This window comes from Myxine glutinosa, chromosome 4 (assembly GCF_964187855.1).
Source record: "Myxine glutinosa chromosome 4, kmMyxGlut1.1, whole genome shotgun sequence".
In the NCBI taxonomy this organism is placed as follows: Eukaryota; Metazoa; Chordata; class Myxini; order Myxiniformes; family Myxinidae; genus Myxine; species Myxine glutinosa.
Window position 1 is genome coordinate 108708778 of NC_136264.1, and position 144179 is coordinate 108852956.

At 43.7% G+C, this 144179-nt stretch overlaps 2 protein-coding genes across 2 annotated transcripts; both read left to right on the forward strand.

The window, feature by feature from the left end:
• The first annotated feature begins 57682 nt into the window (after positions 1-57682).
• LOC144891792 (histone H2A type 1-like) lies at positions 57683-58068 on the forward strand. The gene has a single exon (XM_078776265.1). The coding sequence runs from the start codon at positions 57683-57685 to the stop codon at positions 58061-58063; it is 381 nt and encodes a 126-aa protein (XP_078632391.1). The 3' UTR covers positions 58064-58068.
• Positions 58069-58391: 323 nt separating this feature from the next.
• Positions 58392-58704, forward strand: LOC144891640 (histone H4-like). Its single transcript, XM_078775290.1, has 2 exons — positions 58392-58454; positions 58489-58704. Exons 1-2 carry the CDS (start codon positions 58392-58394, stop codon positions 58702-58704), a joined length of 279 nt encoding a protein of 92 aa, XP_078631416.1.
• The last annotated feature ends 85475 nt before the right edge of the window (positions 58705-144179 follow it).

Sequence of the window (144179 nt, forward strand, 5' to 3'; positions counted from 1 at the left end):
CTCCAACAGTTTGAGTGAAGAACATATCTCACACAAGAAGGTTAAAGCAAACATTCGAACACACTGGTGCTAAGACTGTACATTTCAGGATAAGTGGGATCTGAAAACATTTTCTGTCCAAATTCTGTTGTCTTCTGACTTCTACCGTAGCAAGAGTAGCTCTCTTGATTAGCTTACACCATCTTAAAAGTTCCGTCTTAAAAGTTTACCCAATCACAATCAGTGTACAAAACCTCAGTCTACATCAGTCCACATATCAGTCATTCATAAAAGTCAAACTTTATCCATTTCTTATCCAAAAAGCACATGCGATTGAATGAAGTCAACGTCTCTCAAAATGCTGACACAAAATCTCAAACTTAGAAATGAATTATTGTCCCTTTACAAGCAACTCCAATATACATTACTTCTTGCCCTGTACATTCAGGTGAAATCATTCATGCCTTTTCAGATCATTCAGAAAAAAAAAAGCTCACGCAGCCATGTTTGATTTTCCAATTTCTCCAGCAGATGCTGCTTTCCATTTATATATCGAAAAGTCAGGTTACTGCAAAACTGTAACTTGACTCAGCCATTTGACATTGCTGTAATAAGGAATGTCGGAATAGTTTGTTTCGATTTCTTCCAGCACAGCGCAAAACTGCTGATGATGCAACGTTGAGAATGAATCACATTGGCAACTTTTACCATATGACTTGTTACAAAAACTCTGCTGATGTATCATGTAATGAAATATGGGAATGGTCCAACCAAGGAGCTCTTTCAGAAAGGTAATGGAACCTCACTAAGGTGGAATCATTTATGCAGAACCATCAGTGGTGAGGTGCAGGTTCATACAAATTTGGTTAAAGATTTCTCACTTTATTTCAAAAAACGACTGAAACATAGCACAACCAAAAAAAAAGTTGCACAATGTCTCCAATGTCTGTGGACTTATTCACTGCAACACTAAAGTACCGAAGTTCTGCATTGACATTGATTTCAAACACAATTGTGACAGCACCGCAAATTGTGTGGCCGCCATTTGCATGGCTCAGCTGTAATTCTTTGACAATTTGAATAATCTGCCTTCTTTCATATTCAGGATAATTCTGGAGCAGAAAGTCAATTCCAGGAACAACACAATGCTTGATGAAACCTCCTTTGGAGAAACATTAATTTTAACCAGCCAGAAGCCAGTACATTTTTCAGCCAATGTCACAACTTGATAATCCAAATATTTCGGTTATTTATTGGTCCAAATATTTTGGTTATTGATCTGCTAGATACTCGTATTGCTTTAGTAGTGACCTCTCCTTTTGAAGAGAACTTTCCAGTGAAATGAGTTCTGATCAGTGCTTCAATGTCAGACCCACAATCAGAAAGTGCCCATAGCGACAAAGGTTTTTTAAAAAGGTGTACACATCATGCTCTTCTTCTTCTTCTTTATCGGCCACCAATGAATGCTTGTAGATAGGGCTTCCAGTTTAATGTCCATAAGAGGGATGGCACACACATTGATGAATCACCTGGGATGTGAAACACCAGGATGACGTTTATAGCTGGGTTGGGATTCAAACCCAGGCCAGACAGTCTAGAGGCGAGTGTACGAAGCTCTAGGCTTTCCTACCAGCCTAAGTGTACACATCGCGTTACGTTTCAATAAAGATTATGTGTAGAATTTAATGCTAGAATATGTATAGAATATGTACAGAACTAAGTGGGATCAGCAAATGGCAATATTATTTCATTTGTTATTTATGTTATGAACACTTGTGCATATATCCTTCTGCCCTCGGGCCACCATTGCTGTTACCTTAATGGCAGCCACCTCCATCTGCAACTTAAACTTGTAGCTTATATACAGCTGTGTGCTGTGTTAAATACTTCTTATGTGTTGACCTCCTGTCTTTTGCAATGTTTTCCCAAATGGGGGCCCACAGATTTGTTTGGTGCCAGGCCCACAAAAGGTTAATCCGGCCTGGTTCTCATTTCTACAATGAATGTGATCCAGTAGAAAAAGCCTGTTGAAAGTTTGGGTTATCTTACTAGACTGTGCTGATTTGTTGTGATTCTTCATGATATGCAACTTGCAGCCGAACTCCTGCAAAGACGACAAAATGTTTTTCCATCTCTTTCGATAACAGCACACTCTGACTTGCAAAATCTGCTTTTTCTCAGTTTGAGTCAGGGAAAGTTGGGAATTTTAGACTTTTGACACCACCAATCTCTCATTTATTTTGTTGAACTTTGTATCATTTTTTCACATGAATCAAGTATTTTTTCAATTTCTTGACTACACATATGCCAGAAAACCCAGATATTCTGACCAAATAAAAAGTTATTTTTCAAATAAGAAAAATGTTTTAAAATAATATTAAATTATTTAAAAACAAAACCAATTATTATTATTATTATAATTATTATTGTTATTATTATTATTATAATAAGAATAATAATGTTCTCCCAGCAAGACAACACTGCTATTTCCTTTTTATAAAATTGAAAGTTAGTTGTGCTGTAAAAATTTGGTTCTTGATTGAAATATTTATTGGAAGTCTATTTGAAATAACAAACATTTTAATAACATCTGGAAATGCAAAGCCTGTCCACGTCCGCTTTTTATTCAGACTTCTTCTTCTGGATACTAAACATGAGGAAAACAGCTAAAACAGAAAAAATAAAAATATTGACGATATTAGATGACCTCCTTGACCTTTTGATTTCAAATGCAATAGGCTTCAGTGACCCAATATGCAAACCCTGCTCAAATTTCAAGTGAATCGGATGAAAATTGATGATTTTATGCAACCTTGACCTTTGTTCTAAAAAAAACCAATTGGCTTCTAGCTTTTTATTGGTGAACCAATTCAGTGAAGCAATATTCAAATTCTAAAAATTTCAGCTCAATTGGATGAAAATTGACAATTTTATGTGATGCTGACCTTGGACCTTTTGGCCAAATTCTTAATATGACTTCTCCATATTCTCATGATAAAGTTACATTGAAAATTTCATGACAAATCTCAAATGGTAAATTTAAATTTCAGGTGAATTGGATGAAAATTAATGATTTTAGATGATGCTGACCTTCGGCCGTTTGACCTTTTAATGAAATTATTAATTTGTCTTCTCAATATTCTCATAATAAAGCTTTGTTGAAAATTTGATGACAAAAGCTAAAATGGTAAAAAGGTATGGCCCAGACAGACAGACACACACACACACACACACACACACACACACACACACACACACACACACACACACACACACACAGAATTGTTGCAAAACCCTGTCTTCCACTGAGCGGAGGAAGGTCCAATAATCTATATAATACTCTCCGTAGGTGATTCTGTCTGTCTGTCTGTGAGTCTGTCCGTGGGTGTGGCCTCCTCCGTTGAGGGAGTAGCTCCACCCATTCTGGAAGGGGTTTCAAAAACAAATCACCACCATTTTGTTTCCTCACATAGCTTTGAGGCCTCTTTTGTTAGGCCCATGGTGTCTTGCTCTCTCACACAGTTTTATTCCAACTCGAATTCACCATCTGATTTCATGTTTCACAATCGATAACATGGTTTTAGACTCGGTTGCAAAAAACGGGAAGAAAATTCATTTTAAGTTACCGTTTATAGAACAAAATGCATTTTTGAAGGCCTGTAACATAAAGGCCTTTCATTGAGACTCCCTCATGGCTTTATCTCGACTCTAATTCACCATCACAGTCGCTAGGATGTTTCAAGTCTCAGTTTCAGCTAAAGTTGAGAAAATCGGCGAAATGTATTCCAACAGCTGTTTTGAATGTGTCGACTGGTCGGACGAGATGTGGGCACAGGGAAGGATAGGAGAAGGAGAGAGGAGAAGGAGAGAAGGGAAGGACAGAGAGGAAGGACAGAGGAGAAGGATAGAGTGGAAGGACAGTGGGGAAGGACAGAGTGGAAGGACAGAGGGGAAGGACAGAGGAGGAGAGAGGGGAAAGAGAAAGGGGAAGGAGAGAGGGGAAGGAGAGAGGGGGAGGAGAGAGGAGAAGGATAGAGGGGAAAGAGATAGGAGAAGGACAGAGGAGAAGAACAGGGGAAAAGGACAGAGGGGAAAGACAGAGGGGAAGGACAGAGGGGAAGGAAGGAGGGAATAGAGAGAGGGGAAGGAGAGAGGGGAATGGAGAGAGGGGAAGGACAGAGGGGAGGACAGAGGGGAAGGACAGAGGGGAAGGAAAGAGGGTAAGGACAGAGGGGAAGGGCAGAGAGGAAGGACAGAGGTGATGGACAGAGGGGATGGACAGAAGGGAAGGACAGAGAGGAAGGACAGAGGAGAATGAGAGAGGAGAAGGAGAGGAGAAAATGTTCCCAGGACTTCGTTATTTATATTATTACTTAGTAAAAGTACAGCGACTGAATATTGAAGTTTCTGCATCGAACCAAGTCAAATTATATTTTTACATAGGCAGAGGGGAAGGACAGAGGAGAAGGACAGAGAGTAAGGAGAGAGGGGGAGGAGAGAGGAGAAGGAGAGGAGAGAACATTCCCAGGACTTCGTTATTTATATTATTACTTAGTAAAAGTACAGCGACTGAATATTGAAGTTTCTGATCGAACCGTAATCTAATTATATAATGACATATTCCTGGGGTGTATATACAGAGTTTGGTTAAAGCCAGTCAACTCTTTTCCAACCATGGAATTAAACAATACAGTAATTCAAAAATGTACATAATAATGTAAACTAACTATGGAATACAATATTTATTAATAACGTAAAGTTTGGTTTAATAACGTAACATTGGTAATGTGGCGGGCACAAGGGACAATAATTCCGCGCACCAGCGGGTGGTGCGAGCGTCCAGGCGGGGAACTGAAATGCATGCCCCGCCTTTCGGCCGATCGGCCACGCCCGGGGGCAAGGCGTGGCCGCGGGAGATATATGCGGGCTCTAAGCTCGAGTCCGCCCAGTGCTGTAGTGCGAGCTCTGAATAAAGACTCTTGTTGTATCAACGCGTTGTGGCCTACCTCTCTGGCAATCGAGTCATGTGTGCACAGCACCACACTGGTGACCCCGATTGGTTCAGCCGTTGCTGACCCCCGAACGCGCCATGGCTACCAACGCCGTCACAATCAAACTCCCGGAGTTTTGGGAAGCGCAAGCCGACGTTTGGTTTGTGCAAGCCGAAGCTCAGTTCCAACTCCGGGGCATCACGGCGGACGAGACCCGGTACTACCACGTGGTCGCCACCCTCGGGCCCGGCACGGCCGCCCGCGTCGTGTCCATCCTTCGGCGCCCGCCGGGCGACCACAAGTACGAGGCGCTCAAACGTCTCCTCCTCGCCACGTTCGGGCTCACAGAGATGAGGAGGTGAGGAGCAACGACACCAGTAACATTTATTAATAACGTTTGGTTTTAATCTATTTTTACTTTGTAAGGCGAAAAGTTTTCGATACATTCAAGTCTATAAATGAAGAAGAGTCATGGGGTCCATAGGCCTCTGAAGTGAATTGTAAGGCTGAATCAACACGTCTTCGATCATAAATTACTTTTTGAAGAAACAAAGGTACATTTTGATTACAACTCAAGCAAAGGAAGCCAGGTAATGCCTGTTTCATTCGGAGCACTTATATACCACCCAAATAAGATGTGTTTCATAGCTACAGGAAATAAAATAGTGAAATGTTTAATAAATTTTTCTTTGTTTTCACATGAGTTTTCAAGGTTGAATCGTGTTCACATCCAGGATTAATAAAGAAACTCCATTTCACATGTGCATGGAGATGCAATGCAATGAAATAAAGAAATAAACACGGTAGGCAAATAATCTGGTATGGTAATTACGATTATATTCGCTGCGGAAGTGGCCGCTGCCATTCATCGTGATCCCCTGCTGTCACGTGTTGTGCACGTTGTTTTGTCACGTTATTGGTGCGAATTGCTCTCGACGTCTGAATATGCTCCATATGCGTCGCGTGCATCCGAGCTGTCTTCAGCTCGAGATTACGTAATGTGGGGCATGTGGGTGGTCATTCCTGCTGCTTTATGTCAACGCTGTCTCAATGAGTTGCATGACGGTCATTTGTAACTACCCTTTTCAAATTGAATAAAAGAATGAGGGAACAGAACGAGACCACCAATGAATGTCATGATCCTCTCCCACTCCCCCCATGTGTGTGTGTGTGACACACTCCCCCGTGTGTGTGTGTGTGTGTGACCCACTCCCCCATGTGTGTGTGTGTGTGTGTGTGTGTGACCCACTCCCCTGTGTGTGTGTGTGTGACTCACTCCCCTGTGTGTGTGTGATCAAGTCCCCCGTGTGTGTGTGATCCACTCCCCCGTGTGTGTGACCCACTCCCCCGTGTGTGTGACCCACTCCCCGGTGTGTGTGTGCGTGTGTGTGTGTGTGTTACCCACTCCCCCATGTGTGTGTGAACCACTCCCTGGTGAAGTGTGCATGATGTGGGAGGGATGGGGGCGGGGAAGAAGAGGATTTGAGCTCTTGAAGTCACATTTTACATGAGATGTAATTACATATTGCAAACTATATTTCCCATGTGCACGCACATGCATTCACACGTTATCAGAAGTAAATATATTGTGTAGATTACATCATTTGTGGATCTGATAAATTGCCAGTAACAATTTTGTAAAACTGAATGTGGAGTATCTAAATTTAGATGTCCAAATGTCACACACATCCACACCCGTGGGATTCCCCTAGGTGACCCTTCTAGTAATAAATATATGTTCCCTTACAAGGAACTTTTAACACAGAAGGAGGCCATTAGGCCAATCCAAATCTGCACTATTATTACCAAGCTATGAGCCTGATGTTGGGTTAACAGTTAAGGTGGTTGGCTTAAGATCTTAGGGTCTTGAGTTTGAGCCCCTGTTGCGCCATTAAATAACACTAGGTGGGTTGACTCAGCCTGTCAGCCTTCTGAGGTTGGCAAAATGAGTACCCGCTGACTGTAATGGGGACACTGCATCAGCGGCACAGCCATGCTCCAGCAATGATGCAGCCAGCAGCCACAGGCTGCATATGAAATATTAATTTGATAAAATACACAAAAATAATTTGCATACCAAAATTACAGAACAAAGGTGATAAAGATGTGAGTGTTCACCAGATTTTGAACTATGAGACCAACCTGGTTAAAGATCGTGGTACTTCTCACAAATACATGTGTATTTTTATTTAGATTACAAAATTGTATTGACAATTATCATTTTAAAAGCAAGGATAATATTGGTGATTAGAGGAACTTGCTTTAATTGTTGTTTCAAATCACAGAACCAAGGACCAATGCAAAAGTGGAGCTGGACATGTGGTTTAGAATCTTCAAGTTTAGAATCTTCATAGTTTTGTGTTCATTGCTTGGTCATCTTATCAGCACTGTACCATTATTTATCCATATGAGCTGAGTGGATGCACAGTGCGATTATCGTGACAATCCAGATCAGTATATACAGCTGATCTTTTTCTTTTCTTTTTTTCCAATGTCGCTTCTTGTGAACATGGTTTGACCTGATGATGTTGGTGTGGAAAATGTTGTCGATGTAAGTGATTATTTACAACAAGACCGAAAGTCTAACAGCGGCGTAGCCGGGCTCGTTTGACACTTTAGTTGAAGAGGATGGTATGACCTGGGTGGGGATACCAGTTATCAAATAATGTAGTATTAAAAATTATTTTGAAGTATTCTAAGCTGTCTGTCACCAAGGAAGTGAAGAGATTGCATTGAGACACTGGTATATTCTATGTTCCGAGTCAACAATGAAACAACCATACACCTCTTAAATCCAGTAACTTTGCAGTCATGACAAAGGGATTGCATTGTTACGATTATATTCACTATATTATTATTATTATTATTATTATTATTATTATTATTATTATTGTTAACGTTATTATTATTATTATGAAGACAATGTTAGGAGGACTAATTGAGGCTTAGTATCTTGGGATTGACACAAGCTGCGTTTGTGAAGGAGGAAGACGGAGAGCAGCCCAGGTCGAAAATACCATAGAAAACAAATAGGACAAATCCCATAGGAAATTGGACCAGTAGGATGTACTGGTTTTAATAAGAAAAGTGAAATACTGGACAAGTAGAAAATACCAACAAAAAACCAGGAGGTCAAACGGACCAATAGAATACCAATATATTATATTATACCAACATATACAGGATTGCAAATAACCAATTGACATACAATATGTGAGCAAACAAAATGCCCAGACTGGGAATTGAACCCAAGTCCTCTGGAGAACTATACCAATGATTTGCCATCTGAGCTATCTGGCTCTGGGATGGCAAGCAACTTGCATTCACATATACAACAAAGACTACAGGGAAACCCTGTTATAAAGAACATGGCTACAACTGAATTCAATATGGAATTGTGTTTTGCGTTTGTTTATAACAAAATATAATGAAAGTATTTTGGTTGGTCCATGGGTTTTCAGACGAGTAAACTCTAATGGTTTCTACAGGACCAGTTGAACTTAAGGTTCGTATTGCTTTCCATGGGCTTCAGACCAGTTGCATATAATGGTTTCTATTGTTTTCAACCAAATCTGGTTTCATTTCCACTGGAAACTCCACTGGTTCCTGTAGAAACCAATGGAAACCATGATTTCCAATGGAGACCCATAGAAATATCCTACTGGTCTCTTTTGGTTATATGGGATTTTCTATCTGGGAGACCAGGATGTGATCACATAAAGGACAAAGGGGTCCACGAGGCCTGGTTGAGGAGGCGAATCGTTGCTGGAATTCCACACCAAACACCATCTTTATCGTGATCGTTTTGGCTCTTGGGAGCTATTCCCCTCGCATTTAGTTCCCAAAGGGCCTATTTTGAGTCTGGCGTCCACCCTGCGCATCAGAGAAAGGGTCTTACCTACTATGGTTTCGTTGCATGAGTGTGATCTGTGGTGCCTATTTGGGTTAGGAATTGTTTTATTTCTCAATAATTGTACATAACTTTGAATATTCCCATTCTCCTCTTTGTGTCCATTTGACTTGCTTGATTTGTTTATTTTGTATTTATAGCGTCTTGTTACCCTCTTCCCTGTTTACTTACAACTAAATCCTTCAAAAGGTAATCAAATGTGTTTCAGCCAATTGTTTTCATATGCGTTTGCCACCATTATTTCGGCCCAATTGAGTGATCCTTTGAGAACAGCAAAGTTATAACCGATTAATTGAAAGTAGTGCAATAAGAGATCGTTTGGTCCATTCCCCGAGACTAAGGTATCGGCGCTGAGGTTTCTGTGTTAACGGGAGCTTCAGACGTGGCATTATAATGAGGCCTGCTTATCTGTTGTATACACTAAATTGCAATTTACTGTTTGTATACGTTTATCTGTTGTCTATCATCAATATCTCATTGTCAGTTTTCTTTACCTTTGGAGGATGTCACTGTCAATTTTCTCTGCTTATTTATGGTGGATGCATTTTTACTTTACTTTTTCCTCTTCCAAAGGTTCCCAAATTGCATGAAAATGATCAAAAACTGAGACAGGCCACCAAATATCAAGCCTCAAGAGGCGTCATGGAGGCTTGAAGAATTCCAATCTCAGAGACTGAAAAGGCCGGAGATTTGACCTGCTTTGGAGTTCATGACCGTTGCTGACAGTATGCCATGCTGGAGAGTAAGTTTTGATGCCAAGAATTTGAGGGCCTTTTCCAATTCCTCCTCAATGGCATCTCCTGGGAATGATGTGCTATTGGTGGTTCAATGTGGTTCAGCGTGGTTCAACCTGATTCAATGGCCCCACCCTTATTTTTCAACAAAGGAGCATTTACCGATTTCTTTGAGCTCCTATCAAGCATTTGCAGCGATCAATCACCTGTCAAAATAAAATCCAAAGTCAAACAGTGCCAATGAAGACTCCCGTGGTGGCATGAAATTACATTCCCACTCCTGACCTATTTTAGGCCGACACATGCCTCTTCTTGTGCTAGGTAAAATGCAACAATTCAGATTGGTGCAAATGCTAGTTTTGCAATTGAAAATACCCTTAAATGGTAAATAAGCAAAAGGTAGTACTTTGCACTGTATGTCTCTACTTTTGTTTTGTGATAAAATAAAGATAATTATCTTTATTTTATCACAAAACAAAAGTAGAGACATACAGTAATAGACTTTAAAATTTTCCATGTAATGCTATGCCAGCAGATCTGATTTTTATATGCCAAACCGCATCTGTTTGAATCTGTGTTTCTCATCTCACTGGAATTACCTATAGAATCTGAAATAAGCAAAATGACTAGTGAGTACAAAGTACGAGCGGTGTTCAAATTGTGCACAAAGAGATGTAGAATTGTGTCATAAAGTACCCCATCTCTTTTGTAGGTAGATTTCTCTTTCTCTTTCTCTTTCTCTTTCTCTTTCTCTTTCTCTTTCTCTTTCTCTTTCTCTCTCTCTCTCTCTCTCTCTCTCTCTCTCTCTCTCTCTCTCTCTCTCTCTCTCTCTTTTCCTGGAAATGATTAGACTCTGATATAATAAATGGAACATCCTTCAATTCCAGAAAATCCCACAGTCTCACCATATGTGGTCGGTGTGTCCAGGGAATAAGCTATTGAACTATCACTTCAGATTGATCTTCAAACAAACCCACCAATCAATATTCTTGGTAATTCTCTGGTTGAGGTTCAATCTCCTGAACTTCTAGGCCTCGCCATCAGTCACGACCTTTCCTAGGCCAACCATACAGTGCCGATAGAAAGTCTACACCCCCTTTCAAAATTTTCACCTTTTGTTGCCTGAAATGAAAGTGCATTAAATCTGACTGTTTCCACCTTTATTTACACATCAGAAATCACAACTTCGAAGTCAAAGACAAATTCTACAAATTTCAGAAAATTAATTAAAATACAAAACGAGAATATCTTGGTTGGATAAGTGTCCAGCACCCTTAGAATAGCAATTATAAATTATCTCAGCTGTAACAAATCAACTTCAAAATCACACACCAAGTTCATTGGCCACAACTTGTTTTAAATTGTAGTTATTCTGATTATTCCAGAATACAATCAGCTGTTCTGGCAGGTTTCCTCTGCTGGGTAGTGCATTTCACAGCAATGACTAAACCATGAGCACAAGAGCTTTCAAAAGACCTCCAGGATAAAGTTGCAGAAAGGCACAGATCAGGGGATGGGTATATAAAAATATTTCAAAGACCTTGAATATCCCTTGAAGCACATTAAAGATAATCATTAAGAAGTGGAAGGTGTATGGTACCACCAAGATCCTGCCTAGATCAGGTCGTCCCTCCAATCTGGATGACCAAGCGAGGAGGAGGCTGATCAGAGAGGTCACCAAGAGGCCAATGGCAACTTTGAAAGAGCCATACGAGTTTTATGGCAAAGACTGGTCACCTGTGTGCATGTGACAACAATATCCCAAACACTCCACAAGGTTGGTCTGTACGGTAGGTTGGCAAAAAGGAAGCCATTACTCAAAAAGCCTATGTTGAGTCCCATTTGAGGTATGCAAAAGAACACTTTGGAGATTCTGATGCCATGTGGCAAAAAGTTTTGTGGTCTGACAAATCCAAGATGGAACTTTTTGGCCAAAATGCAAAACGTTATGTTTGGCACAAACCCAAAACAGCACATCACCCATAGGACACCATCCCTACTGTGAAGCATGGTGATGGCAGCATCATGTTATGGGGATGTTTCTCGTCAGCAGGGACTGTGGCACTTGTCAGGATATAAGGGAAAATGGATGGAGCAAAATACAGAAAAATCCAAGAAAAAACCTGCTGCCCTCTGTAAGAAAGCTGAAATTGAGATGGAATTTCACCTTCCAGCAACACAACGACCAGAAGCACACACAAAAGCTACACTGGAGTGGCTAAGGAACAAAAATATAAATGTCCAGAAGATTAAAAAAAAATGTACAGAAGAATGGGTTAATACAAATGTACAGAGAACAAAAAGATAAAACAAATGTACAGAAGAAGATTGGGCTAATATTGCCCAATCAAGGTGTACAAAGTTGGTAGACACCTTTCCCAACAGACTCACTGCTGTAATTGTTGTCAAAGGTGCTTCCACCAAGTATTAACTCAGGGGGTGGACAGTTATCCAACCAAGATATTCTACTTTTGCATTTTTAATTTATGATCTGAAATTTGTACGTTTTTTTTTCAATTTGAAGTTGTGTGTTATGATGTGCAAATAAAGGTGGAAAAAGTCTGATTTAATGCAATTTAATTCCAGGCTAGAAGGCAACAAAGGGTGAAAAATTTGAAAGGGGGTGTAGACTTTCTATAGGCGCTGTATATCAAAGCTGGCCTCCAACACTAGCCACAAATTGGGCATCCCCCTTCGATCCAAGTTTTTCTTTGGAAAATCAGATCTACTCAGTCGAGAAGGCATTTGTCCATAGGTCAATGCAGTACTGCTCTCAACTCTCGGCTGGTATCCAGAATTGCACCTGTCTTTCATGGATTCTGTGGTATCTAAATATCTCAAAGTGAGTGGAATCTCCTGTGATAAGGGTCTCCCTTTCTCCCTCTCTCTCCCCCCACCCCTTCCCCCATCTATATATTCCTTTACTGTTCATTACCTCCTTGACAGTTGAGCCCAATTGTTGTCCTGATACCCCTGTGTCAATTTAATATTGCTCTTAGATGAGCCTAACTCTTGTATAAAAAAGTTCCAAAATGTTTTTTTTAAACTGGTGGCATTAATGTATAGGTGGCATTTACAAGTGGTAAATGCAAAAACAAATGTTAACTAGAGCGGCACTCTTTGACGTCACGACATCGACTGATATGCCTCCACCACATTATTATACTACTTGTACCAAGTTTGCTTAAAATCCATTCAGCTGTTCTCAAGTTGTCACATTTTTACCTGACATTTTACCTGACCTCGGACATTTGACCTCTTGACCCCAAAATGTAATCATTTAATGTTTACATCATGATACATACTTGTACTAAGTTTTAATTTAAATGCCTTCAGCTTTTCACAAGTTATCACATTTTTTACCTGACATGACCTTTGGCCTTTGACTTTTTGACCCCAAAATCGAATCAGTTCATCTTTACATCATTATACATAGCTGTACCAAGTTTGAATTAGATCATTTCAGCCGTTCTCAAGTTATATACTTTGACTTTGACCTTTGACCCCAAAGTCTAATGAGTTAATCTTTACATCATTATACATACCTGTACCACCTTTACCACCTTTAGAGGCCATTTTTCCCCGCAAAGCGGGGGTTGGCCTTTTTCGGGAACCGTGGTTGTTGTTGTTTTTCGGTCCCCTTTTTGAAGCAATGTTTTACGGCCGGATGCCCTTCCTGACGCCAACCCTTTTTGCCGCCTTTAACAAAGATTATGGACAGATTCAGACGAAACCAAGTGGACATGGTGGGTGGGTGACAAGGACAACTTTACTAGATTTTGTTGAAGATCTGGATCAGAATCAGGATATGAGATTTTTATGCCTCCGCCGACGAGGTCGCCGCAGGCATTATGTTTTCAGGTTGTCAGTCCGGCTGTCCGTCCGTCAGTGATAGGTGTTTGTTACCACGATAACTTGAGAAAGGCTAAAGGGATATTACTCAAACTTGGCACAGGTATGTATAATGAGGTAAATATGAACTGATTATATTTTGGGGTCACGAGGTAAAAGGACAAAGGTCAGAGGTCATGTTGGGTAAAAAAAATATTGTTACCATGATAACTTGTGAACCAGTGATGGGATTCTGACCAAATTTGGTACACTTATGTAGAATGATGTAAAGATGAACTGATTAGTTTTGGGATAAATATGTCAAATCTGTAATAGGTCTATAACTTGACAATGGCTGAAGTGATCCAATTCAAATGTGGTATGGGTGTGTATAATGATGTAAAGATTAACTGGTTCGATTTTGGTTTCAAGAGGTCAAATGTTAAAGGTCAGAGGTCATGTCAGGTAAAAAGGTGAGAAATTGTGAACAGCTGAAGGGATTTAAATTAAAACTTGGTACAGGTATGTATAATGATGTAAACATGAACTGATTAAATTTTGGGGTCAATAGGTCAAAGGTCAGAGGGCACGTCAGGTAAAATAATGTGCTAACTTGGGCACAGCTGAATGGATTTAAATCAAACTTGATACAAGTATTATAATGATGTAATAATGTGGGTGGAGGCATATTGGTCAACGTCGTGACGTCGAAGAGTGCCGTTCTAGTTTTATTTTTTATTTTAAGTGATTCTCCACCATTAAGAGATGGGGCCAAAAACCATATATAGCATGGTATTTAAAATAACATTGTGGAAGGGTTACAACAAAATTTGGTGGATGAATTGGGAAATTGACAAGAACGAGCCAATTAGATTTTGGTTAAGGTCCGGATGCACATCTGGCCTATCAGTGGGATACAAAATCTAATCTGTTCCTGATCTTCATGAATGATCTCTCTGATTCTATCTGGAAAAACATCTTTATATATTTGCTGATGACTGCATCCTCTACCGTTATATCCCTAATCCTTCAGACAGGAAGGCTGCAGCCTCTTCCCTCTCTTCAGACTTTGAAAAAAAATCCAAGCTGGTCAACAACAACAACACAACAGGCATTTTAAGGCCATTTTCCCTGCAAGAGCGGGTGTTAGCCTTGCGGTCCCCATGACAATGTTCTCCATTTTGCCCTATTTTCTGCATCTCCCCTTGTTGACCCCCTTGCCCGCATTTCTTCTTCCACCATCTTTAGACAAGTCTTTCTCGGTCTTCCCCATCCTCTACTTCCTTCTACATTCATTTCCATCACTCTTCTCAACCAGTCACTTTCATCCTTCCTCAACACATGACCAAACCATCTCAACCTGTTTCTCTTCACAGCATCCATCACTGGCTCTATTCCCATCATCTTTCGCAATTCATCATTTATCTTCCTCTCTCTCAACGATACTCCACACATCCACCGAACCATTCGCATTTCCACCCCTTCCAGCCTTCGTTGCTGCTCTACGTTCATTTCCCATGTCTCGCTCCCATAAATCATAACACTTCTCACACACGCAGCATACACCTTTCCCTTCAGCTTCAATGACACCCCCCTCCTCGTCAGCATGCCACTCAGTTCCCCAAACTTGTTCCATGCACATCTCACTCGAGCAACCGTTGCTGAGTCTGATCCACCTTCTCCATTCAGCATGTCTCCAAGGTAACAAAATGTTTTCACACCTTCCAGCTTCACGCCATCTCCAAGATCCAACTCAACATTTCCTCCATCTGCAACTCCCTCTGTGCACACCTTACACTTGAATGTAGCTGCCACACTGGTTAATGACCCTCTCAAACCACTACATTTTTGATGAACCCACTCAGCGCACATTGTACATTTTATGGAATTCACTCCGACACCCTTCCTGCACACAGCACACGGCCACTTCCCAGTTCTTTCCACCTCACCACATGCTTTACCACTTGCCATCACCTTCGTTTTTCTGATATTCACCTTCAGACCTTTTGTCTCCATACATTCCTTCCACTTGTTCATCTTCTCCTTCAGTCCATCCATACTTACTGCAATCAACACCAGATCATCTGCATACAACAACTCCCACGGTAAACCCTCCTTTACGTTCTGAGCCAGCACCTCCATCACAGCTACAAATAGTAGTGGACTCAGGTCCGACCCCTGATGCACACCCATCTTCACCTCAAACTCACCACTGTTCCCGTCCTTCGTCCTAACAGCTGTGTGCGCTCTTTTGTACATTGCCATCACTACTCTGATCAACCATTCCTCCACTCCTAACTTCCTCAATGCCCATGTCACTACTTCACGTGGAACCCTATCGAATGCTTTCTCCAGGTCAACAAACCCAAGAAACAACTTCTTCCTCTTCTCCATATACTTCTCCTGCAGCTGCCTCACAATAAAAAGCACGTCTGTCGTTCCTCTTCCTGGCATAAATCCAAACTGCATTTTGTCAATCTTCACTTTCTTCCTTGTCCTCCTCTCCAACACCCTTTCCAATACCTTCATTCCATGCTCCAATACCTTTATCGCTTGATACGAGCCACAGTCCAGAGGGTCACCTTTCCCCTTGTATAGAGGGACGAGGGTACTCAGCCTTACCTTTATCGCTGCCTTCAACATATCTCCCACAACTCCCGTCGGCCATCCTGCTTTTCTACTCTTCATTGTTTATCGCTTCCTCAACTTCCTTCTCGGTTATCTTCTCTGCCGGTCCTAAAACTGGGTTACTCTCTCTGTTGCCATCCCATTCATTCTCTGCATTCAACAGTATTTCCATATATCTCTTCCATCTTCCTTTAATTCCATCTGGGTCGACAACGATTTGTCCCACTTCATCCTTCAAGCAACTCATGCCCATCACATCACACCTCTCTTTCGCTATCTGCTTTGCAATCCTGAATACTGCTCTCTGACCCTCTTCCAAATCCAAGCGTTCTCCGAACATTTTCCTACATGCCTCCTGTGCCTTTGCTACCTCTTTCTTTGCAGCCTTCTTGGCTGCCATATAACTTTCATGCTCTGCCTTTTCTGCCCCCATACCCTTCGCCTTCTGCCACTCCTTGAACTTCTTCCTCTTCTCATCAATCTTCTTTCCAACTTCATCATCCCACCACAATGTTTCCGAGTGCCTCGGTGGTCCTTTTGTCCATCCACATACCTCACCAACGGCTCTCAACAGACTATCTTTCATTGACATCCAACCACTTTCAAGCTCAACCACGTCATCCTCCACCATACTCAGCCTCTCTTTTAATGCCTCACTCACTGTCACCTCTTTCAACCTCCATACCTTCATTCTCGGTTGGTACTTCACCCACCGAGCTCTCCTCGAACCTTTCACCCTTATGTCGCAGACAACCAAGTGGTGCTGTGAAACAGCCTCCTCCCCCGGGATCATCTTTGTGTCCCGGAGGTGCCCCCTATCTCGCCTACACACCAGCAGGTAGTCAATGGTTATCGTCGACCCACCTGACGTGTATGTAACAAGCTTATTATCCTCTTTCTGGAACTGAGTATTACAAATCAACAAATCAGCTCCATCAGCAAACTCCAAAATCCTTTCACCTTCTCCATTTCTCACACCATATCCGTAACCCCCATGAACTCCCTCAAAACCATCCATACTCCTTCCCACATGTTCATTTAGGTCTCCTCCTACCACAACAACTTCCTTATCTTTCACGTGTTCCATCAGCTTCTCTATAGCACACCAGAACTTGTCCTTCTCTTCATCGCTCCGACCAACCTGTGGAGGCTCCGACCAACCTCGTCCATGATGTTCACCAAGAGCTTTCCAATCATCATTTTCACCATCATCAACCTTTCACTCACTCTAGTCACACTCACCACACTGTCTACAAACTCCTCAGAAAACAGGACACCAACACCATTCACGACCTCTGGGCACCCTTGCCACACAAACTTGTATTTCTGTCCCTGCCTACCCTTCACCATTCTCACACCACTTCCCTTCCATCTCGTCTCCTGCACACAACATATGTCCACTCTTCTTCTGACTAATACTTCCACCTCTTCTCCTGATCTCCCTGTCATTGTCCCTACATTCCATGTCCCAAATCTCAGAAACCGATCTCCACGTCGAGCATCAGACGTTTCGTCGTCATAAATGGAATGATTTCCACCCTTGCTTCGATCGGGTTCCCCACCTTGAGTTTTGACGAGAGGGAGTGGGGTCCCCCACGGGGTACTTCGGGCTGTACCCTGCCCATATGTAGTCGTAATTGTCATGGTTCTCTTTTTGAGGCAATATTTTTTTATGGCCGGATGCCCTTCTTAACGCCAACCCTTTTAGTCGCCTCTTCCGACAAGCACGGATACGGTGTACCTATTCTAAACCGGGGTACACACCGGGTCCAAGCTGGTCAAATACTTGGAATATGTATGTCTTTCAATCCTGACAAATGTCACACTCTCACTATCTCTGTCCAAAAGGACCATCTGGAACCCCCGCCCCCAATATATTTCTTAACAATCCTCTTGAGGAAGTTCAATCATTCAAACTCTTGGGTCTCATTTTCAGCCATGATATTTCATGGGCAAATCACATTTTAAAGTTGGCCTCCAAAGCCAGCTGCCGACTGGGCATCCTCCATCGTACTTCCTTGGCCTTACTTGGCACACCTGAACTTCTATCCACCGACAAGGCTTTCAGCCGCAGCTTGATGGAGTACTGCTCTGCCCTCTGCACAGACATCACTGTCTCACATCTTGATCAGCTTGACGGCATGGAAACCAAGGCCTTTAATATTACTGGAATCTCCCGCAATGAAGCAAAGCCTATGGGCCAATCACTTTGCCATCACAGACAGGTTGGTGCTCACTCTGTCTTCTACCACCTCCTTTCTGGTCTTGCACCCTCTGCTCTTTCCATGCTTTGTCCACCCAGATTTTTGCAAGTCACACATGGTCCACCATCAACCCCCTTCTGGTGAAACTACCTAAATCGAGGATCATTGCTCACACCCACTCATTCATTCCTGTTTTTTCACGCCTGGAGAACCAACTTCCACATTCTCTTCAATCTCATTCTTCACTACAGGTCTTCAAGACAGCTGTTCAACACCATCTCAGATTGTCTCCAATTCTAAGGCATGATCTTTCCTATGCTCGTTAAACCCACCCCAATCTCTTCTCCATCCAAATTTTTAGTTTTCCCTCCTTGGAGTTTCCTTTTGCATCGACGTTGTCCACCCCATACATCCCTTCCTGTCATCCATTCCTCCCCACACCCTTTGTTTGTCCAAGCAACCTCTATCTTGGACTTATACTCTGCTGTTGGTGTTTCTCCTCTCTCTCTCTCTCTCTCTCTCTCTCTCTCTCTCTCTCTCTCTCTCTCTCTCTCTCTCTCTCTGTCTCTCTGTCTCTCTGTCTCTCTGTCTCTCTGTCTCTCTGTCTCTCTGTCTCTCTGTCTCTCTCTCTCTCTCTCTCTCTCTCTCTCTCTCTCTCTCTGTCTCTCTGTCTCTCTGTCTCTCTGTCTCTCTGTCTCTCTCTCTCTCTCTCTCTCTCTCTCTCTCTCTCTCTCTCTCTCTCTCTCTCTCTCTCTCTGTCTCTCTGTCTCTCTGTCTCTCTGTCTCTCTGTCTCTCTGTCTCTCTGTCTCTCTCTCTCTCTCTCTCTCTCTCTCTCTCTCTCTCTCTCCTGTTTAATTTGCATGCATCACTACTGTTCCTTTCGCATCCTGATATGTCCAGACCCATTCAGTGTACTTGCTGTTTGTTCCACGAGCTTCAACTATGTGTACAAAATAAAAGTGTTCAGCCTCGCGGAGGTATGCGCCTTACCGAGTGTCATTCTAGTTCCGTTATTGCGCATGTGTTCTCTTCCAATACATAACTTACGTCTTATTTTGCCCTCACTCTAAAACAATTAATGTTTCAATCCCAGGAGAGGCATATCAGTAATTGCGATTTCTAACACTCCATCCTGCTGAAAAATTGCATTCAATTAACTTGCATTTAACTTTTTGTAATTTAGGGGATAATTAAGATTGTAAAATGATTCGTTGACAATAACGATCAAGGATGTGGTATTGGTGGTTTAATTTATGTTGAATCAAATAATATTCATAATTTTAATCATCCTGATGTTTTATTCCAATAGTATCAAAAATTGAGCAGCATCATATATGTGCAGGCCAAGTTATTTCTCAAGAATAAGGTCGGATTTTAATCTGGCTAAATGAAGTGTACAAAATGGCCGACTCAACAATGTTCAATGCAAGTTGGCCACAAGCGTTCGCCATTATGTGCGGCCCATTCCTGCCAACTCATGAGACCTTTCCTCTGGTAGAACTTCTGAAACATCCCACAGGAAACTAAACGGAGTAATGTCCTATTACACGGTATATTTCTCAAGGTAAACTATTGCGGTACATTTAGCAATACTTTACCACCTTATTATAATGCGCAAACATAATTGAAATTCCAGAAAACTAAATAGTTTTCGAATTTTTTTTCACTTAAGAAGAGAATGTATTAAGCGTTGACATCTTGGGTACCGGTATGATATAAATGACCATGTTTGTGGCCGAATAAAGAAATGCCACTTCCTGAGATGTACATTTTCCTCCAATACATGGCTGAAAGTCAATAGCAGTTGCGTACTCGATGCAAAGACAAATGGCTTGCACTCCATCATGGTTAAAAGCCCTATACTAGAAAATCGTCCACGAGTGGGATTGCAATTTCTTTCCTTGCAAGGTCATAAAGCGAGAGCTCTCACATTACCAATGTAATCTTTACCCAGCAGCACTCCGGTAAAGCATTTTCACTGCTGTGCCCAGAAAATTGAAAATGCGGCCTATGGAGCGACGGGTTTCCTTCTTGGAAATTTAGCCCTTCAGAGAAAGCAGAGATTGTAATGTCGCACATCACATGGACAAAAAAAAAAACACAACTTTACCGCCACAGTGGAGGGTAAAGATGGTGGCCATGGTCTTTTCAGATATTGTGGAAGACCTATCCCTTTCTGAATCGCTCTGCTCCAAAATTATTCCTATGTTTTATGGATTTATTTCGTTGTTGTCGTCCATGCATGGGCTTCAATTGAAAACGAGACCTGTCAGAAATTTGCACAAAATGTCCAAATTCCTGCCGGAATGTCATGACTTTGATGTGTTTTGAATAATCCACATCAATAATGTCAGCTTTGCTGCTGACTTTCAATGAAGAAACACAAGGCAAGCTGCCATATCAAGCTGTGCAGATGTATAATAGACAAGTGTGCACAACAGGCATCTCAATTCAAGTCTGCAGTAAGCTACTTCTTTGCAGGTAAAATTTTAATAACCTCCGAGTTTATTGTAATTGCTTTTATCTTTTTCAAGCATTTTTTTTTCTTTGAGGACTCAATAGCGTGCTTTTGAACATGTAACGTGTGTGACTGACAGGAGAAAGCTGCACATTGCAAAGAAGTAGTTGAATGTGTGAAGAATCATATAATATTTTGGTCCAGTGTGGTGCATTTTGCTGTAGTTTTTGTAGTGCACATACCTCAGGAACTGAGTATGTTGAGTCCTGCGGGTTACAGAGCTGTGGAGAGATGTGATGTCGATTGCGAAGGCATTGCTGAGATGGATGTGCTGGTACGGGGAAGTTCTGGCGTACCACAGTGAGGCGTCCGCTTGCTGCCAGAGCCAGCTCTTGCAACTCCGTTGAACTTACTTCCTGATCAGAAAAATGAATATGTAGGTTTACATCAATCTCCAGAATGTCTTTTGTTAAAAAGCTAACAACAAATTAATATAAATTTAACAGGTTATCAATAAAGACTGGGATTCACTTTGCGATTAGATTTACCTTCATCCCTTATGTAAAGTATCTAAATTATTCCCTAATGTAAATCATCCTGATGTAAGGCACCTAAAGTAACATCCTTATGTAAATCATTCTTTATGTAAATCATCCCTTATGTAAGGCATTTCAATTATTCCCTTATGCAAATCATCCCTTATGTAAGGCATCTAAATTATTCCTTTATATAAATCATCCCTTTTGTAAAGAATCTAAATTATTCCCTTATATAAATCATCCGTTATGTAAGGCATCTAAAGTAACATCCTTATGTAAATGATCCCTTATGTAAGGCATCTAAAGTAATATCCTTATGTAAATGATCCCTTATGTAAGGCATCTAAAGTAACATCCTTATGTAAATGATCCCTTATGTAAGGCATCTAAAGTAACATCCTTATGTAAATGATCCCTTATGTAAGGCATCTAAAGTAACATCCTTATGTAAATGATCCCTTATGTAAGGTATCTAAAGTAACATCCTTATGTAAATGATCCCTTATGTAAGGCATCTAAAGTAACATCCTTATGTAAATGATCCCTTATGTAAGGTATCTAAAGTAACATCCTTATGTAAATGATCCCTTATGTAAGGCATCTAAAGTAACATCCTTATGTAAATGATCCCTTATGTAAGGCATCTAAAGTAATATCCTTATGTAAATGATCCCTTATGTAAGGCATCTAAAGTAACATCCTTATGTAAGTGATCCCTTATGTAAGGCATCTAAAGTAATATCCTTATGTAAATGATCCCTTATGTAAGGCATCTAAAGTAACATCCTTATGTAAATGATCCCTTATGTAAGGCATCTAAAGTAACATCCTTATGTAAATGATCCCTTATGTAAGGCATCTAAAGTAACATCCTTATGTAAATGATCCCTTATGTAAGGCATCTAAAGTAACATCCTTATGTAAATGAACCCTTATGTAAGGTATCTAAAGTAACATCCTTATGTAAATGATCCCTTATGTAAGGCATCTAAAGTAACATCCTTATGTAAATGATCCCTTATGTAAGGCATCGAAAGTAACATCCTTATGTAAATGATCCCTTATGTAAGGTATCTAAAGTAACATCCTTATGTAAATGATCCCTTATGTAAGGCATCTAAAGTAACATCCTTATGTAAATGATCCCTTATGTAAGGCATCTAAAGTAACATCCTTATGTAAATGATCCCTTATGTTGCTCGAAGACAGGGCAGCATGTACACTCATACTAACATAATCATAAGACTTTAAACAAACAAACAAAAAAATACATATTTTGGGGGGAACCCCCCTCACCCTCACCCAACCCCGTATACTTCTTCAAACCCCAATTTTTTAATGCCTTGAACAAACATTGGTACATCACGGGTGGTGAAGGTTTTTTTTTTTTGGTTTTTTTTTTTTTACTGAATCGAGGCTCGTGAAAGAGCTAACATTTATTTCACAAACAAATCAACCAGACAAACAAAATATATAAAAAGAGGGAGCGGAAGACAAGATGGGGAGAGAAGGGGAAGCACATAAACATAACAATTGAGGGCAGGGAGATGTGTGGGAGGGAGAGGGCTTGGGGGGAGGAGGCGTGGGAAGGGGGGGGGGGGGTGGGAGAAGCATAAAACACAAGGACACCAAGGACTTCCAGGACAGAAGTTGGTATTTCAAAAAAGTGGATTTGGGGTGAAATTAGCGGGGGTAGTAAAGATCAAGGTTTTGGATGGGGGAAGATAAGAGATGGTGGTGAACAGCTGTTTTAAAGACCTGGAGGGTGGAGTGGGATTGAAGAGAGTGAGGGAGTTTGTTCCAGAGGCGGGAGAAAAGAGGGATGAAGGAGTGAAGGTGAGCAGAGAGTCTTGATTTTGGCAGTTTAACCATAAGAGGGTTGAAGGCAGATCTTGTGTGACCTGTAGGAATATTTGGGGGACAGAGCCCAGAGAGAGCTGGGGGGGGGGGGCAAGGCCAGAGAGGAGTCGGTAGAAGACGGAAAGACCACCAACCTGCCTGCGGTGAGTGAGTGAGAGGCCCTTGGAGTTGGCTTCATCGCGGGAGATTCCAATGATTCTGAACGCTTTGGTTTCAACAGCGTGAAGACGAGCTAGGTGTGAGGCAGGAGCACCAGCCCAGAGGGGCAGGTTGTGGTAAAGTTTCATTGAAATTGTGGGTTTAGTTTCAGAGAAGAAAGGAAATATCTATTTTGGGGGGTCAAACCTGGACCCACTTTGACCCCGCGTAATTCCCCTCAGACTTCGATTTTCTTAGTTCCGTGAACAAACATTGGTACAGCATGGGTGGTGAAGGTTGTGGTGATGTTTCATCGAAATATTGTGTGTAATTTCGGAGAATAAAGCAAATACCTATTTTGGGGGGTCAAACCTGGATCCACTTTGACCCTGGTAAACCCCCTTAGATCCCGATTTTCTTAGTACCGTGAACAAACTTTAGTCACAACACAACAAATATAATTTGTGCTAAATTTGGTCACAATCCCTTCAGCGGTTTCGGAGAAGACATTGCAAGTGTTTACGGACAGACTGACGGACGGACAGACGACGCGCCATCGCATAAGCTCCCCTGAACTTCGTGCCAGGTAACCTAATAAAGCACGAGCTAAATAGACAAAATAGATAAACAATACAGCAGACTGTACCTATCACAATCAGTGGGATACAAAACAATGAAAAGTAAGTGACAAAACAATCAAAACAAACCAAAAAAAATTCACCAATCACAATCAGTGTGATACAAAACGTAAACTATTCAGCCTCCCGGAGGTATGCGTTCTCCCGAGGGCAGTTCCAGTTGCAACAGTTATAATACTACAAACAGGAAGACACTCAATGGAGATACTGACTCATGCGGTATTCATCTCTTTGTGCAACACCACCCCAGAGGGTGCTAACCGAGCTATACTGTTGCATGGCTGCAGTGTGAGTAAATATTGCACTAAGTTTCATTTTGTGTTCTTCCTTGTGAGCTCAAAGTTAAATTCTCCTGAGACATTCACAATATGAAGCGCTGTGCCCAATTTGGTGATTCTAACTCCCCTTGCTGTCCAGTTATTCTGCTGACATGCAGAGGGGATCATCAGAATACTCATGCACTCAGCATATGGCCATGGGATGAGTAATAATGTAATAATATTGTAAACAATATGTATAATAGGCTAATATTGTTTGTCTATCTGTCCTACCCTGAAACACGGAAATGCTCCTTGGAAATAAATAAATAAATGAATGAATAATAGTTGCTTCAAATTAATCCAAACCGAAAAAAAAAAAAAAAAAACATCAGACAAAAAGGTGAACTGAGTGCAGTTCCAGACAGACCACTGCCAAACTCTGGAACTCTTTACCTTCCCATGTATTTCTAAACACTTACAATCTTCCCCTTTCTAAAAAGCAGATTTTTTACCTCCTCAAAAACTGTTCTCTCTTTCTTTACTTTTCTATCAATGCAGCTCTTTTATTTAAGGCCTGGCCTCGATTAGGACTATAACGTCCGTGGCTGGAGCCTTCATCATAAAAAGACGGTGTATAGGCAACAGAGCACTGCCTAGATCACTCCAGAAATACTTTTTTCTTTGCTGTTAAGAAATATATAACCTCCCATTTTTGAGCTCTTTCAACCAGTGCAAGAATCAAAGGCTTCCCTGTTTTTCCTTTTTCACATTGTGGTATTTAGCTTCTGCTAGTTATTAATAACAACTAGATTTGTTAGCCACTACCAATGGTTCGAAGCAATGGCACTTTAAGTTGAAAGAAGGAATCATGAGGCCTTCAAAGTTAGCATTTTTGAAACAGACATAACTCCAACACACGTCTATTCCTTAAGTTTTATGAAACTCTCGAGAAGCTCTTAAATTTTTTGTTTATTTCATCAATCCAAAAACATTTAATGAGTTGTTTCACCTGTCACAATCGGTGTTGGCATATTGGTTAGTAGGAAGTATTCACGGGGCACTTCGAGAATGAGCATTTTTTTAAACTGGCGAATCTGTAAACATAAAAAGCCATTTTTCTAGTTGAAATAGGCAGGCATGGCATCTTGCTTGATATGGATGCCATATTGGTTGCTCAGCTTTCCAATAACTTAAGTCGTTTTCTCCATCACTATTCATCAACTTTTCAACATGATAAAAGGATCAATATTCATTTCCTACATCGACTTTATAATGTACTTGGTCTGCAGGTTGGACTCCTTCTCATAACCGATCTTTACATTTACATAACTGGAACCCAGAAACCAACATACAGAAGTCACAAACAATAGGTACCGGTATTTGCAACTTTCTTATGAATGTTTATCGATCAAATAAATTGTGAAAAGCAAATAGGGTACAAAATACACGAAAACATTTTTTTTCATTGCACCTTTCCTTTTTCCCCCATACAAGCATTGCACCTTGATTCCATTCCGTTATATGGCTCGTTTATGAATGTACAACGAAGGCATGTTGTTCTAAATATCTTGTATTACTCCCAACAATGCAGCCATTTTGAGGGGATATTGTTTGATCTGATAGCCGGCGAAGCCGTGAATGAACGCGTACGTATTATGTTGAAAAGCCAGATTTTGCTGGATCCCTTGAGAATTTCGAAGCTTTGACGCACCAAATCGCTCAATGGAGGCCGCCATCTTGCAGATGCGGAAGTATGCATAACAAATTGAAAAAAGTTCAATAGGAGTTTGTTTCACCCGTCTTTTTTTGATTCACAATCTTATGCACCTCTAATTTGTAATTAAAATACTTTAAGACCAACCTCGGCCCGCACGGGCCTGGTTATCTTCAACGAAAATCGTCATCAAACACCGGAACCAATGAGATTCGAGCATTTGAAAAAATATTTCAAAAACCCAATCACTCAATGGAGGCCGCCATATTCCGGATGCGGAAGTATGCATTTAAAAAATGCGAAAAGTTTCAATAGGAGTTTGTTTCACCCGTCTTTGTTTGATTCACCATCTTAAGCACCTCTAATTTGAAATTAAAATACTTTAAGACCAACCTCGTTCCCCGGGCCCTGGTTATCTTCAACGAAAATCGTCACCAAACACCGGAACCAATGAGATTCGAGCATTTGAAAAAATATTTCAAAAAAGCTTATTACCGTTTCGGACGGTGAAAACGGCGTCAAATATTCTAAAATTGACGAAGAATTGTTTTTTAGAAATCTCGCGGCCGTAGGGGATAGTTTTTCACGGTCGGAAATATCCGAAGTTGAGACGGAATTCACCGAATTAATCAGGAAGGAAATTTTATAAATTTTAATCTCATCCAGAATGCAAATGTTGTCATTTTGAACTAGGTACGGTACCTACTACACCTACCTACTACCAACTACCGAACCTACTGATGCCATAGTGATGGGTAAAATAGTGGCAAGAGGCTTTGGCTTCGCCGGCTCATTGCGGCTTTGCAGTCGGGTACTAGTAATTTTCTCTATAAATCCATGCAAACTCACTAATGCTCATGCAGGCATTTATGCAGGTGAAAAGAAGACTGTGTGTGTCCATTCAACTTTTTTTTTTTTTTTTTGTATACAACATCGAGGCTCGTGTAAGAGCTAACATTAATGACAAAAAAAAGAAAAAAAAAAGAAGGACACATAAGACGAAATAAAGGGAGCGGGAGACAAGAGGGGAGAGAGGGGGAAACACACAAGTACAACATTTGAGAGCAGGGACATCGGGAGATCTGTAGGAGGTAGAGGGCTTGGGGGGAGGAGGTGTGGGAAGGGGGTGGGGGTGGGAGAGGTAAAAAAGACACATGGACACAGCTAGGACTTCCAGGAAAGAAGTCGGTATTTCAGAAAAATGGATCTGGGGTGAATTAACGGGGGTAGAAAATATCAGGGTTTTGGATGGGGGAAGATAAGAGATGGTGGTGAACAGCTGTTTTAAAGACCTGGAGGGAGGAGTGAGATTGAAGTGAGTGTGGGAGTTTGTTCCAGAGGTGGGAGAAAAGAGGAATGAAAGAGTGAAGGTGAGCAGAGAGTCTTGATTTTGGCAGTTTCACCAGAAGAGGGTTGCAGGCGACCTGTAGGAGTACTTGGGGGACAGAGCACAGACAGGGCTGGGGGGGGGGGGCTCGGCCAGAGAGGAGTCGGTAGAAGACAGAAAGACCACCAACCTGCCTGCGGTGAGTGAGTGAAGCCCTCACAATCGGCTTCATCGCGGGACATTCCAATGATTCTGAAAGCTTTGGTTTCAACAGCGTGAAGCCGAGCTAGATGTGAGGCAGGAGCACCAGCCCAGAGGCGAGAGCAGTAAACTTCTTCTCTATACATATATTATTTCACCACAGTTACCGTACACTTGTGATTATTGTCGTGCTATGAGATGAATTCATATTACTGTTTAACTTGCATGAGGGATCACAATGTGTCTGTACTTCCCAGTAGTCATGACTACTGCTACTTATTTAACATGTACAACTGGATATCTGAAATCACAAAGTGATCGCCAAGGGTAAGCCTCCACTGGCGCTGCAATCCAATGACAGCCATATTCTTTTCAGACCGCCATATGACCTTGACCTTCAACATTTAGGGATAGAATGTAAATTAAGAAAATGTGTCTCCATCTACAATCTATCCAAAAACTCAACGTAATGAAATCGCACGAAAATTATTCAAGTTATGATTAAAAAGGTGTTTTTAGTTCATTTGGTCACAATCTGCAAAAAGTAAATCAAGAACGCTAAGCAAATATCAGGTGCACAACTTCAGTGCAGGTTCACTATTATGATGCAAGGTGCTCTTGGAAGGCCAAACGGTCTTTAAGATTCCACATTGGCAAAATTGAGCGATGACAAAAAACACGATTTTTTTTTTTCAGATCGCCATTTGACTTTTACCTTTAACTCGGAGGGGCAAAACACATTTCAAACTGCTGATTGGACAAACCTTAGTCAGGTTACGGTGAAAAATGTTAAAATGTCCATAATTAGGTCATGACCTTAAAATTGGGTCATGGTAAAAAAAAAAAAATGTCAACCCCTCATTCATTTTATTCCAATTATTGGTGCACAATTTCATTCGGAAAGTTCCATCCAGCTCTGAGATATGTCTCGGACATTGACAGAAAAAAAGGAAGGAAATCCCCCGAAATGGTGCTTTAGTACTCCTAGGGGTCTAAGAAACTCTGACGTACCATTACAAACTAAGGGCTTAATGATATTGTTACATAGTGGATCGACCAGGGAAAGGTTACGGATGAGGCATGAACGGGCTGGCCAGGTATGACATTCATATGGCTGGGCCAGGCATGAACCGGCATGATGTTCATGACGAAAGTGACAGAAATTTGAAATTTGGCCAGGTTTGAAGCATTAATTCATCTACTCTTCAGGAAAGATACATTGGGATACTTTACGTCTATTTTACGTCATTAATAATCTTAGCAGACAACTCACACAGCTTAACACCTATCTGAGGGGTGGCACACTTTATGACGTAATGTACATGTACTACCTTACCTGCATAGAGCCAATCTGACAGTCCATAATTGAGATAAAATATATCTAAGAGAGACAGCTCCAAGGGCAGTGCACTGCCAGTTCCACCATCCTGTTGGACAACCTGTCAGCAGTCAATCAGCCATCAATCGAGGTTGATCACTTTAACTATTCACCGTTTGGAGATTTCACAAAAGACCCACCCACCTTGGCAAGCGGTGCTTGGTGCAGAAATGGTGGCCATGAATAGTTTGAAGACAGATAGGCTGTACAAAATATTAAATACAGCTTCACTGTGCTTCTTGCAAGAGAGAAAATGTCACTAGAGTCTTGTCAAAAGGGTCTGAATTATCACACAGAAAGGTATAAATCACTACATTGAAGTTGGGGGTTTGGAGATGTGTCAATGTGAATGGGAAGTGCTGGCTATGTTCAGCATTTGGACCTTTCCATCAAAATAAATTGGTGCACTGCCATCACAGGACTCAGGAGTAATGGCGCAAGATACACAGAACACAAAGGGACGCTCCTGAACTCCACCAATTCGACATTACTTTCATGAATGAAGTACGAAGAGGCACCATGGGGAGGACAATTCGTCTAGTATCAGGCTTTCCGAGCTGAGGAGGAAAGGGGTAGCTGAATTTCCAAAAATTGAAATTGTTTTATCGTCCCAAAGAAAAGCAAAAGCTGACCAATTTGACTGTCTTTGCTTACTAGGCCTTCCTTCTGCAAGAATGTACCGGATTCATCTAGTATGCTGCGGGGCCATCGAAATGCCGACCTTTAGGTCCCATTGATCCAGTCATACGAACCCTCAAATAGAACACTTGAAAATTCCATTTCAGGCTTAAATAATGAAAAAATGTATTGGTGACTCTCTCAAAATGCTTATCATCCATCTTGCACAAACCCCTGGAGCAAGGTTTCACAATGGTTAACAACAACTCTCTTCTTTTAATGGAATAATAACTCATGGAGGTCACTTTATCTTGGAGGCATGTGACCTTCTGTAGATATTTGATTCACAGCTTTAAAATATAGCGTCAAACTTATAGGGTGAATATGAATGAATGAATGATCGTTTTAAGGCCATTTTCCCCGCTAGAGCGGGGGTTAGCCTTGCGGGCCCCATGACAATCATGGTTCCCTGTTTGAGACAATGTTTTTATGGCCGGATGCCCTTCCTGACGCCAACCCTTGGTCGCCTCTGACGATGCGCAGGGATACAGTGTACCTAATCTAAACCGGGGTACACACCGTGATCATTCATCCCAGCCAGCTGGTACTCAATTTGCCGACCTCGGAAGGATGACAGGCTGAGTCAACCCCCCTGGCGTTAATGCAGCGATCGACCGGGTTTCAGAACCCAGTATCGGAGGATCCCAAGCCGGCACCCTAACCGCTAAGCCAACACCAGGATAATAGGGTGTTGCAAAATAAATGATACTTTTTCCCCCCAGATTGTATTGACCACATGTTGCAAAATAAATTATACTTTCCCCCCCCCCCCCCCCAGATTGTATTGACCACATGTTGCAAAATAAATTATACTTTTTGCCCCCAGATTGTATTGACCACATGTTGCAAAATAAATGATACTTTCCCCCCCCAGATTGTATTGACCACATGTTGCAAAATAAATGATACTTTTCCCCCCAGATTGTATTGACCACATGTTGCAAAATAAATGATACTTTTCCCCCCAGATTGTATTGACCACATGTTGCAAAATAAATGATACTTTTCCCCCCAGATTGTATTGACCACATGTTGCAAAATAAATGATACTTTTCCCCCCAGATTGTATTGACCACATGTTGCAAAATAAATGATACTTTCCCCCCCCAGATTGTATTGACCACATGTTGCAAAATAAATGATACTTTTCCCCCCCGATTGTATTGACCACATGTTGCAAAATAAATGATACTTTTCCCCCCAGATTGTATTGACCACATGTTGCAAAATAAATGATACTTTCCCCCCCCAGATTGTATTGACCACATGTTGCAAAATAAATGATACTTTTCCCCCCAGATTGATACTTTTCCCCCCAGATTGTATTGACCACATGTTGCAAAATAAATGATACTTTTCCCCCCAGATTGTATTGACCACATGTTGCAAAATAAATGATACTTTTTCCCCCCAGATTGTATTGACCACATGTTGCAAAATAAATGATACTTTTTCCCCCCAGATTGTATGGACCACATGTTGCAAAATAAATGATACTTTTCCCCCCAGATTGTATTGACCACATGTTGCAAAATAAATGATACTTTTCCCCCCAGATTGTATTGACCACATGTTGCAAAATAAATGATACTTTTCCCCCCCAGGTTGTATTGACCACATGTTGCAAAATAAATGATACTTTCTCCCCCCAGATTGTATTGACCACATGTTGCAAAATAAATGATACTTTTTCCCCCCAGATTGTATTGACCACATGTTGCAAAATAAATGATACTTTTCCCCCCCAGATTGTATTGACCACATGTTGCAAAATAAATGATACTTTTTCCCCCCAGATTGTATTGACCACATGTTGCAAAATAAATGATACTTTTCCCCCCCAGATTGTATTGACCACATGTTGCAAAATAAATGATACTTTTCCCCCCAGATTGTTTTGACCACATGTTGCAAAATAAATGATACTTTCTCCCCCCAGTTTGTATTGACCACATGTTGCAAAATAAACGATACTTTTCCCCCCCAGATTGTATTGGCCACATGTTGCAAAATAAATGATACTTTTCCCCCCCAGATTGTATTGACCACATGTTGCAAAATAAATGATACTTTCTCCCCCCACCCCCAGATTGTATTGACCACATGTTGCAAAATAAATGATACTTTTCCCCCCCAGATTGTATTGGCCACATGTTGCAAAATAAATGATACTTTTCCCCCCCAGATTGTATTGACCACATGTTGCAAAATAAATGATACTTTTCCCCCCCAGATTGTATTGACCACATGTTGCAAAATAAATGATACTTTTTCCCCCCAGATTGTATTGACCACATGTTGCAAAATAAATGATACTTTTTCCCCCCAGATTGTATGGACCACATGTTGCAAAATAAATGATACTTTTTCCCCCCAGATTGTATGGACCACATGTTGCAAAATAAATGATACTTTTCCCCTCCAGATTGTATTGACCACATGTTGCAAAATAAATGATACTTTTTCCCCCCAGATTGTATGGACCACATGTTGCAAAATAAATGATACTTTTCCCCTCCAGATTGTATTGACCACATGTTGCAAAATAAATGATACTTTTTCCCCCCAGATTGTATTGACCACATGTTGCAAAATAAATGATACTTTTTCCCCCCAGATTGTATGGACCACATGTTGCAAAATAAATGATACTTTTTCCCCCCAGATTGTATTTACCACATGTTGCAAAATAAATGATACTTTTTCCCCCCAGATTGTATGGACCACATGTTGCAAAATAAATGATACTTTTTCCCCCCAGATTGTATGGACCACATGTTGCAAAATAAATGATACTTTTCCCCTCCAGATTGTATTGACCACATGTTGCAAAATAAATGATACTTTTTCCCCCGAGATTGTATTAACCATATGTTGCAAAATAAATGATACTTTTTCCCCCCAGATTGTATTGGCCACATGTTGCAAAATAAATGATACTTTTTCCCCCCCAGATTGTATTGACCACATGTTGCAAAATAAATGATACTTTTTCCCCCCAGATTGTATTGGCCACATGTTGCAAAATAAATGATACTTTTTCCCCCCCAGATTGTATTGACCACATGTTGCAAAATAAATGATACTTTTTCCCCCCCAGATTGTATTGACCACATGTTGCAAAATAAATGATACTTTTCCCCCCCAGATTGTATTGGCCACATGTTGCAAAATAAATGATACTTTTCCCCCCCAGATTGTATTGACCACATGTTGCAAAATAAATGATACTTTCTCCCCCCACCCCCAGATTGTATTGACCACATGTTGCAAAATAAATGATACTTTTTCCCCCCAGATTGTATTGACCACATGTTGCAAAATAAATGATACTTTTCCCCCCCAGATTGTATTGGCCACATGTTGCAAAATAAATGATACTTTTCCCCCCCAGATTGTATTGACCACATGTTGCAAAATAAATGATACTTTTCCCCCCCAGATTGTATTGACCACATGTTGCAAAATAAATGATACTTTTTCCCCCCAGATTGTATTGACCACATGTTGCAAAATAAATGATACTTTTTCCCCCCAGATTGTATGGACCACATGTTGCAAAATAAATGATACTTTTTCCCCCCAGATTGTATGGACCACATGTTGCAAAATAAATGATACTTTTTCCCCCCAGATTGTATTGGCCACATGTTGCAAAATAAATGATACTTTTTCCCCCCCAGATTGTATTTACCACATGTTGCAAAATAAATGATACTTTTTCCCCCCCAGATTGTATTGACCACATGTTGCAAAATAAATGATACTTTTTCCCCCCAGATCAAGTATTGACCACATGTTGCAAAATAAATGATACTTTCTCCCCCCACCCCCAGATTGTATTGACCACATGTTGCAAAATAAATGATACTTTTTCCCCCCAGATTGTATTGACCACATGTTGCAAAATAAATGATACTTTTTCCCCCCAGATTGTATTGACCACATGTCCGCGATTTTTTAAATTCAAATTTCGCGTGCGTCATCATGACGTGTCGCACACGTTGTCTGCGTGTTGTCGCCGTCATATTTGCGACTAATGTTCGTGTCTTTGCTGAAATCTTTTTAAAGTCGACTTCAAATGGTTTCTGAAGCTAATGGTGGACATATTGACGCGTATTAAACATGAGTTTTTAATTTTTGAATGAAATAAAGCCTTTGGTTGGATTTTCATCCGATTTAAACTTTATTTCATCTTTGGGGAAAAGAGTATTATTTATTTTGCAACACCCCTTATACTGTTCCTCCAAGATGATTCAATGTAGATGTACATCGATGATATATTATTGTTGTTGATTGTGTTCCAACAATTTGAATATGGATTCGGTGGAAATGGCATATTTCTGGCTTTACTCATTCCACTGTTTATGTCCCAATGCTCCTTACGATCTTTTCATTTGGTTACCTCTTATTTGGAAAACTTTCCAAGTAATTATACATTCATTGAGCCTACTTTGTGATAAAATGTTTCTTGCTGTTCTCAAGAAAACTTTCCGACCTGTGGGGTAAGATGAAGCAAAGCACCCCACCCCCCATGTCCTTTTGTCCTTCTGTTAATTATAACTGAACGTTTTACACTTTAAACTAGAGAGTTCATAGAACATGATATCCCATGCAGTGCTCAGGTCCATACAGGAGGGCCTTTCCGTTTGCGGGAGTTACATTCTTGAAAATCCCCGTGAACCGTAATTCCGCAAACTTCGGCAGTGATGGGCGAAAATATGGCTTGAGACTTCAGCTTTAAAATTTGCCCAAACTGTACCCTTAATGAACATGTTTGTGCATTGTTTTTGTGCTATTTTTTCATGAATAAAAGTGATATTAAGAACATAAAATAAAGTTTATTTTCTTGAGTTATTATTATTATCTTGTATGCAGTCCGTGGCAGCTGGTTGCAGTATTGCTAGGAGCACAGCTGTGGCGGTGATGCGGTGCCCCCTATTTCCAGTCATCTGGTACTCATTTTGCTGACCTCGGAAGGATGATAGGCCGAGTAAACACACCTGGTGTTAATTCAACGGAACGGCAGGGACTCAAACTGAAGACCCTAAGATCTTAAACCAGCCACCTTAACCGTTAAGCCAACACCAGGCTCATTTTTCTGTTTCCACAATGGCCTCCTCATCTTTACCTCGAAAAACACACCACGATGTCCAATGCTACATATCGATATATTACATGGTTCGTGGAGGTGTTATGAAGGCAATTTTTATACATTGTTCAAGAATATAATGGCCTCGGCCATTACTGGATTTACACCTCTAAAACTGAAAATCTTCTTCTTCAATGTGCACTATTACTCCCCCCCCCCCCCTTTCCTGTGGGGTTAGCCGGGGGAAGCTTGACCAGAGTCTTCACGAACTGGCTGGCGGCTAAGACATATTATGACTGCGTGTCTTTTCCAGCCAGGGGGTAACATACCCCACTCCCGCCTCCAGGGCTTGGTGAGACAAACTTATTTAGGAGTTCTAAAGTGTCCCAAAAACGTTTTTGATTGTTAACAAACCTTCGCCAGCTCATCAATGCCGACTGGCAACTATTGGCCTTTTTCTCTGGAGCACTGACCGACTGACCACCAGAGCACAAGCACAGCGCCATCAATCAGGAAACACTTGCTGTATACCTCGCCATCAAGCACTTCCGCCAACTCTTGGAGGCCAGACAATTATTCTCTGTCCTGATGTGTCTGTAGGGTGCTGTATATGCCAAATGTCTCTCAGGTTTAACTGTGTTATCACTTTTTGTAACACTTTAGCAGAAGGACCGTGTGGCTCTTGGCCCACTTGATAAATGGAGGGATTGAGAGTGCAGTTAAAGGCCCCTCCAATAATTACACATTCTTCACCAAGCAATGTGAGCATAAATGTCTGCATGTGGTCGAAGAAACACATTCTTGTATCTCCAGCATATAGAACATAAATGCTCATGAAATTAATACCATCTTCAAACCATATTTTCACTTGTAATAAATGGCCTAAACTGACCTCATTTACAAGTACACTAGGTTGAAAAACTGACGACAACGGGACAGGATGTATCCGTTACGTGGGCTCTCTGTCTTCTACCAACTCCTTTTTGGTCTTGCACCCTCCACTTTTTCCATGCTTTGTCCCTCCCCACCCCTCCCCCCCCCCCGCCCCCATGTTTTGGCAGGGCACACGTGTTCTGTCATCAACCCCCCCCCCCCCTCCCCTCCACCCATTGAAACTTCCGAAATCCAGAATCAATTCTCACCTCAACTTATTTTCCTGCCTGTGAATCAAACTTTCCTCCAGGTCTTCAATACAGTTGTTCACCACCACCTCAGTTCACCCCATATCCAGACCATGATCTTTTCTACCCAGGTTAACCCCACTTTCCCCTCCTACCTATTGCCAAAATTCCAGTTTTTGCTCTGTGAGAATTTCCTTCTGTATCCATCTTGTCCACCCCATGTGCCCTCCTCTACCCGTCATTACTCCCTATACCAATTGCATGTCCAAGTCCCCGTTCTATTTTATCCTTCACATCTGCTGTTGGTGTTTCTCCCCTCTCTCTGCTGTTCATTTTCTTCTGTTGCATCCTGATCCATTCAGTGTTTTAGCTCTTCCAAGAGCCTTGACTCTGTATCCAACTATTTTTAAATAAGGCAATTCTCTACATATATGTGTATATGTGGGTACATCTGAAAATAGAAAAAAACAGGGCTTGGTCAATCTCTAGAAAATTTACCATATGTGTTGGTAGTACCCAGGGGCCCATGTTGGTAGTACCCATTACCCCCACCCAGGTAATGGGGACAAGAAAAAAAAAACCCACTCCTTCGAGGGGGGTGGGTGTGGGAGACGACTTACAATTTCCACATGCACACGTGTCACAGTGCAAGTGGTTTACTGAACCTGCTGCATACAGAGGGGTTTTGGACCACGGCGCAAAATATATTTGCAAAGCCAGGAGGAGGAGGAGGGGTAGGGACAAAACCATGAGGGTGAGGAGCAGAGAGGGGGCAGGACAAGGGGGAGCAGATGGGATGGGTGGGGATACTGCTCTGCATGGGTTTGACACCATGAATGGATGTGAAGGGGAAATTATTGTTGTGTACACACAACATCTGCAAAATGGATGCCTCAGGATTCCCAGACTAAATAACCTGTGACAGAGTTTATGGGTGGAGTGGTGAAAATGTTTTTGGTTGAAGGCAAGGAGGAACATTCGGCTGTAAGTGAAAGATGAAGCTGGATGAAGTAAGCTTTAAGGAGTGGAGAAGTTTTGGGAAATATGCCTTGTGAAAGAGAAAAGGAAGAGAATTGGTGATGAAGAAGAAGACAATGTGTTGTTCCTGATGGAGTAATACGCAGAGTAAGGCATTTTAAAATACATTTTGGAAGCATTTTTTTATGTTATGAAGAACTTTTTAAAGAAGAGAAACGTTTTATTCAGTGAATATTGAGTTTGGGGATATTGACAAGAAGACGGGATAGGGGAATGAGTAACTGAGCACTGAGTGTGGGAAATAGGACTTTGGTTTTTTTTCTGATGTTGTTGTTGTTCTTCTGGTTTTTGGGGGAGGGGAGAGGAGGGGGAGGGGGTTCAAAGTGAAGAAGTGCGTTATGTTGTTTGCATTTTTTGAGTGAGGAGGCCAAATGGATTGAGCTGAGAGATCAGAAGTAACAATACCTGGGACAAAAAAAGGAGAAAATGAGGTAAAAAATGGAAGGAGAGGCACTACCCCACTCGTAGTAATCACTCTGGGACACTTACCTGGGACACAAAATGGACAATTCAACATGACAAGATATAGTTTAGGACAGAAAGACAGATGAAAAACACAACCACCTAAACATGAAAATAAGAAAGAACAATCAGAGATTGAAGACCCTCACCAGGAAGTGTTTTTAATGTTTTTAAGGCTTTTGTGTTAAAACAAATATGGCGGCCGAACCTCGTGACCGATGACGTCATAATTATTAATTTTTTCTCTATCAATTTGTCCCTAGATGACACTCAATAAGTTTCATCTTGATCGGATGAAGTTTTGTACTTGTCGAATTATGACGTCAAAATGGAGGCACCTATGACAACATCATTAACATATGTTATTCCCCATGAAGAGTTCTTTACAATGAGCCATGTCTCAATTTTTGTCTATGCGGAGCTTTCGGAGATATAGAGGTGCAAAGTTTTTCGGTTTTTCCAAGATGGTGCCGGTACCACATGACCTATGACATCATAATTTTCATTTAAAAAATTATACAGGAGGTGCACCGAGGGTGAAAATTTCCTGTCAATCGGACCAAATGTTGCAGAGTAAATCATATTTATTCTGTGCGGATAAACAGACAAACAGACAGACAAACAGACTCAAACGCAATACCCTCTCCTCTGGCGAGGGTATTAAAACAGTAAAATACAACGTATCTAGTCCGGGGAACTTAGTTTGGCTGAACTGGAAGGAGCAGCTGCTGATCAGGATGATAATATCTCAAAAAGTTGTGGACGAGTTATGACAAAATTAGGTGGATTTGAGATGGTTATGTGACAAGAATAAGGGAATTCAATTTTTGGTTGACATCCAGCCTACCACTGGGATACAAAACGTAAACTGTTCTGCCTGACAGATATATGCACTCTACGAAGTACTCATTGTAGGTTCTCTTGTTGCCCCAAAACCAAACCAATATACATATAAATATATATATTTACAACGACACACTCAGCCTACACAACTCCCACTCCTACTCCTCCTCCGAAACATTATTAATAGTAAATATCATCATTTTAAACTCAACCTGTGCATCGACAAGACTTCCCATGACCTTCCCATCGGTGCAAAGACGCATGAAGTTTGGGTAGAATGCATCATCTACAAACCTTTGGCCTTTCATTGCCCATATCGTCATTAATTTTTGCTTCAATATTTTGCAACTTTTTCAACGGGTTGATCAGGAAGTTATCCAACTGTTTCATTGTGCAGAGGCACACCCCTTTCTTACAGGTACATTTACAAGTACATTCCGCTTCTTTAAAAGTTTTTTTTAGTTGTTTCCTTCTACAATCCTTATCTGGCAGGCATGAAATATGTCCAAGCCATCCCGATTTACTTCGTTATTTGGGACTTCTGTGCATGTGCTCCGAGCAATCTGCGATGGATTACGTCATTTCAAAAGTGTCGTATTGAATTAAGGCAGGAATTTAGAATCTAACCTCAGTGTGAACAAACTAATTTTTTCAAAATGACCAATGGGATCTTTTATATTCATCAGAAAATGTTCACAAAATGGGAAAGCCAAATTAAAGCCCGCCTCCAGATGACAGCACACTCAATGATGAGGCACCCCATCAGCAAAATACCAGGATGATGGTTTATAGCTCAGCTAGGAATGCAACCCAGACTAGACAGCTCTAAGGTGAGAACGCTTCCTCTGAGCTATCCTGCCAGCAAATGATATGAGATGATGAGATGAGGAATACCAAGGTCATTAATGCACTCACCTCATTGACATAGATCCAATGACTGTCCTTTGTAATTAGATTGGCTTCCCGAGCCTGAAAGAAATAGAGGATAAATGCACATCATCAATTATGACAACAACAGCAATAATAATAAAAAATAAATAATGATACTTGAAAAAGTGAAAAACATAATATTGTAGTCTAAAACTTCATTGAGGCAATTCTGACCTGGATGAACTTTTATTATTTCTAAACATAACATATAATGATTGTTGTTCTCTTCTATTTTTAAGTTAAAATATTTATCACATCGTGTAAAACTCTGCAGTACCAGTGGAAATACATCTTCATTATCACCTCTATTAATGTTGAATGCAATCCATCAACCAGGAACCAGGAAAGGCGTGAGCTGGCATGGTGGTGCATTCATTATGTAAGTATATAGTGAAATCTGTAGGACATCATAAGTGGCTGTTTATCATAAATTGGACAGTTAGAAAATAATAGCCATGTGACAGCATCTACTTTGCTTTTAGGGTGATGAAAGTCACCTGGGATTGTTACAAGAAAATGGCAAAGAAAAGTGTAAACTTCTTGGCAAGGTGTTCCATGTCATTTTGTACCAATTTTAAGACAAATGTCATTCTGCTTGTTATATGTATTGCTGCAATGCTCACGTTTGATTTCACCAGATTTGAAACAATATACTTCACAGGAAAGATTTTGCTTCACAATGCTTCACAGGAAAGATGTTGCATTAATCATAAAGTAGGCTAACATGAAGCCATCTGTCCTGTCTCGTACCTCTTGTTGACAGCAACGATCCCACAGTATATTTCACAAAGAGAAGGCAAATTCAGAATTACTGCTTGATAATTGCAATATCAATATTGCTCTCCAAAACAGCGTCAGGACCAACGGGTAGAAAAAGTGTTGCTGGTACACAATTGACATCCAGAACAACCTTAGAGAGTCACACAAACTTTGCCGAAAATGAGATAACTACCTTTTCTACAAATGATGGCCACACTGCATGTCAAAGGTTTTTGTTGGACCTATTTGAATACAATGATGGATTCTGATGTTTATTTTCTAGGAGTGATGAAGAAGAATAAGGCAATACATAAATTTAAACGTTCAACTTGTCCACATAAATCAGAAAGTAAAGTAGGTTAAGATTCCTCCATTGGGAATACCACCCTCATCTGTCTCTGTCTTGAAATCCTCTGTCTTGATTATATATTGTGCATCCTGAAGGTCTGCACCAGATGTCTCTCTGGCTGATGGTGTAGTGGAAAATTTTAAGTAAAGAATGTGCAGTATTCTGATATATACTCGTGTGTGTGTGTGTGTGTGTATGTGAAGAATCAGCTCTTCGTTTGCAAAAGAAGTCCACAAATAGCCTGAAAAATGGCGCAGCTTTATTAATAACCAACTTATACGGATCCGGAGGAGGCCAAGACATCTATAGCAAGAGCCAGTCTCATGCCACGTCAAGCCTTCCTGAAAACACATTGATTCCCAGTCCATTTATATAGGGACACGTTTTATCAGGAAATCTCCGAGGGAACAAACAACACTGGGAGAGGTTCCTCCCACCGTTATCATTCGGGGGAGTCAGCCCGTCCTTATCAATTGTTTTTCTGGGCTCCGAGAAAACAGAACTGTAACTCACAAAGAGAAGAGTGTATGCTTAGCCAAACAAACCCATATATTTTATGGGTTTGTGTACATGAGTAATCCAAAGCATGTTTATACAGAGTCATGCGTTTGCTGAGATTAAAACAAAATATATATAGTTAACGATAGGTTCATGTCATTCTACTTGCATTACGCAAAAAAACAAGCGCATGTGGGCGTGGTTTTACGACCAGCCTCGAAAAAAGCACACGTATACAACCCGTTCAGCATGACCTCACTCCAAGCCCCTCCTCATCCAAAACCAAAACGAAGCAAAAACCCTTTATCCACTTTATGAAACAGCACTTTTAGACATCATACAAATCACAACACATTAGCACCCAACGTCTATAACTGAACTTTAGGCAATAACAAATCTACTACTTGACATTCCTTCCTCTTGTCTCGTCGAGACAAAGTATCTTAAGAGACAACGTGCCACATCGGGCTTTATTGAAAAATAATTGTGTAATGCGGGTATTGAAAAAATAATTGTGTAATGCGGGTATCTCCCAAGGGCATATCGTGCGCCCAAAGCGCCTCGCCCGTGCATTTGGCGAACGTGTCGTGTGGTGCGTGCTTGGAGCCTGAGGGCTCAAAACATGAAAGTTCATTAACGTTTCGGATCCACAACGAAGACGTCTGATCCAGATGAGGTTCTGCTCCGCCAGAGGGTGCATCACTTCCCCTGCGGAACTGGCTCCCCCCACCCTTTGCAGACGCAGTCCTTGCAGATCTTCGAAGTTAATCAACGGTCATGCCCATGAGGTCCCTCACGTGTTGCTGTTCTGGGGAATACAAAATGTCGTCAGTATCTTGTGTCTCAATTTCCTGGTCAGGGTACAGAGCGTAAAAATCCGAATCCGAATCACTTGAAGCAAAGAGATCCGCAACATGTGGATCAAAGAGATCCGAAACATTTGGATCAAAGAGATCCGAAACATTTGAAGAAAAGAGAGGGACTTCCTTTATGTCAAAGTCTCCCATGGGCGCCTGGTCGGCTTGCGGGTCTAGGACATCCGCGTCGGGTCCCTCAACCGCCAGACCCAGTGTCGCAATCAGATCCATAGTTGGGTCAGAAGGGGGCGTGCAGCTGTCAGCTTGTAATACATAAGCAGCGTTAGCCAGTACACGCAAGGGGTTTATAGCACAAGTATCACAGTCATCACATACACCGTTACAGGCAGCAGCCAGTTCCCACATGGGATCCACACAAGTATCACAGTCGTCACAAAATTCAATGCAATTTTCTGGAGCGCCGGTCGCAACTGCCTTGTTGAAGGACCCGTTCAGGTCGACGGCCTCTGTGGTCAGAGCCATAGTTGTTGTCGGCGGCTTCTTCACTTTCCATCCTGTAAAATACTTTCTCATACAGAGGAGGACTAGAGATTTCATTAGTGCCCCCCAAATTACTACCCCGATTATCACAGCCAGTGCGGTCAATAACCACTTCACTATGGTGCCCGTCCATCCCTGGAACCAGTCAGTGAGCCAGCTAAATGTATAAGAATTTTCGCGCGCGATCCGATCGATCCAATAGTATGTCATGAGCCGTAGCGGTGTCGTTTGCCACCTTTTCTAGGGCCAAAGCCAATTTATCTATCCGGAAACTATCCATGACTGTGCCCGCTCCTGGGAAGAAGAAACCAAACACCTTTTCCCCTAGGCTCCCGTGTAGTTTAGTGGTTCCATCTTCGTTCATGACTGACCTCTTATAACGCCTGTCCAAGGACTTTGGGTCTAGCTCATCCAGTATCTCAACGTCAGGAAGGACTGAACCCAGATAACATGTGCCCCCCCAATTATTTGGTAAATAGGGGTAAGCCTTGTCGCCGCATATAAACATTGTCCCATGGGGTGGGACCAGGTGGGTGGATAAGCCCTGGAGTCCCTTTACCACCCCATTAATCCTACTAACCCCCCTAGAGAATGTTATAGCCGTTATGTTGTGGTTGTGTTTATCTTGCAGTACTATTCGTAATGTAATCCCCGAGCTCCCTTGTCCCAGCTTCCCGGGGAGAGTGTAGGCGCATTCTGATTCTCCCATACGCAAGTGGCCGGAACCCTGGAGGCAGACCCTCCCTTTCTGTGGTTTGACCCAGACGGGGGCAGGCCTCTCGGCCACATGGGCAATCATTGACGGGCGATAATTAAATTGTCGATTGCAACTCTTGCCGTTGTCAACCCCTTCTCTTTCCAGCGTGGTGACTAAACATGGGGGATCGATAGGTTGTGAGCAGAGGTCATTGAGGGACAGAGGTAGCACTATCATGTGTATTCCTGTGGTGCCTGCTTGGGGAAAGCGCATGCACGACCAGCAGTGTGTCCTATTTTGAATTGTTGCCACCTCCCTGGCCACTTTCCAATATGTGTTTTCACCCTTCTTTGGGGCCTTATTCTGGGGTTGTGGCGTGAGTATGTATTCGATGCATGGTATGTAGTTCCTTTCGCCACCGGCCGCGCCAGGGGTCCAGACGCTGCACCGGACCTGCATGGTCATGTCTTTCCCTAGGCGTGTGCGTGTTTGTAGCTTAAAATCAGGGGTTCCCCATTGGTATCCTGGTTGGGCCAAGGTCTTAATGCTAGCTTGCCCGTCTTCCCGGAACTCTCGTTGCTTTTGTAGTACCATGCCAACGCGTCCAGGCCCTGCCGACAGTGCTAGCCAATTTATGTTCACCCAATTTGTGTGCAGGGCTTTCTGTTCGAAACATGGTGGTGATACTCTTTGTCCCCATGTTACGGTGAGGTGTCGGGTTTCGTTTTCGCATCTATTGGAATCGGAATTTCCCCTAGCTGCTGTCGCTATCAATAGTATTGTACCTATGATTAGGCCCATCCTTACTGTGTTCTGGGGGTGTGGTGTCTGGTGCTTGTATGGCCAACTTACAGTGCGTGGCGTGGATCCACGAAGTCTTGCCCTCGCAAAAGACTGCCGTTGGTGTAGTCAGCAACACCTGGACTGGTCCCTTCCACCTTGGTTCCAAGGCGTTCTTGCAGGTGAAGTGCTCCACGAACACCTGGTCTTTTTCCTCTGGTGGAACACCTGGTCCACAAGTCTCCTGGGAGCGCCTGGTCTACAGGTCTCCAATTTCCTAATCCACTTTTTTCAAGTGGATCCAATTTTATCCAATATTCAATTTTTTTTTTTAAATTCAATCCCATTTAATCCAGTCCAATTCAAATTAAATTCCATCCTTCTCTCAGCATCCCATTACCTGTTTCCAACATCAATAAAAATAAAATTATAAAATTAATAAAAAATCAATCATCTCAACTCTCAAATCGAATCAAAAAAATGAAAATAAACGAAAATTACTTCAGCGAGAGTTTCAACTAGAATTAACACAAACAAACCACCATTAACCTCCATTAATACAAACAAACCACCATTAACCTCGATTAATACAAACAAACCACCATTAACCTCCATTAACCTCCCCCTATTATTTATTTATTTTCACGAATAAACAAATAATAGAAATAACCTGGTCTACTTCCAATTTCAATTCTGGTCAGTTCTGGTGTCTGGTCACACACAATGTTTTCCTCACCCACTGTGATTCGCTCACAATAGATTCTCACTGTTATGTCTGAAATTAAGCTACCCTACTGGGTATTCGTGAAGGGGGTCCATCTTTCCCAACCCCTTCCTTCACACCAGCCACTTCACGTTGTCCACCATACTCACTGAATTGTCATCAATTCTGAAATTCGTCTCATGAAAACACATCCCAGAGTCTAGTGTAACAGCCAGACAAACACATAGACACGCTGAAGACCCCAGGGTACCCATCAAACTAGCTTGTCCCCAGATCAACAACACAGCGAAACATGTAATTTTACTAAAATAATCACTTACTCATAACTAATACTCATAATTACTTATGTAATTACTCATACCAATACTTACTTAAAATAATGTAATATCCCAATCTTCACCCTTTATGCAAATCGAAGCACCCCGGACAACCCACAGCCAATATCAACCACTGTAGCCGCCTTCCCCTCCAGGCAGCCACACACAGCCACATACATCTCCATCCACGTCACACAAGACAACAGCCAACGAGTGTGTCCACCACACAGAAACCTTTGGCAATGCAACAACCGAACTCCCAGACAACCAACAACAAAACCCAATCCATCTCCATGGCTCATCAAGCAGTTCCAACTTAATCCAGCTTCACATACCGATTTCCCCAAAAACTCGTGAAACTTCACCCCCATTTTAGAAAAACCCTGGACTAAACCCTGACACCCTAAATAACTTCAGACCCATCTCCAACCTACCCTTTCTGTCAAAAGTTTTGGAACGTGCTGTGGCCACTCAACTCAAACATCACCACTCTGCCAATAACCTGTATGAAACATCCCAATCCGGATTCTGCTCCAGCCACAGTACTGAAACTGCTCTCCTCAAAATCACCAGCGACCTTTTCTCTCCTCTGATGCCGGCAACCTCAACATTTTCATCCTCCTCACCTCAACGCCTCCTTTGACATCATCAATCACGCCATCCTCCTCACCCTGTTTAGACCAGCTTGTGCCTATTAAACCCAAATCAGTTCACTCCCAAGCTTCACATGGACCACCTACAGCACTGCAAAGATGTCCTCTACTCCACCTACTACCCTCAAATTATCCACTCTGGCTCCGGAATCCCAAAAGCACTCTTCTCTACAATAAACGAACTAAATAAACAAACTTTACAACGTGAACAAACTCCTCAGCTCCCTGGATACCACCACCTTGCTCCACACACCTGTTGGTGCACACCTGTGCACTCACACCTGGTGCCACCTGCACCCTCCTTCCTTCCTGGACCATTCATCCAAAGCAAAATTGACAGCATCTACAACAGCTTAATCACCACAATTCACTCCCCCTTGAGGTGTCCCCCAAGGTTCAGTTCTTGGCCCCCTCCTCTTCGTCCTGTACCTATCCCCCCTTGGTCACTTAATCCGTCATGCACCATAGCCAATGCACCATGGTCTCCAATTCCACTGCTTCACCGATGACATCCAGCTTTTTCATCTCCACCAAATCGTGCTCCACCACCACCCACTCTATCCTGACAAACTGCCTAACTGAAATAAAATTCTAGCTTCAGATCAGCTTCCTCGAACTTAACTACGCTAAATCTGAATTAATCTTTATTCCCCCCAACATCGATGGTTTCCCAGTATCCACATCCGGAATCTTGGCATCATCATTGACCAAAACCCTCTCCTTTGAAAAATACACTAAACAGATCATAAAGACCTTAAACCTTAATCATAAAAACTGAAAAATGCTTCGCCATGGAATAGTCCACCACTCATGTAAATAATCATAAGAGTTCTGCGAAACATCTCCATCTTTAAAACTTAGCCAACCAAATTTAAACCACCTGTTTTCCCCCCAAAAAATAAGTCACATTCTTTGTATATTGCCAACATTGTTCATCGTTTAAGTATCATCCAGACCTAAATTTTTTATAAACCATCAACTTGTAGATGCATTTATTTATATCCCATTAACCCAAGAACTCTCAATTGCTTGGTTATATTTTAGTAATGTCATATATCCATATTTCTTTTCCAAATTGTTCCTGATATACACATTAATCCCATCTGTCTTCGTTTCCAGATGAACTCAAATCAGGAAATCAACACAAATCCTTATTACCTCCAATCAATTCAAAATTAAATCAACAATTCAAAACCAGATCGGATCAGCGATCAGAAATCACTTTTCCAATCAACACATTCCAAGCAACAATTCATTCAAAGACCAAGCTTAAAAACACAACTCTCATCTTACTGTGACAAATAAGCAACCAACCTACTTCACAAATAAAATAACTTTTCATCCCCCTTCCTTGATGGAAAAACTTGATGATTACACAAAGTTCCCGTTTACATTTTGTGACTCACAGCTCCTGCCTCCATGGAACAATGACGCCTGAGCACTCAATTAGCCCTCCCAGTACCAAAGACTTACAATCAGACCGACAGACAGACAAATAACAGAGGCATGTCGCCAGCCCCAGCACAGGACATCCCCTTTCCGGGCAGGCATAATATAATCCACAGCATCGAAATGCCAATTTCTATCCGGGGCCTCGCAAAGCCAAAATCCATGCATGCGTGCTCCATCATGCAACCCGATCTGTACTCGGTGCGCCCGGCGCCCCCTATAATCAGTGAGTTATAATAACCACAATATCTCTGGCACCCAACTCGTGATACCACAATTTAATCCACGTTACTTGCATCTCTTCATCCTCACCGCTCGGCCCGGTTAAATTAAATTCCAAGCGTACTGTATTCTCTGTCCACTAATTATGTACATGATTTTGGTTTTACCCACAATATATGTCCCGATATTCTCTCCAGATTTAGGTTCTATATCCTGTCGTTAAAGCAACACCCTGTAGACTGACTCCGCCTGTCGTTCTTCCAAGGTTAGTGAATTATCTCCGACCTCTTTCCCTTGCATATCTCGAACAAAGGTCAACTAAACTTTAAAAGGTCAAACTTCGAATTGGTCAACCAGCGCTTTATTTTTCCGCAAATAATGCAAGTCCGGCGACAATGGACAAATGACCCTTAATGTGGCTCTACATAGCATAATGCTAACTTCTACGAATCCAACAACCGTCACAATCCGTCCAGGAACTTCCGTACGAGGCGTGCTTCACAATGCCCATCGCACATCCTTCCTCGTTCGCACAACGCTTCATCAACGCACCTCCTCGCGTCCACACCTTGGCACAAGCCACACCACATACCGACAGTTGAAACCTCAACCGTCCTCCTTCCTCGGATCAGCGTTCTGTTGAAAACGTGACATTTCTGTTCAAATTATTGAATTTCCAAATACTCTCCCTGCAGCGCCCGTGAGGCAGCTTGTCCCACATTATCTGCCTCCAGACCCATATGCGTTTTAATAACTTAACCTTATCAGCATCGTTCGCCAGCATACCCTTTGTCCGGCGCATCGATCATCCCAAATGCTTCGATGCATCTTCCAGCCGCCACTCCGCACTGTACCTTACTGTATGAACAAGACTTCCTGTTGGAACTTGACTCCGGAAATTAATTACTCTGTCTTGAAATCGTTTATTTTAGCCATCTTAAATAAATCCATCCATCTATCCATCTTATAAATCCATCTTAAATAACGTATTCGTCCTGTGACATTGCCTGGCATATATGTCGCAGCCGGCCACTATTCCGACATGGCTCATGACTCATGTCTAATTCTGACAAGAAGATGAAGGATGAAGGACATGATATGAAGAAGAAGATTCTGACAAGATACTGACATGTGAACGTCCGACATCCAGCAAAGTCGAAATGACCCACAATGCATTTGGGCACACACTTCCTCTGAGAGTGGGCGAGTTATCGCCGGCACTCTGAGCAAATCTCATACAGCACACCCGTGACTCGCGGCTCGCTCGGCTCCTGTCTGAACACCCAATATCCCTCTACCCAAACTTCCACGGAGCCGCACGGCGGAAACACAGGTTTGTACCACATTTTAATAAAACGAATAAAGCCAGGATTCTCGGATAGACGTTTAATTTCACAACACACATGACAAAAATCCGATTTAAATTCAGAGATCGCCGATCGACCTGGCACAACCATCTCAACGCGTACCTCGCGTTGGGACATGCAGTCGGCTGTCATAACAAAGTGCTGTCATAACAAATCTACGACCTGTAGTGAGCTGTCAGAACATTGAGCTGTCAGAACTCATCCCTAGCTAACAGGATCTCCGACGCTTGACCTCCCTGACCCAAAATGCACTATATGACACCAATTCCAAAGGTGAGCTGCCTCAGCGATACATCCCACACATACAATACACAATATCTGCCATTGAATGAACTCTTCAATTCAAGTAAAACACACATATTGATTCGAATTCTGCAACCATCTCCAAGAAACCGCTTCATATCAACAGTAGATCGACAAGGGCACTCCGGGTGCTTTCCTGACCCGATTTATATCAATTCGCTTCCCAAACAACTCCCAAACAGATGGAAATCCGGACTCAGTTCAGGACCTCGCCTGTTCTCTCGGATAGACGTTAAAATGGACATTCCCGGCCTGAATTTCCCCCAAGTCGAGCAGATCGCTTACAAAGTTTCACACCGAAACCCTCTGCTTGGCACATGACACACAGACAAACACATTGGCCAGACACACACGTCAATTAACATCCCAATATACATTCATTCCTCATTCATGTTACGTCTCTCATTCAAGGAAAAGGATTTTTTGGGACGGGTTTGGACGGGGGGTGGGTTGAGGTGGAAAGGGGAGGCAGGGCGGGGTGTTGGGGTGTTGCCTAGAGCCCCGGGGCTGAGCTCAGGTCTTGGGGGGGGGGTTGGGGGCATGGTGGCTACCTCCCCTTTCGCGGGGTCTTGGTCCGGATTATGGACGAGCGGCATTAGCCGCTGATTTGCTTGCTTAACTACCTCCTTAATTGTTTTGTCCTGGCCCATTTCCTGTGAGCTTATTTATTTTCTCTTGTCCACCAGGTCCTGGCCTGCTTCTATCTGGACCTCTTGTCTAGAACTTAGTCTAGAGCTTCCTGGTTTGACCTCGTAGTTGTCACTACCTTCTTGTCAAACCTATGGTACCTGCGCATTTCCCTTTTCCTGGCCATGTCCCTTTGGCCTTCTAAGTTAACCTATGGCCTTTTATCTAAGTTTAGCCACAGCCCTTCGTTCCCTGGCATGCAATGGCATACCCCATCTTGTCTCTGGGCTGTTCCTTCCTGGAAAAATCTTGGCCACCTGGTTTCAACCTATATGGCTGTCCGACCTCATTTTCCCCTCCTGGTGCTAACTGTAACTTTAAGCTTACTGTTAAGTCCTTACTGGTTTATCCTTACTTGTTTATCCTGGCTTTAACAAAGCTACGCCATTCTGAGGCCTAAATGAGCCTCTACTTACAATTTCTGTTCGAGTGCAGACAGCGGGGAAGACAAGGAGACTGAACCCGCGCGAGGGAGGAAGGTACGAATTTGGAATAATAGCCCTCTGATATAAAACAACTCCCACCTTTAGTCAAATCAACGTGCCGGCGCCGGCCTCAGGTCAGCCTTCCTCCTGTCCCTCGGGCTCCGTTTCCCGTCCTCCGCGTCTGTTGACACCCCACTCCTGGTACCATCTGTGAAGAATCAGCTCTTCGTTTGCAAAAGAAGTCCACAAATAGCCTGAAAAATGGCGCAGCTTTATTAATAACCAACTTATACGGATCCGGAGGAGGCCAAGACATCTATAGCAAGAGCCAGTCTCATGCCACGTCAAGCCTTCCTGAAAACACATTGATTCCCAGTCCATTTATATAGGGACACGTTTTATCAGGAAATCTCCGAGGGAACAAACAACACTGGGAGAGGTTCCTCCCACCGTTATCATTCGGGGGAGTCAGCCCGTCCTTATCAATTGTTTTTCTGGGCTCCGAGAAAACAGAACTGTAACTCACAAAGAGAAGAGTGTATGCTTAGCCAAACAAACCCATATATTTTATGGGTTTGTGTACATGAGTAATCCAAAGCATGTTTATACAGAGTCATGCGTTTGCTGAGATTAAAACAAAATATATATAGTTAACGATAGGTTCATGTCATTCTACTTGCATTACGCAAAAAAACAAGCGCATGTGGGCGTGGTTTTACGACCAGCCTCGAAAAAAGCACACGTATACAACCCGTTCAGCATGACCTCACTCCAAGCCCCTCCTCATCCAAAACCAAAACGAAGCAAAAACCCTTTATCCACTTTATGAAACAGCACTTTTAGACATCATACAAATCACAACACATTAGCACCCAACGTCTATAACTGAACTTTAGGCAATAACAAATCTACTACTTGACATGTATATATATATATATATATATATATATATATATATATATATATATATATATATATATATATATATATATATATATATATATATATATATATATATATATATATATATAAGCAAAGATTTGCGGTTGGGAGTAAATCCAAATGACTCCATGGTAAGATCTCCAACCTTTAATTGAACAAACAATGACTCAACGTTTCGATTAACAACATGTGAAGCCACACGCCTCCGTTAATCTTCCTCAAGAGTGATAAAATCATCTCAACATCCCCTTATATGCAAAGTGGGTGAGGTATATGCAAAGTGGGGTGGGCAAAGCTGGACAGCCAATGAAACCGTATCACACCGCTCGTGAACGGAGACGTTATTGACCAAATTCAAAAATCAACCGCATATTAACGGCTTAAAATAATCCTGTAAGCAATGCTGGATTATAACTCAAGTCTTTAGAAAATCAGGAACAATAATTACATTTAATTAAAAGTTAAACTTGTAAACAATTAAATTGTAAATTAAATTAAAACTGCAAATATATTAAAGCAAAAACATTTTTTATGATAAAATAAAATTGCCATAATATCAAGATCATCACATGTGGCCCTATGCGGTAAACGGGAATGCGGGATGGTGGGGGGTTATAGGGGGGGATAGAATGGGGGGGGGGGAACCAGAGGGGGGGGTGGAAGCGGAGGGGGGGGTTGGTAGAGGGGTGGTTTGGAGGGAGGGGGGAGGGGGAGGGGGCAAATTGTCCGAATAAAAACCTTGTGTGACATAATATGTGGACTCGTTGTTCAAAGTACGGAATGCCTGCTTCGTTTAAACAAGAGTGGGTCAAACGCTACCGGTAAGTCAACTACCTCTTGTGTGATCGAGGTAACAGTTTCTTCTGTGTGCCAAGCCTCCAAAACACGTCTTCTGTTTCTGTTGGGTGTATTATTTTTTTTGGGTTCCACAATATATTGGGTTCCACAAAACCCAATATTTTAGGTTCCACACCCAACAGAAACTGATTTGGGAAACCGTGCACTTTGTGTAATTTATTGCAAATATACCCCCCTTGTAAATAATGTAATGATTCTTTGTAAATACCTCCATTTGTGTAAAGGTCAAGGGTCGTCCCCTAGTTAATCCACCGCACCACTTAGAAAACCATAGGACCTTCTCTATAGTTATTTCTTTATTATGTGTATCAGTTAAGGCTGTGTCTCCACTAGTTGACCTTGCGCTGCACCAAATGAAATAAGATAGAGCCCCATTACCAACTGCATTTGCCTCCATTACCAATTTCATTTGCCTACATCTCCAACTGCATTCGCCGTCATTCACCATGTGCTCCAGCTTGGAGAAGAAGGGCATGGCCCGCCCATCATCATCAAGAGGAGGAGTCAGCCAGCCCCGATCGACCAACCAAGAATGAGTGGGTTTGGCTTGAGAGGGCGGAGAGAGAATGATCAAGCAGTTTCGCGAACGTTCCAGGGTGTGGCGATATATAACCCGTTGCGCGGAGCCCCCACCAGAGTTCTGTGGAGAGGTGAGCTGAGTTCTGAGGGAGGTGCACTGAACCAAAGTGAGAGAGTTCTGAGGAGTCCTACTGTGGAAAGAGGTGGGCAGGCAAAGCAGTGGAGAGAGAACACATGAGGCGGAGGACGTACGAGACGTGAGGGAGACGCCGCTTGGAACAGCCCCCCTGCGCGTGAAGCTCTGACGCGCTGCTGCGCATGACCCAGTTTGCGGAGGAGTCGGCAGCCGTTCGCCTCCAGCCTGCCATCCTGAACGGACTCTTCTCTCCCTTCCAGCCATCCATCCCTGCCATACTATCCATTCATGTACGTGAGTTTGTCTTGTTTGTTCTGTCCTGGGGTATAAGTTAAGCCTGTGTAAGTAGAAGCTGCCCTGTGTCTCCTATCTTTCACTGTACATTACCTTCGTTTCTTTCTTTTCTTTGGTTGTGTAAATAGTAATTAATAAATACCTGTTCTTCCTACCTTTGTCTTCTTCATTCTCGTCCGACCGTCTTTGTCTTTTACCAATTGATATACGTGGCACGATTCGGCCAACGCTCAGGATCGGGTTTAGTTCTCTGTTAATGGCTCGAACTTCGGACTGCTAACCCGCTCGGCAAATACCATCTTGTCCGTGGTTTCGAGCGGAGTTACCCACCTGCCTTGTGGAGGGATTGGCGGAGGTGTACGGGAATCCCTTGACCAATCACCTCAGCCAATCCCACCCCACGGGGGAGCGGGGTAGCTTCAGGATCGGAGACAGCCAGTGCAAAATAGAAGGGGGATTACCCCCCCCCCCCCCTTGCTAAGGGGAGTGCCGTCCCCGTTTCCGTAACAATATATATATATATATATATATATACACACACACACACGTGCTTGGACGAAGTGGGAAGGTGTGCGGGTGAGGATATTGAAGTGGCAAGAGATTTGGAGGATGGAGCAAATATTGTTGAATTTCCTGTTGCGGGCAACGTATGATGTGCTTCCGTCACCAGTAAACTTGAGATTGTGGGGGTTGTTGCAGGAGGAGAGATGTTATTTGTGTGGAGGTGTGGGAACGGTGCAGCATGCACTGAGGGCAGCAGGAAGATACAGGTGGCGACATGATCAAGTGCTGGCGGTGGTGGTGCAGATGGTGCAACAAGAGGTGCTGAGATTGAGAGAGAGAAGAGTGGAGAAGGAGACTGATGGGGGAGAGGTGTGGTTTGTCAAAGAGGGCCAAGTGGTAAGAGGTGGAAAGAGGAGGAGGTGGAAAGCAAGAGGGCTGTCAGATGCTTGTGATTGGCAGGTGGTGGCAGACCTAAAGCCACAATTGGTATTCCCAGAGGAGATCTGTGTGACAAGGTTGCGGCCTGACATTGTCATTTGGTCAAGTGCAACAAGACAGGTCATCTTAGGGGAGTTGTCGGTACCTTGGGAAGAGAACATGGAGGAGGTACACGAGAGGAAGAGCGGAAAGTACAGTGAGCTGGAGGCAGAGTGCCGGGAGAAGGGTTGGCGAGTTTCGTGTCAGCCATTTGAGGTGGGGTGTAGAGGGTATATTGGCAATTCCTTTTCTGCATTTCTTGCTTGGCTGGGAGTGTGTGGGACAGAAAGAAGGAGGATGTGTGACAAGGTGGCCCAGGTTGCCTTGAAAGGCTCATTTTGGATATGGAGGATGTTTATGGAGGCACGTTGAATGGTGTAGGTTGGTTGTGTTTTTGTTTTGTTTGTTTGTTTGTTTTTATTACCATTATTATTTCTTATTTTGTGTATATGAGTGAGTGGGTGAGGGTGTGTGTTTTTGCATGAATTAATTTTTGCATGAGTGTGTGTTTTTGTGTGTTGAGTGGTGTATGATGCAAGGGTAGGTGGTTGTTGGTTGGTGTTGTGTGTGTGTATGTGGGTGTATGTGTGTGTATGGGTATGTATGTGTGTGTGTGTGTGTGTATGAATGATCTGGGGTGTTTTGTTGGTGAGTGGTGAAGGGTATAAAGGTGGGTGTTTGAGTGTTCCACCATGTTTGTTTGGTGCTGTGGATTCTGGATGTGGAGGTGTTGTTGTTGTTGTTCGCACTGGCTGGGGGTGGGGGTATGTACGCATCCAGGTGCAGTTGCTGCATGTGGATGTGGATGTGACCCTGCTGGCCCACCTTAGCTGACCGTATTGAGGTTGAAGGGCCGAAACGGGATGATGCTGAGGACCTCGACTGAGGACCCGGTCAGTACGGCACACTTGTGACCAGGTGTGTTTTGAACATATATATATATATATATATATAACTGTAAGAAATAGTAGAAACTCCAAAGTACGAGCAGGGCGTCTCATTTGTATTGAATAAATAATCGTTAGATTAAATAAGACGCGGACGTAGCTTTAGGACGTCGATCTTTAATTGTCGACAAGCTTTCGACCAACAAAGGTCTTCTTCTGAGTCTACAAAAACGGTTGGTCAAACGTCGGTCAAACTGTAACGCAAACGGTCACTTCCGTTGAACTTGGGGCCGGTGAGTGAACTTTGGCGTGGCTCTTCCTTCTGTATGCATTTTCTACACACATCACACATCTCACACATATATCACTATACATACTTGACTGATATATATGCCTGCTGTTTTTGTAGACTTAGAAAAGACCTTTGTTGGTCGAAAGCTTGTCGACAATTAAAGATCGACGTCCTGAAGCTACGTCCGCGTCTTATTTAATCTAACGATTATATATATATATATATATATATATATATATATATATATATATATATATATATATATATATATATATATATATATATATATATGTTGAAATGGACAAAAGCATGTGGTGTCCACAATTCTTTATTTCACTGTAAATATTACAGAACCTTTGTTTTTGATTCAGAACTTCATATATCATTTTAAATCAGAAAATAATAATAAATGGCATTGATAAAATTTTTGACACCCTTACTTAATATTTGGTAGCACAGCCTTTGGACAAAATAACTGCAGTCAAGCGCCTCCTATAGCCATGAATGAGCTTCCTACACCTCTCTACGGGCAGTTTGGCCCAATCTTCTTGTGCAAACTTCTCCCAACTCCAGTTCTCCAGTTCTCCCATATTTGTGGGTGCCTTTTCCCAATTGCTGTTTTCAGATCTCCCCACAGGTGATCAATTGCATGTTCAAAAAAAAGTGTTCTTCCTGATAACATTGCGTACAGTGGACACAGGAACATAAACGTCTCTGGAGATGGAGTTGTAGCCTTGAGATTGTCCATGCTTGGCTACAATCTTGTGTCTGACCTCCTCAAACAATTCTCTGGTTTTCTTTCTTTTCTCCATGCTCATTGCGGTACACAAAGTGACACAAAACAGCAGAATGACCCCCTTTTCTCCATTCAAATTAGTTGAATGAGTGATTTATATATTGCATGCACATGCAACTCACCATAGGTGAGTTCAATTCCAAAGTAAAGGAGATTCACCTGCTTGAAATCTAATTATTTCTAACAACTTCGAAAAGGTAACAATAATATTGCCCGGGCCATTTTCGGACTTCTGTGTTGAATAGGCAAAAGCGTTTTCTTTGAACTGATTGCAGCGAACTGTCAAACACGGTGATTTTTCAGTGATGGTGTGGGAAGCAATTTGGAGCGTTGGTCGGTCAGAGATTGTGGAGTGTGTTGGCAACATCAACTCTACGATACACATTTCTATCCTTGAGGATGGACTTCTCCCTGTCTTCTCCACTGGTCAGAAGGTCAAAAACAACACTCTGTTCATAGAAGATGGAGCTCCATGCCACACTGCAAAAAAGACCAAAGAATGGCAGGACAGGACAGGACCACCGAGTGCTGAAGCGCATAACGCGTAAAAATCGTCTGTCCTTGGTTGCAACACTTACTACCGAGTTCCAAACTGCCTCTGGAAGCAACGTCAGCAGAACAACTGTTCGTCAGGAGCTTCATGAAATGGGTTTCCATGGCCGAGGAGCCAGCGGCACACAAGCCTAAGATCACCATGCGCAATGCCAGTGTAGGCTGGAGTAGTGTAAAGCTCGCCACCATTGGACTCTGGACCAGTGGAAACGCGTTCTCTGGAGTGATGAATCACGCTTCACCATCTGGCAGTCCGATGGATGAATCTGGTTTTGGCGGATGCGAGGAGAACGCTACCTGCCCAAATGCATAGTGCCAACTGTAAAGTTTGGTGGAGGAGGAATGGTGGAGGTGGAGGAGGAGTCTGGGGCTGTTTTTCATGGTTTGGGCTAGGCCCCTTAGTTCCAGTGAATGTAAATCTTAACGCTACAGCATACAATGACATTCTAGACGATTGTTTGCTTCCAACAGTTTGTTTCCCCAAACTGTTGTCAATTTGGGGAAGGCCCTTTCCTGTTTCAGCATGCCAATGTCCCCGTGCACAAAGCTAAGTCCATACAGAGATGGTTTGTCGAGATCGGTGTGGAAGAACTTGACTGGCCTGCACTGAGCACTGACCTCAACCCCTTTGACACCTTTGGGATGAATTGGAACACCGACTGCGAGCCAGGCCTAATCGCCCAACATCAGTGCCCGACCTCACTAATGCTTTGTGGCTGAATGGAAGCATATCCCCACAGCAATGTTCAAACATGTAGTGGAAAGCCTTCCCAGACGAGTGGAGGCTGTTATAGCAGCAAAGGAGGGATCAACTCCATATTAATGCCCATGATTTTGGAATGAGATGTTCGACGAGCACATACGGGTGTGATGTTCGGGTTTCCACATACTTTTGGCCATGTAGTGTACAACAATGCATATGCTATCTAATACATTACCTGTAAATCATGCACAACTTACATTGTAGATTACCAATACCTTTGCTATGCAATATCCAACAAATACCCAGCAAATTCATTTTGCTTAACACTGAAGTGAGATGTAATTCAAATTCAGAAACCAATCATTTGAATGGATTTTCCACCTGCTTTACTGTTCGTTCCCTTTATTGACCACTGATTAATGCTTTAAAATGTATTTATTTGAATTTTTTGTCAATAATATTTCTTGATATGCCTCCATACTATTGCCATTGTTATTGTATTTAATAAAATCCATTTTGTGTCATTTGTGACCTTAAGAACACTTACTTTTAATCTGCTAACTGCAGCTCTGCATTAGCATACATCTGATGAGCTGTTTGAATATATTGATAATTTCCATTTGTTTTGGGGGTGTTTTGGGTCTTCGGGGTGTTTTGGGTCTTCGGGGTGTTTTGGGTCTTCGGGGTGTTTTGGGTCTTCGGGGTGTTTGGGGTCTTCAGGGGTCATGGTGGTCTGAAGGGTCTTTGGGAAATCAAAGGGTCGTCAAAGGTCTGAGGGGTCTCAGCAGTCTTAACGCAATTAAGAGGGTTAATTAAGAGGGTGGTAATTTTATTTGAAGAAGAAGAAGAAGACGTTATCGTCGCATGTAAACATAGCGACATAACGACATTACAACATAACCATATACGTTTGATCTATTATAATAAGATAAATCAATCAACCACCACTACTACTACAACTACTGCTAGAATGACTACTACTACTACTACTACTACTACTACTACTACTACTACTACTACTACTACCTACGTTTGATCTATTATAATAAGATAAATCAATCAACCACCACTACTACTAGAACTACTGCTAGAATGACTACCTACTACTACTACTACTACTAGAATAAGAGTCACCTGTCACAGTAAGGTTATTTTGATATCTGTTGTTCTCTACAAATCATGTCGGGACGTGGTAAAGGTGGTGGAAAGACTCGCTCGAAGGCCAAGTCTCGTTCTTCCCGAGCTGGGCTGCAGTTTCCTGTGAGTGTGAGTCGTGTTCATAGACATCTTCGCAAAGGCAACTACGCCGAGCGCATCGGTGCCGGCGCTCCCGTCTACCTGGCGGCTGTGCTCGAGTACTTGTGTGCAGAGATCCTGGAGATCGCAGGTAACGCTGCACGAGATAACAGGAAATCACGGATCACCCCACGCCATTTTCTGCTCGCCATCCGCAACGATGAGGACTTGGACAAACTGCTGGGCGGGGTGACGATCGCGCAAGGTGGTGTACTGCCTGACATCCAGACCGTGCTGCTCCCCAAGACGACACAGGGAAAGTAAACGGTCCCACCATACACAAGGCCAAACAATCCCCACAACACAGACAAAAAACTACTACTACTACTACTACTACTGGAATGACTACTACTACTACTACTGGAATGACTACTACTACTGGAATGACTACTACTACTACTACTACTACTACTACTACTACTACTACTATTACTATCGACTACTACTGCTGGAATTACTACTACTACTACTACTACTACTACTACTACTACTACTACTACTACTACTTCTCATCCACATCATCCACATAGACACAAGAGTCAAGAACGCTCGTCGTTTGGGTCAATCTGTTTTGGAATCAAACGGTGTCGTCATGTCTGGACGTGGTAAAGGTGGAAAAGGTCTCGGCAAAGGAGGTGCTAAACGTCATCGCAAGGTACTGCGTGATAACATCTTACGGAATCACAAAGCATGCTATTCGTCGCCTTGCTCGCCGTGGTGGAGTAAAGCGCATCTCGGGTCTCATCTACGAGGAAACCCGTGGAGTTCTCAAGGTGTTCTTGGAAAATGTGCTCCGCGATGCTGTCACCTACACGGAGCACGCAAAGCGAAAGACCGTTACTGCCATGGATGTGGTGTACGCTTTGAAGCGCCAGGGCCGTACGCTCTACGGTTTCGGTGGTTAAACATTTTGTGAGTGTTCATCAGCAACTACTACTACTTCTACTACTACTACTACTACTACTACTACTACTACTACTACTACTACTACTACTACTACTACTACTACTACTGCTGGAATGACTACTACTACTACTACTACTACTACTACTACTGGAATGACTACTACTACTACTACTACTACTACTACTACTACTACTACTATTACTATCGACTACTACTGCTGGAATGACTACTACTACTACTACTACTACTACTACTACTATTACTATCGACTACTACTGCTGGAATGACTACTACTACTACTACTACTAATACTCCTACTACTACTCCTACTCCTACTCCTCCTCCTCCTCCTCCTCCTCCTCCTCCTCCTCCTCCTCCTCCTCCTACCCCTCCTACCCCTCCTCCTCCTACTCCTCCTCCTACTCCTCCTACTCCTCCACGCCATTTTGCTGCTCCTCGAGCTGTGCTACGTTTCGACATTCCCTCCTCATCTTCCACCGTTTTCGTTTGTATTTTTGTTTTGTTTTGGTTATCTGAACCGAGTTGGTTCATTTTCTTGTTTTATTTTGACGTTCCGTGTGATTTAATTAGTCCTTTTGTGTTCAGGCCTAGCCGCGGTGTGTGGCCGCGCCCGTGTGGGACTAGTTACGCCTTATTGCGGCGTTATCGTTAAAGTACGTAGCGACCCTTTTGTTCTTTGGTTTAATCATCATCAAGTGTGCTGAAGTTGCTCACTGTGGTGAGCGGGTGTGTGAGTGAGCATTATTTTATACCGGGAGCAGGGACCTGACAAAAATGGGTTCGTTCAACACCCACTACAAGCTACATAAAAGGTTTGACACCATAGGTAGTTAGGCCAAAAAAAAAAAAAAAAACTTGTTTAGTGTCCTGCCTTTTTGAAAAAAAGGAGGAGGCACCTTTTTTTTTTCTTTTTTTTTTTTCAAAATGGCCGCCAGGCTCATTTTTCCCAAGATGGTCGCCTGCTTTTTTGTTTCTTTAGATTTGAAATACATGTAGAATGTTTGGGTCTTGACGATCTGTGTTGACAAAATACAACATGTATTGAGTAACATATTAATAAAAGACTAGTAAAAGAGACCATTTCATATATTTGCATACTATACTTTGTTTTCTTTTGTGTCTTTATACAGGTATACAGAAAAATTCAAGATGAGATTTGCAAACAATATCTTACCTATTTTATTATTACAATACAATAATGTATCTAAATGCATTTTACATTATATTTCATTATTTCTCAACCATATCTTCTTCCTAACATGGTAAAGCTACATGTACTCTACTTTGCAGAATAAACTACAGCATGCTAGCGCTAGCGCTAACATTCTATAGCACGCTCACACGTTTTGCTAGTCTACAACAACCAGCCGCATATTACTGCCGGACCTGTATGTACGTGTATCACAGACGGGATTATTTTGTGTGAGCGGCCATGAAACAATTATGATGGAGACTATCAAATCGAGAGAGTGAGAAAATTGATTGCTGATGTCATCAGTCGAACGATGTTAAAAAAAAAAGAAAAAAAGAAGGAGGCGGCCTCTAAAAAGGAAGCGGGCGGGGACGCTAAACATGAATATTTTTTGTTTGGCCTTAGTATGGACCCTCTAGATCACTGCTAGGTAGGTAGTAGTCTCAAATTGTGGTAGCACTTCTTTTCTACAGGTCATTTTATAAACCGACATGTAAACGCCGTGAAAAGCAATAATATTAAGGGGTAGGGGAAATATTTCAGCACCTACTAATTTCAGCACAGTTTACACTGTAATGAAGCAAGTACAGAGAATGATGGCAAGTCTTGGCCAGAAAGATACTGTAATAACTTTTGACCTAGCCATCTATGTGAAAGCAAAATAAATTCAATGGCGCCGACCAGATGAGTTTGATGATACAGTGATCTGCATGGGTGGTTTCCACATCATCTTGAACTATCTTGCTCTTCTGGGAAAGAAGTTTGAGGGATCAGGACTGGAAGATCTTCTCATAGACATAGAGGCAGGTGTCTATGGAAGTGGAACGGTTGCTTCAGCTATGAAGGGGTCAAGCATGCAACCGTGGGGTATGGGCGCATAAGATGACAATGGAAGCTCTGTTTCGCCTACAGTGGAAACCTTTTGTGAAGTGGCAGTCAAAGAGAGGTAGCAGTTGTGTAGATGAGGAGAAATTGATGAGAAAATTAAAGGCATGCCAGGATGCTGTAAGTGACAACCAGAAACTTCAAGAAGCATTTGGAAGTCTAGAATGTGATGTAGAAATCATAGCGAAGGAGTACCAAATCTTTCAGAAGGAGATGGAAGGCAAATCTCAGATGTATGTATTCTGGAACAGTTACATCCAAATGGTGGAGTTAATGCTACAATTTATCAGAGCTGAGAGGATTGGTGACTGGCCACTACACTTAACAACAACTGCAGCCATGACTCCATACTTTTTTGCTATGGATAGACCAAACTACTCCAGGTGGCTCCCTGTATACTTGGCTGACATGAACAATCTCAGCAAGACCCATCCGGAAGTATACCAGGAGTTCATGAAGGGCAACCATGTAGTAAGTCGGTCAGGTAAGCCTTTTTCCAAAGTTTCAACTGACATGGCTCTTGCCCAATCAATCAACCTTGACTCAAAAAGTAAGGGTGGCATCATCGGGATAAGTAGAATTCCGTATGCACTAGCAGGCTGGTTTTCGACCAGCCATCAGAGAGCTTCCATTATGACAGCATTAAAAGACATGTGTGGGCTGCAAGAAAGTGATGGAAATCACAAGGAAGCATCCGCATCTATAATTCGTAGGGATGAAGAAGATGTCCAAAAGATCCTTACAACGTTTTCTTCCGGTTTAATGAAAAACCCATTCAACTCAGATGATGAGGGTGATGATAGTAACCCAACAGAACTTATCAATCTTGCCACTGGTATGGTCATGCATCCTGCTGACACATTGCACCTTTTGCAGTCCTCTGAATCAGGATTCTTGCAGATGTCAGTTTGTTGAGCAAAGGCTAAACACCAGCAACGCCAACTTTTGGGACTCTATTCCAAATCTCAAGTTGAAGACGTTTGCCACAATGGCAAAGAAGAAAAAGGTGAAAGCATCAGATGCGAAAGTCATCACTGTCAGTGCAGACAGAGACCTTCTAAGTCGCCTGGTCATTGCAGCCAAAGCAAGAGACCTAAAACTGAGTGAAGTCCAAAGCTTTGAACTTTACACAGTGCCATATGTAATTGCACATGCAGACGGTACTCTAAGAAAGACCAATAAAAGTGTACTTCTTGGAGAGTTCGAAATTAAGAGCGATGTTCAACCCAAGCTGCCGCCACCAAAGAAGCACATGTCAACGGCTTATATCATTGATGGGATGGCACTTATGCAGATGGTTAAAGCTGGGGGTGCTGCAACATTTGGCGAAGTAGCATCAACACACTATGGCATAGTTGCATCTTCCCTTGGCAAACATGGGCGTCAACGAGTTGATGTTGTGCTTGATCGATACATCAGTAGGTCAATCAAGGCCGGAGAGCGTTCAAAGCGAGGAGCATCAGCTGCTCTAGAAGTCAGAATTCAAGGCCCACACACACCCATCCCTAAGCAGTGGCAAAAATATATAGCCAATCCAGAAAACAAGAAAGAACTATGTGGCTTCGTCGTCAAAACTTGGACGCAGATGGGGAAAGAGCACCTGGGACAGGGGCAACAACTTGTTATAGGCGGCAGACAAATGGATGATACCAACAAGGCAATAATAATCACTCGGGGACATCATACAACTCTTCAGTCACTTACATCCGATCATGAGGAAGCTGACACCAGGCTCTTGCGACATGCTCAACATGCACCTTTGGAGCACCAACGAATTGTTCTTCTGTCTCCTGATACCGATGTCGCTGTCCTTTATGTTGCCTTCTACCATCAACGCTACTGTCAGGAAATGTGGTTTCGCACAGGGGTTAAAGACAAGTTAAGGTACATACCTATTCACACCATCACTACCGATCTTGGCCACAGAGTTTGCAGTGCCTTACCTGGATTCCACGCAGTGACTGGTTGCGATTCTACAAGTTCGTTTTCAGGTATTGGCAAGAGAAAGGCGTTGAAGGTTCTTATTGAGAGCCAGACGCATCAAGACCGTCTTGGCAATCTGGGAAACTCCTTACCCCTGAGTGACAACTTAGCGCAATCGTGTGAGAAATTCATTTGTAACTTATATACGACATCAACAAAGGCTGGAACGAAGGTTGATGATGTGCGGTACTGGTTGTTCTGCCAGAAGCAGAAAAAGAATGAAGGGCTTCCTCCAACTAATGACAGCCTTATTCAACACCTTAAACGAGCAAACTTTCAAGCATATGTATGGAAGAAGTCCCTTGATGCCATGCAACATTTACCACCCCCAGAAGAGCATGGTTGTGAAGTACAGAATGACTCTCTGCAAGCAGTCCTAATGACTAAGGATCCTGCACCAATTGGACTGTTAGAATTAACATGCTGTGGATGCAAGACATGTAGTAGAGCAGACTGTTCGTGTAAAGTCAACGATTTGGGCTGTACTGAATCTTGTAAATGTATGGGACATGAGGAATGTTGCAACCCCTTTTCATCCTTCCATGACTCAGAGTCTGAGGATGATGACTAATTAAACGGTAAACATAGGTAGTACTATTTTTAAGCACAACTTTTCTTATGGGGTTTATTATGTGTTATACACCTGCACTACAGATACATGTGAACTAGAGAAATGAATATCTTGTTACTATACATTGTATATTCATGAATTATCTACATTATTATTGTTGTTTTAAAACAAGATATGACCAAAGAAATGTATGGTCAAAACTTGTGTTTCACCAGCCTGGATGGGGTACCGTCTTCAATTAAGGTATACATTGAGCTGCTTTTCTTGTGAATGTTAAGAGCTACATAATTTCCAGTGTACCATAGCAATACAAGCACTAGCAAAGTCATATTTAGGTAACATTTTATAAAGAAGCTTGTTGGTGAATGATTTCTTTCATCTGCACTATAAATATTCAGATCATGGCACTTGACTAATTATTCATGCATATGTTTGCATACTTGTTAAGACTTTTGTAACTTGCTCAGTTCATAGTATACTTATGTTTGGGTCATACTGAAGCCAACATTTTCACAAGGAGAGGTGCTTGCGTTTGTTTTTGAAATTGGGAATATTAAAGCAATAATAAAGCAATAATAATATTAAGTTTTGAATTTTATCTAAAAAATGATACCAAAAAGGAGCATTATTTGTCACTCCCTCCCCCCTATTTTGGTTAATACCTCCTCCAAAACCTATTGTGTTGCCATACAGTTGCATTAGACTGTTAGAGCATTCCATTAGGCACATATTGATACCAAAATGACTTCATTGTGATTTAAAAAAGTTAATAAATAGTAAATTATATTTCCCCTACCCCTTAATATTATTGCTTTTCACGGCGTTTACATGTCGGTTTATAAAATGACCTGTAGAAAAAAAGTGCTACCACAATTTGAGACTACTACCTACCTATCAGTGATCTAGAGGGTCCATACTAACTACCGATGGTGTCAAACCTTTTATGTAGTGGGTGTTGAACAAACTCCTTAATCTAGGCCCCTATGAGATTTAGCTCCCGGTCGATTTGATTAATAACATGTTTTTGTTACCTTGGTTCTGAGAGGACAATTAATTATTTTTGAATCATGCCAATGCATAATGAATGGGCTGATGTCGCTGCGACCAGGTGTGAAAAACAAAGCACACCCGTTTCAGTCTTTGACAAGAAAACATGGTGTGAGATGCAAGTTGGGACAAACTACCCAAATGGAAGCGTATGTGAGTGCAATGTCCATTGTGGTAGGTTCATCAGTAATAGTTCCAGCCTCTAAAATGTATGGAAGAGCTGTGTTCTTCCTTAAATCCGATGCTGCAGCGAATAAGGTGATAGAGAAAGGCATTGTTGTAGGAGGGTTGTTTGTCCAAGTAGATCCACTTTCGAGCCTTGGAACACCAATCATACTCTCTAACATACCTCCCTTTATTGCTGAGCATGTGGCTGTGCCATTCTTGGAGCGATTGGGGGTGCTAAGATCACACATTAGGCCTGTGCCTCTCGGATGTCGTGAGCCTGCACTACGTCATATCTTGTCTTTTAAAAGACAAGTTTCCATTGAACTGTACAATGACACGAAATTGGAGGGATCCTTTGTCATTCCATTTGAAGGCAAGAATTATAAGGTCTTTTATATGACTAATGAGCCTTCTTGTCATATTTGTAAGGCAAAGGATCACTTGAGAGCAGACTGTCCCACTGTCTCAAAGAAAGTTTCTGCTCCTCAGAGTGTTGAACAGCAAAAGGAAAATGAGAATATCACTCCAGATATCAGTAAAGAAGTACCTGCTCCTCCATGTCCAGAAGAGTCGAAGGAAGAGGAAAGTAGTACTTCAGAGGTTTCTGTGCCATGTCCTGGCCATAGTTTACCCTCAGACATAGACCAATAGAAAATGGTAAAGTTAGGGAAAGGGAAAAGAGCACAGAAGAGAAAATCAGAGCCAGAAGCTAAGGGGAATGGTGATCATATACCAACTTCTGAAGATACAACTGATGAGGACATGGCAAAACGATCAACAAAGTCGGGTGCTCTGGAAGAAATAGAGACCATTACAGAACCTGAGCAAATGGAGGAAGAAATAAGTACTCAACCTCAAGTACCAGATCATGAATGTGATCGGCTGCCAAGTGCAGCTAATGATCTGCAAAAGAGCGAACAGAGAAGCAAAATATCTATAACTAAAGCCAGTGCGGTAATGACGACCGACCCGGTGACATCTCCTGACTTGGCAGAGTTAAAGGAGACTGAGAGGTCTGTTGTGGAGATGGTACATCCTGCTGCACAAACAACAGCTGCAAAGAAGCTTCGCAATAAGCCAATTGAAGCTACATCCACAGTATAACTTCCTCAAAGAATAAACACCACCGAATGCTCAAATGAAACTGTGGAGTCCATTTCTGTTGAAGAAAGTATACTAAAAGAACCAATCGTACAAGCAGCTGAGGTCGTGCCTGTACGGATTGAGGTGTTGAGTACTTCCTCTGTATCGACAAGATGCGCAGAGAGGGAAGTCGACAGGCACACTTCAGGAAAACACCTCAACTGGATGAACTCCTCATTCCCTTGGAAGTAGCATCCTCAATTCCTACAGCTTTGTCTAGTGGGGCAGCAATAACTGCACCAGTAATACCGGAGGAAGTTTCATCTGTGTTGCCAGAAGCCTCTGCCAAGCCTGTTTTAAGTAACGACAAGGGCGAGAGTGAGGCACCCAGAGAAAACACAGCAAAGGGGAGAGACAATGAGATCCCAAACAGTGACGACGAGGAGAGCATTGGGGACTGGGAAGATCAAGGAGCGATGATGACCTTTGAGTTGGAACTGCCTTCAGGGCATCTTTCTTGCATTCCTGGCAATGAAATTTTAGAATTCCTTGAAAAAAGTTTACATAGTAGGAGGAAAGTTGAAAACTGCCTTAAAAAGGTGGAAAGACTACAATTTACTCGTGCATTCTCTGGATGTACTGAGAAGAGAAGGACACAAAAGTAAGGCTTCAGGCTTGGCTGAACAAGTCTGAGTCAGGACGTTTCTTTCACAACTGTTGATCTATGGGTCTAAGAATGAACTGACTTAGGTTGGGTTTTCCTACTTTGTGAAAGCAAAGAATTTTGATTTACATGATGACCGCAATAGGTTTTCGTCTTGGATCATTGAACGTCAATGGATGTAAAGATGCATTTCGGGTGCATCAAGTATTGTCCTTCTGTTTGAAGGAGAAACGTGGAGTGGCGTTTCTACAAGAGACCCACACAACTCAGGTTGATGCTTTCAGATGGAGAAGTCATTGGCAAGGATCGGCGTATTTTAGTTACTTAACAGATACCTCCTGTGGGGTGGCTATCCTCTTTTCATCATCCTTAAAGGCCAATACACTTGTGATAAATAAGGTCAGTTTAGGCCGTTTGTTACATGTGAAAATACGGTTTGAGAATGTTATTATTAACCTCGTGAACGTTTATGCACCATGTGTTGGAGCTGGGAGAGTGCGTTTCTTTGACCACATGCGAAGATTTATGCTTACCTTACCTGACGAAGAATTCGTAATTATTGGAGGTGACTTTAACTGCACTCTCAATCCCTCACTCGATCGTGTGGGTCAAGAGCCGCATGGTCCTTCTGCTAAAACTTTACAAGAAACAATAATGCAGTTAAACCTGAGAGACATTTGGCTTGTACAGCACCCCACAGACAGGTCATTTACATACACTAGCATCAAGTGGTGGCCATATCTCGCAATCCCGACTAGACAGAATCTATCTGTCTTATCGTTGGTGCAGGAATATCAGTGACTGCGGTATCCAATTCGCACATTTTACAGATCATAATCTGGTTTGGATAAAGCTTTCTCTTGTTGAGATAAGGCACGGTACTGGTCTCTGGCACTTCAACAATGACTTAGTTCATGATGAAGGTTTTCTTTCAGTATTTCATAACTTTTGGCAGGTGTGGAGAAACAGAAAAGGAGATTTCTGCACGCTTGGACTCTGGTGGGATGTGGGGAAGGTGCGGCTGAAATTGTTGTGCCAGGAGTACTCATACGGAATGAGCAAAACCCTTGGGATGGAGATAAGGAGGCTAGGAGAGGAGCTGTTGCATCTCGAGCATTGTCTGACAACACTTACCCCTGCTGAATGGCAAAGGTATGAAGAAAAAAAGAACACCCGGAAAGCGTGTAGCAGTATGAAGACCCGGGAAGCGTATGTGCGCTCACGGTTGCAGCTACTATTTGAAGAGGAATACTCCCTGAGCTATATTAAAGCTTTGGAAAAACGCAAGGGTCGATCTAAGACTATATGCAGTATGCTGGTTGAAGATGGCTCGGTGCTTGATAATTGCAGAAGTGTTCATGAACGAATTCAAGCCTTTTATGCACAGTTGTACTTGGGGAAAAGTGTGGATGCTAATGCTTGTGGCACTTTGTGGAATAGCCTCACAGTGGCTGCTCCGGAGGATCGAGAACAACTAGACGCTCCTTTTACTCTGGAGGAATTTAAGACTGCTCTACAGAGTCTGTCGGTAGATACGTCTCCTGGAATTGATGGCCTATCTTGCGAGTTCTACAAAAAAGTCTAGGACCTGATTGGACATGACTACTTAAGTGTAGCCCAGGAAGCATGCAATGCAGGCCAAATGCCACAGTCTTGGCATCGAGCAACCTTGGCTTTGATTCCTAAGGAGGGAGACTTGAGAGACATGAAGAACTATCGTCCGGTGTCTCTGTTATGCGTGGACTACAAAATAATGGCAAAAGTGTTGTCAAATCGTCTGGGACCTGTGTTGACAAAATTAGTGGTCTCTGACCAGTCATATGCTGTCCCTGGCAGAACAATATATGATAATACAGGGTGATTGAAAAGTAACTCCCTATTTTAAAATATTTAGAAATTATTTATTTCTTGTAATATTTTTCTCAAATTTTTAGTGTTTGTTCCTTAATGTATGAGAATTTAATCTGTGTTGGTTTTTTTTCAGATTTTTTTTTTTTTGAAATTCGGAAGCCCTACAAACATGGCTGGACGTCTTACCCTGCAGGAGCGTGCCCAGCTAGCGGCACGTTACGAAGTTTGGAAATCCGTTGTTCAAGTGCAAAGATGGTGGAGGACCATTAAAGGAGCACATGCTCAAGTTGAGGCAAAGACGATCAAGAATTGTCATGCAAAACTCATGGCTGCAGGATCTGTATCTGATACTCGAAGAAGCGGTCGCCCTTCCAAGTCCAGTGACCTGGAGACAGTGCAAGCAGTTCAAGAAATGTTTACACATAGCCCAAGAAAGTCAATTCGACAAGCAGCAAGGGAAAGTGGGCTCTCCTTTCACACAGTACGAACTGTGCTCAAAAAGGAGCTTAAATGGCATGCTTGGAAGCCGCACTACTGTCAAGCACTCTCTGCTGAAGACTGCGACATTCGCATGGAGTTTGGGGAGGTGATGCTGGCTTGGTATGAAGATTGGTCTGATCTCTTTAAAAATATCCTCTGGTCTGATGAAGCGGTATTTCACATCGGTGGGTTTGTGAACCGTCACAACTGCTATTACTGGGCAGGAGAAGATCCTCGTGTTATTTCTGAAAAAACGCAATATCGGCCCAAGGTAACGGTGTGGTGTGGAATGACTTTGGAAAGGATTGTAGGTCCCTTCATTCTTCGCGATACCATGAATGCCAAAAGGTACCTCACCATGATGCAAGATGAAATCTGGCCAATTATTATCAGTGCTTCAGAGAATGTTGAAGATTTGATTTTCATGCAAGATGGCGCTCCTCCACATTTTGCTATTGTTGTTCGTGAATGGTTGAATGCCCACTTCCCTGGGAGATGGATGGGTCGTCGTGGTCCGTATGAGTGGCCAGCCAGGAGCCCTGACTTAACACCATGTGACTTTTTTCTTTGGGGTTGGGTAAAAGAGCAAGTCTACTGTACCAAACCAACGACTTTGGAAGAACTTGAAGGGCGAATACGAGAAGTTATGTCTTCCATCCCACAAGAGTTCCTGGTGAAATCAGTTGACGCGGTTCCCGGGCGGCTTGACAAGCTGGTGGCAAATTCTGGTGCCCATGTCGAATTTTAAATAAAACTTCATGCTATACGCTTTCTTCTTATATCCATTTCTTGTAAAAATTATAGTTAAGAAATAAATTAGAAGTATTTTAAAATAGGGAGTTACTTTTCAATCACCCTGTATATATCTGGTTAGGGACTTGATACACTATGCGGATAAGACTAAAACTCTAATTGGGTTTCTCTCTTTAGATCAGGAGAAAGCATTTGACCGAGTGAACCATGACTACCTCTTTGAGACCTTGCTATCCTTCGAGTTAGTGAGGAGATATGTCGGTATGCTTCGGACACTTTACACTTCTGCAGAGTGCCTCATTAAAGTGAATGGTTTATTACTTGCACCTCTTCCTTTTGAAAGTGGGATAAGGCAAGGATGTCCTCTGTCTGGCCAGCTATATTCCTTGTGTATTGAGCCTTTTCTCTGTCTGATGAGGCGAAGGTTAACTGGCATCATGGTACCGGGCTGTAATAGTCCCTTCTTTCTTTCTGCTTATGCTGATGATGTTCTCATGTTTGCGGGAAGTGCAAGATACATGCAAACAGTTTATGACTGTCAGCAAATCTACTCGGCAGCATCATCTGCTCAAATAAATTGGCAGAAGAGCTCTGGTGGACTACTGGTTGGATCAGTGCAGATTGGCAAACTCCCTATGCTGTTTCAGCAATTAACGTGGAGTCATCAGGAACTCAAACATTTGGGGGTCTATTTGTCAATCTCTCGTAATGGCTCATCAATTCGCAATTGGAGCACTCTAAAAGGGAAAATGCAGGTGAAGCTGAGAGATTGGAATGGATTATTAAGGATCCTATCTTTATATGGGAGAGCTCTTTTACTGAAACAATTTGTCCTTCCCAAACTGTTGTTCAGGCTTTCTTACATAAGTGTTCCTGATTGGTTTCTGGCTAAGATGCGAAGGAAGTTAGTGGACTGCTTTTGGAATGGAAAGCTTTGGGTATCTCTTGGAATCCTGAGCATGCCTCTTGCTGAAGGTGGACAGGGATGTCCCTGCCTTCGAAGCCACTTTTACACCTTCAGGCTGCAGGCAATTAAAATATACCTTTATGCGAACCCAACACCACAATGGTGCATTTTGGCATCATACTTTTTCAGTAAAGTGCTCGGCCTGAAAGAGATATTGGTACAAAAGGCAAATTTTCAGTATCGACTGCAAAAACATTTCCAGTGACCCATTGCCTTCGTTTTATCAGGAAATGCTGAAGGCCTGGTATACAATTGAAATGACCAGAACAAATGGTTCCCACCCAGGGAAAGACCTGCTGGAAGAGCCACTTTTCTTGAACCCTCTACTACAAGCCCCACTGTTAGCTTCCATCAGTGTAAGGAGAAAACTCTTGTTGAAAAATATATCCACAGTGAGCGATCTCCTAAAGGATGGGAATAAAGGCATTCTCTCACCAGAGGAACTTTCAGCAAAGGTAGACACCTGCAGACAATAAGAGTTCCTTTTAGGATACTCCAAGAGTTCAAAAATTCACTGCCTCCTGATTGCCTGGATTACCTGGAGAGGCCTGACGAAGGTGAGGAAGCTATGCAGGTTTGCCCTCCTACTTCCGTGGCTTTCACAATGAAACCGCATGGATGCGATATTTTCCTTGCGCCACCTCCGCATAATATGAGCAAGGTCCCTGGCATGGCTGGGGTGCCCTTCTGTGATGCATCAAGGAAGGAAATATATGCACGAGTAATCCACTCACTCCACTTTGTTGCGTTAGCAAATTGCATGGACACTCCATGGCGTGAGGTTCTTCTGCACTTCACAAACACTCCTTGTGGATGTTGCTTCTGTGGGCAAGCAGAAACCATTTACCACATAGATTTGCAATGTCTGCATCTTGAACCTGTGTTTTTGCAGATGAAAAACCTGCTCTTGCATTTTTGGCTTCATTTCTCCCCAACACTTTTTATTTTTGGTCACCCGGTGAAGAAAGAGAGTCGATCACGGGATCTCTTGGTTAACTTTATTTTGGAATCTGCAAAACTTGCAATATATAAAACTAGAAAGTGCAAGATTGAGAGCAATGTCGTGCAGTGTTGTTTTGTGTGTCTGGGAACTTTGTTGTGTTCACGAATCACTTCGGAGTTTAAGGTGGCACAATATTCCCGATCTATCGGGAGTTTTATAAAAGTCTGGACAGTAAATAATGCACTTTGTAGTGTTTCTCCTTTCCTTGCATTAGTTCACGATGCTAAAACGGAGTCACTTAACAGACTGTTAAATCCACGGCATTCAAAAAAACATAGGGGCAATACCCCTGGCGCTCACCTGGTAGAATAAACAGTATACTGCACTGACTAAAGGTATTTTCAACCAATTTCAATGGTTGCTAGAAGACAGGGCATCATGTAGAATCATACTAACATAATCATAAGACTTTAAACAAACAAAAAAAATACCTTTTGGGGGGGGGGGGGGAACCCCCATCCCCATTCCCCATTCCCCAACGCCGTATGCCTCATCAGACCCCAATTTTTCTAATGCCTTGAGCAAACATTGGTACATCACAGGTGATGAAAGTTGTGGTGACGTTTCGTCGAAATTGCGTGTGTAGTTACATAGAAGAAAGCAAATACCTATTTTGGGTGGTAACCCTGCCGTAAATCCCCAAAGGAGCAGATTTTTTAAATGGCGTTGTAGAAGTCTTTCAGGACTTCAGTATGATTGACTATCTGAATATGCCCATCTAAGTGAGTTTTCACTTACATCCAAATTGCTTGGGTCTAAAACTCTGATGATAGCAAGATATTACAATTATTAATGTGCTAATGCTAATAATAATGAAGATGAGCTTTGGGAAAATTATATAATCGTTAGAAATATAATTTTAAACGGTGCTGGAGCATGGAGCAGAGAGAAGCTCGTGTGGTGACATTTTTGACCTGCTCAGCAGTTTGCTGGCTAAAGTGAAAACTCGTCCTCTTATCTCGGACTACACATTCTTCCAGTCTATAATTTGTGAAAGGTCTGGACTGCGGTGCCTACTTGTCTGGGATAAAATGAACTATGATGAAGTGGAAGACCCATCTACTTCTCTTCACTGTCTTCTTCAAATAAACCACACGACTATAATAGAGACAGGACTCTAGGAGGAAGGAGAGAATCTGTGTGGACGTCCACAGTGTGTGTGTTAATGAAGTGTATGTGCTGTGTTCTGTTTTTCGCAAGTATTAAATAAATTGCCTTCAAGAATGTGGTTTTCTCTGTCTCAGTCATCTTATTGAGTGAATCAGAAATAGCCCCGTCAGTGTGAACAAACTTTGGTACAGCACGGGTGGTGACGGTTGTGGTCAAGTTTCATCAAAATAGTGTGTGTAGTTTCAGAGGAAAAAGCAAATTTCTATTTTGGGGGGTCAAACCTGGATCCACTTTGATCCCGGTAAACCCCTTACACCTCAATTTTTTTTATGCCGTGAACAAACTTTAGTCACAATTCAACAAATATCATTTGTGCCAAGTTTGGTCACAATACCTTCAGCGGTTTCGGAGAAGACGTTGCAAGTGTTTACAGATGGACGGACGGACGGACGGACTGATGGATGGACGGAAGGATGGACGACGCCATCACTTAAGCTCCCCTGAACTTCGCTCCAGGTGCGATAAAATAAAGAATGGATGCATTGCATGATTGTGTATTTGAAAGAGATATTGGATGACAATTTTGGTTGTGGCTGGAAGTCTCAACAAAGTGTCATCACATTCAACGGAAAATATTGTATTTGATGCATGTGGTATCCTCAGAGAGTGTGGCTACAGAACCAGAAAAGGTAGATGCTGCTAGGTACTACCCGATTCTAAAGGCCGAATAGGATATCCAAAAGAGGATTGGAAAAGGAAGTTGTCGCAAAATAATATACAACTCCACGATCGGCCAACACCTGGGAAACAGCTGGGTTCAAAGTTCTACTTCTACAGAAATTTGTCACAAGCTTGGATCGCAGCACAATCCCAGAGGTCCAATTGACTGTCCTGAGGGAATGATGCATCATTTCCCCCATTGTCCAAAGGGCATTCTCAATGTGATCCAATCATAATGATTAGACAAGCAATGTAGACTGGTAAATAATTTACTTTTTGGAAGTCTTAACACACCAAGGATGTGCAGAGAACAAAAAAACAAAACAGTGAGTATGTTTTCAAAAACAAACATTTGTTTAACTACATGGTGTGGCGGACACAATGCCAGCGGGTCATAATTCCGCGCACCAGTGGGTGACGCGAGCGACCGGACGTGGAAGCAAGGCTCGGGCCACGCCCGGAGCAAAGGAGTCATGAGGCTCAGGGTTGACCTGTAATACATGCCCCGCCTTTCGGCCGACCGGCCACACCCGAGGGCAAGGCGTGGCCTCGGGATATATACGCGGGCTCGAAAGTCGAGCCCGCCCAGTGCTTACGTGCGAGCATTGAATAAAGTGTTTGGTTTTGTTCAACGCGTGGTGGCCTACCTTCTTGACAAACGAGTTGTGTGTGCGTAGCACCACACTGGTGACCCCGACTGGTTCAGCCGTAGCTGACCCCTGAACGCGCCATGGCTACTAACGCTGTCGCCGTCAAACTCCCAGAGTTCTGGGAAGCACAGGCCGACGTTTGGTTTGTGCAGGCAGAGGCCCAATTCCAGCTCCGGGGCATCACAGCGGACGACACCATGTACTTTCACGTGGTCGCCACCCTCGGGCCCGGCACTGCCGCCCGCGTCGTGTCCTTCTTTCGGCACCTGCCGGGCGCCCACAAGTACGCGTCACTCAAACGACTTCTCCTCACCACGTTCGGGCTCACGGAGGCCGACCGCGCCGACTGCCTCCTTGACCTTCCCGCCCTCGGCGACACACGACCGTCCATTCGGATGGATTATATGTTGTCCCTTCTTGGAGACAACCGCCCGGATTTCCTTTTCCGAGCACTTTTCCTCCGCCAGCTACCTGCGCAGGTGCGGCTCGCGCTGGCCGGTTCGGCCATAACGGAATCCTGCGCCCTGGCCAGAGAGGCGGACAAATTTTTCGCGGCCTGCGACACGTGGCTGACGTATAACGCCGCTGTAATGGAATCCGGTGCGGAGGGTTCAGCGCCCCCTGATCCCCTCGTGGCCGCTGCTACACCCCGTCCACCACCGCCATCACGACCGACGCAGCAGCCACCACCGGGGCAAACCTGGTGCTATTATCATGCCAGGTTCGGCCGCAATGCCAGGGCGTGCCGCCCGCCGTGCTCTTTCGACGGGTCGGGAAACGAGCGGGCCGGCGCTCACTTGCGGCCATGAGCGTCGGCCATTCCGGCAGCCTCCTTTTCATCATAGACACCTCGTCTGGTCGTCGATTTCTGTGCGACACTGGAGCGCAGGTAAGCGTACTCCCTTCCTCCGCGTCCGACAAGCAAGCCGCGGGCCGGGGCCCCGCCTTGCTCGCCGCCAACGGAACTCCCATCCGCACATTCGGGAAGCGTTGTCTCTCGCTGCGGTTCGGGGGACAGCGCTTCCAATGGTCTTTCGTCACTGCCAGCGTGCCAATGGCCCTGCTCAGTGCGGATTTCCCTTGTGCGCATGGGCTGTTGGTGGACGTTAAGCGCAGACGCCTCGTCCAGGCCGAAACCTTCAGCTCACTCGCTTGCTCGCTGAGCGGCTCACCGAGCGGCTTACCAAGCGGCTTGCTGAGCGGTTTCGTTCGGCGAGGTTGGTCTGTATGCTTCCGGCAGCAGACGGGTTTACCCGCCTCCTCACCAGTTTCCCGGCACTCACGCGCCCCACCGTTTCAGCGGTGGCCGTCAAACACGGGGTGTAACACCATATTCCCACCGTCGGACCACCTGTCTACGCCCGAGTGCGCCGCCTCGACCCAACGAAGCTCGCCATTGCGAAAGCGGATTTCGCCACGCTGGAGCGGCTGGGCATCATCCGGCGCTCCAACAGCGCATGGGCCTCACCTCTGCACATTGTGCCCAAGCCCAGCGGCGGATGGGAGCCGTGCGGTGACTACCGCCGGCTCAACGACGCCACCACCCCCGACCGCTACCCGGTCCCGCACATTCAGGACTTTTCCGCCCGGTTGGCGAAAACGACCAATTTTTCCAAGGTGGACCTCATCCGGCGCTACCACCAGGTCCCCGTAAAACCGGAAGACGTACCGAAGATGTCCGTTATAACACCTTTCGGCCTCTTCGAGTTCTTGCGGATGCCTTTTGGGTTGAAAAATGCGGCCCAGGCGTTCCAGTGGCTCATGGACTGCGTCTTGCGTGACTTGTCCTTCGTCTACGTCTACCTGGACGACATCCTAGTCGCGAGCGCGTCCCAGGAGGAGCACCTGCTCCATCTCCGCATGCTCTTCGATCGCCTTGGCCAGCATGGCCTGATAATCAACCCCGCGAAGTGCCGGTTCGGCGTCACCGCCATCGACTTCCTGGGGCACCGCATCACCAGGCATGGGGCCATCCCTTTACCGGCCAAGGTGGAGGCGGTCAGGAGTTTCCCGCACCCCCGCACGATCAAGGGGCTCCAGGAATTCCTGGGCATGGTGAATTTTTATCACCGTTTCGTGCCCCGCGTCGCCCAGCTCCTGCATCCCCTGCACGAGGCCCTACGGGGGAAGCCGGGCAAAGGTGATATCTCCTGGACGGAGCAGATGGACGCGGCATTTGCGGGCGCGAAGCTGGCCTTGGCCAACGCCACCATGCTGGCGCACCCGGTGCCCGATGCACCAATCGCCCTCACCACCGACGCGTCGGACTACGCGGTGGGCACGGTGCACGAAGAGTGGGTGAATGGTGCTTGGCAGCCACTGGCGTTTTTTAGCCGGCAGCTCCGCCCGCACGAACGCCAGTACAGCACGTTCGACCGCGAGCATCTCGGGCTCCACCTGGTGGTCCGACACTTCCGCCATCTTCTCGAGGGCCGCCCGTTCACGGCCTTCGTCGATCACAAGCCCCTTGTTTTCGAGATGGCCAAGGTCGCCGAGCCGTGGTCGGCCCGGCAGCAGCGTCACCTCTCTGCCGTGTCCGAATACACGATGGACATCCGACACGTCACGGGTGAGGACAACCCGGTGGCAGATTGCCTTTCCCGGTCCGTCGCACACGCGGTCCACCTCGGGATCGACTATGCCCGGATGGCGGCGGACCAGACCGCCAACCCCGATGTCCAGGCCTTTCGGACCGCCGTCATGGGCCTCCGCGTCACCGAGGTACCGTTCGACGTCGCGGGCACTGCCCTCTTGTGCGACGTCTCCCTCGGCCGGCCTCGCCCCATCGTGTCCGCTGGCTGTTTTTGACGCCATCCACGGCCTGTCCCACCCGGGCACGAAGGCCTCCCAGAAGCTTGTCGCGGCAAAGTTCGTCTGGCATGGCTTCTGGAAGAACGTCCGCGACTGGGCCAGAATGTGCCTCGTGTGTCAGCGCGCAAAGGTCCACCACCACAACCAGGCCCCGTTGGCCCCATTTACGGTGCCCGAACGTCGGTTCGACCATGTACATGTCGACTTGGTGGGACCTCTGCCCCCCTCGTGGGGTTTCACCCACCTCCTCACCATGGTGGACCGCACCATCCGGTGGCCGGGGGCCGTGCCATTGGCGGCGATGGCTGCGGCTGACGTCGCGCAAGCTTTCATCGCCACTTGGGTTGCCCGGTTCGGCGCCCCCTCGGACATCTCGTCCGACTGTGGCCCCCAGTTCACCTCGGAGCTCTGGGGAGCGGTGGCGCAAGGGCTCGGCATCAAGCTGCACCGCAGCCCGGCCTACCACCCCCAGGCCAACGGCCTGTGTGAGCGCTTCCATCACTCAATGAAGGCCGCGCTCCGGGCCAGCCTCCGTGACGGCAGCTGGGCCGACAGGCTCCCCTGGGTCCTGCTGGGCCTCAGTACGGCGCCCAAGGACGACCTGTGCGCGTCTTCAGCGGAGCTGGTCTTCGGACAACCGCTGCGGGTACCGGGCGAATTCATCCCCGACTCCACGGCACCTTGGTCCGCGACGCAACAGCGCTCCACCCTTCAGGAGACCGCCAGGAGGTTCGCCCCGGTGCCGACGGCACACCACGGTTGCCCGTCCTCACACGTCGCCCCGGAGCTTCACACTGAGGAGTACGTTTTTGTCCGGCACGACGCCCACCGGGCACCGCTGCGGCCCCCGTACGACGGGCCCTTCCGTGTGCTGGAGACCGGGGACAAGCACTTCACCGTGGACATCGGCGGTACTCCAGATCGCATCTCCGTGGACCGCCTCAAGCCGGCCCACCTCGACCTGGACCACCCCCCGCAAGCAGCTCTGCCTCCGCGTCAAGGCCGCCCCCCAGCGGGCAGACCCCCGGCACCCCCCACCCCCGCCGGTCCGCCACCCCCCAGCCCTGCACGCATCGCCAGAGGGCGTTTCGGCCGGGTCATCCGGCCTCCCCGCAAGCTCACCCTTCAGGTGCGCGGGAATTCTGGGGGTGTGCGTGTGGTGGACACAATGCCAGCGGGTCATAATTCCGCGCACCAGTGGGTGACGTGAGCGACCGGACGTGGAAGCAAGGCTCGGGCCACGCCCGGAGCAAAGGAGTCATGAGGCTCAGGGTTGACTGTAATACATGCCCCGCCTTTCGGCCGACCGGCCACGTCCGAGGGCAAGGCGTGGCCTCGGGATATATACGCGGGCTCGAAAGTCGAGCCCGCCCAGTGCTTACGTGCGAGCATTGAATCAAGTGTTTGGTTTTGTTCAACGCGTGGTGACCTACCTTCTTGACAAACGAGTTGTGTGTGCATAGCACCACAATGGCACACACAATTATAATCATAATTCCTCTGTTATAACCTTCAATTATTCTTCCAATGTCATAACACATTAAAGTTCTGATGTGGTAATTAATGTGCACTGTTTCATGACAAGTGATGCATTATGTGATAATCGGTTAATGTATTTTGTAATAACAATTATCTTGTAACTAGCGGGGTCACCCGTGGGAATCCCACGGGCATGGATGTGTGTGACATTTCGACATATTGAGTTAGATGCTGCACATTCATTTTTACAAAATGGTTACTGGCAAGTCATCAGATCCAGAAATGGTGTGATGAACACAATTTATTTATTTCACATAATATGTGACCCCTCACTCCTCTCCACCTGACACTCTCCTGTCTCCACCTGACACTCTCCTCTCTCCACCTAGCACTCCTCTCCTCTCCAATCCCTCACATTCCACTCCTTTCCAATCCCTCACCTCTCCAATCCCTCACACTCCTCTCCTCTCCAATCCCTCACACGCCTCTCCAATCGCGCCTCACACTCCTCTCCAATCGCGCCTCACACTCCTCTCCAATCGCGCCTCACACTCCTCTCCAATCGCGCCTCACACTCCTCTCCAATCGCGCCTCACACTCCCCTCCAATCACTCCTCTCCAATCGCCCCTCACACTCCTCTCCAATCGCGCCTCACACTCCTCTCCAATCGCGCCTCACACTCCTCTCCAATCGCGCCTCACACTCCTCTCCAATCGCGCCTCACACTCCTCTCCAATCGCGCCTCACACTCCTCTCCAATCGTGCCTCACACACCTCTCCAATCGCGCCTCACACTCCTCTCCAATCGTGCCTCACACTCCTCTCCAATCGCGCCTCACACTCCTCTCCAATCGCGCCTCACACTCCCCTCCAATCACTCCTCACTCTCCTCTCCAATCGCTCCTCACTCGCCTCTCCAATCGCTCCTCACTCGCCTCTCCAATCGCTCCTCACTCGCCTCTCCAATCGGCTTTCCCCGTCTCGTTTCTCTCGTTTTTCTCCCGTCTCGTTCTTTTTCTTGCTCCAAATCGGCCCGTCTCGCCTGTCGGCCCGTCGGAATCGGAAATCGGCCCGTCTTGCTTTCGTGCTTGCGCGTAAATAAATTGTGTTCATTACACCATTTCTGGATCTGATGACTTGCCAGTAACCATTTTGTAAAAATGAATGTGCAGCATCTAACTCAATATGTCGAAATGTCACACACATCCATGCCCGTGGGATTCCCACGGGTGACCCTGCAAGTTTGCATTGACGTTCGTCGATGGACTCGTTCGCCCGTCTCATTCGTTTTCTTGCTACATCCTGTTCAAGTCTGCGTTCTTCATCGATCGTCTCATTCATTTTGGAAATAGAAGTTTCCACGCAGCACATGAATTGTCACGATCCTCAAGAGGAAGTGTCTCATAATCATCAAATGATAAATGGCAAGTAAATTATATTGTGGAAAAATTAAAGATTTCAAATAAACCTATTTAAAGTGTATGCGCACATAACTAATTCAAAAAAACGAAGAAATATCTCTCGGTAATTTCCTGAAACATATTTTACTTCCGGATAATAATGTTGAATGAAATAAAAACGAAGAAATATATGTCGGCATCATTGTTGACGTTTTTGTGACGCGTGTCATCAAACGAAAAAGTAATATATCTTAACGGAAAAGCAAAAGCGAATTTTTAATATATATCGACACGTTGCCATCGGTGTCATGTTGGGTGGTGTATGATACACCATGACGCGATTTTTAAATATATATCTCTGCATTTTCCCGCGTGTGTGGAATGTTCTCAATTATTGCTGACACCGAGTCTAAAACCATCGATAAAAATGAAATCATATGGTGAGTTAGATTGGAGATAAAGGCGTGAGAGAGACTCAATGGCCTTGAAGTTACAGGCGTTTGAGAATTCATTTCGTTCTATAAACGGCAACTTTCATTGGATTTTCTTCCCGTTTTTTTTCAACCGAGTCTAAAACTATGTTAGCGACTGTGAAAAATGAAATGATATATCGAATTTGATTTGAAATAAAACTGGGAGAGAGAGCAAGACACCACGGGCCTACAAAACAGGCCTCAAAGCTATGCGAGTTAATAAAATGGTGGATATTTTTTGTTTATAATTATATGAAGCCACTCCCAGAATGGGTGGAGCTATGGGTGGAGCTACTCTGCAAACCGAGTAAGCCACACCCCGGACAGAGGCCCAACAGACAGACAGACAGACAGACAGAATCATCTACGGCTATTATAATATAGATAACATTCAATAAATCATTCCAAAATCATAAAACAGTGAAGTTAAATTTTACAAACGAGCATGAATTATTTGGCTACATGTGCAAGCACAGAATATAAATCCTTCACTCCATTGTCAGAATAAATCAAAAAGAGAACTTTGTTGTTTTTTTTATCAAAAAGAGAACTTATTTTTTTTATCAAAAAGAGAACTTTGTTTTTTTATAAAAAAGAGAACTTTGTTTTTTTTTATCAAAAAGAGAACTTTTGTTTTTTAATCAAAAAGAGAACTTTGTTTTTTTTATCAAAAAGAGAACTTTGGTTTACTCTAAGTCTTTGTGCAGAGATATGTGGACATTAAATTACAAAAGATGAAAATGCACAACCAATAATTATTGCAAACCTCAGTGCAATAATACTTATTGGAGGTATCTGCACTTCATTGGAAGAAGAAGAAGAAGAAGAAGAAGAAGAAAAATAAAAGCTCCATTCTGTTATGAATTATGTCAGTAATGGTTAAACTGGCCATAGGTGAGGCTTTGAATCAGCAAAAGTAGGAATGTGTGGTGAAAGAAGGGTGAGGAACGGCTCAGTTTCTCCTGCAAAATGTAACTAGAGCACAGTCGATGGATGGTGTGCCATCAGAAATCCCCATGCTTCCCACCTAAAGCAAAGTGGAAATATGGCAAAATATGGCAAACAAATAAAGAAATGACCTAATATCAAATTTAGAGTTTAAAAAATTTCCGTTTTCACCCCTGTGACCCCACGTCCCCTGGGACATGAACCAAGGGTCAAGTCAAAAAAAATCGTAAAATATTTCATGCGTCCTCCAATGTTGATTGCATATTTCATTTTAAAAAACGTTTAAAAATATGCCCATAATTGCCATTTTTGGTATTTGACCTTTTGCCCCACCCTAAGGGGGGGGGGGCAAGGCCAAAAATTATACTGCTCTGACACCTTTTTGACATGTGGTGATCATAACCACCAAGTTTGGTAAATTTTTGCCAATCTGTTTAAGAGGAGACAGCGTGACAGACAGACAAACAGACACACAGACAGAAAGAGCCAATTACTATACCCCCCCCCCCCCATTGTTTTTTTCTTCAAAAAGTGTGGCGATAACAAAGTGTTCATTCTTTGCGGCTTGACAAAGGTACACAGCTGGGATACTGACTCACTGTCTTTCAAAAGTCCTGACATGGTAGTAAAAATTGCATATGCAGTACAGACACATAAAAACCGCTGTTCCCGAAGGATCCAATCACAGCTGTGGATTTGGGAAGTTGAACATGGATGAACACAGCTTTCACACAAATGCACTTGCAGTACTGTGCAAAGGTTTGGGTTATTTTCACTTTTGAGAAGTTAGAAATGTGCAATAACAGTAGATATAATCATTCTAATTTCTGTGAGAGTCAATTTAATATCACAGTTACCTTTAAGTAGATCAAATAAATCCTGTGTCTGTTTTGAAGCTTTATTTTGCTGTGATTTTATATAACGGAAAATTAATAAATTGGTTTCATAAAAAATTAAAAAGGGGTAAAAAAAAACTCCTTTTTTACAGTAGCATGAAATAAATTAGAAATTGAAAAAGTGTTAATTTTGCTATACATAATATATTATCATGTGCTCGTAATATCCACTTACCACATAAATTATGTAGCCTGGTGTTGGCTTAACGGTTAGGGTGCTGGCTTGGGATCATATGATCCTGAGTTCGAATCCTGGTCGATCGTTGAATTAACGCCAAGGGGTTGACTCAGCCTGTAATCCTTTCGAGGTCAGCAAAATGAGTACCAACTCACTGGGTCCTCTCTCAAGGAGGTTGGTGGCAGGATTTGCACTCTGGCCGCTGTAAAACACCTCATTCCATAACCCACACAGTGGTGTGTGTCGGGATGGTGCTGAGATGTCGTCCAAGGACGCAACCATGTGCTGATCAAGCGAATGCTTCCATACGCTGATGACAATATATAAAATATGAAGGAAACAGTTTGTGGATTTTTGTGGGAAAAAATTAAAATTATTAAAGTAATCAACAGCGGTTTAATGAATGTGAATTACAAGAAACCACAATAAAAGTTGTGAATATGTGAAATTAGTTTTCATCAGCATATTTCCTTGCTTTAAAGTGTATAAGTGGGTTCAGAATGGCACCAAGGAAGCAACATACAAAGAACAGCGTTTGTAGATACAAAATCGGTGAGAAGGGCACACTCTTAAGAAAATGGCAGACAAGCTGATATCTTCTACAATGGTGTGAGGAACATTTTGTATTGCAATGCCTGAAAGAAACTGGCTTGGTGCAAGACAAGAAAAGGCCAGGAAGAACCAGAAGAACTCCCTCCCCAAAAGCAAGACGAACATTTAAAGTAGCTCAGCTTACGCGATGGAAGAAAATAAAGTCAGCAACTGGCCAATGAAATGGGAGCTGTTAGCGTTAGGGTTAGCTTGAACCCTAACCATGAGCAATAACATCTCATCCAGCACTGCACAGAAGACTGATTGCAGTAGGTCTCTACGGCAGAATTGCAGCAAAGAAACCACTGCTGAGGCCACTGTGCACATAAGACTGATTGCAGTAGGTCTCCACGGCAGAATTGCAGCAAAGAAACCATTGCTGAGGCCACAAAGTATGGGGAAAAGACTGAAGTTTGCAAGACAACACCAAGATTGGGCCAGTGAACAATGGAATCGGGTACTCTGATCTGATAAATTTAAGTTTGAACATTTTTGTTTGATTTAAGACCAGAAGTATGTCATGATACGCATTTTTGCAGCCTACTGTTATACATGGGGGAGGCTTTGTGACTTCTACGGTTCTATCTCAGCTTTTGGTGTAGAAATACTTGTTAAAATCAATGGGCACTTACAAAAAACAGTATAAGTAGAAACTGCAGCACCATGCAGTTCCTGGTGGAAATTGTTTAATCAAAGAGGATTCATTTACCAACAAGATAATGATCCAAAACACACTTCCAATATAGTAAAACAGTATTTGGAGAACAAGGTGCTTCAATTGTACGAATGGCATCCCAGACATGAGTCCCATTGATGCCATATGGGATTACCGAGAAACAAAAAAGAACAAGTGGAATCCAACTGACCATGCAAAACTGTGGAATGCACTACAGGATATTTGGCACAATATTCCTGTAAGAGAACTTCATTGTGTACAGGAAGCACGCCAAAAGAGTGGTTGCACTCAAGGAGGTAAACGGCAAAAACACAACTATTAACTGATACTATAAAATGGCACTGTTCTTGTTATTTACCGAAGCAGTTTGTTTCATGTGCATTTATAAAGGCTGTTCATCTTTAATAATAAAATAGAAAGTGTGTGTGTGTGTGTGTGTGTGTGTGTGTGTGTGTGTCAGTGTGTGTTTGTTCCCTCCATAACTCCAAAACCATGAAACCTAGCATACCAAACTTTGCAAGCATAATAAGGGAACTCCAGGGGGGTGCATGGATGTAAACTGGGTATTTGCGGAAATTTAAATAACCCTTTTGAAGATAATTAACACGGGCGTTCATCAAAAACAAACAAAAAAAGCCTTACGAAGATGGCGGCGCACTATATTGCTCAGCCTGCTTTCACCTTGCAAGGGTCTTAGGTAGGTTTACCATTGGCGCAGTTTTTCCCGGACATGTCCTCCTTTTTGGTCCTTAAATCTCCACCCAGCTAGGTTTTTTTAAATATCAAAAAATGTCCGTGATTTTTCCATTTAAGATTCGGGATACCTGCACTTTTTTTACCTTATTTAAACGGATAAACCATTATGTACATTTTCTTACAGTGATAAAATGCGGTTATGTATTTTTTGGAAGGACAGTTTGGTACAAGTTATTGTACGTCCACACTGTTATGGTGTAATGGACTTGTTCAAACATCATGCGTCCACTTTCTGTCCAATGTCACAGTGAGAGAATGCAGAGGCATGCTGTCCACAATTCAGTGTATTTTCTGAGCCCATACCATTATACCATTTACATTTGTTAAATTTCCTTTTGATTTTCTTCTTTACAATGCCAAAACAAAAGTGTAAATTCGTTACAGAACGAGAGTCAAGATCCTCGTGTTTTTGAAATGGTCAGGAGAATGAGAAGCCGAGTGCTTGGTATGTGGAGTTGATGTGTATCTTTCCGAGGCAAATAAAGGTGCTATTGATTGACAATCTCATGTGGACGAGGACAAGCACAATATTTCCAGTAATAATTCAGTATTTTGACTGGAAGAACAAAAGTGTAAAAGTGTAAACAATAGTGGCACTTTGCAGTCAAAATTAATCAGAACTGCCCAATGCTACAAAATGTGGTACAGTGCTGACAGATACTAAGATAGACAAGACAGGATGTGAATTCTTCCATTCCTTATTTGCTTGTTAAAGGTGATAAGAGAAGAGGAGATTTCAGGCACTGATGGTTTTGGATCAGATAGAGATGTCCTGCACTGTATTGCCTTCATCTGCAAACCTAATGTCATCACAGGTGGATGAAAGCCAGTTGCTTGCCATTATTTTTGTATATCTATTTATTCTTTCAGTGGTCGATTAAAATCCAGTGGTCTTCAACATCGTATTTTCATTGAATATTGTCAAGTCATTATATTGGGTGGGAAAATGAGCTTTCCATCACTGCACTTTATATTAAAATTCCAAATAAATAGGTGCTGCTCAAAATGGAGGGTTTTCATATTCAGACAGCAAGGTTGGATCAAATGCTTTTACAATACTAATGGGATTGCCTTGGTACATTGAATGCATTTATGAAGTCTCTTCTCTGCATTCATAATTCAGCATTGTACTAGTTGGAAAAAATTGCAAGACGATGCAATAATACCTCTTATATATGTTAATAAGGGAGAAGCATATCATTAGAGAATTGGAAATTTGCATCCCAGATGCAAAATTATCGTAATACAAAGAGTCGTTAAAAGTTACCTACCTGACATCTTGCAATATGGCATTATTGATACTCCTTAAGATTGCAAACAGGCCCGTGTGATGGAGCATCACAAATGAGTGTGTTGTTTATATTTATGATCCACAAAAATGCTTTATTTCGAAAAAGGTGCACAGGGAGTGCAATCGAGATGGCACAACAAAGCCAGCCGGTGTCAGCCGTTTGCATGCCGATCCTGCCAACCAAATACTGCTGGAATGTTGGAAGATGCTGATGGTATGACCAAATTAGTGGAGCACATAAGGTGAGATCATGTTTTAAAAGAACAACATGTATCATTTATTCAATCATTTGTCTGCCATACTTTAATCATGTTATATTTTCTTGTTTCAGAAAATATTGAAATATAAATAAACGAGGATCCTCAATATTCTTCTTAAGTACATACAGTGCATTCAGAAAGTATTCAGACCCCTTCACTTTTTTCACATTTTGTTATGTTGCAGCCTTATGCTGAAATCGTTTATATTCATTTTTCCCTCATCAATCTACACTCAATACCCCATAATGACAAAGAGAAAACAGGATTTTAAAAAGTTTTGCAAATTTATTAAAAAGAAAAAACTGAAATATCACATTGACATAAGTATTCAGACCCGTTGCTATGACACTTGAAATTTAGCTCAGGTGCCTCCCATTTCTGGGCTTAATGGCAGAGTGGCCAGACGGAAGTCAAACAGTTCAATCTTGGTTTCATCAGAACACAGAATCTTGTTTTTCACAATCTGAAAGTCCTTTAGGTGCTTTTTTGTAAACTCCAAGCGGGCTTTCATGTGTCTTTCACTGAGGAGAGGCATCTGTCTGGCCACTCTCCCATAAAGCCCAGATCGGTGGAGTGTTGCACTGATGGTTGTCCTTCTGGAAGTTTCTCCCATCTCCACACACGATCTCTGCAGCTCAGCCAGAGTGACCATCGGGTTCTTGGTCACCTCTCTTACCAAGGCCCTTCTCCCCCGATTGCTCAGTTTGACCTGGCGGCCAGCTCTATGAAGAGTCCTGGTTGTTCCAAACTTCTTCCATTTAAGAATTATAGAGGCCACTGTGCTCTTGGGAACCTTCAATGCAGCAGAAATTTTTTTGTAGGCTTCCCCAGATCTGTGCCTCGACACAATCCTTTCTCTGAGCTCTGCAGACAGTTCCTTCGACCTCATGGCTTGGTTTCTGCTCTGATATGCATTGTCAGCTGTGAGACCTTGTATAGACAGGTGTGTGTCTTTCCAAATCATGTCCAATCAATTGAATTTACCACAGGTGGACTCCAATCAAGGTGTAGAAACATCTCCAAGATGATCCAGAGAAATGGGAGGCACCTGAGCTAAATCTCAAGTGTCATAGCAAAGGGTATGAATACTTATGTCAATGTGATATTTCAGTTTTTTCTTTTTAATAAATTTGCAAAACTTTCTAAAATCCTGTTTTCTCTCTGTCATTATGGGGTATTGAGTGCAGATTGATGAGGGGAAAATGAATGTAAACGATTTCAGCATAAGGCTGCAACATAACAAAATGTGAAAAAGGTGAAGGGGTCTGAATACTTTCTGAATGCACTGTATGAGGTCGTCATGTATTTAATTTATTTTTCTTTTAAGGAGTTAAAAATAAACATATATATGTATATATATATATATATATATATATATATTCATATATATATATATATATATATATATATAGATATATATAGATATATATATATATATATGCATACAGTGCCTATAGAAAGTCTACAACCCCTTTCAAAATTTTCACCTTTTGTTGCTTTATAAACTGGAATTAAAATGCATTAAATCAGCCATTTTGTACACCACTGTACGTCCATTTGTTTGTTGTACACCGCTCCTTTCCTATTCCATCTCCTGCATAACGTCATTGCCGGGCACCGAAGGGGGCCCGGCAATGACGCACACTCAAAGTGAGTACTCGGTTTTCACTCTGGTTGTTTTCTTGTTTGTTTGTTTTCTTGTTTGTTTGTCCGGGCGATATCTCAGCCATCCTTTGAGCTAGGAAGCTGAAATTCCGACACAATAGTGAGCAAGTGCTTTGGCAAAAACCGCATTTTTTTGTTTTTTGATTAATTAATTAATTGAATAGTTATTTAATTATTATCGGTTTGTGAAGTGCTTATTTTTTTTTTTCTCATCTGGGCAATATCTCAGGCACCTTTTGAGTTAGGAAGCTGATATTTGGACATGACTGTGACCAAGTGATATGGCTATAAAGCATATTTTTGATTTATTGATTAATCAATTAATTGTTTAAATATTTAATTATTCGATTAATAACTTAATTAATTAATTTTTTTTATTAATGACTTATTTAATTAATTTTCAAAAAGTTACAACTTCAGATGAAGCACTGGTGGTTTAGGTATGCTATTAGCCAATTGATTAACCCTTCGATGCATTCGTGGGTCTTTTTTGTCTGCCATGATTTTGTTTTGTAATAACTTTGTTATAAAAACGTTTTTACCCATGATCTTTCAGATTTCCTTCAAATAAAGACCAATGCATATATCTGTAGGAAAATAGGGTAGTGCATTTGGAACAAATCAACTATATATTAGATGTAACAAATCAACTTCAAAATCACACACCAAGTTAATTGGCCTCTACCTGTTTTAAATTGTAGTTATTCTGATTATTTCAGAATACAATCAGCTGTTCTGGTCGTTTTCTTCTGCTGGGTAGTGCATGTCACAGCACAGACTAAACCATGGGCACCAAAGAGCTTTCAAAAGACCTCCAGGATAAAGTTGCGGAAAGGCACAGATCAGGGGATGGGTATATAAAAATATTTCAAAGACCTTGAATATCCCTTGGAGCACATTAAAGACAATCATTAAGAAGGCGTATGGTACCACCAGGATCCTGCCTAGATCAGGCCGTCCCTCCAAACTGGATGACCAAGCAAGGAGGAAACTTATCAGAGGCCACCAAGAGGCCCATGGCAAATTTGAAAGAGCTACAGGCCTTTATGGCAATGACTGGTCACTGTGTGCATGTGACACCAATATCCCAAGCACTCCACAAGTTTGGCCTGAACAGTAGGGTGGCACGAAGGAAGCCATTACTCAAAAACTTCACAATTCAGTATAAGAACGACACAAAGCACACAGCCAAAGGTACACTGAAGTGGCTGGGGGAACAAAAAGATAAATGTACTTGAGTGGCCCAGTCATATCCCCGACCTAAATACAATCGAAAATCTGTGACATGATTTGAAAATTGCTGTCCGTCAACGCTCCCCATGCAACTTGATTGAGCTTGAACTGAGCCCAATCCAGGTGACAAAGTTCATAGATACCTATCCCAACAGACTCACAGATATAATTGCTGGAAAAGGTGCTTCCACCAAGTATTAACCCAGGCAGGTGGACACTTATCCAATCAAGATAATCTAGTTTTGTATTTTTAATAAATTTTCTGAAATTTGTAGAATTTGTTTTTCACTTGGAAGCTGTGGGTTGTGATGTGTAAATAAAGGTGGAAAAAGTCTTATTTAAAAAAAAAAGGAAGCCTGACCCAGGGTCAGGTCATATGTACAAGGGAAAAAAACCCCCACTTCCCCCCACCCCTTGTGAGGAATGACTTGCCAATGCTCCCAAACTGAGCATATGTTTCTAGTATATACAGTCACGTGAAAAAGTAAGTACACCCCATGTAAAGTTTTGACTTTTTCAACATATTTCAACATACAGCTATTTGATATTCATTTCAACAATATTGATAGATAAAGGTGATATAATATAACAAATATCATGAAACATTTACATTTTGTAGTCCATTGTATAATTTAAATAAACTTAAATGCAAATTTCGCAGGTGGAAAAAGTAAGTACACCCTTGGCTCTAATAGGTGGTATTGCCCCCTTTGGCAGAAACAACCTCAAGTAGGCATTTCTTCAACTGTCTACCAGTCTCTGACATCGACTGGGAGAAATTTTTGCCCACTCCTCCATGCAGAATTCTTTCAGCTGTGCGATGTTTGAGGGGTTTCTTGCATGCACAGCTCGTTTCAAATCCCCCCACAACATCTCGATGGGATTTAGATCCGGGCTTTGACTTGGCCATTCCAGAACCCTCCATTTCTTTCTTTTCAGGCATTCCTTGGTGGATTTACTGGTATGTTTAGGGTCATTGTCATGTTGCAGGTCCACCTTGGGTTGAGCTTCAACTTTCTGACAGATGGCCTCACATTATCCTCAAGCACACTCTGGTTCCCATGAAGAATTCATAGTGGATTATATGATGGTGAGCTGCCCAGGCCCTGATGCAGCAAAGCTGCCCCAAACCATAATATTTCAACCGCCATGCTTTACAGTTGGTATCAGGTTCTTGTGGTCAAATGCTGTCTTTGGTTTTCGCCAAACATGTCTTCTGGTACTGTGGCCAAATAGCTCTACGTTTGACTCATCTGTCCAGAGCACATTGTTCCAGAAGTGCTGGTCTTTGCCTCGGTGTTCATTGGCAAACTTTAGTCTTGCCCTGATGTTCTTCCTGGACAGCAAAGGTTTCCTCCTAGCACACCTCCCATGTAGATCAAATTTGTGCAACCTCTTTCTAATGGTAGACTCATGCACTTTGACATCAACAGTGGCAAGAGCGACCTGTAGGTCCCGTGATGACATTCTGGGGTTCTTAGAGACTTCTTTCAGCATCTTGCGGTCTGCTCTCAGGCTGAACTTGCTGGGGCGGCCTGGCCTGAACAAGTTGGCAGTTGTTTGGAATCTTCTCCACTAGTGGATGATCTTCCGGACAGTCAAATGATTGATTTCAAATTGTTTGGAGATCTTTTTAAATCCCTTCCCAGACTCGTAGGCATCTATAACCATCTTTCTGAAGGCCTCAGAGAGCTATTTTGATCTAGGCATGGTGACGCCGCACACTTCAACAACAAAGAGCAAACCAAACTAAATGTCTGAGGTTTAAATAAGACAGGTTCCTCCAAGATCCTCTCCAACGATGTTCTAATCATTTGCACCTGAGCTGGCGCACCTGATTCTAATTTAATGTATTTGAAGTAGTGATAAATGTAGGGGTGTACTTGCTTTTTCCACATGCGAAATTTGCATTTATGTTTATGTAAATTATACAATGGACTACAAAATGTAAATGTTTCATGATATTTGTTGTATTATATCACCTTTATCTATCAATATTGTTGAAATGAAGATCAAATAGCTGTATGTTGAGATATGTTGAAAAAGTCAAAACTTTACATGGGGTGTTCTTACTTTTTCACGTGACTGTATATAGTGAGGTACCTTCGTGAAAATATCGTTACACGGTGTACAAAAGCACCATTTTTTCACCAAAGCATCTCCATGGTATACCTTTAAGAAAAAAAGTAAGTTGCAGCAAAAAATTGGATAATGGGGAGGGCAATATATGACGTCACTATGATGTCATCAGCTAATTATTACACCATTATATCTTTTAAAAATCGTTTAAATAGTTAGGAGTAAGCCGTGGAGCGTATTTTGACCTAAAAATATATGTTTCTGGGGTGAAGGAATTCAATGCAGTTGCCAATATTGTTCTTAGACTATCTTTAAAAGATTTATTATGTCATTATGACATCATCAACTAAAAATAAGCTCATATTACACACAAATTGGATTGGTTAGTCAACACTGACATATGGAGAGTCTTTAGTTCATAAGGCTATGCTTTTTGGGTCACAGAATTAAACGCAGCCTTTTATTTACACTGAGCTATTACGTTTTATGACGTCATCATTATGTCATCTGCTAGTTGAATAAAGGGATAGATGGTTCAAAATTAAACATATTGAATTGAATATGTATATACATCATAGTCGCGCTATTCTCCCCTGTTGTGATCAATGATTCCATTGAGATGTAAAAAAAATAACGATGTCTTATGTCATTATTACCTCAAAAAAAACACAGTCATAGCCCCCCCACACCCCCCCATACCCACACACATCTGTTTTATGCTTATATCATTGTTGTAATTGTTACTCATGCCTTTGTGAGAGAATATTACGAATCTCTGATTTCTGTTTCTTGTTTGTCCTTGTAATTAAAATCAAAGGGCAATGGTGTCTACTGATGTCTTTGCCTGGGTATGATTTATGTACAATCTCCACTGAGAGCCTTTGGTCACATTCCATAATCTTAGGTGACATAAAATAGAAAGAAACACACTTCAATCGTGTCAGTTATTGATAATATGCATGAGCAAATATTTTATAATGAGCACACACTTCGGATGGTAATACTTCAGATCCATCTTATCTCCTCTTTTGTGGATTTGTACAAGATACTTTCAGAAAATATTCACACCTCTTCACTTTTTTCACATTTTCTTGTGTTGCAGCCTAAATTTAAAATGGATTAAATTGTTGGATTAAGAAAATCTCCAAAAAAATTAAGATTTTTTTTGTCACTGATCTACACATAATGCCAGATAATCTAAAAGTGGAATTTTTTTTTCGAAGTTTTCACAAGGTAATTAAATATTAAATACAGAAATATCCAATTTACACAAGTATTCAACCCCCTGAGTCAACACTTCGTAGAAGCTCATTTGGCAGTGATTATAGCTTCGAGTCTTCTTGGGTATGGCTGTATCAGCTTTGCACAAGTGGATTTGGGGAGTTTTTTTTCCAAATTTTCTTGCATAATTACTAACGATCTGTAAAGCTGGATGTTGAGTGTCAGTGAACAGCAATCTTCAAGTCTTTCCACAGATTCTCAATGGGATTTAAGTCTGGGCTTTGGCTGGGCCACTCAAGGACTTTCATGTTCTTGTTCTGAAGCCATTCCAGTGTTGCTTTGTCTGTATGTTTGGAGTCAATGTCCTGTTGGAAAATAAATCTTTGCCACTGTCTAAGCTAAGGTCTTTTGCACTCTGTGCAGGTTTTCCTCAAGGATTTGCCTGTATGTGGCTCCATTCATTGTTCCCTCTATCCTTACAAGTCTTCCAGTCCATGCCACTGCAAAGCATCCCCATAACATGATGCTGCCAACACTATGTTTCACCGTAGGGATGGTATTAGATGGGTGATGAGCTGTGATCTGTTTCTGCCAGACATCGTGCTTTGTTTTCAAGTGAAAGAGTTCAATTTTCGTCTCATCAGACCACAGAATCTTTTTGCCTCTTGCTCTCAGTCTTTCACGTGCCTTTTGGCAAATTCCAGGCATACTGTCATATGCTTATTTCTCAGAAGTGACTTCTGTCCGAACACTCTCTCAAAAATCCTATATTTGTGAAGTGCTGCAGGCAGGTTCTCCCATCTCAGCCAAGGAACTCTGTAGTTCAGTCAGAGTGGCCATTGGGTTTTTGGTCACCTTCCTGACCAAGGTCCTTCTCGCCCGGTTGCTCAGTTTGGTTGGATGACCAGCTCTTGGAAGAGTCTGGGTAGTTCCATACTCTTTCCATTTCCTAAAGATGAGGCACACTGTGCTCTTGGGAGCTTTCAACACTAAAATTGTTGATACCTTTCCCTAGATCTATGCCTCCTCAAAATTATATCTCGGAATTATACGGACAGTTCCTTGGACTACATGGTAGAGTTTCTCCTCTGACACGCTCTGACAACTGTGGGACCTTATATAGAAAGGTGTTTTTCTTTCTAAAACATGTCCAATCAATTGAATTGGGAACAGTATGACTTCAATCAAGTTGTAGAGACATCTCAAGGATGATCAAAGGAAATTGGATGCACCTGAACTCAATTTGGAGTATCATAAATACCGAGACAATTTCCGCCCACATTATTACAAGCAAAGGGGGTGAATACTTATTGACTCGAAACATTTCAGCTTTCACTTTTTAATTGTTTTGTAAAGATTTTGAAAAATAAAATTCCACTTTGACATATTGGGGTATTATGTGTAGATCAGTGACAAAAGATCTCATTTTAATCAATTTTAAATTCAGGTTATAACACAACAAAGTGTGAAAAAGTCAAGACTTTATGTCTTGTGAAATACATTCTTTGTGAATACTTTATTATCACTGTATGTGTTTTTATCAGTATGTGTTTGTCAGACGTATCAGTCATATCAGTATGTCATATCAGTCATATCAGTATGTGTATGTCAGACGCACTGTATGTGTTTTTATCAGTTAACCTGACTTTCCCATCATCCAGGCACTTTGTAAATAGTTTTGCCAATCCCCTGTGGAGCAGTTCACTACATATTTGATTGCATCTATAACAATTTCATACTCTCCAGGGGCCTTCCCCTATTTTCCTGCTTATTAATATGAACTGCATCTCATCAGTAGTCTGCACTATCAGGATGACTTCATTGTTTTTCGTTATTTTTGAAATGTCACTAAGTTGGATTTTCTTACATCGTTTTCTGTTATCTTTGAAAGAGACGTTGAATGCTGCCACACCTTTAATGACACAATATTTATTTGTGATAATGCTTCCATTTCCTTCGTTGAGCAAAAGTCATAGACTTCCTGTAATTTAACTCCTTTGTAAACATTTAAACGGTTGCTCCTCTCTTCCAAAAAAATGCTTTTTATTAGCTTTGGAGCTTCTTATATGTTCTCTAATCTATTTCCAAAGAATGTCATTTGAGTGATCCAGTGGTGAAGAATACTTTCCCAGAGAAGAAAGGAAGTCGGAAATGGAATACAAGAGCAGACGTGGATGAGATGGAGGAGCGGTTGCAACAGGAGAAGCTTGTGGGAATGATATGGCACGGGAAGCAGGGTTGGTGTGGATGAAGCATGAACGATGGAAAATCGAAAACCTGTGGCAGGACTTGAATATTGCTGTTCATCAATGCTCACCACACAACTTCACTGAGCTTGAACAGTTTTGTACAAAATAATTGGTAAATATTGCCCAATCAAGGTGTGCAAATTTGGTGGAGACCTATCCCAGCAGACCTACAGCTGTAATTGCTGTCAAAAGTGCTTCCACCAAGTATTAACTCAGGCAAGTGGACACTTATCCAACCAAGATGTTCTTGTTTTGTATTTTTAATTAACTTTCTGAAATTTGGAGAAGTTGCTTTTCACTTGGAAGTTGTGGGTTACGATGTTTAAATTAAGGTGGAAAAAGTCTGATTTAATGCAATTTAATTAAGGCTATAAGGCAACAAAAGGTGAAAATTTTGAAAGGGGGTTTAGACTTTCTATAGGCAATGTATATATAAAATGTCCTCCATAAGTATTGGAACAGTTAAGTCAAATTTGTTATTATTGCTGTACAGTATACTCAAATAATTTGGATTTGAGATAAAAAAAAGATTAATATGATGCAAAAGTACAGAAGGTCATCCTTTATTTCTTGGTATTTCTATGCATATATGTTTTACCATTGTAAAACAATAGCACTTTTTATGAGCAGCCCTCCCATTTTAGTTAAGAATAAGTAGTGGAACAGATTGACTGACAGGTTTTTCTTGTTGCTCAGGTGTTTCTTGTTGCTCAGGTGTTTCTTGTTGCATTGATTGTTCACAAATAAAAGAGCTGTGAATGCCTAGTTTTGGTTTTAGCCTTTGCTTTTGCATTGGGAGACTGTCTTTGGAGTCAGTAGGCACAAACCAACATGAAGACCAGAGAACTGTCTTTGAAAGAAAAGCAAGCAATTTGGAAGCTGAAAGAACAGAAGAATTAAAAAAGAACCATATCAAAACTAGAACGACACTCTTCAACATCACGATGACGACTGGTATGCCTCCGCCCACAAAATTACATCATCATACATACTTGAACCAAGTTTGATCTAAATCCATTCGGCTGTTCTCAAGTATCACATTTTTACCTGATATGACATCTCACCTCACCAAAATCACCTCACTCCTCACCTTTGATGCCAAAATATAATTATCAGTTCATCTTTGCATTATGAGATACTGGCAGGAGTAGGGGGGAGGAGGGTGTGGCTTTGACAGGATTTTTTGGGGGGAGGGGGCAAAGGGAAGGAAGAAATATTTTCCCAAGCAAAGAGTGCTTCATAACCTCAGTGTTTCCAATGTAAAAAAGGAAATTGTAATACCCTCTGCCCCCATCACCAGGTGGCACTACATGGTACACATTTACATAGAGAATTTACGCCCCTCTCCTGGTCCCCCACACCCCCAAATGAGGGCGCGGCCACATAGCCTATGTTACCCCCAGACAAAGTTGTATTTGTATTTGTACCCCGAGTAAAGTACAGACTTGGCATTTAATATGGAATATTTTTTTTTTCTTGACTTGGGTTTTCTTTCTGAACTCAGAATATCAATCTGGTGAGTTTCTTTTTCGCTTCGGTGTTTTCTTTGTTAAAAGAACCATGTCACTGATTGTCTGTCACAGCAAGAAGTCAATAACAGGATTATATCACAGGTGGTGTGACAAAATGTACGGACAGGTACATTTGACGATTGGCTTCACAATCGGGTATATAAGGGTTGTTGCGTTCTGTATTAGTGGAAAACAACTGCTGCACATCTACAAAAGTTATTGCTGCTTCCTCTGGAGATGGTCCGTCAACTTGACAATGCTGTTTGTCATGGAGTGGTGGCTTTACGAAATTCCGGCATGAAACAGTGTGCTATTGCTCGGCAGTATGGCATCACTCAAGGTCAGGTGTCAATGATCCCGAAACGAAATGCTCAGAGGGGTGTCCCTCCTCCAATATCGAGGCCAGGACTTCCCCGCAGAACCACAAGGAGGGATGATCGCCAGCTGCACCGGTTAGTCCGCAATGGCCGTACCAAGTCAGCTAATCGGCTTAGGGCTGAGTGGCAGCAACTGACAAATGTGCCTGTATCCAGAAGGCTAGTCAACCAACGACTGGTTCAAGCAGGCTATCGTGCCAGGCGCCCCCTGAGAAAGCCACACCTGACAAGACAACACCGCCAGCGCCGATTGCAGTGGGCCAGAGAGCACCGTCAATGGCAGCCAGGACACTGGAATCACGTGATCTTCAGTGACGAGTCTTGATTTTTGGTCTATCGTCAAGATGGCCATGTCCGAGTGCGCAGACAAGTGCATGAAGCCTACAACGAAGATTGTATAGTGCCAAGAGTCCAAGCTGGAGGTGGTGGGGTGACCGTTTGGGCTGCTTTTCATGCAGGGGGCAAAACTGACCTGGTTGTTCTGAATGGAAACCTGAACCAGTTCAAGTACAGGGCCATTCTGGAAGAAACATTGCTTCCATTTGCTCGTGTAGCCTTTCGAGGAAACTTTGTCTTCCAAGATGACAATGCATGGCCTCATCGTGCTCGCATGATCCAACACTTTCTTGTGGACCGTGGTCTAAAGCATATGGAGTGGCCTGCCATGTCCCCGGATATGAATCCGATAGAGAACTTGTGGGCAGAATTAACGCGTCAAATCGACAACTTGGATCAGCAGCCGACCTCTGTGCGTGAATTTCAGCAGGCTATTGTGACTGCATGGCAAGCGAATCCTGTCCAAACCTTGGCAAATCTCGTGAACAGCATGCCTCAACGTGTACGTGCTCTCCTGAATGCTCGTGGGGGTTACACGACGTACTGAACTGTAATCTTACTGTCCGTAATCCCAGTTGTAATTTAACTTTTGTTTTTGTGAAAACATTTTTTGGCTAATGTGCAAAATAAAGAAATACTTCTGGAAAACGTACAGAAGTTTAACACAGTACTGTCCGTGAATTGAGTTCGATATCAGTTTCCATCACTTTCAAGGATCAATTTATTTGCTTCGAAATGTCAAATGTGGTTTTTGTTTCTTTTAAAGGTCACATAACAAAATCTAGAATAATTTCAACATAATTCCAATGAACTTTTGGTTCTAAGTCAACTTGAAAAGTAAGTTCACCCTCACAAAAAAAATATTCCATATTAAATGCCAAGTCTGTATAACAGTGTTTGTAGCTGGGGTACCCGGTGTTGCTCAAGTGAAAAAGAAACATTAACATCTTTGAAATGAGGGCAAATATAATGGAAAAGCAATTACATCCAAATCAGAATCCATCACAAATGTCAAATCATCATTTTACCTTTTTGTTGAATATATTCTGGTTATACCGTTGATCACGTTTCTGAGTTAGTATGATGACGTCAGGAAGAAGAAACAGCCTTACAACCAACTTCGACCGCTTCCGGAATTGTTTTATTATTTGTGTTCAAATGTCTGGTGATTGTTTTGTATTTATTTATGTGAATGTGTACTTGCATATAACTGTCATTAATCAAAAAGGCTTCGGCACTATATAGCGAATTTATTTTAATCCAAAAAAGACCTTTTTTCCTTTTTTTTTTAACACTCCCAGACACTCACTAATGAACCTCTGAAATTTTGATGAAGTCCGTTCAGCCATCTGCGACATAGACAGACAGACAGACCAATGTACTCTTATATAGTAGATACTTATACCAAGTTTGGGCAAACCCCTTCACTGGTTCACAAGTTATCACGGTAACAGGATTTTTTTTTTTTTACCAAATATTACCTTTTACCTCTTAACTCAAAATGTAACCAGTTCATGTTTATATTATTATACATACTGTACCTGTATCAAGTTTGATTTAAATCCCCTCAGCTGCTCTCAAGTTATCACATTTTTACCTGACATGGCCTCTGATCTTTGATCCCTTGATGGCATAATCCAGTCAGTTTATCTTTGAATATATACATATATCGACCAAGTTTGACTAAGATCCCTTCAGCCGTTCTTAAATTATTGCGGTAACGAAATATTTGTAACCTAACTTGACCTCTGATATTTGACCTCTTGACCCCAAAATCCAATCAGTTTATCTTTGCATCATAAAATACGAGTATAATTATACCAAGTTTGGTGAAAATCTCATGACAGGTTCACAAGTTAGCTAGGTAACATAATTTTTACCTAACGGGATATTTGACACTTGACCTTTGACCTCATGACCACAAAATCGAATTAGTTAATCTTTACATTATTATACATACCCATACCAAATTTGAATTAGATTCCCTCAGGCATTGTGAAGTTATAGACCTATTACAGAATTTGACCTTTGACCTCATGACCGCAAAATTGAATCAGTTAATCTTTACATTATTATACATACCCGTACCAAATTTGAATTAGATACCCTCAGCCGTTGTGAAGTTATAGACCTATTACAGACTTTGACCTTTGACCTCTTGACCCCAAAATCAAATAATTTCATATTTGCATCATAATACATACTTCTACCAACTTTGGTCAGAATCCCATTACTGGTTCACAAGTTATCACGGTAACAGGATTTTTCCTAACATGACCTCTGGCCATTGCTCTTTCACCTCGTGACCCCAAAAACGAATCAGTTCATCTTTACATCATTATACAAACATGCACCAAGTTTGACTAAGATCCCATCAGCCGTTCTAAAGTTATCGCTGGAATGAAAACGCATCACATATGGACTGACGGACGGGCAGCCGGACGGAAAACCTGTAAACATAATGCCTCCGGAGATTTCGTCAGTGGAGGCATAAAAATTGGGCATCGCAAATGCAACAATTTGGAATATCTTGAAAATGAAACCACTAGTGTACTTAGCAATAGACAATGGCTAGGTCGGCCATGGAAAACAACTGCAGTTAATAACAGAAACATAGGGGCAATACTCCTGGCGCTCACCTGATTGAATAAACAGTATACTACACTGACTAACGGTATTTAAAACCAATTTCAATGGTTGCTAGAAGATGGGGTAGCATGTAGAATCATACAAACATAATCATAAGACTTTAAACAAACAAACAAAAAAATACCTATTTTGGGGGGTCAAACCTGTATCCACTTTGACCCCCGGTAAACCCCCTTAGATCCGGAAATTTTTAATGCGGTGAACAAATTTTAGTCACAACAGAAAAATATCATTTGTGCCAAATTTGCTCGCAATCCCATCAGTGGTTTTGGAGAAGAAGTTTCAAGTGTTTACGGACTGACGGACGGACGACACGCCATCGCATAAGCTCCCCTGAACTTTGTTCCAGGGCAGCTAAAAATCATCAGAACTGCGAAGAGAAACCCGAAAACAACTGTCAGTGACATCACCAACAACCTCCAGAGTGCAGGGGTGAAAGTATGGCAATATAGCTTTCACAGAAGACTTTGATAGAATTACAACGGCTGCACCACAAGATGCAAACCTCGAATCAGCACCAAAAACAGAAAGGCCAGATTAGAATTTGCCAATAAGTACAGAGGTGAGCTAATACAGTTCTGGAACAAAGTTTCTATGTACAGATTACATCAAGATAAACCTTTATCAAAGCGTATATATATACGAGCGAGGTACCCGTGCTATGCACAGGAGGGAGGAAGAGGTCTCAGAAAAAGAAGTTTGCCCGAAATAAATTCGACATTCCTGTGCCACTTTCAGTCCCATGTCAGAGATGGACATCAGGTTCCTGAAAGACTAAGGTTAAAAAAACGGCGAATGGGAAACCATAAACCAATAAATTCCACAGTCCTGTGCCACCTTCAGTCGAACGTCAAATCTGGACAGCCGGGTCGTGAAGGACTTGGGCAAAACACTTACTGCAGCTGAATGTTTCTACATGTGGTCAATGACGAAAGTGTAAATGGCGAATCCACAAATGCCACTGGTGGAAACCCTCACACATCATCTCATTCTTATTTAAACTCAATTTCTCTATATTTACATTCCAAACAGGATCATTCTAATCACAAATTAATACTATACCATTAATATAACAAAATACTATGTTACAAACACTGGTGAGATAAACGAATATGTATTCCGATCTTACGTGATAAGCAATACAGACAAATCTTCCAGTGAGACAGGGTGGATATGAAACACTTTGTACCGTTAGAAAGTCAAAATCATAATTGTATCGAAAAATTTATGAAATTTCCCACCCATCTTAAGATCTCATCCCATCTTAAACCATCTTAACCAGACCCATCTTAAAAGCGGTGTTGTTTGGGTGGAAACTCAAAATCACAACTGCATTGAGATATGAAACCAGTGAATGTCTGTGATTGTACGTTTACTTCCGAATCGGGAGCACTTTCATACGGATCGAAACTCAATATCATAATTGTATTGAGGAATTTATGAAACCTCCCCACCTACCATAGGACACCATCTGGGACCCCAAAACGTTCCACCTGTGAAACGTTTTGCGGTCCCAGCAGGTGTCCTGAGGTCATATCTCTGATGGTTAAACAATTGCACAGGCTCAACCTATTAGGCATGAGCTTAGCAATGCCACAGCAAGCGGCAGTCCCCGTACATCTCCCGAGGATTGTAATGTAGCCAATACCAGGAAGTTATTTAATTCTCAATTTTGTAGGCCAGTCCAACTCAGAGAGGGAACATCTGATTTCATATGTTCCCTCTCCAGGTTGGACTGGTTTCATGGGTGTTCCTGATATATATTCATATTTGAACCTGTGATCCCATTATCATGATCTGTGTGTTCAGACAGGAGCACTAAAGACGCTGTATAATCCAATATTAAACTCATTCAATATGATATGTGCAACTCTTGCTGTGAAGCCTGAATTATAATGATCATTCTGGACTTCTTCTGTAATGACAGCTCAAATGCACATTTCACAAAAAAATCACAGATTTAAAATCAACCTTGATTGCACAGAGCAATAAATATAATTGGAAATAAGCGTTACGCCTCGGTCCCCCATCGTTGAAGTGATGCGAGTTGATAAAGTGGAAGATGCAAGGCGGCAATCTTGGATTTTGATGTGGCGACCCAATTTTCAATAGCGTTCTTCCTTATGCGTAAATACACCCACACACCAGATTAGAAGTTAGTAGTTCGTTTATTTTTCAAGATATTTCGCTCACAAGGTTCAGACATATATATATGGTGGCGGCCATCTTGGATTTTGACGTGGCGACCCAATTTTCAACAGCGTTCTTCCTTATGCCTAGATACACCCACGCACCAGATTAGAAGTTGGTACTTCGCTTATTTTTCAAGATATTCCGCTCACAAGGTTCAGACATACATGGCGGCGGCCATCTTGGATTTTGACGTGGCGACCCAATTTTCAATAGCTGTCTTCCTTATGCCTAGATACACCCACGCACCAGATTAGAAGTTGGTACTTCGCTTATTTTTCAAGGTATTCCGCTCACCAGGTTCAGACATACATGGCATCAGACATACATGGCGGCGGCCATCTTGGATTTTGACGTGGGTTGCACCCACACACCAAATTAGAATTCGGTCCTTCGCTTACGCACGCACACACATTCGCACGCATGCACGCACGCACGCACACACGCACGGACGCACGCACACACGGACGGAGGGGAAAACCATAGTCCCCCTTTCGCTCCGCGGTGCGACGGGGGACAAAAAGTACTGCACATTTTTGCACTTATTGGCAAAAGTAGCTGAAACTACAAAGTGCAAAAAAAATCTGGTTGAAGATTTCATATTTTGTAGCCTTTTGCAATTACATCATACTGTACTTTGGGAAAGAGGTGCATGATAACATTTAACAGATCTGTGTTTGGCTAACTATCCCACCAGATTGCTAAGGGTGAATGTCTTTTCATTACCTTCCAGGTACTTTTCTTCATGAGAGTTGGAGTATGTGGCAGGTAGAAAAGCAGAAATAATTAGAATGAGTCAGTATTGTTAAAAAGTACGTAATATGAAAAACGGAAAATACATATGGAGTCAGATGTGTCCCCAAGGAACTGAATTTGGCATGCTGATGAGCAACCTTGCACACTTTGAATTAAATATTGGAATGAATAACACTTTAGTCGAATACAAAATAGGTTCAGGAAGAAAACTTTGGTTGAGTCCAACACACTCATTGGCCCAACAATGATGGCTCATCAGTGTCATGCTGGATTTATACAGTCACGTGAAAAAGTAAGTACACCCCATGTAAAGTTTTGACTTTTTCAACATATTTCAACATACAGCTATTTGATCTTCATTTCAACAATATTGATAGATAAAGGTGATATAATATAACAAATATCATGAAACATTTACATTTTGTAGTCCATTGTATAATTTAAATAAACATTTGGGCGCCCCTCAGGAAAACAATTGTATAGGTCCATACTACATCTGTGCCAAATTTGGTACTTTCCTGAAAAAATGAACGATGCTTCCTCTTAACTGCCTAACTATTGGCTGTACATGTGTTTTTGGACTCTCTCTCTGTGGCCTGGGGCATTGTTCACCTTGCCTCTGCACGTGATTCACTCGCTTGGCCGTTTCATTATTGCACATGTGCACGACACTCAATTTACCTTGCACGAGATCACTACATGCTTACTCCACGTGTCCCTGGCACTCGCTCTGCACAATTCCCGACACTTTTCACCTGCTCGTGTTCGGGACTGCCGTTTGCCGGCCAGGTGCTCGTTGGTGAGGTCGAGACAAAAGGCGTCGTGAGGAGAAGCATCTGGTAACATCGTGGCCATTTCGATAACAGGTTCCCAACGTTCGTTCCCCCTTCCTTTCCCCCGTGAATCCCATTACTGGTTGGCAGAAGATTGACAGGAAATTTTCACCATAGGTGCACCACTTCCTGTATAATTTTTTAATGATAATTATGACGTCATAAGTCACGTGGTACAGGCACCATATTGGAAAACCCGAAAAACTTTGCACCTCTACATCTCCGAAAGCACTGTATAGAAAAAATGTAGACATGCTCATTGTATAGACCTCTCCATGGGAAATAAAATATGTTAATGATCCTGTCATAGGTGCCTCAAGTACAAAACTTAGTCCGATCAAGATGAAATTTATTGAGCGTCATCTAGAGATAAATTGGCGGAGAAGAAAAATATGATGACGTCATCGGTCACGTGGTTCGGCGGCCATATTTGTTTTAACACAAAACCCTTTTTTTTAAAACACTAAAAACACATCCTGGCGAGGGTCTGCAATCTCTGAATGCTCTTTCTTGTTTTTCTTTGCTGTTAAGACATGTTAGCTGACATTAAAGGTGCACATGTTGAGGTGTACTAAAGAACACAAGAAGCTTTATGAATTATGTGACAAAATGCAAAAACATGCATTGCTTTATCTCTATTGGTTTGGTTGTAATATCATTTTAAAAACGGAACAAGACTTTGTGGACAGCCTGTACTTAGTTCATAAAACTAAAACTATCTTCACAGAATCCATAGTAAGTTTAGTTTACCCAATAAATTGTTGGCAAGTGCATTCCAACACCAAAAGGCATTTTTTATTGAACATTCCATTTTTGAGCTCTTTCAACCAGTGCAATAATAAAACATAGGGGCAATACCCCTGGCGCTCACCTGGTCGAATAAACAGTATACTTCACCGACTAAAGGTATTTTAAACTAATTTCAATGATTGCTCGAAGACAGGGCAGCATGTAGAATCATACTAACATAATCGACGGTATCCCAGTATCCACCTCCCCTCACATCCGGAATCTTGGCGTCATCTTTGACCAAACCCTCTCCTTTGACAAATACACTAAACAGATCACAAAGACAGCCTTCTTTCACCTGAAAAACATTGCCCGTCTCCGCTCATCCCTCTCCTCCACGGCTGCAGAAACCCTCATCCACGCCTTCATCACCTCCCGTCTGGACTACTGCAATAGCCTCCTCTATGGTTCACCCTCAACAATCACCAATAAACTCCAATACATTCAGAACTCCGCTGCCCGTCTACTCACCCATTCCCGGACCCGTGACCACATCACCCCCGTCCTTTACAAGCTTCACTGGCTCCCCATCCCCCAGAGAATCCAGTACAAAATCCTCCTCTTGACATACAAAGCCCTCCATAACCTGGCCCCATCCTACCTGGCTGACCTCCTCTCCAGACACACTCCCACCCGCAACCTCCGCTCTGCTGGTACCAACCTCCTGACCCCCTCCATCCGGACCAAATTCAGATCCTGGGGGGACAGGGCCTTCTCCATCGCTGCTCCCACCCTCTGGAACTCACTACCTCACACCATCAGAGACTCCTCCTCACTCACCACATTCAAAACATCAATAAAGACCCACCTTTCAACACTGCATTCAACATTCAACCCACAGCATTTAACCCCTGACTATCTCCTCTCCTTCTCCCTCCTTTTGCTTTAAATATTTCCCTATTGATTCTTGTCTTTTTGCAATTGTTGTTTTCATGTATTGTTATGCATTATGTTTTCCACTCTGTCAAAGCACCTTTGGGCTACTTGAAAAGCACTATACAAAATAAATGAATTATTATCATTATTATAATAATAATCATAATCATACTAACGTAAGCTAAACGCTCTTTCACCTACCTCATTCTCATCCACCCTCTCTGAAAAAATGTCCACTTGTCCCTTCGTTGACCTCCACACCCCTTCTGACCTCACTGACTACTACAACCACACTCTCTCCTCCTGCCTTGACCAGCTTGCGCCTATAAAAACCAAAACAGTTTCTTTCTCCCATTCTGTTCCCTGGCTTACCCCTGAACTCCGCCTGATGAAAACTCGTGCTTACCAACTTGAAAGACTCCGCAATAAAACAGGTCTCACAATTCACTCCCAAGCCTACAAGGACCACCTACAACACTACAAAGATGCCCTCTCCCGCGCCCGCTCTGCCTACTACTCTCAAATTATCCACTCTGACTCCGGAAAACCCAAAAGCACTCTTCTCTACAATAAACAAACTCCTCAGCCCCCTGGACACCACCACCCAGTCATTCACAGTAGACAACTGCATCTCCTTCCTTTCATTCTTCCAATGCAAAATTGACAACATCTACAACAGCTTAACCACCACCGCACCCGCTCCCCCTCAAACCACCTGCCCCCCCCCCCCCTTATCCTGCCAACCCCTGTCTCAATTCTCCCCAGTCTCCCCTACTGACCTCTCTGAACTCCTCATAGGAATGAAAACTGCCACCTGCACTCTTGACCCCATCCCCTCCAGCTTTGTCAAGGCCTCCCTTCCTGCTCTCTCTCCACTTATCACTGCAACAATAAACTCCTCCCTGTCTACAGGCATCGTCCCACCATCCCTCAAAATTGCTGCTGTTACCCTCATTCTGAAAAAAACCTGGACTCAACCCTGACACCCTAAACAACTTCAGACCCATCTCCAACCTACCCTTTCTGTCAAAAGTTTTGGAACGCGCTGTAGCCACTCAACTCAAACATCACCTCTCTGCCAATAACCTGTATGAAACATTCCAATCCGGAATTCCGCTCCAACCACAGTAATGAAACTGCTCTCCTCAAAATCACCAACGACCTTCTCCTCTACTCTGACGCTGGCAACCTCAACATTCTCATCCTCCTCGACCTCAGTGCCGCCTTTGACACCATCAATCACACCATCCTCCTCACCCGACTTGAAACCACCTTTAACATTACTGGCACTGCCCTCTCTTGGATCAAATCATACCTCTCTGACAGACGCCAGTTCATCTCCATCAATAACTGCAAATCCCCCCACTGCTCCCCTCCCCCAAGGTGTCCCCCAAGGTTCAGTTCTTGGCCCCCTCCTCTTCATCCTGTACCTGTCCCCCCTTGGTCACTTAATCCGCCGTCATGGTCTCCAATTCCACGGCTTCGCCGATGACATCCAGCTTTTCATCTCCACCAAGTCCATCTCCACCGCCACCCACTCTATCCTGACAAACTGCATCACTGAAATAAAATCCTGGCTTCAAATCAACTTCCTCAAACTTAACTATGATAAATCTGTAATAATCATCATTGGCCAAAAAACGCTCACCAAATCCACCCATAACTTTGCCCTCAACATCGACGGTTTCCCAGTATCCACCTCCCCTCACGTCCGGAATCTTGGCATCATCTTTGACAAAACCCTCTCCTTCGACAAATACACTAAACAGATCACAAAGACAGCCTTCTTTCACCTGAAAAACATCGCCCGTCTCCGTCCATCCCTCTCCTCCACGGCTGCAGAAACCCTCATCCACACCTTCATCACCGCCCGTCTGGACTACTGCAACAGCCTCCTCTATGGTTCACCCTCAATAACCACCAATAAACTCCAATACATTCAGAACTCCGCTGCCCGTCTACTCACCCATTCCCGGACCCGTGACCACATCACCCCCGTCCTTTACAAGCTTCACTGGCTCCCCATCCCCCAGAGAATCCAGTACAAAATCCTCCTCTTGACCTACAAAGCCCTCCATAACCTGGCCCCATCCTACCTGGCTGACCTCCTCTCCAGACACACTCCCACCCGCAACCTCCGCTCTGCTGGTACCAACCTCCTGACCCCCCCCCCCCCCCATCCGTACCAAATTCAGATCCTGGGGGGACAGGGCCTTCTCCATCGCTGCTCCCACCCTCTGGAACTCACTACCTCACACCATCAGAGACTCCTCCTCACTCACCACATTCAAAACATCACTCAAGACCCACCTGTTCAACACTGCATTTAACATTTAACCCACATCATTTAACCCCTGACTATCTCTTCTCCTTCTCCTTCCTTTTGCTTTGATTATTTACCTATTGATTTTTGTCTTTTTGCACTTGTTTTACGTACTCTGTCAGAGCGTCTTTGGGCTTCTTGAAACGCGCTATATAAAATAAATGTATTATTATTATTATTATTATTACTAGGGCATGCCCGTACTATATATATATCTAAAATTATATCCCCCCCCCTCTATTTACATGAAATGGTTTGGTCCATTCGCAAAGCCAAAGCGAACGGCTTGCGAGTACGGTGGCAATCCCCCCCCTCTATTTACATGAAATGGTTTGGTCCAAAGCGAACGGCTTGCGAGTACGGTGACAATCCCCCCCCCCCTCTATTTACATGAAATGGTTTGGTCCAAAGCGAACGGCTTGCGGAGTTTGGTAAAGAAATCGCCATAGCTCGGTAACTACTTCTCCGATTAATATGAAACCTTGAAAAGGCACATCCTCGGGTCCCCAGCAATATACCTGGCAAGTTTCAAGTATATCGGACCCGTGGTTGTCGAGAAACAGCGGTCACAGGCAAACAAACAAACACACAGACACACAGACACACAGAGATTACTGGAATTATAGATAGACTAGGACGTGCCCGTACATGGGTGCCCGTTCCTTGCCAAAAAAAAAAAAAAAAAAATTTGTGTAGGGGTGTGTGTGTGTAAACATCCTAGGGCGTGCCCGTACGTGGGTGCAAAAAAACATGCGTGCAAACAACAACAAAAAAAAAACTTTGAAACCACGTGGCAGTAACGACCACAGAACCCCCCCCCCTCTATTTACATGAATGGTTTGGTCCATTCGCAACGACCACAGAACCCCCCCCCCCCCTCTATTTACATGAAATGGTTTGGTCCATTCGCAAAGCCAAAGCGAACGGCGAACGGCTAAATCGCCATAGCTCGGTAACTACTTCTCCGATTAATATGAAACCTTGAAAAGGCACATCCTCGGGTCCCCAGCAATATACCTGGCAAGTTTCAAGTATATCGGACCCGTGGTTGTCGAGAAACAGCGGTCACAGACAAACACACACACACACAGACATACAGAGATTACTGGAATTATAGATAGACTAGGGCATGCCCGTACTATATATATATCTAAAATTATATCCCCCCCCTCTATTTACATGAAATGGTTTGGTCCAAAGCGAACGGCTTGCGAGTACGGTGACAATCCCCCCCCTCTATTTACATGAAATGGTTTGGTCCAAAGCGAACGGCTTGCGAGTACGGTGACAATCCCCCCCCTCTATTTACATGAAATGGTTTGGTCCAAAGCGAACGGCTTGCGAGTACGGTGACAATCCCCCCCCCCCCCCCTCTATTTACATGAAATGGTTTGGTCCAAAGCGAACGGCTTGCGGAGTTTGGTAAAGAAATCGCCATAGCTCGGTAACTACTTGTCCGATTAATATGAAACCTTGAAAAGGCACATCCTCAGGTCCCCAGCAATATACCTGGCAAGTTTCAAGTATATCGGACCCGTGGTTGTCGAGAAACAGCGGTCACAGACAAACATACAAACATACAAACATACAAACATACAAACATACAAACATACACACAGAGATTACTGGAATTATAGATAGATAATCATAAGACTTTAAACAAACAAACAAAAAAATACCTATTTTGGGGGGAAACCTCCCCTCCCCCAACACCATATACCTCCTAAGACCCCAAGTTTTATAATGCCTTGAACAAACTGGTACATCATGGGTGATTAAGGTTGTGGTGAAGTTTCATCAATATCGTGTGTGTAGTTTCTGAGAAAAAAGCAAATACCTATTTCCTTGGGCAACCCCCCATATACCCCGAAAGGGGCAGATTTTTAAAATGCCGTGAAAAACTTTGGTAAATCACGAGTGGTGAAGGTTGGGGTCAAGTTTCATCGCAATTGTGTGTGTTGTTTCTGAGAAGAAAGTAAATACCTAGTTTGGGGGGCAACCCCCAAAAGTGCCCCAAAATGGCAGATTTTTTAAATGCCGTGAACAAACTTTGGTACAGCACGGGTGTTGATGGTTGTGGTCAAGTTTCATCAAAATTGTGTGTGTAGTTTCAGAAAATAAAGCAAATACCTATTTTGGGGGGGTCAAACCTGGATCCACTTTGACCCCGATTTTTTTTTAATGCCGTGAACAAACTTTAGTCACAACAAATATCATTTGTGCCAAATTTGGTCGCAATCGCATCAGCGGTTTCGGAGAAGAAGTTTCAAGTGTTTATGGACTGACGGACGGACAATGCGCCGTCGCATAATCTCCCCTGAACTTCGTTCCAGGTGAGCTAATAATCATTTAAAATGCAATTTATGTTGAGTTCTGTTTATTCAAATCAATGAGGAATTGTTAGAAAAAAGGTTTCAAAAGTTGGTTTGTCTTGTTAGTTCGACGTCTTGATGCTGGTAAAAGTTGAAAATTGATGTGGAAATTATTTGTATAATCTACTATATAAGAGGGATGTCTGTCTGTCTGTCTGTCGCCATTTTTCTCAGAGATGGCTCTCAAAGATGGATGATCTTCATCAAACTTTCAGAGGTTCATCAGTGAGTGCCTGGGAGTGTTTTAGGCAATATATATATATATATATATATATATATATATATATATATATATATATATATATATATATATATATATATATATATATTTGAGAGATAAAAAGGTTTTTTTTGAGTAAAAAAAAATAAAATACGCTCAATAGTGCCTAAGCTTTTTTAAATTAATGAGTTATATACAAGTGCACATCCGCATAAATAAATACAAAACAATCACCAGACATTTGAACACAAATAAATCAAACAATTCCAAAAGTGTACGAAGTTGGTAGTACAGCTTCTTCTTCTTCCTGTTTGGCATCACACTTAACGCAGAAACGGGATGAACGCCACATTCACCAGCATATATTTAACGAAAAGGTGATGAACCCCCTTCTTCCCCTTCTTCTCCTGCCTCCTCCCTCCCCACCTACCCCTCCTGCCCTTCCCCCCTCCTCACTTCCCCCATTCCCCTCTCCCCCTTCCCCCTCCCCCCCTTCCCCCTTCCCTTTCTCCCCTTCCCCCCTCCCCCACCCGGCAACGCCTTGTACTTCTCCGAGGAGCTTTTAACTAGCTACTGCCCAGCTTCTGCTAGGTTTTGCTCGATGGTGCCTCAGACTTTTAAAATTAATGACAGTTATATACAAATACACATTTGCATAAATAAATACAAAACAATCACCAGACATTTGAACACAAATAAATCAAACAATTCCGGAAGTGTATGAAGTTGGTAATACAGCTTCTTCTTCTTCTTCCTGATCGGCATCACACTCAACTCAGAAACGTGATGAATGCCATATTCATCCAACAGCATATATATATGAACCCCCTTCTTCTCCTGCCTCCCCCCTCCCCCTTCTCCCCCTTTACCCCCTTCTCCCTGCCCCTTCCCCTCCCTTTCCCCCCCTCCCCTCCCCCCCTCCATATCTCCATATTTTTTAGCTGTTGTGAAATGATAAAATAAACTCTGGAATTTTATTTATCAGACATGGTTGAAGTAGTGTAATTATATACTAAGAGTAAAAAGTTCTTTCTCTGTTTAAGAGGGTCATCCAGACTTGGTTCCAAGAGCAAATGCACCCGTGAAAAGTAAACCAGTTTATCTCACACACAGTAACAAAATTAGTCAAGTGAAATTTAAAAAAACATTTTTCAAGGTCAGTGCACCTTTTGTGATAATATAAGTTTTGAACAAACATTAGTGGCCGATGCTAATCTTTGTTCAATGGGAATTCAGTGGGATTCTAACTAGCAACCTCAACAATTTGCAACCATTTTTCTTAGAACTTGCATCATATCAGATATCACACTTTGTTTACTCAGTGTCCCAAATTGTAGTATTGTAAGTAGAATTGTGATTGCCCTTCAAACGAATCATTCAATCACGAGCCTTGACACCCCGTATTTTTAAAATATCACAAAAAGATAAGCCTTTTGTGTGTCTTTTGCACGAAGCACTCTAAAAACGTGATTAATGACAGAAATGTCACTTCACTCTTTGTATACCAGGATGAAGTTGATATCCTCAAAGGCATTGCTCTGTGTCTGTCTTTTTTGGCTCCAAATTGAGTATCGTTATTTTAAAGTGAATATCTACTTAACCCATATCAAACACTGAGAATCCAGTTTGTACTGTGACATGAGTTTTAGTGCCGGATGATAAGTAACGCAGGTATCATTTGTGCAGAATCGATAAATAACAAGGATAATTGTCATAGGCTGATAAAGACGTTTTGATTATACATCATATTATTGCAAACCAATTGAAACTAGAAAGCATCTGAAAATGCAAAGCCAGTCTGCATCCATTTGTATTCAGACGTCTTCTTCTTCCATATCTATAAAATAGCAAAAACAGTTTAAACTAGAAAGAGCAATCAGGGATTGCAGACCCTCGCCAGGAGGTGTTTTCAGTGGTTTTTAAAGCTTTTGTGTTCAAACAAATATGGCAGCCGAACCACGTGACTGATCACATCATCATTATTTTTTATTTCCACCAATTTATCCCGAGATGATGCTCAAGAAGTTTCATCTTGATTGGATGAAGTTTTGTACTTGTCGAATTATGACTATAATGGAGGTAAATATGACTTCATCATTAACATTTTTTTTTCCCCATGGAGAGTTCTTTACAATGAGCCATGTCTCAATTTTTTCTATGCAGCGCTTTCAGAGATATAGAGGTGCAAAGTTTTTTGTTTTTTCCAAGATGGCGCCCATACCACATGACCTATGACGTCATAATTATAATTAAAAAAATTATACAAGTGGAGTTGCACCAATGGTGAAAATTTCCTGTCAATCGGACCAACGGTTGGAGAGAAAATCATATTTATTCTGTGTGGACAAACAAGCAAACAGACAGACAGACAGACAGACAAACAAATGAAAAATCGGTCAGAGACCGAGGACTTGCCGGAATGTACTTTTTTATCGGCCATTTTGGACAAATATGGCGGCCGAACCACGTGACCGATGACGTCATCATTATTTGTTTTCTAAACGAATATATTCCTTGATGATGCTCAATAAATTTCATCTTGAGCGGATGAAGTTTTGAACTTGTCGAATTATGACGTCATAATGGAGGCACCTATGACATCATCATTAACATATTTTATTCCCCATGGAGAGTTCTTTACAATGACCCATGTCTCAATTTTTTCTATTCAGCACTTTCAGAGATATAGTGGTGCAAAGATTTTCCGTTTTTCAAAGATGGCGGCCGAACCACGTGACCAATAACATCATCATTAACATATTTTATTCCCCATGGAGAGTTCTTTACAATGAGCCATGTCTCAATTTTTTCTATTCAGCACTTTCGGAGATATGGAGGTGCAAAGTTTTTCGTTTTTCCAAGATGGCGGCCGAACTACGTGACCGATGACGTCATCATTAACACATTTTATTCCCCATGGAGAGTTCTTTACAATGAGCCATATCTCAATTTTTTCTATTCAGCACTTTCGAAGATATAGAGGTGCAAATTTTTTCGGTTTTTCCAAGATGGCGGCCGAACCAAGTGACTGATGACATCATCATTAACATATTTTATTCCACATGGAGAGTTCTTTACAATGAGCCATGTCAAAAAAAAATTTATTTAGTACTTTCGGAGATATAGAGTTGCAAAGTTTTTTGGTTTTTCCAAGATGGCGGCCGAAATAAGTGACCGATAACGTCATCAATTAGGGCGCAGTCTAATCCAGGGCAAGCCAAATATGTGTGTAAAGTTTGGCGATTCTACGTGCAATGTTGTAGACATAGTACTGCGAACAGACAGACAGACAGACAAACAGACAAACTAACCGATCAACATACTTGCCGGAAAACAAACAAACGGACTAAAATGCAATACCCTCTCCTCCGGAGAGGGTCAAAAATACAAAATGAAAATTGATGATTTCATGCAGCATTGACCTTTGAGCTTTAGATCTAAAAAAAAAAAAATCAGGTTCTAGGTTTTGATAGGTGAACCAATTCTGTGACCCAATATGCTAATTCTTAAAATTTCAGGTCTACTGGATGAAAATTGACAATTTTATGCAACCTTGACCTTTGACTGTTTGATCGAAAAACAATCGACTCCTACCTTTTGATGAGTGAACCAATTCAGTGAGCCGATATTCAAGTTCTTTCAATTTCACGTCAATAGGGTGAAAATTTGTGATTTTACGCAACCTTAAACTTTGACCTTTTGATCTAAAAAAAACCCAGCAGCTTGTAGCTTTTGATTGTTGAACCAATTCAGTGACCTATTATGTAAATTCTTTAACTTTCAGGTCAATTGGGTTAAAATTGATGATTTTGTGATTCTGACCTTTGGTTTTTTGACCATTTGACAAAATTATTAATTTGCCTTCTCCATATTTTCATAACTAGTGAGATACCCGTGCTACGCACGGGTGGGAGGCCAGAAGCAAACAGTCAATGCAGATATGGCGAATGCTAAAGCATGAAAACAATAAATTCCACATTCCTGTAGCACCCTCAGTCGCACGTCAGACATGGACAGCAAGTTCGTGAAGGACTTCCATGAAAAACGTACCCGTTCACAAACAAACGGGTACGTTCACATATAGAAACATCGATCGTGGGATCGTGGCGAATCTGCATATGGCGATCCGCAAAGTCCACGTTTAGAAGGTAGATACCATCACGGCATGTCGTCATTTACTTCAACTCGATACTCTTTTTTCATTCCAAACAACATAACTCCAATTACAAATTAATCACAAAATAAACTGTTAACAACATTGTTAATGTTTCCTCTTCATTGTAAAAACTACCAAGTCAACAGTTAAAAGGATTTTGAGCCGATAGGTGTTACGGCCTTGGCAAGATCAATGCAGACAGCGATCTGTTAGCGTATACACCGCCCAAATAGCTATGTGGAATTCTCTCATGTAGAGATTAAACTCACGTCCTTTGAACTTTGGCCGAGGTCATTATTTACTTTTAATGATGTTTATATACGAATCAAAAAGAATATAATTGGTTTTGGGTCATCCTTTCCGCATATCTCGTGGGATTGTGAGTTGGAGAGACGACCTTGATTGCGGGGAGGGGGTTGGCATTCTCTCAAGCAGGGATTCAACCCATGTCCTTATAAAAGGTCTTTGTCCGAGGTCACCGAGTCCGATCGGTGCAGCTGTGCAGCGATCGGTGCAGCCGTGCGGCACCCGGGAAAATAACGTTATGCGGGAGTCCAAACCTGAAAATTCTGGGGGCCAAAGCTAAAATTGAAAAAACAATATACTGTGGCGGACACAAAAGCCCACTGGCGTGGTGACATCATTCCGCGCACCAAGTGGGCGGTGGCCACGCCCGAGGGGTAGGCGTGGCCTCATGATATACACCGGGTGCGCAGCCCGGAGCGCGCCAGTGTTAGTGAGCTCCTGAAATAAATACGCTTATAAGTTACCGCTTGTCCGCTTCCTCCTTGCTCGCAAGCAGCGCGCGTAACGCCGTGCTTTACTGGTGACCCCCTCGACGTTGGATCTGCCGGAGCGATCCTTCCACACGCGACGCCATTGCCATGGCCAACTTCATCAAACTTCCTGAATTTTGGGAGGCTCAGGCCGAAGTCTGGTTCGTCCAGGCCGAAGCCCAATTTCAGCTTCGGCGCCTCACCGGCGATGACACGCGCTATTGCCACGTCGTCGCCTCCCTCGGGCCCGGCATGGCCGCTCGAGTTGTGTCCATCCTTCGCCACCCACCGGACGGACACAAGTACGAGGCACTCAAGCGGCTACTCCTAGCCACGTTCGGCCTCACGGACGACGCACGGGCCGACCGCCTCCTGGATCTCCCCGAGCTCGGTGACACGCGCCCGTCGGTCCGAATGGACCATATGCTGTCACTGTTGGGCGACGAAGCCCCCGGTTCTCTATTCCGGGCGCTTTTCCGTCGCCAACTTCCAGCGCAGGTTCGCCTCGCGTTGGCCGGGACCGGGCTAACGGAACCCCGAGCATTGGCAGCCGAGGCGGACAGGTACTTCGCCGCTTCGGACACGCGGCGAGAGTCGGCGTGGCCGTCACGGCCCTCGAGGCTGATGCTGCTGATGCTGCTGATGCTGCTGTTCCACAGCATCAGCTTATACAGCATACGCAGCATGCTGATATGCACCTCGTGACCGCCGCCACGCCCCGCCCACCGCCGCGGCGAAAACCGCCACCGCGGGGAAACCCGCCAACTCCACCGGCCTGGCGGAGCCAGCCGCGCCCCTCCAGCTCCACCACCTGGTGCTGGTTCCACGCCAAGTTCGGCCACGAAGCTCGGCAGTGTCATCCGCCATGCTCCTTCAACAGGTCGGGAAACGCCCGGGCCGGCGCTCAATAGTGGCGATGAGCGCCGGCCGTTCGAGCAGCCTGCTGTTCATAACGGACACCTTCTCCGGGCGCCGTTACCTGTGCGACACGGGAGCGCAGGTGAGTGTCGTTCCCGCCGGCACGTCAGACAAGCACGCCGCGGGTGGGGGCCCCGCGCTGCTTGCCGCGAACGGGACGCCCATCCGTACGTATGGAAAACGCTGCCTCTCTCTGCGGTTCGGAGGGCAGGTTTTCCAATGGACGTTCGTCACCGCCGACGTGCCCATGGCACTGCTTGGCGAGGACTTCCTGTGCGCTAATGGGCTCCTGGTCGACGTCAAGCGCAGACGTCTTGTCCAGGCCGAGACGTTCAGCTCGCTCGCTTGTGCGTTGCCCAGCTCAACGAGCGGCTTGCCAAGCGGCTTGCCGAACGGTTCGGTTCCGGCCACGTTGGTCTGTACGCTTCCGGCAGTGGACGCATTCACCCGCCTCCTCGCCGGCTTCCCGGCCCTCACGCGGCCCACCTTCTCGGCGGGGGCCGTCAAGCACGGGGTGGCCCATCACATCCCCACTGTCGGGCCACCGGTCTACGCCCGGGCACGCCGCCTCGAGCCGACGAAGCTGGTGGTGGCAAAAGCGGCGTTCGCTACCCTGGAGCGACTCGGCATCGTTCGGCGCTCAGAGAGTGCTTGGGCGTCACCGCTGCACATCGTGCCGAAGCCCGGCGGGGGATGGCGACCGTGCGGGGACTATCGCCGTCTCAATGACGCCACGACTCCCGACCGCTACCCCGTCCCCCACATTCAGGACTTTTCCGCCCGTTTGGCGGGCATGTCCTTCTTCTCGAAGGTGGACCTCATACGCGGCTACCATCAGGTCCCCGTCAGGCCGGAGGACGTCCCGAAGACGGCGGTCATCACGCCATTCGGACTCTTCGAGTTCCTGCGGATGCCCTTCGGTCTGAAGAATGCGGCTCAGGCGTTCCAGCGACTGATGGACAGCGTCCTGCGCGACTTGGATTTTATCTACGTCTACCTGGACGATATCCTCGTCACCAGCGCGTCCCGCGAAGAGCACCTACGCCACCTCCGCACGCTCTTCGAACGCCTGGGCCAGCATGGCCTGATTGTGAACCCCGCAAAGTGCCAGTTCGGCGCCGCCATAATCGATTTTCTGGGGCACCGTGTCACCAGGCACGGAGCCGTCCCCCTGCCGGCCAAGGTGGAGGCGGTGAAGGGGTTTCTGCGCCCCCACATGATCAGAGGGCTGCAGGAATTCTTGGGCATGGTGAACTTTTACCATCGGTTCCTGCCCCGTATCGCCCAGCTCCTGCGCCCCCTGCACGAAGCTCTCCGAGGTAAGCCGGGCAAAGGCGACGTTACCTGGACCGAGCAGATGGACTCGGCGTTCACGGGCGCGAAGCTCGCCTTGGCTAACGCCACCATGCTCGTGCACCCGGCGCCCGATGCACCGATCGCCCTCACCACCGACGCCTCGGACTACGCGGTGGGCGCAGTGCACGAGCAATGGGTGCGTGGAGCTTGGCAACCGCTGGCGTTCTTTAGCCGGCAGCTTCGCCCACCCGAACGCCGTTACAGTACCTTCGACCGCGAGAGTTGCTCGGGCTTCACTTGGCGGTCAGGCACTTCCGCCATCTGCTCGAGGGCCGTGCGTTCACGGCCTTCGTCGACCACAAGCCGCTGATCTTCGCGATGGGCAAGGTCACCGAGCCGTGGTCGGCCCGGCAGCAGCGTCACCTCTCGGCCGTGTCTGAGTACACGACGGACATCCGGCACGTCGCGGGGAAGGACAACCCGGTGGTGGATTGCCTTTCCCGGGCCGTCGCCCACGCAGTCCACCTCGGCATCGACTATGCCCGGATGGCAGCAGACCAGGCCACTGACCCCGACGTCCAGGCCTTGCGGACCGCCGTCACGGGCCTCCGCGTCACCGAGGTGCCGTTCGACGGCGCGGGCGCGGTCCTCTTGTGTGACGTCTCCCTCGGGCGTCCTCGCCCCATCGTGCCCGTGGGCTGGCAGCGCCAGGTGTTTGACGCCATCCACGGCCTGTCCCACCCAGGCGGGAGGGCCTCCCAAAGGTTGATCGCCGACAAGTTCGTCTGGCATGGCCTCCGGAAGGCCGTCCGCGGCTGGGCCAGGACGTGCCTCGCGTGCCAGCGCGCCAAGGTGCACCGGCACACCCAGGCCCCGTTGGCCCCGTTCACGGTGCCGGAACGCCGGTTTGACCACGTCCACGTGGACCTGGTGGGACCTCTGCCCCCCTCGCGGGGTTTCACCCACGTCCTCACCATGGTGGACCGCACCACCCGGTGGCCAGAGGCCGTGCCCTTGGCGTCGACGACGCTGGCGTTCTTTAGCCGGCAGCTTCGCCCACCCGAACGCCGTTACAGTACCTTCGACCGCGAGAGTTGCTCGGGCTTCACTTGGCGGTCAGGCACTTCCGCCATCTGCTCGAGGGCCGTGCGTTCACGGCCTTCGTCGACCACAAGCCGCTGATCTTCGCGATGGGCAAGGTCACCGAGCCGTGGTCGGCCCGGCAGCAGCGTCACCTCTCGGCCGTGTCTGAGTACACGACGGACATCCGGCACGTCGCGGGGAAGGACAACCCGGTGGTGGATTGCCTTTCCCGGGCCGTCGCCCACGCAGTCCACCTCGGCATCGACTATGCCCGGATGGCAGCAGACCAGGCCACTGACCCCGACGTCCAGGCCTTGCGGACCGCCGTCACGGGCCTCCGCGTCACCGAGGTGCCGTTCGACGGCGCGGGCGCGGTCCTCTTGTGCGACGTCTCCCTCGGGCGTCCTCGCCCCATCGTGCCCGTGGGCTGGCAGCGCCAGGTGTTTGACGCCATCCACGGCCTGTCCCACCCAGGCGGGAGGGCCTCCCAAAGGTTGATCGCCGACAAGTTCGTCTGGCATGGCCTCCGGAAGGCCGTCCGCGGCTGGGCCAGGACGTGCCTCGCGTGCCAGCGCGCCAAGGTGCACCGGCACACCCAGGCCCCGTTGGCCCCGTTCACGGTGCCGGAACGCCGGTTTGACCACGTCCACGTGGACCTGGTGGGACCTCTGCCCCCCTCGCGGGGTTTCACCCACGTCCTCACCATGGTGGACCGCACCACCCGGTGGCCAGAGGCCGTGCCCTTGGCGTCGACGACGGCGGCCGATGTCGCGCAGGCTTTCATCGCCACCTGGGTCGCCCGGTTCGGCGCCCCCTCAGACATCTCGTCCGACCGCGGCCCGCAGTTCACCTCGGAGCTCTGGGGGGCGGTCGCGCAGGGGCTCGGGGTCCGGCTGCACCGAACCACGGCCTACCACCCCCAGGCTAACGGCCTGTGTGAGCGATTTCACCGCTCATTGAAGGCCGTGCTCCGGGCCACCCTCCGTGACGGCGGCTGGGTCGACAGGCTCCCCTGGGTCCTGCTGGGCCTCCGGACGGTGCCCAAGGAGGACCTGCGCGCATCCGTGGCGGAGTTGGTCTTCGGGCAACCGCTGCGGGTGCCGGGCGAGTTCCTCCCCGACTCCACGGCACCATGGTCCGCGGCACAGCAGCGCTCCGCTCTGCAAGAGACCGCCCAGAGGTTCGCCCCGGTGCCAACGGCATGCCACGGGCACCCACCGACGCACGTCGCCCCGGAGCTTCGCACGGCGGAGTACGTCTTCGTCCGCCACGATGCCCACCGGACACCACTGCGGCCCCCGTACGACGGGCCTTTCCGCGTGCTGGAGACCGGGGCGAAGCACTTCACCCTGGACATCGGCGGTACTCCTGACCGCGTTTCTGTAGACCGCCTCAAGCCGGCCCACCTCGATGTGGACCATCCACCGCCAGTGGCCCGACCCCCGCGTCGGGGCCGCCCCCCTGCGGGCGGACCCCCGGCACCGCCCAGCCCCGCCGCCACGCCGCCCCCCGGTCCTGCAGCCGGAGGCATCCCAGATGGCATCCCTGCATCCCAGACGCCGCCAGTCGCCAGGGGTGCTTCGGCCGGGTCATCCGTTTGCCCCGCAAACTGACCCTTCAGGTGCGCGGGGATTCTGGGGGGGCGCGTGTGGCGGACACGAAAGCACTGACGTGGTGACATCACCCCGCACACCAAGTGGGGATGGGCCACGCCAGGGAGAGAGGCGTGGCCTCACGATATACACGGGGCACGCAGCCGGCAGCCCTGAGCAGCTTAGTGTTACAGTGAGCTCCTGAAATAAAGACGCTTATAAGTTACCGCTTGTCCGCTTCCTCCTTGCTCGCAAGCAGCGCGCGTAACGCCGCGCTTTACTATCATCCCAAATGGCGTCCCTACATGAGCTGCAGTGCGATTGCACTGTCTCAACAACAGGTCAATTGTGAAGAGGCCACCAAAATGGCCATTCTTGCAGCAGCTGCATCAAAGAAGGGACACTGTAGTGGCGAAGATTTTATCACTGCATTCGGTGCATGCACTTCTCAAGACGTGTTGAGCACTCAGAGTGAAGATTCTTTAAAATGGATTGAAAACAAAAGTGCTTTCGTGGATGAAGATCGTTTTGAGGTGAACCCTGAGCATGGTCGTTACCTCCTGTGGATGTCCTACTATGAGGGATACAACGAAGTGATTTACGATCGCCTGCACCCAGCTACTGCGGGAAGTGCGACTCGTTTGAACACGCTACGCTTGGCAGAGGATCGGGATGCCAAATCGTATGTGAAAGACTTGACCTGGATACACGTGAATAGTATTGAAGAAGCTTTGGCGGTGATCAACGAAGGTCGTGGGAACCAAAGTATTGCTTCCACCAAGCTCAATAAGCATTCTAGCCGCAGTCACAGTATATTCTCGATACGTCTGATTCAGCGGACTGACAGCGAGAATCCTGTAATAAAGCAAGTCAGCGAGTTCTCTGTATGTGACCTGGCGGGTTCGGAACGATCTGGTAAGACGCACAGCACCGGTGACCGTCTGCAGGAGGCGTGCAAGATCAATAGATCTCTGCTCAGTCTTGGAAAATGCATCTGGACCCTACGGCAAAACCAGCAACGTTCCCAGCAGAGTTTGGTGCCGTATCGTCCAAAATTGGCCCAAATTGAAATTGGGGTTGCTCGTCCGGGATCGAATAGAAATTGGAATTGAAATATTGGACATCCGAGAATAGAATCATCGTAACAGAAATTGGGGGAAATTGGAATTGGGAAAATTGGAATTTGGAATTGGGGAAATTGGAATTCTTTGTCTGCTCCTTCTCCTTCTTTGTTTCTCTTTCCCATTCCAAAACGACATTGCATTCTCTCTACACTTCCATTTGCCTCACCAACATGCCCATTGAAGTCACCACCAACCACGATTCTTTGTGCCCCAGTTACCTTTGCCATCACTTTATCCATCTCTTTCCAAAATAGGTCCTTCTCACCGCCTTGGCATCACCTTGACCTGAGGGGCATAAGCACTGATCACCTTGATGATCACTTATCCACCAACATCTAACCTCATGCTCATAACTCTGTCGATCATTATTTCCACCTCCACCACCTTTTCCTTAAAGTCCTCATCTAATATGATACCAACACCATTTTGCTCCCATCTCCACCACTGTCAAAAAGTTTGAAGCCTTCCCTGATGTCTCTCACTTTGTTTCCCATCCACCTGATTTCCTGCACACACAAAATCTGTACCCTCTTCCTCTCCATCACATCAGCAATCACACTGCCTCTCTCAGTCATACTTCCCACATTCAATGTGACCACCCACACCTTCTCATCCCTTCTCTCTCGTACTCACTTCTTTAACCGCATCCACTCTTGATATGGTAGCTCTTGCCAATTTCTCGCAGAAACCGGGCGATGTTTCTGCTCATCGCATATGGAGTACACCCTACCATGCTCCACATTCCTCAGGATCTGTATTTCATACATTTCAGTTTTACAGTCGGATGCTTTTCCTAATGACAACCCACCTTCTTTAATCTGGGCATGGGGCCAGCAGTGAATTTTCTGGCTTGCACATCACAGGTGGAGTCGTGAAGAGCTTAGTTGTGGGACCAATAACCGTCGCGGGGATACTGCTCGGTCCCCAGCACAGCCACATCGCCACAGCAAAGAAATCCAGGAAGCAATTTACCCAATTGACATTACTGCTGCTACCTGCATGTTTAAATGAGCCACAGCAGGCATGGTGGCGATGGGGATGAGCCCCCCAGATACAAGGGCAGTGAGCCCCTGCGATAAAACCCTCCTCCTGGGGGAGGTGGCTGAAGCGGGGCGCATTGCCCACCCTTGACACGGCCCAAGCTGCTCGCGGAACTGGCCGAGTGACGATGCCTCCCATGACGGACCTCAAGCCACATGGAGCCCAGGCAAAGTATATATTATACATATATATATATATTATTCAACAATAAACCAGATGTTGCCATATCTTGGACCATGATTTTAAGTATCTCACTCATGCAACTTTTTGAACACCCATGTAGGAGAAGAACATTCGAGACAGTGTACCCTACTCTGAATTATATACAATTGGATCTCAACCTAACATACAGGGAACATTTGAAAAGGGTTTGTGAGAAAGCGAAGACTAGAGTGAACCTCATCTGTAAGCTTGCCACCACTATCTGGGGAGCTGGCACACGTAGCCTTCACACTTCTACCCTCGCTCTAGTGTATCCCACTGCAGAGTACTGTGCACCTGTCTGGGCTGCAAGCAGTCACACTAAGCACCTTGACACTCTCCTGAACTCTGTAATGAGCATTGTATCTGGCACACTGAAGTCAACACCTTTACCGTGCCTCTCTGTACTGACTAACATTGCACCGCGGTACATTGACCGACAGGGATGCCAGTGGAGTGGTATTAACCGACTGCGAACTCTTCATATAAAGACCGCTCATCATATGTATAAGTGGAAACAAACTGAGAGCCCAGTGCGTACCTGTGTCCATCAAGTTCAGACGGTCCGACATGTCGTACAGGACTACGTACAGAGGAGATTCAGCTGGTCCTTTGCAGAACTGCACAAGGCAACTGATGCTACAATCAAATGGCTCTCATTACTACATCTTCAATTATAACTGTCTCTAATATCATACGAAAAAAAAGAAAGAAAAATAAACCACCTCCATCCCTAACCCCATAATCCCCCCCCCCCCCTCCCCGCCTCCCCCCTTCCCCCAATCACCGTGTTCTTCCAAGAGTCTTGTGATGAAGAAAAAAAACAGTGCGTGGTATTTTATCCTGGGATCGGATCAGGAATTATGTGTTCCAACGGTAATACCATTACCCAACAGAAGTTTGTGATTCTATTTGATGAAAATAGTGCAAAAATTATACAAATTAATTTTTAAAAAAATTGGGGACAACCACTTATTAAACACTAAAACAACTTAGGCAGAGGCTGGAGGAGGGGAGGGATGAGATGGAGTGAAAGAGTGCTTTGTAAAATTGTGAGCAGTGAAAATTAGAAAGAAAAAAGGAAGATATTGGATAAAAAGAGGTAGGGGCAAGGTGTGTGGGGGTGCTGGGTGAAGGTAGGGGAAGGTTGGTGAGAGATAAGATTGGTGAGTTGGCAAATAAGATTGGTGAGAGACAGAAAGAGAAGGGAGGAAAAACCAGATGGACTAAGGATGACTGTCTAGGAGACACAAGGATGTCAATGGTGCACGGATGTCATAATTCTATTTTTTAGCTCTCCCAGAACGACATTCAGGGGAGCTTATGCGATGGCGCATCGTCCGTCCGTCCGTCCGTCCGTCGGTAAACACTTGCAACTTCTCCGAAACCGCTGAATGAATTGTCACCAAACTTGGCACAAATGATAATTGTTGTGTTGTGACTAAAATTTGTTCATGGCATTTTTTTAAAGTCGGGGTTTAAGGGGGTTTCCGGGGTCAAAGTGGACCCAGGTTTGACACCCCAAAATAGGAATTTGCTTTTTCCTCGGAAACTACACACAATATTTCGACGAAACGTGACCACAACCTTCATCGCCGGTGATTTACCGAAGTTTGTTCATGACACGAAGAAAATTGAAGTCTGCGGGGATTCTACAGGGGGTCAAAGTGGGTCCAGGTTTGACCCCCCCCCCCCTCCACCCCCAAATAGACATTTGCTTTATTCTCTGAAACTACACACACACACGTTCGATGAAACTTGACCACAACCTTCACCACCCATGCTGTACCAAAGTTTGTTCACGGCATTAAAAAAAATCTGCCCCTTTTGGGGTCTACAGGGGGTTGCCCCCCAAAATAGATATTTGCTTTCTTCACAGAAACTACACACGCAATTTTGATGAAAATTAACCACAACCTTCATCACCCTTGAGGTACCAATGTTTGTTCAAGGCATTAGAAAAATTGGGGTCTGAGGAGGTGTACTGGTTTGGGGGAGGGAGGGTGGGTTGTACCCCCAAAATAAGTTTTTTGTTTGTTTGTTTAAAGTCTTATGATTATGTTAGTATGATTCTACATGCTGCCCTGTCTTCTAGCAACCATTGAAATTGGTTTAAAATACCTTTAGTCAGTGCAGTATACTGTTTATTCTACCAGGTGAGCACCAGCGGTATTGTCCCTAGGTGAATGTATGCCATATATGGATGGCACGATTCAAAGATTAATTCTCAAAGATAAAACAAGAATGTTGTTATTAATGTATGAGGATATAAATGAGCATAAATGACACATCAAGCTACTCTCATGTTGGACGGTCACATCGTTTTTTTTTTCGTTTTTTTTGTATAATGAATCGAGGCTCGTGAAAGAGCTAACATTTATTTCACAAACAAATCAACCAGACAAACAAAATATACAAAAAGAGGGAGCGGAAGACAAGATGGGGAGAGAAGGGGAAGCACACAACCACAACATTTGAGAGCAGGGAGAAGTGTGGGAGGGAGAGGGCTTGGGGGCAGGAGGCGTGGGAAGGGGGGGGGGGGGGGGATTATGGTTACAGGTTAAATATCGTTGCCTTATTTCTCCTCTGATGAACTGCGTGAATTAAGGACAGATATTTTCCCCCTATTACCAATATTTTATACACTTTGATATCACAAACTGAAGGAAGATGTAGAAAAATTAATATAGAAATTGAAATATAATCTGTCATCAAAAGGTATTTGCGAATATTGTGGCACCTTCATCAATAACCTGGGATAATTCCCCAAAGTAATGAAAGCTCCTCTGAACACATGGCCTATTTATTCCTTCATAGCAATTACTCCAGGAATAATGCAATCAATATAAGCTCGGAAAACATAAAAATAGGATATTCAAGACATAATCTACTCCAAAAGAAATTGTGTTAAATGAGGGTCAACCAGCAAGAGTATGCCAAAAATAAAGTCCAATTATAATTGATGTTACTCAACTGACAATATATTTGCTTAATAAGATGCCAGGATTATATTATGTATGCAAAATATTGGAATTTTGCCTCGTTCCCTTATATGACCTTCCATTGACTCTTCCCCTTTCGCCCCAATTAATCTCTTAATGCCATACTTATTTTATTTCAAACAAGAAGACCCTACCCTTCACTTCGCTGACGGCCCATTAGTCGTCACATCTCTTGCTGTTTGAAGGGGAAGGGGAGGGAGAGGGGGGAGAAGGGGGGAGGAAGGGAGGAGAAGGGGGACATTTATACTACATACATCTTTTGGGGGAGGCTTTGACAGGCCCCTCTATTTTGGGGGCCTTTTTGGGGTAGAAGGGCATAAAGGACAAATTTAACCATGCAAACAGTGCTTTAACCTCAGTTTGCTTAGGCAAAGAAGAAATTGTAATACCCTCTGCCACCACCACCCGGTACACAGTACACATTACACATTTACCACCACCAGATACACATTACACATTTACACACGGGACACATTTACATACAGAATTTAGGTCCCTTCTGGCCTCCCACACCCTCGTGAGAGGCCACGGCCACATAGCCTATGTTACCCAACATACAATGTTGTATTTGTACCCCAAGTTTGGAGTGTGTAACATAAAATATGTGGCCGTGCATAAGGAACAAAGGCAGACAGACAGTCCCATGGCGTTTATATATATAGATAATTAATTTTTTCAATCTCCCTCTCTGCTCCTATAGTGGGGCGGCTTAGCCCAAATATTCAAAAGAATTGTGCATTTTGTGAAACAAGCACCAAATTTGGCACAAATGTACATTAATATGTTGCGAACATTTTCAGATATTGGGCCACTTGAAATTCCGTAATTTTTTTTTTCAAATTTTTTCAAATTTCGTAATTTCAAATTTTTCGGGTGACACCGTCACAATTTCCGTCTTCGAGGCCGGCCGATAGGCAAAGTGTGACCGGAAGGGACGAGGTTCTCATGACCATGTGGCCCTCGATCTGGGAAGCGAGAGGCGTTCCATTAGTGGACGCGCCCCTCACGCCCGACTTTTGGGCGGCCCCGGCAGGCCGTTTGTTTTGACGTTCCGTGACAGGCCCCGCACCCCCACCTCCGGGCTGACCGGAAGCTTGTGCTGAGTACATCATACCTGAACAACTCAGTGAGGCAGAACACAGCAGTGCACACCAGGGTGACCCCTTCAGTGCATAAACCAATTAACCTGTCCACTGCAGGGCATATAGAAATGAAGTTATTTTCTGCATATAATAATAATATAAGTTCAGTTCTATATAACAATTTCTGTTATCACCACTACCACTACAACTACCACTACTACAAGCTTTGTCTGGAATTTTGTGGACTAACAGACAAACAGACATACAAACAAGCTGGGATCAAAACATTACCTCCTTCCACCATTGAGTGTAGAGGTAAACATCATGGAAATTATATCATGCCCTAGATTTAATTCATGCTTACCCGTGTATTTGCTTCACTGGTTCACAAGGTCTTTTGCATACATGTAATTCAGACTCTCGTCTTCATTGCTGACCACACAATGTTCGCAACATATTAATGTACATTTGTGCCAAATTTGGTGCTTGTATCACAAAATGCACAATTCTTTTGAATATTTGGGCTAAGCCGCCCCACTATATCGGCCGGCCTCGAAGACCGAAATTGTGACGGTGTCACCCGAAAAATTTGAAATTACGAAATTTGAAAAAATTTGAAAAAAAAAATTACGGAATTTCAAGTGGCCCAATATCTGAAAATGTTCGCAACATATTAATGTACATTTGTGCCAAATTTGGTGCTTGTATCACAAAATGCACAACAGGTTTGCTATGCTGCTACACTACTAATGGTGTATTTAAGATGTACCTGGCCAACAACAATAACTTCCATTCATCTGATTCTTCCTTTTGATTCACTTTAAATTTCAGTAAAACATGTGAGGACATCAGTTTGTGTGGGTAGCTGCCTCGTGTCCAAAACTTTTTGCAGAGATAAAAAATAATACCCATTTTGTTATGGTAAAACTCACACTTATTACACCACTGTATTTTGTAATCACATAATACTGTACATATGCTTCACTGTAATCTTACTATATACTATAATTCACCAAATGTCCGTCCGTCCATCTGTCTGTCTGTCCGTCTGTCCGTTTGAAGGTACCACAAAAACGGCTGAACCGATCGCAACGATATTTTGGGTGGGTAATCCTAGGACGCCCTGGAGTAAAATAGGCTATATTGTTTTTCCAAGTTTTCCAATTTTCCAGTTTTTCCAAACACGATGGAATAATATTTACCGATACGAACAGTGATGTGGCTTTTGTTGAAATTTTACGTACTATACCAGGAGAGAGTAGATCGACTCCTGACGAACTCTTCCTATATAAACGTGCGGCTCCGAAGCAACACGGCAGCGTGTGCAAAGAGACTGAGAAACAGGTGTTGCAGCCACTTCTGTGTTAAAGATTTGGCGCGCAATCTTCACACATAAACGTGTGACTGAGAAAGACGTGTAGTGGCCACTTCCGTTTTGCAGAATTCAATCTTTTTTCAAAATGGGCGCCATGTACTGTTTAGATTTTGATGATTTGCGTGTGATATGATGAATCGTTTAAAATAAAAAAGCCTTCAATTTCTGATATTTTGCCTTTTCATTTGGACTTCCCAATTGAAGCCCCGCCCCTAGGGCGGGTACCCGTTGCTAGTCTTACTATAATTCACCAAATGTCCGTCGGTCCGTCTGTTCCCAGGTACCGCAAAAACGGCTGAACCGATCGCAACAAAATTTTGGGTGGGTAATCCTGGGACCCCCTGGAGTAAAATAGGCTATATTGTTTTTCCAATTTTTCCAATTTCCAATTTTTCCAATTTTCCAGTTTTTCCAAACACGATGGAATAATATTTACCGATATGAACAGTGATGTGGCTTTTATTGAAATTCTACAAATATTGTTTAGATTTTGATGATTTGCGTGCGATATGATTCAACGGATGTTTATATAAATCGTTTAAAATAAAAAAAGCCTTCAACTTCTGATATTTTGGCTTTTCATTTGGGCCTCCCAATTGAAGCCCCGCCTATAGGGCGGGTACCGTTACTAGTAAGTATAATTATATATATATACTGCATCTAGCTTAACCAAAATGTCTATCTACACCTTTCCCATTGCTCAAAAAATAAAATCAATGGAACATGTTTCTGTATGCATATGGAAAAATCCGTTAAATAAAATCTAAACCACACACACACACACACACACACACACACACACACACACACACACACACTCAGTAGATTATTTGGCAAGATCCCACTTTCAGGAAAATAAGTGATGCAAGATGACCCTTGTCGACATCCATCCTCTTTGGCCATTTTGTTCAGTGTACTGAATATTTTTTATTTGAAATATTCCTCTGTAGTCAGCCAGAAAGCATTCTGGTATGGACGATATGAAGGATAACGTTCAGGATAATGAGGACATCAGGATTGACACATATGAGAATGGTGAGACTACGCAGGGCATCTTGGTCCAACTTAACCTATATCAGAATAAGAATAGAGTAATAAAACATGATAAGTGAAGTTGATACTATGAACACCACAAGATGATATAAAATAAAACATAATATGAATACTACTATGAAAGTAGAACATATTACATCACAGATCCCATAAAAATACATCACGTGGTAGAGTGTAAAAAAACACCATGGAAAGAAGTGTTGCGCAGCAACAGGTACTGGTGCAAAAGCAATTTGCTTAGAGGTGAATTTATAAATGTAATCCAATTCCTGCATGTAATAAAGAATTAACCTATGGTTATGGAGGTATAATGGTGTGAGAGTGGACTGGTAACTGATATCCTAAAAGCTGTGGGTTAAAATCCTGCTGAGGGCAGCATTATGACATGGATTTGGATTCTAAGCTTCAGGAAAACTTTACAGTCATGAGAATTACCATGCTAATATTAAACGATTGCTTAACAAACAACTAAGCTTCTATAATATTGACCTTCAGGCAAGAGGTAATCTGCTGCCAATCATGAAGTGGTTTATAGTTGTGCTACCATTCCACATTGTAGCCGACTCTTAATCCCCTCTGTGGCACAAAGAGTGGGCACACTGTCTATGAAAAGGTGGTGTGGGCAAAATTTAATTTCACAGAACAGAGCAATAAATACAAAATAGAAAGCAAGAAACACCAGTTACCTTGTTAAATTACATATTTCCTGAAATGTAAATTATTTCATAATTGACGAAGGAGAAAAATAATACAAGCGATTGTTTTTATATATATATATTTTGGATCTTTGCAGTTTTGTATTGGATTTGTATTATTTATAAGACAGGTAAAATTCCAAATTCTGCCCTAAACCTGTTGGTTAGGACAGAATTTGAAATTTGGCCAGGATGCTGGTGATAGTTTGCCACCTCTTCACAAATGACACCGGGGGATCATTGACATCCAGAAACTAATGAAGGCAGACAAGACGCACAGTTTAACGTCCCTCCGAGGGAGAGTACACCCATCAATGCCTCACCTGCCTCGGAGACACCAAGACGACAGTTTAGAGCTGGGCCGAGATTCAAACCCAGGCTAGACGGCTCAGGGCGAGTGTGCATACCTCTAGGCAATCCTGCCAGCGACATGACTATAGCAATGCCTTCAAAACTTTTTGTAAGACAATCTGACCCTCTGCAATCTTTACTATAAATCACGGACTGGTGTTTGTTTGTTTGTTTGTTTGTTGTGCTACTCCTCTTACAGTTCTGGCCCAATTACATCAAGACTTGCGACATAGGAACAGCATGACCCCAATTAATGTATCGGGGTGTTTCTATATTGGCGGGTGATCTTGGGGGTGGGGGAGTGGGAGGGGAAGAAGGGTCGCAATTCTTTATGTAAATGTGTATCAAGTAGTGCCACCTCTAGGTGCAGGTGAGAGAGGGTATTACAAATTCCCACCCTTTACAGTACAGTTCAGTATTCCTGTCCCCAAGTTTTCCAGTGCAGTGCGGTATTTTGAATTATAAGCAGTAGACATGCTTTTGTTTGATACACGTAACATGCAATGTTTTTTGTTTTTTTAGGGAGCGATTGAGGGAGCTGCCAGTTGCCTATTGTGATTTGTGAGGAAATATGATGTAATGTCTCGAGCTGAGTGAAAATAAGATTTGGGCGAAGGGACGACCTTGAGGAGCTTATATAAGTTGGGTCCATTCAGTGCACGGTCTGGTGGCATTCTGTAACCCAGTGCCGAGACTATTGGGATTTACCAGGTACGTAATTGCTTGCTTGCAGGAAGCTAGAAGGAGATGTATGTTTGAATATTAATCGACATTCTACATCTAGTATTACCTGTATAGATGTATTCTATTAGCATCTGTATGCTAATGATCTACATTCTTTTGTGTTGTGGGATGAGTAGAGATATAGTTCAATAAAACCTCGTTTCTTGGAAGAGTTCTGAGTTTTGTTTTACAACACATATACACCGCCCAAATAAAGGTATACACCTCCATGTGTCAGAAGAACGTGTTGCATGCCTCGATCAAGGTCACCTGTCAGGCGAGTACTATCCTTGTTGAAATATAAAACAAGAGCATCCCTAATGTCCCAGTATTGTAAAGGGTGCATTGTGCTGAGTCAGAAACACGGTGAGAGAAGGCCATTCTTCTTCTCCTCCTCTCATGTTGCTCGAGATTTAAAGCACTGTGTTTTATTCAGTAAAGGCTGAAGTTTACTGCAATTCTTGTGGATTGTCTAATTACATTAAATTATTTAAAGTTTTATATCATATATATTTATCACATTATAACGCAATATAATTAAGGCATTGGAAAAGGTTACTAGCCACATCATTTCTGTGACATACATATCCCAACAAAAGTTGCCTGCTCATTATATGACTGACCCCAAGCCAGAAATTAGGTCAGGGTATATGGATATACATTGGCACAAAACTGCCTTTCCATTTTTCTACGCAACAGTTTTTCAAAAAAATTTAAAATATGGCACAGACATTTATATTTTACAACCACAGCACAGAAAATCAAACAACAGATGAGATAACAGTTCTGGGGGTTTGCAAACTGTGATTCCATAAAACCCACAAATTCAGTTGGGGATAAGGGTTTCTCGAATCCCAGTGTGCTCGCAGGCCTGACTTCCTGATGAAGCAGAACTCCTCCAAAGCATGTCAAGTCTCATTAGTTACAAATAGCCTTACTTCAACATATTCTGTCTCATCAAACTTTCAGAAAAGATGGTCTAGCAGGCCCTCTGGTTCCACTTAATTCTGAAGAAAGTCTGACTGAAGCCCATTGTAGCATAACAATAAAGTAAGACTTGCCTCAGGATGAACATATGCTGATGATTCCACCTTGTAGAGACCAGTACACCATACTTTTGAGTGACAGGCTGTCATGGTATCCCTGCCTGCAGATATTTAAAAAATCGTTGGACAGCTACCTGGAACAAGTCTTTCAAAACATGAAAGTCCCAAGTTCTCACTCTGTCCCTCCATAATAAGAATCATTTTAGAACCCTTAGGCTCACTTTTCTGTCCAACCCCTGGAAGAGGTTTGATTAATCCATATAGCCCCAAGGCCTCATTATGTGTAACAATCTGTACCTACCATATGGGCCATAACATATATCTAAATGGGCCTCCAAGGTTGGTCAATGCCTTAGTCTTCTCCACAGAGCCAAGTCGATTATTTGATAGGCAGAGCTCATCATGGTGTACAAGGCCTTCATCTGATTTCTTGCAGAGGATGGTTCCCTGCAAATATGGGCTGGTACTGCAGATTCCTATCTTGTTCTCCTGGAATGATGGAATCCAAGGCTTTTTATATTATTGGCTCTCCTGTCAGGGGTGAGAGTCTCAACCTATGCTTCTCGCCCACCACAGGCAAGAGTAGAATAAGCATATGCTGATATAGGCAATAGTAGAATGAGCACAAGAGAGAGTGGAGTTTCAGTTTTTGATTGCCTATTGCTAGCCTCGCTCCACCATCCCTTTCTTCCTTCCAATTCCACCCGCACTCACACCCACCTACCAGGGTTGCACACGTCTTTTTCCAGAAACCCACAGATGGGTCCCTCACCAAATCTAATATCGATGCGCATCTCAGTTACTTCAATCCTCTATTTCTCTAGTCTGTGGAAATGACGCTGTATTTGTTGTCTCGTGCTCATTCATTCAGTCTTTCAGAAATACCATTCATCGTAACTTCATACTTTGTCCCACACCCACCCTGATCTCTTCTCCTCTCGCTGACCTACTCTCCCAACCCCTACCCATTCTTTTTTCTTATTTAGCCTCTTCCATTCCTGCCATTCAACTGCTTGTTTAAGATGTGTCTCTGCATTTTTGTCTGGAAACTTCTCATTCAAACTCCTATCAGTCAGTGGATGACTGAAAACTGACTCACAAGATTTAAAATGAGTCGCTTATCTCCAATTCCAAATGATTGTAATTATTATTGGGTTTGAAAGGGAACTCAGCAGTGTCTGTGCGTTTGTTTGTCTGGTCAATAATCCAAAAACGTTTAGACTGCATAAAGCTGAGTTTTGCATACCGCTTCAACTCGAGTTAAATAAGAGCCAATTAAAATTATATGCAATTAAATATCTCAGGTTGTAGTAAAAAGTTTTTCAAGAATAACTCAAGAATGATATGAGGAGGCAGGTGAAGTGTCACACATTGCTCCAGGCTGATCCAATGCAAAACTGATTAAATTTTGGTACAATCCTCCAGTGGATTAGTGATGGGCCCCAGGTAAAGTACACCGCTATAATAACGTAAAAGCAATAAGGAGGAAGAGGGTAAAAATCACACTGTTTCATATGACTCAGATTATCAAATTATGGTGCACTTTCGTAATGGTGTAGTCCAGGTGGCAGTTTTGAGTATGCAGGTGTCTCACAAGCCATTCTATCCTGATATTTGCTGAATATTCTTCTTCACTTTTCTTTGTTTTTTCACTGAGTATTTTTGAATATTTTGACTTGCAGTAACACTGATAAAAATATCTCAATGATTTATAAATTCTTAGAAAAGCTGAACGCATGATTGTATTGACAGCAAATCCATAACATTGTCAACAAGCATTCTGAGTATTGCGCTGCAATACACGTCCCCTACCAAAGTTCAAAGTGCCATAACGTTGTCAAAAATGATCGAATATGCAAATTTATGCACGGTTGATGCTGGTTTTCAAATTTGAACTGAGGTAGGCTGAGGCACATGTGTGTCATGCCTCGCCTCGTTGATAAGCCCGCAAGGTCGCTCTGTGGAGCGGCCTGCACGTATTGCACTGTGTGAATTATATAATTACCAACTCACGGCCTGAGGTACGAGCGATTCAAAAGATATCCATTTTTAAAAATATTTTCGTTTGATTAACGATATCTGCCAAACCACGTGACCTATCGCAAATTCCAAAAGGGCATTTTAGTAGACTGACATGCTGAACAGATATGTGAAGTTTCCCCTCGATTGGATCAAAAATGAGGGAGAAGCTCGGTTTTAAAGGTTCATGCTTAAAAACGTCATAACTCTGAAACCATGTGACGCATGACCTCATGCTCGTTGACTTTTTTGTTCGTCATGGGTATGCGATTCTGCCTGCAAAGTTTGGCCTCGATCTGTTCAGCCGTTGCAGAGAAAAAGGGGTTTTCGTGTTTTCACGAAAAACAATATGGCGGCCGAACCACGTGACCTGTGACGTCATAATTACCATTACAATATTCTACAGACCGAGTCCCCGCTACGGCGAAAATTCGATCTCAATCGGTCCTATTATTGCAGAGAAAATCTTTTTTAAAGGAAATTAAAACTTAAAAAGGCACTGAGTTAAGGATAATCAGAATTATCAGAATTCCCAAAGTTCAAAGTGCCATAACTTTGTCAAAAATGATCGAAACGTCGTGAAGTTCGAACTTGATCTGTACCTTATCATGAGGAAACCATGTGCCAAGTTTGAAATCATTAGCGTTAAGCGTTTAGAAAAAAAGTTCGGAAAACTGTTCTTTGCGTGACGGACTGACGGACTGACAGACTGACAGACTGACGGACTGATGGATTGACAGACGGAGGGACGGCGTGAAAACCTATAGTCCCCTCCGGTGTACACCGGTAGGGGACTAATAAGAGACTTTTGCAGTCAAAAATTATTGCTGGAGTCATGACCTTCACAAGTGACTTGGTTGCATATAACTTCTTCAGTCGCAAGGATTAAGCACGTGTGTTGACACTGTGTCTAGGTCATAATAGTGGAAGCAAGCTGCAACTGAGGCTGTATTTGCCTGGCGAAGTGTTGCCCTTCAAAGTGGATGAACATCCTGTGTGTAGTGCTCACACAATTCACATTTTGTTCAAGCATAAGCTGATGGGGTGCCTGCCAGGCAAACACTTGCCATCTTCAATTTGCAATTTGTTTGCCACAATTTGAATTGGCAGATTTGACAAAAATGAGCAATCCTCTCAGCAGCTATGCAACACACAGAAGATGATCTTCACGAATAAATTAACCATCACAAAAGTTTCCCACACAAGTGTTATAGCATTGGCGCTTTACTTGCATCTCAGAAGTTGTTGGTTCAAATCCAAATAAAGCTGTAGTACTATGGATCTGGATCCCAGTTTCAGAAAGCCTCGCTAGTCTAATGAAAAACGGATTTTTGATTAAAACCCAGGATGGCTCACTAATGACATTCAAACTGCGATTGTGGAGAGTGGAGAGTGTGAAGGAAGGGATAATCTCCCTATTATGGCTAATCTAACCTAGACGTGGTTCCGCTCCACACTTGATTCTTAATGTAAATTCCTCCAGGTAATTAAATTAAAAAGGTACTCAACTGCTGCCCTCAAAAAACACAGTGCCACACACATCTCCCTAAATGAAAAGTAAAGCAAATACTGTACAGTAATGTTCCCTTGTCAGATGCATATAGATTAGTGCTGTGAGTTGTGATCTTGGGTCACCTGGAGTGTATTGGAATCCTTCATTCCAGCGTTTATTTGGCTGTATATGGACAATCATGCTCCACAATATTGCATGAGCATTCGCACACACAATTACAAGATTAATAACAACACTCAATTAAATTTGCTACCCCCACTCGACTCAATGTAGAAATTCAACCTTTATTTTAGCCATAAATGAGCAGTTATTATATAATACAATTAGAAAGAAAATATGGATTTGAGATTTGGTGTAAGATGTGAAAAAAGAACTGTTTGCTGGATTGCAGAGGCATTAACACAACACTCAGGAGTGATTGAGTGAAAGCAAATGAGTACACTAACAAGTGGCTGGTCAGTTTGAAGCAAGCAGTTCAACGAGCGCAGGAGAACAATGTGAACAAGAAAAAGAGCAATCAGAGATTGCAAACCCTCGCCAGGATGTATTTTCAGTGGTTTTTAAGCTTTTTGTGTTAAAACAAATATGGCGGCCGATCCACGTGATCGATGACGTCATTATATTTTTTTCTCCACCAATTTATGCCTACACGACGCTCAAGAAATTTCATCTTGATCAGATGAAGTTTTGTACTTGATGAATTATGACGTCATAATTCGTCAAGCAATCGTCATAATTATGACGTCATAAGGCACATATGACATCGTCATTAACATATTTTATTCCCCATGGAGAGTTCTTTACAACGAGCTATGTCTCAATTTTTTCTATTCAGCGCTTCCGGAGGTATAGAGGTGCAAAGTTTTTCGGTTTTTCCAAGTTGGCGGCCGAACCACAGGATCGATGACGTCATCATCCTTTTTTTTTCTCCACCAGTTTATGCCGACAGGACGCTCAATAAATTTCATCTCGATTGGATTCAGTTTTTTACTTGTCGAATTATGATGTCATAATGGAGGCACCTATGACATCATCATTAACATATTTTATTCCCCATGGAGAGTTCTTTACAATGAGCCATGTCTCAATTTTTTCTATTCAGCACTTTCGGAGATATAGAGGTGCAAAGTTTTTCGGATTTTTCCAAGATGGCGGCCGAAGCACGAGACCTATGACGTCATAATTATTATAAAAAAATTATTCAGGTGGAGTTGCACCTATGGTAAAAATTTCCTGTCAATCGGACCAAGGGTTGCAGAGAAAATCATATTTATTCTGTGCGGACAAACAAACAAACGGACTCAAATGCAATACCCTCTTCTCTGGCGAGGGTAACAAGTGAGCCCGTATGGGTAGCATCAAACATGCTCAAGTTGTTCTCGGAATAAGATAATCACAATGGTCCAAACACATAAATCTTAAGAAAGAATTTTTTTCAATATAATATGAAGTGATGATCAGTAAGAAAATATATGAATATATTAATATTTATTTATAGATAACCCCTCTTCATACTTTGATGCCATCTATTGGACTGTTGTGAGCTTTTCTTTGGTAGAACATTTTCAATGCCCCCACCCAAACAACATATGACCAAAACTAAAATGAGGAGAAGAAGGTGTACTTGGAATTTATGAGCTTTGCAATATGTTGCGTGAGTGATGTGTTGTGTCGTTGAATGGTTTGAGTGTGAAACTGAGAAAAACAGTTCCGTGGTGGATGTGTCAGCAAGCAGAGTGTGTGCTTACTTTTTCGATAAGTGTGCGGGCGAGTTGCGGACATAGCAGTAGAACGGCACGTCTCAGCATGTCACGATAGCGATTCAGCTCCTCAAATTTTAATGACCGAAAGAGTGTAGTGATCATGGCACCCACATTGCTGTCCACACGCTGCAGCGAGACCTCAGCACCTCGACGTGTAGTGTGCTCCAAAAACTTATGCACACCACGTATATCTGCACACACCATGTATCATCATTTTCTTCTGAGCCACCAATGAAAGCCGAACGGAAAAGGTTAGATTGCAGAACAAAATCAACAATTCATTGTTTTATATTGGAAATGTAATGTCGAACTCTAAAATTAATGGGTCACCCCCAAGTCACTCATGTCTTAAGATACACCAAGACACCTCTTCAAATATTCCATGAGATAGTATTTTATCACTGTAGACTGATATAACATCATCATACTTCAGTTCCCAAGTTGTCTTCATGTAAAAAAACAAAAATAGCTTCTTACTCTTAACCACTTTAGTTCAGATAAAATGTATTGGTTATGTGATATGTATGAGTAAGTGTGGTGTTATGAGTAATGATCACTAGCAGGGGCTACCCGGCACTGACCAGTAGGGGAGGGTAAGATACCAGGTGCTGCCCGGCTGGGTTAGCTTTTCACGACGTTGGTTTCGGGACATGTTGGACATTGAAAAGCAATGGAGTTATTATTGGCCTCTTGGTGATTACTTTTTGCCTGCGATCCGGCGGCAGCACTGCCTGACCCGACATTCCAATATACACTTTGCAGCGGCCTTTGGTGGCCTCTAAACGGATGTCAAGGCCAACGTGTGGGAGCTTAAAACCTTGCCTAGATTCTGTAGTACCAACATACAAAACTTGATGCCTATGGGTGCAACAGTTCGGCCGTGAAAGAATAACGTACAAACGCACAAACGCACAAACACTTGAAAATATGCATGTAGATATTTTATTTAACATGCTCCATAACTTTGAGGGACTGACTGGGGGTATTGAAGTTGTTGAATCCATCCTTTTGATTATGCGCATTTGTTGTTACGTCTTGGTGCATTCAGTTCTCCGATTCGAGTGTTTCACATCTAAGAGGGTGATAAAACAACCCCAGCTCGATGGGGTTTAAGTCTGGAGACTGTGCTGGCCCTTCCATGATTTGAAGCCTACTGTCTTGTTCTTTTTCTTGAAGGAGGTTTTTACATAGCCTGGAGGTGTGTTTAGGGTCATTATATTGCTGGAGGATGAACCCCTGAACAACTAGGTATATACCAGAGGGTATTGCATGGTGCTGCAAAATGCTGTGGTAGCCCTTTTGGTTCAGGGTGCCATTCACTCTGTGCAAGTCGCAGACTCTGGATCCAGCAAAAGAGGCCCAGACCATTACGCTTCCATCTCCATGTTTGACAGTTGGTGTCACACACTGAGGAACCATCCTTTCGCCTACTCGACTGTGTATAAAAACCCTGCGTGATGAACCAAAGATTTCAAATTTTGATTCATCAGTCCATAAGACCTTCTTCCAGTCTTCAGTAGTCCACTGGCGGGGCGTCATGGCCCAGGCAAGCCTCTTTTTCTTATTTTGCCATGTTAGCAATGGCTTTCTTACTGCCACTCGACCTGTCAAACCTGCAGCTCGAAGTCTTCTTTTCACAGTTGAAACTGAGACTTGCTTACTTCGACCAGTGTTAAGCTGTGCTTCAAGCTGTTGTCCTGTGAGCCGCCTATCACGCAAGCTGTTTACTCTCAGAAACTTGTCTTCTGATTCTGTTGTGGCTTTGGGTCTGCCAGACCTCTTCCTGTCAGAGTTTCCTCCAGTTTCCAATGTACTACTTCCTGCAGTGCAATATTGTCCAAATAATGCTTCAGAGGGTGTAATAACAGTCTATTCCAATACTGCTTTTATACAGACAGGGGGTTTGTAATCAAGTAATCAGCAAAGGTTGGGACACCTGTAGGAATTGTTTGCATCAACTTTCAAGGCTTAATTTACTTACATTGCTGCAGAACAGCTGTAAGTTGTTAACCCATTACTTGTTCCCTGAAGAAGGCTTTTTTTTTTTGCAATATAACTGTGCAATTTACATTATTTTCCAGTTTTTGCTAACCTAAACTTTTTTAGAAACCTCGAGCAGTTTACTGCTTACCTTTGTACCATTTCAGGTTATTCACTGGACATTAAACTGCGTAAATTTCAATAAAAACTGCAAAAATTGAGGTGTTCTAAAACTTTTGACCTGTCGTGTGTGTATATATATATATATATATATATATATATATATATATATATATATATATATATATATATATATTGTAACGAATTTGAGAAGTGTAACGGTTTTTTTGAGAAGTGTAACAATTTTGGAGGAAGTGTAACGAATGTGAAAACGTTACAATGTGAACGTTACAAAAGTATGGTAACACCCTGTTAATGTAAATAATGGTCGCAGCCGTCCTCCTAGTTAATTCCATGAAACTTACACGCAGGTCACGATATATCTTTTTAAATAGTGTATTTCCTTATTCCATGTCGGCTAAATATGTGTTTCCCACTAGATTGACTTTGCATTGTATCAAACAAAATAAGCATAGGCCCTTGCAATTTCCCCAAACATCTCCGCTCTCCAAAGTTCCTTTCAAAAGGGTGGGAGTTGTGTTCAATCCCGCAAGCCGCCATTGCCCATGTGCTAATCTCGGAGAAGAAAGGCGTGTCTCCACCTCGTCATGGAGGGGAGGAGTGAGCCAGAGGGTCGCATGGCCAATCAGCACCGCGGTGAGCGAACCGGTAGGCGTGCCCTCGCAGCCGGCGGCTTGATTCCGCCGCGAGTTATAAAAGCGACTGAAAGGGACTGCTTTACCAGATGACTTGGGGGATGACCTGGGAGATGAGCAAAGAGGCGGCACCAAGAGGAGCGGTGAGATGCGAAACGCTCCAAGCCAAAGAGAAGAGGTACTCGGCAAGGAAACCAGCTTTGGAGAGACGCGCTGAAAGGAGGGAGACGGCTCCACCACAAGAAGAGGAGCAGGTGTGCCGAACCAGCGCGTGACGTCTACAGCAGCGGATACGCGACGGAGGGTTTTCCCGCCAAAAACCGCGAGGAATTGAGAGCTGCTGCCTCCGACCTTGCCTCCCTCTCAAGCAATCCACCTCAAGCCCTACCTGCCTGCAATATCCCCTGTGTAAGTGTGAACGTCCTGTCCTACTCGTTGTCTTGGGATTAAGTAAATTGAATAGTTTAAGCTAACAATGCACTGTGTGACTGCTTCTTCCATCCATTGCTGTAAATAATTTTGGTCGCTCTTTCTTTTTGCTTGTGTATGTATAATAAATCTGTTCTTCCTCCGTACTCTGTCTTCTTCTTCTTTTTCCTTCTCTTTCGGTCGCTTTAGAGGTTTCCCGATTGAATATCTGTGGGGCGATCTGGTCAACGTCGGGTGGAATCGGGCTAATCGGGGAGTAACTGTTCGGACGCGGTAATACACCACCGCTCGGTCAATATAACATCTAAAACCGCGTCTGCAACAATTGGTTGTCAGGAGTTGGATTCGGACCTGGGACTAAATTTGTTAGGCCCAAATTTTGGAACACCAATTGTGTTATATCTGTAACAATTGGTGTTGGGAGTGAGATTCGGGGCCCGAACCAAATTTAAAAAAAAAAAAAAACATCTAGAAAAAAATTTGGTCAAAATTACGAGCTGCCGAAATTGTGTTGTTTTATAAAACCCGAATTTTGAGATCGCGCCATGGACAATCAAGGCGATCGGATGTCGGTGGGAGAGATAGACAGGGTGGAATCGACCCAGGACCTCGGGGAAATGTATGTGGAGGAAAGGGAGGAGGAGAACATTGGCAATGTGGTTGAGGGGGTATCAGGTGCACAAAATGGCGTCCTCGCGCACGTGGGTGTAGCGGCACCAAATTTGGCCGTGGTCGCGGCAGCCGAGCCAGAGATGCCAATGAATTTGGACCTGTTTATGAAACAGATGATGGCCTTTATGGTAAAAACAGACGATAATTTCAAAGGGATGGAAAACAGAATGGGAAGCCAAATGGGGGTAATGGGAAACCAAATGGGGGTAATGGGAAACCAAATGGGGGTAATGAGGGACGAAGCGAGGGGTACCGGTGAGGAGTTAGACAAGAAATTTGGGAAGTTCGACAATAATTTTGAGGGGTTAGACAACGGGATAAAAGAGGTAAAGAATGGGTTAACGGGGATGGAAAACAGAATGGCTGCCCAGGAGAATCAGTTAGAGGGGGTGAAAAATGGGTTAATGGGGTTAGAAAATAGAATGGAGGACAAATTGCGGGAAATAGGGGAACAATCTGCCAGGGAAATCAAACAAATGGGAGAGCAGATAGAGGAGGTGAAAATCGGGGTAGAAACCAAACTGGATGCTCAGAGGGATGAATTGGGACAGATGAGGGTGGCATCTACAAAAGAGATGGAGGAAATACGACGAGGGGTAAGTGAGGAGGTTTCGGGGCTACGCGAGGAGGTAAAGCGAGGTGAGAAGCGTATGGAGAAAGAGGTGAGAAATAATACGGCTAAGTTACAAGGGGGAATAGAAGATCTGACGAAGGGAGTAGAACAGCTGACAGAGGGACAAAAAGAACTAGTGGAGCAGGTTCAAAAGAACACTGCGGTACTAGGAGGGTTAAAGGTGACACAAAAAGAAATTAAAAACGAATTAATAGCGACACAGAGGCAATGTCAGATGGTACGTGAGGAACTGACAATGAGGGTGGACGAGGTGACAGAGATAATGGAGACAAAGGACCGGCAGGTGAGGATGCACATAGAGACGGTCACGGTAGCCTTAGAGGACGAACTTGAGGAGATGCACCGAGAAATAAAAGAGGTGAAACAAAAATTAGAGGAAGTGGAGGAAGAGGTGAGTGAAATTAAGAAGAGACGGACAGAAACTAAGAAAGAAATCCAGGAGGAGGTAATGGAATTGGTACAAGGTCGGTGCTCAACTCATGATGTGATGCTCACTAACCGAATAAAGAGTTTGCAGGTGGCAAAGGAGGTGCGGAGACGAGGTACGGAGGTGAGTGGAAATGTATATGATGTGAGGAAAGCTTCAGTCGGCTTGGGGATTGGTTTGGATCCGGGTGTTCGTGGAAGGCCGATGGTGAAGTGTGCGACAGGTCAGGTGTGCGAAAAAAGAGGTGTGCGAGAATGTCCGACCATGGGGTGTGTGAGGAAAAAGTGCACGCCGAGGAGTGAGTGTGCCGTCAAGAGTGAGTTGGTCGAAGGGCGTGTGCGAGGGGGTACATGGAAGCGCGGTGTGGTGAGTGTTACAGAGGATGTAACGAGAAAATGCACACCTGGGGTGAGGGTTACAGAGGATGTAACGGGAGAGTGTGCGCGAGAAAGGTGTGTAACGGACGGGTGCATGAGGAAAGAGTGCGCTGTCGAGAGTAAGGGTGAGTGCGTGACCGAGAGTGGAGGTGAGAGTAGTGAGAGTGACACGGAGCGTGAGTTGGTTGTGGCAGGTGAGCGAGGATGTACACCTGGAATGGAAGGATGCACACCTGGAATGGTAGAGCGTGAGTGGGAATGCACGCTGGAATTGGTAGTGAGGCACGTGGTTGGGTGTGCGGGTGAGCGCACACCTGTGATAGTCACAAAGGAGGTGACCGAGAAAGGGGCGCGAAGAGGTGTGTTGGTGAGGTGTGCGAGCGATGAATGTGTGCCAAGGTGTTCGGTGGTCAGGTGTGTGACCAAGTCGGCGAGCGGAATGAGTGTACCGAGGTGTGTAAGGAAAGGTACGAGGAGCATTGGAACGGCTGCATGTATGAGCAAGAAAGGGGTAGCGTATGCATGTAAGCATCCAGGTGAAGCATCGACGGTAACCAGGTTAGAGGTTAGAACGACTTATAGCCGAATCGGGCCCTCGGTGCGCGTCGGGCAGCTGCGCATGCCGCGAGGACCAGCGGGGATCCGAACCACGGCGGTTTCGAAAGAACCGCCGTACGCGATCCACGCTGTGCCTCGCTTGGAACGGCCGCGTCCGGGCTCCACTAGGCGGAGCGGGCAGCCCGATAGGGAGGGTCGTCATGGCGACCACTTTCTATTGAGACGTGCCGGCAGGTCGAGATCGGGACATTGGATGGCTCCACGCCGAGGTGGTGCGTGGGATCTCGGCTCGGGTAAGCCCCCGTCCCTGCCCCGAATGCGGGACGCATCCAGCCGCTGGCACAAAACGACCCGCGTTCATTGCTCGGCCGTACGAAGCCGGGCTGTAGACGTGAATTGGCGCACCGAGAGGATGTAATAAGTAGACGGGTGATAGTGATAGTGATCGTGATTTGATACGAAATTTATAATAGTGGGTAGAATTGGCAGTAAATGGAAAATTTTTGAATTGGTTGGAATTTGGACGAGCAAAATTGATAGAGAGACCCCCGATGTGGTGGGATGGCAAATCCACCATCCCTCACAAGTGGCGGCAAATGTGCAATAGTTTATGGGGTGGCTATGACAACCGAGCCAGGGAGGGCTTGGATAATTGTAGGGATCTAGCGAAGATGACATTAGGTAACGTTAAGATTAGTTAGTGACTGATACCTGTAGTGGGGACGCAGGTAGATTAGTGTGGATTATAATGACGTGGGAGCACAATAGTTTAAAGGGACGACTGGGAAGCGCAAGTTTCAGAGGGGAGTAGTTAGCTGAGATGATGCCGTGTGTGTGAGGATTGAACAGGTGTGATTGAACAGGTGTGATTGCACAGGTGTGCAACTGAACAGGTGGATGGAGCAGTGTATGAGTGAGTGATAGTAATTGTGTATTGTGATGACCAAATGGTCCAGGAAGAAAGGAGGGTGCAGGTGGCACCAGGTGTGAGGGCACAGGTGTGCAACAACAGGTGTATCTGGCTGTGTGGAATAAATGGTAGTGTGGAATAAATGGAGTATTGGAATGGATGGTCGTGGAGTGAGTATGGTGGAAATTGTGGAGTGGAGTGGATGGTGCGAAGGTGTGAATGGGGGAAGAGTGGACCCCCATCACGGATACCCGGGGCGGGTAGTGTAAGTGTTAGGTAGAGGGTACAGGTAAATTGTGGTTGGATATTGGCATCTGTGGTGCGGGTGACAGAATGGTATTTGGATGGGTGCATTAGTGTTGTGGAAATGGCTGGGCGTGTAGCCTGTTAGTGTGTGTAGTTGGTTGGGCGCTCCACCACTGTAAGGATGTCGGCCAGGTGAGGCCGCAGGTGGGCTGTGGGAGCCGGTAGTAGTTGTTGTGGATGGGGCCCGAGGATCCGGAGGACGGACCCGGGTAGCCCAGTGCCAGAGGGCACCGAGTGGGGTGACAGAGCCAGGAGGGGCCTGCCCCAGTTAGATAGGTTAGGGTGAGGAGCTAGGTAAGCTCGGGTGGCAACTACAGTGGTGGAGGTGTGCAGGTGGGTAGACCTGCTGGGAGAGCTACACGTCGCAGCCCAGAAATTATGCGAGAGCACCGGGAGATGAATCGGGGGAGTGAGACCCCAAATTGAGAAGCACCACAGTTTGGTCAATGGGAATTGGTTTTTAGAACCCATAGTGTAAGTTGGCCAATGGATTGGCAGGGAGAGACCCCGGGTAGTGTAAAGTGTGTTAAAGTCATTTAGAGGATAGTTAGGATGAAGGATCTCCTCGCACCATCTGCATCCACTCACCTGAGGTGACAGGTACTCCACACCATGCCATGTTTTGATTATTTTTTATGATGCAAATGTTTGGATTGTGAGACGCATCATGACGTGGGTGTGACATTGTGCTTTGATGTTCCATCTCTGCCTCCTTATGAGGATTGATGACGAATTGGGTGATGGCAAATTTTGGTTAGAGGGATTGTGGTGACGAATTTGGTATAGGGGAAATATGGGGAAGACGTGACAGTAGTGACGAATTGGTAATGTGTAGATTTTGTACATATGGGGTAAGGGCAAGGGTAGGGTAGGTGACAGGGGGGGTGACGTACGGTAGGGACGAGCTTTCTCACTTCGCCCTCCGTACGCATTTCGCCTTGCATTGCCTTATTGATGTGTACCCTTGTGACCTTACCCCTCGCTCAATTGTCTTTCTTTTGTCTCCCAC

Excerpts from the sequence above, each read along its gene's own strand:
- LOC144891792 (XM_078776265.1), top strand. The coding sequence starts at position 57,683 with ATGTCGGGACGTGGTAAAGGTGGTGGAAAGACTCGCTCGAAGGCCAAG.
- LOC144891640 (XM_078775290.1), top strand. The coding sequence starts at position 58,392 with ATGTCTGGACGTGGTAAAGGTGGAAAAGGTCTCGGCAAAGGAGGTGCT. Across the intron at positions 58,455-58,488 it reads GTGCTAAACGTCATCGCAAG|CATGCTATTCGTCGCCTTGC; the intron begins GTACTGCGTGAT and ends GGAATCACAAAG.